At 40.8% G+C, this 144,179-nt stretch overlaps 1 protein-coding gene across 2 annotated transcripts; it reads left to right on the plus strand.

Moving 5' to 3' along the window:
• The first annotated feature begins 11,441 nt into the window (after positions 1–11,441).
• On the plus strand, positions 11,442–68,002 carry PIWIL4 (piwi like RNA-mediated gene silencing 4). Of its 2 annotated transcripts, XM_054437359.2 has the most exons (20): positions 11,442–11,700; positions 12,827–12,905; positions 19,198–19,329; positions 21,477–21,691; positions 27,667–27,788; positions 29,668–29,748; positions 31,271–31,468; positions 33,334–33,445; positions 37,735–37,858; positions 39,559–39,676; positions 42,022–42,133; positions 45,978–46,162; positions 48,180–48,252; positions 51,615–51,815; positions 52,760–52,863; positions 60,698–60,768; positions 62,170–62,323; positions 66,342–66,467; positions 66,579–66,726; positions 67,454–68,001. In XM_054437359.2, the coding sequence occupies exons 1-20, from the start codon at positions 11,614–11,616 to the stop codon at positions 67,568–67,570; spliced, it is 2,559 nt and encodes an 852-aa protein (XP_054293334.2). In that variant the 5' UTR covers positions 11,442–11,613; the 3' UTR covers positions 67,571–68,001. The 2 variants fall into 2 exon arrangements, with proteins under 2 accessions (XP_054293334.2, XP_063527433.1); XM_063671363.1 differs by lacking the exon at positions 29,668–29,748 and having other exon boundaries at positions 11,561–11,700; positions 67,454–68,002.
• Positions 68,003–144,179: the final 76,177 nt, after the last annotated feature.

Below are 144,179 nucleotides of genomic sequence, written 5' to 3' on the forward strand. Positions count from 1 at the left end.
ATTAATGCACAAGGATCACAGAGACAGAGGTGGGATTACAGGCGCGTGCCACCATGCCCAGCTAATTTTTTGTATTTTTAGTAGAAACAGCGTTTCACCATGTTAGCCAGGCTGGTCTTGAACTCCTGACCTCAGGTGATCCAACCGCCTTTGCCTCCCAAAGTGCTGAGATGACAGGCGTGAACCACCGCGCCCGGCCCTGTTCTTTTTAATAATAGCCATTGTGACTGGTGTGAGATGTTATCTCCTTGTGGTTTTGATTGCATTTCTCTAATGATTGGTGATGTTGAGTTTTTTTTTTCATATGCCTATTGGCCACATGTATGTCTTCTTTTGAAAAGTCTGTTCATGAAAGTCTGCTCATGTCCTTTGCCCACTTTTTAATGAGTTTTTTTTTCTTGTAAATGTGGTTAAGTTTCTTACAGATTGTGGATATTAGACCTTTGTCAGATGCATAGTTTGCAAATACTTTCTCCCATTCTGTAAACTGTTTACTCTGTTGATCGCTTCTTTTGCTGTGCAGAAGCTCTTTTGTTCAATTAGATCCCATTTATCAATTTTTGGTTTTGTTGCAATTGCTTTTGGCATCTTCGTCATGAAATCTTTGCCCATTCCTATGTCTAGAATGGTATTGCCTAGGTTGTCTTCCAGGGTTTTTATAGTTTGGGATTTTACATTTAAGTCTTTAATCCATCTTGAGTTAATTTTTGCATAGGGTATAAACAAGGGGTCCAGTTTCAATTTTATGCATATGTCCTGCAGTTATTCCAGCACTATTTATTGAATAGGGAGTCCTTTCTCTATTGTTTGTTTTTGTCAGCTTTGTCAAAGATCAGATAGTTGCAGGAGTGTGTCCCTATTTCTGGGGTTTCTATTCTGCTCCACTGGTCTGTGTGTCTGTTTTTGTAGCAGTACCATGCTTTTTTGGTTACTATAGCCCTGTAGTATAGTTTGAAATTCTGTAGTGTGATGCCTCCAGCTTTGTTCTTTTTGCTTAGGACTGCCTTGGCTATTCGGGCTCTTTTTGGTTCCATATGAATTTTAAAGTAGTTTTTCCAGTTCTGTGAAGAATGTCATTGCTAGTTTAATAGGAATAGATTCAATGCTATTCCTGTTTAGGTTACTCTTAATCAGGAGACCGAACTGGCTAATGTGCCAATAGCTTTGTGTGGCACTATCCTAGATGTCAAGCCAGCCCATTAGGAAGGTTAGGAAGGTTAGAATAGATTACCCCACACAAATGACAGGCACAAATCTTGGCATGAAATAATATTATTCATTTATTGAAAAGGACTAGTGTGATGTAAAGGTGATTAACTCATAGTAGCACAGACAGCTTTGCTCTCTGATTCTCAGTCTGTAAAGCAAATCAGAGAGATTGACTACAAAGTTCCCCTGTATTTCCACTGGGCTATGTATCTATTTGAGTTTTCAGAGCACTATAAACACTTGGCTGGCAGTATTTTCTGAAGTTTTAAGTGAGTATATATTTATCATGCCCCATATATAATTAAACATAAAATTCTTAGTAATTCAAATGCCATTTTAAATGTTTCTTCATTTTATACTTTTCTACATTATATTTATGCTTCCCATGAATCTTAACAAATTCCTTTTGAAGCCAAAAGAAATGAATGTCTTACTCATTACATCTTCTTGCTCTGTTTGAAAGCACTTTATTTTGCCAGCATTCATCTAGCATGACTAATAAAGTTTTAAATTTATTTTTCATTGCTTCATACTAAAATAATCTAAAGTATTATATAGCATTTTGGAAAATTAGATGTACTCTCCTAGGTGTCTTCTTTAAAGATTTGTTAATGTCCTTTATTAACCAGTAATTCTATAAGCATGTAGCATATACCATTAACCACAATTATTTAGACATCAACTTTGGCAATCCTGCCATTCTGCTTAAAATTCCACTTGCATTCTCTTGATATTATGAATATAACATCTCACTTTATTTATTAAGTATAACAGTCTGGTGCCTAGACCCTAGACAGTAAGCAAGTTGAATTAAGGAAGAAAGATTAAACTTATTTCTGTATATCATAATGTGTGAGAGTAAACAATTTCATCCTAATTTAACCTAGTATTCTGCTTTCTTAATTGCCAAAGTTGTTGAGTCATTTGAGAAACATGATTAAGGAGTTGGAATAAAGGTTCTTTATGGAAACATGTGAAGTGATGAGACAATATAAACCAGAGAAGAAAAAGCTATGGGGGGATTTTCTCATGGTCTTCAAGCATCTTTAATCATTCAACAAATATTTTGCCAAGTTGCTTGGCACTGTTCTAGTTGCTGGGGATAAAGCAGTGAACACTCAGGCAAGGCTCAAGTCCTCGTGGTGGAAACTTCTGGAGGAAAGAAAAAATAAACAAGTAACTAAATAAGTCATTTTCTATAGCATATGAGGGCTCATTGTTCAGAATGATATCCAGCATTGTCAGAGGCATTTGAACCAGAGCAACAACATCTTGAATAGGGGCTGGGTACAATAAGCCTGAGACCTGCTGGGCTGCTTTCCCAATAAGTTAGGTATTCTAAGTCACAGGATAAGATAGGAGGTTGGCACAAGGTACAGGTCATAAAGACCTTGCTGATAAAATGAGTTGCAGTAAAGAAGCTGGCTAAAACCCACCAAGACCAAGATGGTGATGAGAGTGACCTCTGGTTGTCCTCACTGCTCCACTCCCATCAGCACTATGACAGTTTGCAAATGCCGTGGCAATATCAGGAAGTTACCCTTATGGTCTAAAAAGGGGAAGCATGAATTATCTACCCCTTCTTAGCAAATAATCAAGAAAAAGCCACAAAAATGGGCAACCAGCAGCCCATGCTGCTGCTCTGCCTATGGAGTAGCCATTTTTTTTATTCCTTTACTTTCTTAATAAACTTGCTTTCACTTTACTCTATGGACTTGCCTCAAATTCTTTCTTGTGCGAGATCCAAGAACCCTCTCTTGGGGTCTGGATTGGGACCCCTTTCTGGTAACAGCATCTTTTATCTTTGCTGGGACCCACATAAAGGAAAATGAGTTTTGTATCATGGGGTAGCAAAGAAGTTCCTTTAACAGGAAGAGTACATGAGGTTGACCTAAGTGGGAAGACAGCAGTTCAGAGAAGGTGAACTCTATTGAAGCTGCAATATGGCTATCTAAGCTGAGTAATTCCCTACATACATTATCTCATTTTACACTCACAACACCCCCTGTTGAGCTAAGTTTTATAATCCTCTTGTTACAGATAACTGAGAGGCGGAGCTACTCACTTCAGATCACACAGCTCCTCACTGAACAGCAAAGGCTGATTCTACATGTCTTGGACTCCAAGGCTACTGGTTTTCCCTGTGAACCACCTTGAGATTAGGTGGATGAAAGATCAACATTCTAAATATTTAAGCTTCTGTTTAGGATTGCTTAGGTAGTTTCTGGAATAAAAATAAGAAAAAAGACTATATTGGTGGCTTTCAAACTTCTTTTTTAAAAGAGCAGAATCTAATTTTCAAACAAAAGTTTATGTAGAATCCCAATATATGAAACAGATTAGAATAGAGCAGTCCTGTTGGAGCTGAGTCACTCATGACTCCCCTCACCCGCCCCCTCAGGAAATTCCCCCTCAAAGACTAAGCCCCAATGTCCCAACAACCTTCTCTTTGCCTAGTGAATATTACCATAGCATTAGGCCAAAACAGGGTCTGAACCAATTAGGATATTAACAAATTTGAATTTTATTACCTCAAGAAATCTCAGCTTTCATACTCCATGTGGGAATACTTGACTGGCCATGAAGTCTGACAATAGTGTGGATTGGGGTCATTGTTACTTGAGGCTTGAGTTCAGCAAGGGAATTACTGGGGCTGAGTTCAGTGGTTAACAGAAGGCTTACTGTTCCCAATTTTTCAGACTGAGGTCAACAACTCTGAACTTTGTAGATCTTAGGCCTGTTTGTTACTCTTGGTAATGCTCCCTTATTTACAGAGTTGCTAATGAAAGATATCCCACGATTCCAATCACCCAGCACTGAGAAAATCAAAAGTTTTAACTGAGTCCTTACTATAGTCATAAATTGGGAGCCCTTTCTTACGGTAACAAAATAAGCAGCCAATGTTGAGGGAATCTAACTTCCTTGTTTATCCTGGTAGGCCCCAAGCTGGAGCTGGAAAGACACCAAATACAACTCCGCACAATAAGGGCGGAAGTACTGACTTGGGGGAAACAGGGAAGAGCTTTGCTAATTGAGAAAATATTTCCTTTCCCAGTATGAGTGTAGGCGGTCCTGCTCCCTACCCTCCTCTATATGTTACCTATCCTTGGGAGAGATGCATGCACTGCTCTAACACATTCCATAATTAAACAGAGTAAGTGGACATGCCTGCAGCTCACACAGAAGGGACTACTGCAAAGGACCCAGGTCTACCCTGGCCATTGATATTAGAGGGCCAGGGATCCTCCCTCACCCCACCTTCTGCACGCTTCTGTAGGGCCTGGGAGCCAGTGGCCATCCCTGACCTGATTGCTGCATTCACTGAGTGTGCTTCTACATCTAATCACTCAGTTTGCAGAATGCACATGGGGGTGAGGGCAAGACCAGTATTATCTGTTGGGCACCATAACCACAGTGCCTAGGGCCCACAGTGCTTTTGGGGGCCCATGAAAATGTTTTAATTTCTTTTAAAATCAAAAGAGAAAAAATTTGGCCAGGCACGCTGGCTCATGCCTGTGATCCCAGCACTTTGGGACTCAGAGGTGGGCAGATCACCTGAGGTCAGGAGTCTGAGACCATCCTGGCAAACATGGTGAAACCTCGTCTCTACTAAAGATACAAAAATTAGCTGGGCATGGTGGCACACGCCTGTAGTCCCAGCTACTTGGGAGGCTGAGGCAGGAGAATCGCTTGAACTCAGGAGGCAGAGGTTGCAGTGAGCCGAGATCGTGCCACTGCACTCCAGCCTGGGCGGCAAGAGTGAGACTCCATCTATTTAAAAAAAAAAAAAAAAAAAAAAAAAAAAGAGAGAGAGAGAGAGACAGAGAGAGAGAATTTTTTCTTGTAATGGAAGAAAGAGCTCACAAAGGAAAGTGCTTAGGGCTGAGGAAAGTCAAAATGACACCACTGTGTCATTGGAATGGGACTTCCTGTTGGAGGTGGATGGATTTTCTTAGGGAAAGAGAGTGCTTATGTGAGGAAGTGCAAACCTAATGGAGAGGAAACTAGGGGAAGAACTAGGGAATAGAAAAGCTCTGTCTTGTAACCATTTCCTCCTCTTTTATCTTGTACATATAGAAACAATCTTAAATCCTTTCTGGAGCACAGTGGGACAAGGAAGCAGATGATGCATTTTGGAAAGATTTCCATTACAATGTTTAAGCAGTTTAACACCTAATGCTTAATGTGAATTTTTCTTTCTTTGAACATACCAATAATATATTTCTCACAATTTGTTTTAAAAAAGAAAGCAAGACTGTTCATGTTACAGATTCAAGAAGAGTAAAAAAGCATGACAACTAAATGCAATGCATTATTCTGACCTAACCATATTCCAGGCCAGAAAAAAAATTGCTTTTTTCAGGACACTTAGCAAAATTTAACTATGGACTATAGTTTAATCAGTAGTATTTACCCATTTTAAATCTCCCGATCTAGATAATTGTACTGTTGTTGTATAAGGGAATGAAAAAATATTCTTACACCTAACAAATACAGTAAGTCCTCAACGTTGTCAGTAGATTCTTGGAAACTTCGACTTTAAGCCAAACAATGTATTATGAAACCAATTTTGCCATAGGCTAGTTGATGTAAACAAGAGTTAAGTTCCTACGGCTTACTTCTGGTCACAAAGATATTACCAAACTTCTAAATACAGACTCAAAACACTTCTAATATTAAACATTGAAATGTAAGCTATACATACATTTAAGAAAGATTAATAAAAACAAGTAAGATAATTATTTACCCACATTTTCCAGTTTAGGGTCATGGGTGGCTGGAGCCTATCCCAGCAGCTCAGGGTGCAAGGCAGGAACCCTTCCTGAACAGGACTCCATTCCGTTGCAGGGAACACTCACGTCCACACCAACATTCACTTAGACTTGGACCTTGTAAACATGCCAGTGAACCTAACACGCACAGCTTTGGGATGTGGGAGGCAATTGGAGTACCCAGATAAAACTCATGTAGACATGAGAAGAATATGCACACTCCAGGGGCCGTGGCTGAAAATAGATTTTTTTCTCATCAACATTATACGGAAATGATGTTGAAAGAAGCGACATTATTCAAAGACCTGCTGTGCACACTAAACTATTTAAGAGTCAAAGGTCATGATGTCAACTTCTTTGCAAAATGGACCAGAAAAAAAAAAAAAAAAAATATATATATATATATATATATAAATATGCATACACACAAAGAAAAAATAATAAGGCAAATATAGCAAAATGTTAATTGGTGAATCTTGGTAAAAGGTTTATGGGCATTCTTTGCGTTATCCTTGCAACTTTTCTGTAAATGTGATATATTGCAAAATAAAAAGTTAAAAGAATGAGACAGTTCAAAATTAATCCAGTATTATTAAAAGAAGGCCCAATGAAGGTAACATATTGATGCACTAATTCTACAGATGTTGAACCACCTACACCTGTGCCTGAGGAATTAATTTTGTGTTAGCAGGAACCACGGGTATTGTCAAATAAATTAGCTGATGTGAACAGGCCTACACTTGTACATGATCAGGGTCTACCTAATAAAAAGTCATTTAAAAAATTAAGTTACAGCCACAGACGAGACTGAATAACTGAAAAACTAATTTTTACAGCTGACTTGCAGGATGAGTTTAGGCAAATCTTTAGACTATGCCTTCTCATTGATAAAATTTAGACACGAATGCTTGGACATTTAGATACTAATGCTTGGAACCATTACCATTTACAGTATTTCACAGCAGGCATGGAATCTGTTTTAGAATGAATACAATATTTTCCTACTGAACTATGTTAGCTTAAGTTTCCTCCCAAATAAACCTGAGATAAGGGCTTGCAAGTGGGTGGTTTATTTTGGTGACAGCAAGGAACAGGAGAGAGGGCCTGGGAAGAGTGAAATAAGGGAGGATGAAATTCAACTCAAGAATGCATTATCAAGCTCATCACTTCTGTGGCATCTAGTACTTGACCCCACTACGGACCCTCTGTGAGGCTAAAGAATGCACTGTAGAATTGTCTGCCCAGTGGATGGAAGAGGGAGGATTTATCCACATTCTCCCACCCCTTTTGGCAAAAGGTTGCCCCATGAAGGTGTTAACTTGAGGTTTGCTTCTGTGTCAGTATGGCTGAGTGGGTGTCCTGCTGTAGCAGAGAAGCCCTGGACAGAACTGAGAGATAGAGGATTCAGTTGAGGTGCGATGCTATCAGGTTACACTGTGTGCAGTTGATTGCCATAGCAATGGCTGGAGTTGAAAGGTGGACTGAGAAAAATGTGAAGGAAGGGTGGCATGAGACAAGAGGCACCTATGACTAGCAGTATCCTGAGCCAATACATGCACATGGAGTGATCTGACCCAAGTTCAAAAGTATGACACACTGCAAAAAATGTACGGAATTCATTTTTATAAAATTTGTTCACCACACACGATAATAATAATAAATTACGCAATTTTTATTGTGTGGCAAACACCATACAAACATCATTATTATTTCATTTAATCCTTAAAACAATCCTTGGGGTAGACATATCTCAGCGATTCTCAACCAGGAGTGACTTGCCCTCCAGGGTACAGTGAGTCATGTCTAGAGATATTTTTGGCTGTTACAATTAGAGGGAATGCTATTACCATCTAGTGAGTAGAGGCGAGAGATACTGCTAAACATTCTGCAAGGCATAGGACAGCCTTCCACAACAGAGAATTTTCCAGTCCAAAATGTGAATACTGCTGAGGCTGAGAAATCCTAGTGTCACTATCCCCACTTTATAGTCAAAGAAACTGAGGCTAAATGAGATTACGTAAATTTCCTTGGGTGAGAAAGCTAGTAAACAATGGAGTTGGGATACAAACTCTGGTCTGCCTGACTTTAAAGCCATGCATACCTGTAACCTTACCATACTGCCTCCCTACTGATGGAGAACTTTGCTCCTTAGTTCAGCTAAAACCGAGTTCTTGTCACATGACCAGGAAAAGTTAGGCATGCAGACACATTGAAGGGTGAGGAAGCAGAATTTATTGGGCGAGAAGGAAAAAAACTTTCAGCAAAGCGACAGGCCCCCGCCTCAAAGATTCATTCCAGGCCATACATAGGAACTGAAGAGCCCAGGCTCCTCCCCACTGCAAACGGTTGGTTCCAACTAGCTGTGGCTCCAACCCCATTCTCCCAGTGTGCAGGCCAGTCAGAGGTTCTCCGGGCACCCCCTCCTTATCTTCCTCCTGCATCTATCACTACCACAGGGAAAGTACACGTGCATTTAAAAAACCGTATGTGGAAGGCACAATGTGACTGATTTGTATGTCGGTTATTATAGCAATCATAGAAGAGAGTTGAAAAATGCAGATAATGATTAGAAATCATCAATATTTCTGATTTTATAACACATTAGTATTTGGAAAATCGAAGGGATCTGACTGTTCAAAGGTCTCATGTATTCTTAGCCTTTCTTGTCACTCTGTCATGTTACCACATCAATGCAGGTCACATGAAAAGGAATGTGGTATCAGGAGGCGGTAAACTTGGAAAACATGGGCTGGAGACTATTCTAACATTCAGAAACAAAGCACAGATTTTCAGAAGTAGATTCCTTGTCCACACTGTGTTTTCCATCTGCCCCTCCTTTGTAACACAGCAGTTTATGATCACTCACAACTTTCAGACTCTTCCATTTTCAAAGAAATCTATTATTATTCATTAGAGTAGCTTCACTGAACCAAGTCCAAGGCTGGCCATCTCTGCCCAAGGCCATCATTGTCTCTTGCACTTACCAGCAGTCAGGGTTAATATGTTCCAAGAGAACCTGATGAAAGGGTATTCTGATGGAGAATAAATAGAATGGCAGAGCAGGGCATAACACACAGGCTTTGGGCTTTTTCCTCTAGTAAGAGCTGCATCAAAAGTAAGGCAGATCACCTTCTTGGAGGGAGGAGAGTAGAAGATGAGTGGATACAGTGTGAGCTTTACAGGTTGACAGACTTGAATTGGGATCCCAGCTATGCCACATAATGTAGGGCCTTGGCCAAGTCACTTAGTTTGCCTAAGCTTTAATTTCCTAATCTATAAAACTGGGGCAATAATGCCTAGCATACTGTAGGTATTCAATAAACATTAGCTATTATATTTATTAAATTTTCAGCCCCCAAGTACAGAAAATTGAATTACTCATATTCTTTGATTCATTTTATATGACTCTCACGGGTCTGTGCAGGTTCTATATTATAGTATACTGTCTTTTGCTTTCTCTTTCTCTGCCCCATGCACATTCCTGTTTTATTCCCTTATATAAGTACATAATCTATTGTGTCTGTTCTTGGATATATATGTTTACTTAAAAAATTAGTACATATCCCATATACAGGTGTCCTTAATGTTTTAAAAATTAATGTAATATTTTATCATCGTATAGATCTCAATCTTTTTTTAAGTTTTTCCTTTATTTAATACAATGTGTTTAAGATCTATCCATGTTGCTAAATATATTTTTAGGTCATTATTCCTGAATATTAGCCTAGTAATCCACTCCATGTGTCTACCACATTTTACCTACCTGTAGCCCCTTCTGATGGGCACATAAGCTGCCTGCAACTACCTGCCACTCCAAATAATACTCTGATGAACAGCCTGTACATGTGCCCTTATAACTTCAGCATAAGCTTTTCAACAAATCCAGGGTAGTATTTAATAAAATTCTACACGCATTTATAATTAAAATAATCTTTGAGAAGTAGGAATAGAAGAAAGCTTTCTTAAGATGATAAGGACTATAAAATAGATATTTATAGCAAATATCAAACAAAATGGAGACGTTTCAGTCTCTTTAAAATCAAAAAGAAAACAAGAATTCCAACTACCATAGTAACCTTCAACATTGCACTGAAAAATCTGAGCAACATAAGACAAGAAAAACAAATAAAAAGAATAAGAATGGATGAGACAAAATTATCATTATTTGTAGATGATATGATTATCTACATACAAATTCAACGAAATCAAAAGACAAGCTCTAAGAACTGAGGAATTCAGCAAGCTTGATAAACAATATCAGCTTTACAAAAACCAGTATCATGTGTCTAGACTAATAATTACCAAGTATGAAACATGACAAGAAGATATAGTTCACGATAGTAACAAAAACTATGAAATTTTCAAAAGTTAACTCAGTACATGAGACTTTTACGAAAAAAATTAAACTCTATTAAAAGATACAAAGAAAGACTTGAAAAAATGGAGAAATTTAACATTGTAAAGATGTAAGTTCTTCCTAAATTGATTTATATATTGGATACAATGCTATTGAAATTTAAGCAAGATATTTAAAGAAACTTGACGAACTTATTTTAAAATTTATATGGAAGAATAAAGTTTGTGAATAAATAAATCAGTTGGAAAAAATACCAAAGAGCAAAGACTTATCCCACCAGATTCTATGAATAACACAAAGAAATAATGATACACAGTGTTAAAGTCTTGGTGCAGAAATGGAAGGCACAGACTAGATCTGTTTATACATGGGAATTTGTCATTTGCTGGAGGTGGCTTCACAAAGTATTAGAGAAAGTATATGCTATTTAACAGATGATGTCAAGGAAGAATGGCTCACTATATGGAGATAAAGTTGGACTTCTATCTCACTCACATTGTACGTATACTTACATTTGTGTGAGTGTAAATTCCTGAAAGATAGAAGATACTTGCTGTGAACAGTAAACTTACAAAGTTAATAAAAAGAAAATATTATATAATGTCCTTGTCCTTGTAAACTTAGGACAGGTGGAATTTTCTTTTAAAAAGACCCAAAAAGCACAAATTTAAAAATGGCTGAATTTGACAACATCGAAATTTAGGATTTTGGTTAAAGCATTTCATAGTAAAAATTAACAAGTGATAGATTGGAAGTAGATATTTGCAGATTTGCAATTTTTTAAAAAAGTTTTCTTCCAAATCACAAAGATGAGACAGTCCGCTTTAAAAATGGGCAACAGATGCGACAGGCAATTTGCAGAATGGAAAACTCCAAAACTATCACATGTATGAAAAGGTACTCACCCTCATTGGTGAACAGAAAATACAAACTGAAAAAAAAAATATTGTTTGATGCCACCCAGTACACCTAAGATTGGCAACAGTGAAAAAGCTGGATAATGCCAAATTTGGGGGTGGGGGTGGAAGTAATGGGAAGAAAAAGGAAGTCCTGCACTGGCCCACGTGCTCGCGCCAACCTCTACGCCCCAGCGCGCCTTCTCCACCCACGCACGGGCCTCGGACGCATTTCCAGCCCCTGCGTAGGTTGGGGATGCTGGACATCCACCGCCTCCGGGCAGTTTCACCGTCACATCCTCGCTATCTGTAGCCAAAGCAAAACATATCCTAACTGAGACTTTGCAGCTCTTGTGGCCACTCTGGGCTCACCGGGAACATGAGTGGAAGGGCCCGAGTGAAGGCCAGAGGCATCGCCCGCAGCCCCAGTGCCACAGAAGTAGGGCGCACCCAAGCCTCGCCATTGGTGTGTAGAATGCTTATTGCGCATGGTTTCGTTTTCTCCTACCTCTGTCTCTAGCCTGAACAATGCCTTCCTCTACATGTATCTCCTCCTCTCTGTTACGAAGTAGTGCGTTATCTTTTCTCTCAAGTTTGAGTCTTTCCAAGGTTTCTTCTAACAGTTTTTTCCTTCTAGGGATCTTGTCTGAGTAAGATATTAATGTAGGTATATTAGCCAGTAAAGAGGACTGAAGACTGGGGACAAATATGTCATTCTCTTCTACTTTCTGAGTTTTAATTTCATGATTTCGTTTTAAATTGCCTTGTAAAAAGTGATGTGCTTTCATAACATTACACGGCATATAATCTAATGCAGTTTTTCTGGCTAATTAGTATATAAAAATAAGTACTCTCACACATGTGGTTTAGATTAAACTACTGTTTCTTGAGCAGCCACTATAGAGAAAGCTCCTTGCTGGATTTAGGCAACTAGATTGACCTGCCAATAAGCAACTTTGGAGTGATGTTATTAATACAACTACATATTCTTAGCATTTGGAGCAAGTATTCAAATGAATAGTTTGTGGTCCTTATGCCTTTATTCTCATGAAGTGGTCTTCTCTGGACTGTGTTCATTTTTTAGCAGGCCAAGATAGAGTAACTTCTTGAAAACAAAGAGAAGTAGTTACTATGAAAAGAGAAACTACTAATGGTTCCCTTGGCCTATTTTGTGAACCTGTTTTGGCCCAGTTTATTCATGCAGAGTCATGATCTGACCTGCTGACCCGGGGCCTCTGTTCATTTTATGTCCGTGGGCCATGGAAGCCTGAGCTCCATGTGCATCTGTGCCGCATGCCCTCTGGTGAGCTCCCTGGGCACAAGGATCTCATCTCTGCTTCTTTACACCTCCAGCTATATCTAGCGACAGTTGGTACTAAAATCAAAGTTTGATGAGTGAGGAAAACTATAGCGTGTCCTTATCCTCTTTTCTAGAATGGGCACTCTCTTCTCATCTCTCAAGGGTTTTACTTGTTAACATTTTCTTTGCCTAGTTCATGGTAATCCAAAGACCTGACACTGTTCTTAGGATAATCTTTTGGTTTGTGACTTACCATTGTAAATCTGAACAAAACTTTTTTTTGCCATTTTAGCCTAGATCTGTTGATCTTAGTAACAATGAAGCATCCTCTAGCAATGGCTTCTTGGGAACAAGCAGGATTTCAACCAACGGTAAGTGCAGCTCAGCCTGTTCATTTAGTACCATTCAACCTGAATGGAGCAAGAGGAGCCCTGCCAGGCTTTACAGCAGTAGGCCCACCTCTTGCACATCCTGATTTCCTTTCCTTGAAGGATCCCCTTTGTCATGTTCCTTTGGGACTCTTTAACATAGAAGAACGTGCTGAATTTCCTGAGTGTTTGGTAGACGGGACTCCATAGATATTAGGAAGCCAGTTTCTGTTTCTTTCTATTACTGAAGAATTTTGAAAAAATGCTTTAAAAATCTTTATGGTGTTATATACGAATACCATTTGATCCAGCAACCCCACTGCTGGGTATCTACCCAAAGGAAAAGAAATCATTATATCCAAAATTTATCTGCACTTGTATGTTTATTGCAGCACTATTCACAATAGCAAAGATATAAAATCAACTTAAGCATCCATCGATGGATAATTAGATAAAGAAAATGTGGTATACATATATAAGACAATACTACTCAGCCATAAAAGAATGAAAGCGTGTCTTGTAGCAACATGGATGGAATTGGAGGCCATTATCTTTTTTTTTTTTTTTTTTTGAGATGGAGTTTCGCTCTTGTTGTCCAGGCTGGAGTGCAATGGTGCAATCTCAGCTCACCGCAACCTCCACCTCCCGGGTTCAAGTGATTCTCCTGCCTCAGCCTCCCAAGTAGCTGGGATTACAGGCATGTGCCACCACGCCCAGCTAATTTTGTATTTTTAGTAGAGACAGGGTTTCTCCATGTTAGTCAGGCTGGTCTTGAACTCCTAACCTCAGGTGATCTGCCCACCTTGGCTTCCCAAAGTGCTGGGATTACAGGTATGAGCCACTGTCCCCGGGCGGCGGCCATTATCTTAACTGAAATAACTCAGAAACAGAAAGTCAAAGACTGCATGTTCTTACTTATAAGTGGAAGCTAAATAATGTGTGCACGTGGACATAGAGTGTGGAATAATAGACACTGGAGACTCGGAAGGTTGGGAGGGTGGGAGTGGAGTGAGAAATTGTTAATGGCTGCAATGTACATTATTCAGATGATGGTTACACTAAAAGCCCACACTTCACACTATGCAATATATCCATGTAACAAAACTATGCTCTTATGCCTTAATGTATACGCATTTTTAAAAAAGCAAAAAAAAAAAAAAAATCTGAATGGCATATAAATGCCAATGCCATTGCTTGGAAGAATGGTAGAAACCTGGTATGCATGTAGCCACTGCTCTCTTTCTTCCCCTCCTGTGGTAAACATCACCATTCAATGGTAGCTCTCTTCACAGCAAAGCCAGATTTGGTCTCAGGATACTTGTCAACATGCTACTCCAAGTCACCACAATCACACACTGTGAGTTGGCATGTCCCATGTGTTAGTCTGCTAGGGCTGCCCTGACAAAGTAGTACCAACTAGGAGGCTTAATCAGAAGAAATTTATTTTCTCACAAATCTGGATGCTGAAAGTCTGAGATAAGGTGGGGACAGGGCTGGTTTGTTCTGAGGACCCTCTCCTTGGTTTATACATGGCCGTCTTCTCCTTGTGTTCACATGATCTTTCCTTTGCATTTCTATGTCCTAATTCCTCTTCTTATGACAACAGTCATACTGGATTAGGAACCACCGTAATGACCTCACTTTAACTTAATCACCTATTTAAAGACCCTGTCACCAAATATGATCACATTCTGAGGCACTGGGGGTTAAGACATCAGCATATGAATTTTGGGGGAACACAGTGTAGCCTGTGACCCTGAATAAAACCAGTTAGCCAGGCCGGGCGTGATGGCTCACGCCTGTAATCCCAGCACTTTGAGAGGCCAAGGCAGGCGGATCACCTGAGGTCAGGAGTTCGAGACCAGCCCAGCTAACATGGTGAAACCCCGTTCCTACTAAAAATACAAAAAATTAGCCAGGCATGGTGGTGCACACCTGTAATCCCAGCTGCTTGGGAGGCTGAAGCAGAAGAATCGCTTGAACCCGGGAGGTGGAGGTTGCAGTAAACCGAGATCGCGCCATTGCACTCCAGCTTGGGCAACAAGAGCGAAATTTCATCTCAAAAAAACAAACAAACAAACAAACGAAACAGTTTAGCCATCTCTTTTGTTCTGACCCCAGTGTTTTTATTTTCACAAGCAATTGATTTCTAATAAATGTGGAAGCTGTAAGCATTAGGTTCTCCCAGACTCTGAGGGTCTGGTCCCCCCACCCATCTCATGTCTGACTCTGCTGTTCCTCACTGGGAGTTTTCCAGTCCTGTGTATGTATCCCTGTGATCCAAACACACAAATGAATGTGCAGCCTCTGAGCACAGAAGCCCTACTCTGACAGGTCCAGTGCCCTCCATTATTTTCAGACATTATTCTATCCTTGCAAATGTTTTTTCACATCTGCCACACATTTTTGTTTTGTTATTAGTTTTTTTTATTTAAAAAATTTTTTTTTATTTTTTATTTATTTTTTGTTATACTTTAAGTTGAAGGGCACATGTGCACAACGTGCAGGTTTGTTACATATGTATACATGTGCCATGTTGGTGTGCTGCACCCGTTAACTCATCATCATTTACATTAGGTATATCTCCTAATGCTATCCCTCCCCACTTATCCCACCCCACGACAGGCCCTGGTGTGTGATGTTCCCCACCCTGTGTCCAAGTGTTCTCACTGTTTAATTCCCACCTATGAGTGAGAACATGTGGTGTTTGGTTTTCTGTCCTTGGAATAGTTTGCTCAGAATGATGGTTTCTAGCTTCATCCATGTCTCTACAAAGGACATGAAGTCATCCTTTTTTATGGCTGCATAGTATTCCATGGTGTATATGTGCCACATTTTCTTAATCCAGTCTATTGTTGTTGGACATTTGGGTTGGTTCCAAGTCTTTGCTATTGTGAGTAGTGCCACAATAAACATACGTGTGCATGTGTCTTTATAGTAGCATGATTTATAATCTTTTGGGTATATATCCAGTAATGGGATGGCTAGGTCAAATGGTATTTCTAGTTCTAGATCCTTGAGGAATCGCCACACTGTCTTCCACAATGGTTGAACTAGTTTACGGTCCCACCAACAGTGTAAAAGTGTTCCTATATTTCCCCACATCCTCTCCAGCACCTGTGGTTTCCTGACTTTTTAATGATTGCCATTCTAACTGGTGTGAGATGGTATCTCATTGTGGTTTTGCTTTGCATTTCTCTGATGGCCAGTGATGATGAGTATTTTTTCATGTGTCTGTTGGCTGCATAAATGTCTTCTTTTGAGAAGTGTCTGTTCATATCCTTTGCCCACTTTTTGATGGGGTTGTTTGATTTTTTTCTTGTAAATTTGTTTAAGTTCTTTGTAGATTCTGGATATTAGCCCTTTGTCAGATGGGTAGATTGCAAATATTTTCTCCCATTCTGTAGGTTGCCTGTTCACTCTGATGGTAGTTTCTTTTGCTGTGCAGAAGAAGCTGTTTAGTTTAATTAGATCCCATTTGTCAATTTTGGCTTTTGTTGCCATTGCTTTTGGTGTTTTAGACATGAAGTCCTTGCCCATGCCTATGTCCTGAATGGTATTGCTGGGTTTTCTTCTAGGGTTTTTATGGTTTTAGGTCTAACATTTAAGTCTTTAATCCATCTTGAATTAATTTTTGTGTGAGGTGTAAGGAAGGGATCCAGTTTCAGCTTTCTACATATGGCTAGCCAGTTTTCCCAGCACCATTTATTAAATAGGGAATCCTTTCCCCATTTCTTGTTGATGTCAGGTTTGTCAAAGATCAGATGGTTGTAGATGTGTGGTGTTATTTCCGAGGGCTCTGTTCTGTTCCATTGATCTATATCTCTGTTTTGGTACCAGTACCATGCTGCTTTGGTTACTGTAGCCTTGTAGTATAGTTTGAAGTCAGGTAGTGTGATGCCTCCAGCTTTGTTCTTTTGGCTTAGGATTGTCTTGGCAATATGGGTTCTTTTTTGGTTCCATATGAACTTTAAAGTAGTTTTTTCCAATTCTGTGAAGAAAGTCATTGGTAGCTTGATGGGGATGGCATTGAATCTTTAAATTACTTTGGGCAGTATGGCCGTTTTCACAATATTGATTCTTCCTATCCATGAGCATGGAATGTTCTTCCATTTGTTTGTATCCTCTTTTATTTCCTTGAGCAGTGGTTTGTAGTTCTCCTTGAAGAGGTCATTCACATCTCTGTAAGGTGGATTCCTAGGTATTTTATTCCCTTTGAAGGAATTGTGAATGGGAGTTCACTCATGATTTGGCTCTCTGTCTGCTACTGGTGTGTAGGAATGCTTGTGATTTTTGCACATTGATTTTGTGTCCTGAGACTTTGCTGAAGTTGCTTATCAGCTTAAGGAGATTTTGGGCTGAGACGATGGGGTTTTCTAAATATACAATCATGTCATCTGCAAACAGAGATAATTTGACTTCCTCTTTTCCTAATCTAATACCCTTTCTTTCTTTCTCCTGCCTGATTGCCGTGGCCAGAACTTCCAACACTATGTTGAATAGGAGTTGTGAGAGAGGGCATCCCTGTCTTGTGCCAGTTTTCAAAGGGAACGCTTCCAGTTTTTGCCCCTTCAGTACGGTATTGGCTGTGGGTTTGTCATAGATAGCTCTTATTATTTTGAGATACGTCCCATCAATACCTAATTTATTGAGAGTTTTTAGCATGAAGGGCTGTTGAATTTTGTTGAAGGCCCTTTCTGCATCTATTGAGATAATCATGTGGTTTTGTCTTTGGTTCTGTTTATTTGATGGATTACGTTTATTGATTTGTGTATGTTGAACCAGCCTTGCATCCCAGGGATGAAGCCAACTTGATCGTGGTAGATAAGCTTTTTGATGTGCACAAATTGTTATGAACAGTGAATGATGAAAATCCTTCATCCTTGGAGGGAAAATTGGAGTTTTATTTATTTATTTTAAAATATATATAACATAAAATTTACCATTTAAATTACTTTTAAATATGCAGTCTTGGGAGATGAACTTCATTTATATTGTTGTGCAATCATCACCACCATCCAACTTTAGATCTTTTTTCACCATGCAAAATGGAAACTCTGTACTCATTAATTAATAACTCCCATTCCCCCCTCCCTCCAGCTCCTGGTAACTGCCATACTATGGTAGCTTGAATTTTCAGAAACCACCTAACATCTTTTGAAACCATGAGCAATGGCTTATATAGACAATCTAGTGAGGGTAATAGAATTAAAGATTAAATACATTTTGTGATTTTCCTTGGAAACTTAGACTCCCCTGAGCAGGGGCTGGACAGCATTTGAGCCGGTAGCAGTTCCATGTAGGGTGGTTTCATACAGTGACTACGTCAAGGGCAGTGGTCATGTACAGTTCTAGAAATTCATATTACTTTGCAGTAACATTTTGTATTTTTATAAAGTTATTTTCAACATGCCAGAAAGTCAGCATCTCCCGTACTAATTTAAACAGAAAATACTCATTTGGAAACAGATTTTAATTTCATGTTTTCTAGAAGCTGTCAGTAAGTGATATGCCCTGAGGTGAAACACTGGCTTTTATTCTTATGGGGAATTACCTAGAATAAAAACTGATGGCAATGTCCCGGGCAATTTCTCTTCTTTTCATTGGGAAATGTCAGATTCATCTTCTTTCTGGGCAGAAGTTGCTGAGGACAGAAATTAGTCTGTAATCCTTCAGGGTGTTACACAAGAGCTAACGGTAGAAGAGCTGCCCTCCCTAAATAGGTATGGAGAAGGGAACGGGGAGGGAGGGCTTTCTCTTTAGCCAAGAAGTGAAAGTCTACAATATTACAAGAGCAAGAACTAACTCAAGATCTGTTTTTGTTTTCGTGAGCCTGCCACCCAGGCTGGAGTGCGGGCATGACCATGGCTCACTGCTACCCCCACCTTCTGGGCTTAAGTGATTCTCCCACCTCAGCCCAAGCACATGTCACCACTCCCAGCTGATTTTTTGTGTTTTTGGTAGAGACAGGGTTTCAACACGTTGCCCAGGCTGGTCTCTAACTCCTGAGCTCAAGCGATCCGCCCACCATGACCTCCTAAAGTGCTGGGACTACAGGCATGAGTCACGACGTCTGGCCAAGATCAGTTATTTTTAACAAAATGTTCTGTGTTTTCTTCACAGTTTTCCGTTTTTAGGCTGAAGACTTCTGTATAGTCATGAATGGTTTCAGCAATATGGGCAAACTGTATTCAAAACCACAAGTTTGGATTGCAGTGCATTTTTGACATAGTAGTTGTAAACAGTATCACTAGAATGAAATATGAGCTATTACCACATTCTCTTCATGTTTTAGATAAATATGGGATATCTTCTGGTGATGCTGGAAGTACCTTCATGGAAAGAGGTGTGAAAAACAAACAGGACTTTATGGATTTGAGTATCTGTACCAGAGAAAAATTGGCACATGTGAGAAATTGTAAAACAGGTACCCAGTTTTATGTTACTTACTTTTTTAATGTTACCAAATCTTGCTTAAGGAATTCCAAATTCTAGGTCTAAAATAAATAAGTTCATATGTTTGCTTAACAGATATTTACTGATCACCTTCTGTGTTCAAGGCACTGTTAGATGCTTTAATTTTCTAGCCTTAATTTTCTCTTTTATTAATAGAAATAATATCTTCCCCCAAATGACATCTCACTTTTGGAAAAGATTTTCTTCATATACTGGGGTGGGAGTTAAAAAGATGTTTCTTCTCTTTCCCAACATGGGAAGTAATAATCTTTCTGGACTTCAGCTGTAAAAAGAAAGACATAACCTATTTGGGGGATTCTTTACCCAGATTTCAGGCTCACCCATAAAATTGCATGCAAATTGTCAGTATATGTATTTTCTGGGAAGTAGGTCTATTGTTTTCATTGGATTCTCAAAAGTCTTTGTGGCCACCTCACGAAAGTTAAAACTCACTGATGTGGATCAGTGTTTTCCAAACTTTTTAAACCAAAATAAGAAATATATTATTATCCAGCATACACACACTGTCCACACACAATTGAAGCAAAAGTTTCATGAAACAATGCATCTCTTCCTTTCTGTTTTATTCTGGACTTTTCATTAAACATGCGATTCACCTCACCTGATTTCATAACTGCAGCACTAATGGGACCCAGCTGCCGTTTAAAAACTATCATATGTAGACGATCTGGAAGGGTCTTTCCAGCTCTGACAGTCCAGGTTGACTACTCTTTATTTATATGAGCAGCTAAAATATGTTGCTTTGCCATTTCCTCAGGATCTGGGAGAACAAAAGAGATGTGTTATTTAACTAAAATAGCAAAGAGATTTCTTGTTCCTACCAGATATATACCCCAGGTTGAAGCTGAGGAAATACTGAAGCACAGCTGATACCTTGTATTCCTCACCACCTTGGAGTCTCTGGGTTGCTTTCCTCCATGAGAAAAGCAAAATAGCATCTATTCTATATCTTTCTTTTCTTTTTTTGGAGACAGCATCTCACTCTGTTGCCCAGGCTGGAGTGCAATGGTGAGATCTTGGTTCACTGCAGCCTCTGCCTTCCAGGTTCAAGCGATTCTTGTGCCTTAGCCTGCCGAGTAGCTGGAATTACAGGTGTGGGCCACCATGCCCAGTTACTTTTTGTATTTTTTGTAGAGACAGGGTCTTGCCAGGTTGGCCAGGCTGGTCTTGAACTCCTGGCCTCAAGCAATCCACCTGCCTTGGCCTCCCAAACTGCTGGGATTACAGGTGTGAGCCACTGTGCCCAGCCCCTATATCATTCTTTTCTATAAGACCAAAACTGGATGATTCTCTGTAAGGGGAAGTGAGAAGAACCTCCTTTGTACCCTCCTGGATTCTACCCTGGGGGAGTTTACACCATCCTGATCACTAACTGACTATATTGTGGCCATGTCTGATTTTGTCCTATAGACTTTTAAGATGTGAATAAAAATGTCTGTAGGGGGCTGGAAGTCCCGGAAGCACACATGGCCTCCATGTGTCTGCAGAAAACAGAAGCCCAGAAACCCTGTCTGTTTTCACGTTGGAAAAATGACAGTTCCTTCCTCTCTCCCCAGCCTTCCCTTTAATCTCTGAGGGTCTTCTCTGAGATTGTTTGGTCTAACCACTGATATAGCTTTTTCAGAATTTTCAGAAATATGATTAACTTTTGATTATCTGGATTTCCCAGAGGTTGGGGGTTGTATATTCATAGGAAGAACCAGACTGTTTCTTTATAATATGAGAGCAGTATAATTTCAGAGCAGCATCTGAAAATATTACTTGAGCCGATTTGAATTGCAGAGAATGAGAGCGGGAAGGCAAGCTTTGAAAGGTGTCCTGAAATGGTTGAGTTCAGATGCTTCTCGTCTCACAAGGACAGGAATGTCAGTGTCTGCTCGTATGTTCTTAAGAGGGCTGTTTCATGCATGATCCCATTTTAGCTCCCAAAGGTGTTATTAAGCTGCAAGTTTTAGGATTTATCCTGTATCACTGTGCAAAAATCCTTGCTTTAAAGCAACTACTATGCATAGGCAAATACATTTTTAAACGGTGTGATTAATATTAACATGATGTGATTACCCGATTAAAAAATTATTTTTTGTTTGTCTTCTTCAGGTTCCAGTGGAATACCTGTGAAACTGGTTACAAATCTCTTTAACTTAGATTTTCCCCAAGACTGGCAGCTATACCAGTACCATGTGACATATATTCCAGATTTAGCATCTAGAAGGCTGAGAATTGCTTTACTTTATAGTCATAGTGAACTTTCCAACAAAGCAAAAGCATTCGACGGGGCCATCCTTTTTCTGTCACAAAAGCTAGAAGAAAAGGTATAGTATGATTAGTTTTTTCACTGTATATGTGGGTGTGTGTTTATTATATGTGTATACACACACATACACACACACACACACACACATATATATGCATATGCAAGGAGATTCCAAAAGGTTTGTGGAAAGATAGAATTAAAAGGTAAGAATTTAAAAAACTACTTTTATTTCTTACCAAGAGTTTTACCAAGGTCAAGACACTTTTATAAACAATGATATTAGCCATTTAGTCCATCCCTAGAGAACTAAGGGTCCTGGGAATTTAACCACGTCAATGCAGTCTTTTTTAGCTTATTAACGAAAGAAAAATGGGTGCCCTTTACAGATATTTTAAGATTATAAAACAAAAAAGTCAGAAGGAGCCAAATCAGCAGTAAAGTGGATGCCTAATGATTTCCCATTGAAACTTTTGCAAACTTACCCTTGTTTGTTGAGAAGAATGAGTAGAAGCATTGTTGTGGTGCTCACCAGGGAAGCTTTCCTGGCCATTTTTCTGCTCAAGCTTTGGCAAAATTTCTCAAAACACTTTCATAATAAGCGGATGTTACCATTCTTTGGCCCTGCAGAAAGTCAACAAGCAGAATGCCTTGAGCATCTCAAGAAACTATTGCCATGACCTTTGCTCTTGATGGGTTGGCTTTTGCTTTGACTGGACCACGTCCACCTCTCAGTAGCGATTGCTCTGATTGTGCTTTGGTCTTCAGGATCATACTGGTAAAGCCAGGTTTCATCTCCTCTTACAATTTTTTGAAGAAATGCTTCAGGATCTTAATACCATTTATTTAAAATTTTTATTGACGGCTCTGCTCTTATCTGCAGCTGATCTGAATGCAATGAATTTGGCAAGCGTCGAATGGAAAGTTTGCTCAACTTTAATTTTTTAGTCAGAATTGTATAAGCTAAACAAATTGAGACGTCTGTGGTGTTGGCTATTGTTTCTGCTATTAATCTTTGGTCTTCTCAATTAGGACATGAACAAGATGAATTTTTTTCCTTGCAAATCTGTATAGATGGTCTGCAGCAGGCTTCATCTTCAACACTGTCTCATCCCTTCTTAAGATGAGTTATCCATTTGTAAACTGCGGATTTCTTTGGGGCATTGTTCCCATAAACTTTTCATTATACATCAATGATTTTGCCATTCTTCTACCCAAGTGTCACCAAAAATTTGATGTCTGTTCTGGCTTCAATCTTAGCAGAATTCATATTGCTCTGACAGGGGCTCTTTTCAAATTGAGGTCTTATTCTTAGTGTCTCACACTGGATCCTGTTAGTATGAGTTTATTTTGGTGCAAAATTTTTGAAATCCATGCATAGTTTTTTCGTAATACATATTTTCCATGAACTTGTTGAGGTCTCCTCATACATGCTTATATATTTAAGAGATTAGTTGATTTTCATGACAATTGGAATGAGTGAATCACTCCTTTCCTTTTTCCTGTTCCCTTGCCTGAGAGCTAAAAAAAGACTTCCTAATTAAGATTTCACTAGTAATTGATTTCTTAATTTGAAGCTGGTGGTCTGGTATTTTAAAAATAAGAGCTGTAAGTGTCCTTGAAATAGGCACCTTAAAAAATAATTCCCAAAGTAGGCAAGACTAAGAAACACCATTTGTTATAGCTTCAGAACTTTAAATTAATTCTACCGTTTTTTGCTCCTGCACCCTTGTGCCTGTATGTCCAAATAATTTTACATCAATTTTTGATTCTAGAATTGCCATTTATTTAACTACTTGCTCTATCGTATGAAATTATGAGTTATTTATATCAATTTTTAAAGTTTTTTTAATGCAACCATTGGAAATAGCTATTATTTCATATTCCTTTATCCACCTTTTTACACATTTGACATCTTCAGTCCTAAAATAAAGATGGTATGGATGTTTTTAACATATGTTTTGTTCTAAAACAATGTTACAATTACTACAAGAAAAAAGAACCAATTTCTGTGTGAAAAATTAAAACAGAGCATTGGATTAAAATTTTATGCTTCTATCCCTTAGAAATCTTAGTCCCTTAGTTCAGCTGTTTGCAGAGTGTGGTAACAATAGCTTAGATTTAAATTTTTAGACTCTAGGTAAGTCTTTGTGAATTTCCTCAAGAAATGTGTTTCTTGGCACTCTTGGGCCTTTTGCCTTTTATGAGACCCTGAGATCTATAGGAGCTGCTTGAGTGATTGTTGCATTGGATATGGAACATTAAAATTATACCATATGGCTAAATTTAATGGCTTAGAAAATCTAGATCTGTAAATTAAGAAACATTTTTATTCACCATAATTTTTGATTGATCCTTCAATTCTTTGTCCTATGACTAGATGTTGATAGCATGCTAATATGGCTTCTCATACTTAAATGATATATTTCAAGTCTGTTGTTACCATTAAAAATGATCTTGTTCTTGTAGGTACATTTCTAGCACTAGTTTAGAAATTTAGATATGTTGAAATTATTAAATACTACCCTTGAAGTGTCCAGCTTACTTCCATTGTACCTAAACAGAATGAAGAACGTATACTCTATAAATGCTAAGAATGTGTTACTGCTACTCATTTCTCATTCAAAATGAGCATGTAGTATGTGTCAAACACCTTTATGTTGCTGGGGATGGAGCCTAATAAGGAGGCAAGTGAGAAAATAGACCATAAAAACATGGTGTGACAAATCAGGCTTGTTTATTTTATTTCCCAGATATAGGGGATACTAGGTTTAAACAGAATAGTGTTGTCTTATTTCTTATAAACATATGACCTGTCACGCAGTTACAGTGCAAAAGAAAGTGTCCTAATGAAGATACTGCTACTCTCACCTTTTTATTCTGATCTTGGTATTGACTGAGGCTTAATTGTGCATCCTCATCATCCCCTACACATGTCCTAGGATGCTTATTTAAGTTGAAACATCTCAGCACTAGTTGATGCATTGAACTCCTAGGAGTTCCAGGATTCCTGTTCAGCTGCCCCCTAGCCTTCCACTGTCCAGGCCTCATCTGTGCACCTGCAGCCAGACTGGTGTTGTTATTCATGTCCACATCTATTTGCCACTCTCATATACTTATAAAGAGCCTACTCTGAACCTGGCAGGGTGTTGCGGCCATGGAGCAAACAAAGATAAATAAAACAGAGTACTTGTTCTCCAAAATTTCAATTTTGAATAAAATTCTTTACAAATAAATACTATGTAAGGTAGAATAAAATAAGTGTCATAATAATTAGTATCTTTATTATGCTAGCATTTATTGAGCACTTACTAGGTGTTAAGTACTGTCCTTCTTTGTTCTCCAAGTTATCCCCAACATCTCTCTCTTGAGCAGATCTATACTTTGTGTCCCACAAGTAGCTGCTACCACCACTGCTACTACCAGTTACACCTGTCAGATTACATGTGTTGATCACTTACTCTGCCAGGCTCTTTTTTTTTTTTTTTTTTTTTTGAGATGGAGTTTTGCTCTTGTTGCCCAGGCTGGAGTGCAATGGCATGATCTTGGTTCACTGCAACCTCTACCTCCCGGGTTTCAAGCAATTCTCCTGCCTCAGCCTCCCGAGTAGCTGGGATTATAGGCACCTGCCACCACACCCGGCTAATTTTTGTATTTTTAGTAGAGACGGGGTTTCACCACATGGCCAGGCTGGGCTCAAACTTCTGACCTCAGGTGATCCACCTGCCTCAGCCTCCCAAAGTGCTGGGATTACAGGCGTGAGGCACCACGCCCGGCCTGCCAGGCTCTTCATAGCATGATCTCATTTAATCCTGTCATCACCCTTGGGGCCTAGTGAGGCTAAATATCTTGCCCAAGGTTGTCAGAGAGAGCTTGATGAAAGGCAAGATTAGTTCTAGCAGGACACTTGAGAGTGATAGTTCCTTGTTTAGGATTTTGATCAGTGAGGTGGACAATGGAAGATATGGAATTCCTAGGCAGAAGAGGCAAACATGCAATGATGGGAAGTGAGGGCCATATTTTAGAAACTTTTGCTCATTCAGGTTTAGCCAGGAAGGTGTGGAAGTTGTGATTTCAAAGGCAAAGAGAACTTTAAATGTCCTGCCAAGGAACAGAGACTCTTCCATGGATCACTGAAGACTTTGAGAGAGCATTTCCATGGCAGCTGTGTTAAATTACAGTTACTCTGATCACATCCTATTGAATGGTTTACAGAAGGAGGTGGGAAGAGTAGTAAAGTGCCACTGAAATAGTGTGGGCAAGGTGTCGAAAGGGCTTGAAAAGAGATACAAAGTGCTGCTATTTATTTGAATTCCTGAGTGCCTGTGCAATGGATGGAAATAAAATCAATGCATTATCTCATTTAATCGTCACAACCCTGTGACTTTAGTTAGACTCAGTACCAGAAAGGTGTTCCACATCACACCAGCTGTAAGAGGCAGAAGACCAGGGTCCATCCAATTCCACATCATGTGCTCTTAAGCACTGTGGTAAATAATGGTATTGGAACAGCTGAGATAGATCAGAGACATTCCTGGTGTAGATACAGTAAGACTTGCCATCTGATTAGATTGTGAATTGAGGAGGAGAAGTGAAAGTTTACTCTGAGGTTAGCAGCCTGGGGACTGGAGGGTCAGAGGTCCAATAAGAGATGTAGGAAGTGAAGGAGGAGTGGGTGTTTGGTGGGAAAGGTACAAGGTGGGCTGAAGAGTTTGATCTTAGGTGGTTGTTGAAAATGCAGTTCCTGAGACCATCTGCTGCCACCTCCCCTCAACCACTCATCCCAAAGGATTAAGACATCCTTTGTTGTCTTAATCTTTTGTTCCAAAGCCCCTGCAGCAGTTTGAGAGGTGGGCATCCCTTCTGTCTGCCAGAGTTTTCCCCATGTTGATGAGCTCTTTCTATAGCTGTCCACCTCTGATTTCTGTACAATTTTATCTGAAGCAAGAAATTATCTCTTTGAAATCTTACATGCCTGTGAAAAGATCAGTTTCTCTTTGTTTCCATGCAGTGACTGGTTCCTGCCTTACATTCTTGATGCAACCTAAAAGTGGTTAAAACCATACTGTAGCTGTAGAAAGTAGAGGCAGAATACATAAATGCTTGCTAATTAGCTGACTTTATCTAATTGCTTATCCCTTTGAAAAATCCATGATCTTTGATTGATATTTATTGACTGATTTGTATATTCCTTTATTTCAAGAACCTATACTGAGTCCTTTCTGGTTCAAGAAGCTTTAAATTTAGTGGGAGCTGTTATAGAATCATATTCATGCGTTCATTATATTGCTAGAACATTGTTCCAGGTTATAAGGACTTTAGGATTTCTCTAGACCTTTCAGCAGTTTATAAAATCAGATTTCTGATCCGTTCTAATTTCCACCACTTGTTCCTCTCTCTCCCCATGTTTACTTTCCCTCTCATTTATCCTCTCTCCTTTCTTTCCTTCTCTCTTCTTCTCTGCTTTTCTACATTATAAACAGACTTTGGAGGCTGTCCTCTGGAATCCATGAACTTGGGATGGGCAGGACAGTCCACTAGTGGGCTTCTGAGTATCAATGAATACTCTGAAAATGGGTACAATTATGTACACACACAGTGGTGTGTGTATATATATGTATATATGTGTGTATATATATATGTGTGTGTGTGTGAAATTTTATTGAGAAATATCTAACTTTTATCAGACTCTCAAAATAATTTGTGACCCATCTCCCTCCCGCTCCCTAGAAAGATCAAGAACCACTGCTCTGGAACTCTCTTTGGACCAAACTTTGAACCATGAGTCTGGCTTTAATTCTCCCTTAAGAAGTTAGAGAGTAGAGAGATGTGTTGTTTTTTTAGGATTGGCAAGATACAGAGAAAAAAAGCCCTCTGAACATAATGTGATGATTAGATTATTACTCATATACTAACACCTGCAGTTTTGTTTTTGTTAATGCATATTACATTGTGATGTAATATGGCTTTATAATCTGCATTCTGCACACTTGGGGATAATTTGTAGGGTGCATATTAAGTACCTCTTTTTCCCAGGTCACAGAGTTGTCAAGTGAAACTCAAAGAGGTGAGACTATAAAGATGACTATCACCCTGAAGAGGGAGCTGCCATCAAGTTCTCCCGTGTGCATCCAGGTCTTCAATATCATCTTCAGAAAGTAAGGCACTGGAAATGTGAATTTAATTTGGGCTAATGATACCTTTCAGCATAGAGCCTGGGTATTAAAATAATCGACCATTTTGTAGGCAGTGTGCCAGCAGTGATGCCACCGTTAGGGCAATTTCTCAAGTACCTTCTCATACATGAACAATAATGTGCAATGCAGCCCATTACAGCCACTCAGTGGCACAAACTGTTAATATCCAGTATTATCCTAAGTTGAGACAAATAATATGGGGATTATTGCTGTCTCACTGGTAGCAGGGAGGGTACCTTTTTCCTTTTCTTCTTTTTCTGTGTCTTTTCCCAGACTTAAAAGTTCATTTAGCAAACTTAGTAAGTTTGGCTTAACAAACTGAAGAATTTGTTTTTCTCCTAGCCGGTTGATTTAGGAAAGAAGATCACTGTCTGCTTTCTGCCCTGGCTCCACCCTCAGCCCATTTCTTTCCCCCACATCTACATGGTTGTAGCTCAGCTCTTCAGTGTTCTGCAGACTGGTCTAAGGATCACATACTCCAGCGTCTTAGGGGTGGAGTGGAGCTCCATAAAAGGCATATTCCCTGGACCCTCACTGAATCTAGTTAGTAAACAGAAGTTCACAGATAGGCCTAAAAATTCACATTTTTAGGATACACTGAAGCTTGAGAACCACTGTTTTACATGCTGCTAGTGTGGATCATTAAGATGATCTGTTAGAAACCTTACAGGCAAGTCCTTTATTCAACAGTGACCTCTGGAAGGCATGAAGATGGGGAAGTTTGGGGATTTCCTGAGTCATAAGGGCACATCAGGAACTTCCCCCACCCAGATGTCCTAATTCCTAATTCCAGTCAGATGTCTTGTCCAGCACCTTTTGGTCATATGTGAGCCTCAGCTTACTGCATATCAGCTCTTCAGAAGCCAGTCTTGCATGCTGACATTTGGAAGACGCTTTCAGTGAGAAAGTTCTTTCACTTGTCTTTTATCTTACTTTACCCTCACTAGAGCACCCTGAGGCAAGTGCTATTAAAATCCTTATTTTTAAGAGAAAGGGGCTTAGGCTCAGTGACACTTGGCAGCCAAAATCACAGTTGGAACCCTTGTTTCCTGGCCTGAAACCCCCATGTAGGTCAAATTCCTAAGGTGACCAGGATTACTTGCTGAAGACACAGTCTTAGTCATTTGGCAGCACCTGGAGAGCCTGAGCAGCCTCATTAGAAATAAGATCCTCGGCTGGGCCGGTGGCTCATACCTGTAATCCCAGCACTTTGGGAGGCAGAGGCGGGCAGATCACCTGAGGTCAGGAGTTCAAGACCAGCCTGACCAACATGGAGAAACCTCGTCTCTACCAAAAATACAAAATTAGCCGGGCGTGGTGGCGCTCTTGCTTGTAACCCCAGCTGCTGCGGAGGCTGAGGCAAGAGAATTGCTTAACCCGGGAGGTGGAGGTTGCAGTGAGCTGAGATCACACCATTGCACTCCAGCCTGGGCAACAAGAGCGAAACTCCATTTCAAAAAAAAAAAAAAAGAAATAAGGTCCTCATCCCCAAGTAGGGAAGAGGTCAAAAAGGCCTGCAGGCATGGCTTATCGCACCCCATCCAAGCTAACCAGAATGTTACTACTGCAGCCATAATGGCTAATTGACCACATATTTGTCACTGCAGCTAAACCCAGACAGATAAAAATAATTTCAGTTGTAGTATTCTCAAATATGAAGAAGTGATATTTCTTTATAGACATTCATATGTATATTTAGTATCTAAACCTTGCAGTGCTGTGAGAATGAGAGGTCTGTATTTCCTATATATTTTTAACATTATGTTCAGTAAGTGTATGAACTTAGAATTACACTGTTACTGACTGATATTTACCAAAAATTCAAAAAAAATACTTGCAGGATCCTCAAAAAGTTGTCCATGTACCAAATTGGACGGAACTTCTATAATCCTTCAGAGCCAATGGAAATTCCCCAGCACAAGTAGGTTTATTTATATTTTCTGTTACTCCGAAATTATTATAATGTGAGCAACATAATTTATGATGCAATATTATACCATTATGCCTCCTGTGAGAGACGCTGTGATATGAAATGTAATGAATTTTTTTTAATTTTCAAGTTTTTTTAATGAAATGGTGCATGTGAACGTGAAGCTAGCAGCTTTGTTTTCTTATGTTAGTGTGATAGATAATTATCACAAATCCTAGAAGGAATTCAGAAACTGAATTTTCTGTGTATAATAAGTAATAATGAAAGCAGGATGAGCTGTATTTTGTTGTTGAAAGGCTGTTAGCACAGCCAGAGTGGTTGACATGAAATTGTCAGGGCAGCACGGATCAGAAAGAGTAGCCAACCAAATAACTCTGGTGAAGGATAGAATCCTTATGAACACCTGCAGAATTTCTACCTAAACTGGGAATTCGAGGCTTCAGGGAAAGTGGTCAGCTGTGTCTTGAACTGGTTGTTACTTAGCTCTCAAAAATACTGTGGTCAAACTATAGACAGAGAGGCAACTGGTAGCCCAAACGTAGATACATAAAGGGAGAAGTGCATAAAAGATAGAAAATGGGAGTGGTGTGTTTGGCCTTCTGCCTGGTGGAGGAAAAATGATGGAGTTTCCATATGTTCATTCAGAGTGTCAGCGTGTTCTCTATAAAGCACCCAATTCATCCTTGTCACTAATCTGTCCACCTGGATTAGAAAATCTCATAGGTGCAGATTATACTAAACTGCCCTAGGTGCTCAGCACATATGCCTGTCCTGGAGGCTGGCTTAGTATCACAGTGACTACTTATAGTCCACAAAATATAAACTGGAATTATTTTTAAAAATAATAGTCTATTATTTCATGCCATTTCTGTAACTTCTTATTCAAGATTTTTAAGTTTATGTGGGAAGAAACTGTAGGCTGTGTTCCGGTTTCTCTTGTACATCTGTTTGTGATATCACTTCTGTATTTCTTAATCTCATCATTAAATCTACCCACTGCCCTCGCCTTTGAATTGGGGTGCTTTTCTGAACCTAGATGTTTTCCTGCGGGGACAGATCACTCCATACATGTATTATTCCTATAGTTACGGTTTTCAGGCAGGGACATATCCCCCCTTCTTCAGGGAACATTTTGTATTGTCTAGAGACGTTTTTGGTTGTCACAGCTGGGAGGCTGCTACTGGCATCTAGTGGGTAGAGGCCAGGGAAATGCTGCTAAACATCCTACAGTACACAGGATGGTCCCTAACAAAAAATTATCCGGTTCAAAATGTTAGTGGTGCCAAGGCTGAGAAACTGCTTTACAGTAAGGTATTTTATCCTAAATGTATGCTTAAAGACACTGCAGCTGAAAAAAAGTTTTCAGTCAACAACTGGAAGAAATCAGACTAAAGAAAAAAATTATCTTGTTAAGATCTCAAGAATTAGAACAGAAAACTACCATTTAAAAATCTTTATTGTGTTTCCGGTATAACATTGACAATATTCCTTTTTTTCTTTTTTGTTTTTAAAGATTATCCCTTTGGCCTGGGTTTGCCATTTCTGTATCATATTTTGAAAGGAAGCTCCTGTTTAGCGCTGATGTGAGTTACAAAGTCCTCCGGAATGAGACGGTTCTGGAATTCATGACTGCTCTCTGTCAAAGAACTGGCTTGTCCTGTTTCACCCAGATGTGTGAGAAGCAGCTAATAGGGCTCATTGTCCTTACAAGGTACAAGCCTGCGTCTAAATAAACTTTTCTTCAGAAATCAATCATTGATGGTATTTGGGAATAGGAATAGTGTTGGAGTATTGGCCCGATATTACAGATCTAATCCGTTTACTCATCTGTTTAGAAGACCTGGTTGTTTTGCTGTCTGGAGTTCACACGTCCTTGTGTGGCATTCTGGACTGTCCACAGGCTCCAAATTCTCGCTTGCTGTACCCTCCTTTCCCCCAATGCCACTCTCTATTCTAACCCCCAGCGGTCTGCACTTTTCATGCTTCAGTTCAGTTCAATTCAGTTCACTTCAGTTGCCTGGATTCCCTACCCCAAATTCTGCCTTTTAAACTTCAGTTTTCACAAAGCTTAATTCTAATGTCCTGGCTTTTCTGACACCTCCATTTGCCTACTCAGTTGGAATTATTCAGTTTCTTCCCCTGGGCTGTGCCCGTAACACTTTGCTTATGGCTACCTTGTTGTGGCCATCTTATTTCATTTTACAGGACAGAAGGTTAGTTCCATGTCTCACCTTCTTTATTAGATTCAGGAGTCTTTTAAGTTGAGACCACATTTTACTTCTTTGCAACCTCTAGGTTTACGTATACAAAATTTGCCCTCATTGCACACTGAGCTGAGTTAAACACGGAAAATTTGGATGACTTCCTGAGTACTAAAAAGCTCACTGTATACTGCTGCTAGTCCAAGAATACTTTTTAAAAATTTTTTTAAGTTTTGGGATATATGTGCAGGATGTGCAGGTTTGTTACATAGGTAAAAGTGTGCCATGGTGGTTTGCTGCACCTGTCAACCCATCACCTAGGTATTAAATCCAGCATGCATTAGCTATTTTTCAGAATGCTCTCCCTCTCCCCGACCCTATCCCCTGAGAGGCCCCAGTGTGTGTTGTTTCCCTCCTCGTGTCCATGTGTTCTCATTTTTCAGCTCCCGCTTATAAGTGAGAACATGCGGTGTTTGGTTTTCTGTTCCTGCCTTGGTTTGCTGAGGATAATGGCTTCCAGCTCCATCCGTGTCCCTGCAAAGGACATGATCCTGTTCCTTTTTATGGCTGCAAGAATACTTCTTTTAGGGGACTTGTTAGCCTTCTATTCTGGCTTAGAATTTCCACTTAAACTTGTTTTCTGGGATATATAGCAGAGGGGTGGGACTGGCTGGATTCCACACTACTTGGTATGAGAAGGCTACCCTCTTATCCTCCTGTCATGATCTTGATGGATTAGCTTATCACATTTCAAAGTCATCTTGGAAAGAATCGAAAGCTCTAGAGAAATCTGCTGTGGTAGTTTCTGCCCCTAGGCTGGGTCATCCTGAGAGGACAGTCCAGGCTACACAGTGCTGAAGGGGAGAAGGAGCTTAGAGTAATCTTAGCTAACCTGTTTTGTAGTTTTGCCAAGGGCCAGCCCTAGCGGGGAGATTAAGCAAGACGCCAGCATTGTGGGTTGATTGGCCTTCTTTTGGTGCTTTTTTTTATCAGAAAAACTACCTGGGAGGTCAGAAACTCTGAGTGACACCAGAAGATAATGGGAAAGTTTTGAGCAATGCTTCAGCCTCTGAATATTTAAGAATGATGTACCTGAAGTTAGAGTATCTATCAGTGAGAAAAATAGACTGTGGTCTAAGGACTTTCCCACAGGTTTTGTTGGAATGTGGACAGAAGTCTTCCTGTATACGAAATTATTAAGGAATGCCCTTTTCAGATAAGAGCTATTTTTTAAAAAGTGAATATTCTTGTTTTATTGTTTTCATAATTTCTGACATTCTGGAGTCTATCTTATGTGTTGAATTAAAAGTGTGGTGAAGTAGCTGCTTATGTTAGATGATTAAAAAACAATTTAAAGACTTTTTATATTTGGCAGATACAATAACAGAACCTACTCCATTGATGACATTGACTGGTCAGTGAAGCCCACACACACCTTTCAGAAGCGGGATGGCACCGAGATCACCTATGTGGATTACTACAAGCAGGTAGGACTTTTCTTCATGCATCTCTATCTCCTTTCCTTTTACCTCAGAGAAGTCTCTTTATTCCAAGTCTCAGAGGTCCCCCAGATTGTAGGCTGAGTCTGCCTCCGACCTGATTCTCTGACTTGTCTCTCTTCTTCATCCCCACCCTCCCGGTCTCCTGTTGACCCTCATCCTATCTCCTGTTTCCTTCTTCCTGTAGTCTGAGTGATCTCCCTTTAAAGCATATCTGATCACACTGCTCGCAACGCTAATACATTTCCATGTCTCCTTATTGCCTTAGGACCACAGGTAAGCCCCTTAGCAGGGTTTCCAAGGCTCCTTATGATGTGGCCAGATCCTGCCTTTAAAGCCTCATCTCTTCCCATTCCCCTGCTCCCTTCCCTGGCTCTGATGTAATTGTCTCTTGTGATTGTGTGACTCAGTTTCTCCCCTGTGCATTTTCACACATGTTGCTTCCTTTTCCTGGATACCCCTTCACAGCCAGATGTACACTAGACACCCTTGCATACTCAGCTCAGCCATCAAGTCTCAAGGGAGCCCCAAAGCATTCCTCCCAGGATCCCCTCCCTGTTTCAGGTCATCACAGGCACCACACAAATGGTCTGAGCCCCATCCTAGACACTGAGCTCTGGGAAGGGGGCTCCTTATTTTTGGATTCCCAGGACTAGCTCAGTGCTTTGCACATCTTGGATACTCAAGAAACTATTGATGGAATCTGTTGCTGCCTCTGGAAGCTCTAGTCACATTTGCAACAGTTATCTCTACCCCTCATCTTCCATGTTCACTTCCTTTTGAAAGCACCTTCTCTTTAATGTATAGTAATATTCAGGTTAAAACAAACAAACAAAAACAAAAACCCTTTCTTGATCATTGTACACTTTCAGGAAAAGCTCTCTTTTTCTCCTTAGCTAACTTTAGAAAGTCATTTACACTAGCTCCAAGCACCTTTTCTGTTCTTCCTTCCTGAAACCTCAGCAGTCTGGTATCCAGTTATGCTGCTTTAGAAGTAGTTCTAGAAAGGTCAAGTTCAGTTACTGTTCTTATCCTAAAGGGCTTTCAGTGCATTTGATACCTGTGACCTCTCCCACCGGCTGGAACTGATCTCTTCCTTCCTTGACTCCTGGGACACATCCCTGCGGTTCTTCGCTACTTTCAGGTTGTTCTTCTTAGTCTCCTTTGACATTTTCCTCCTTCCTTCCTCACAAAGGAACCATTATTCACCATGGTTCCCTCATATAGAACCTTTTCGTTGTATTTTGAGATGGCTCAAATATAGTGTTTTTGCCTTGCCCTCATTCCCAAATTACATATTCATCTCCATTTCCAGAACATATTTGCATGAATACCCTGCAGGCATCTCAAACTAATATAATTCAGACTGAATTCATTGTCTTTCCCATTCCTGTTTGTCCTTGGAAATTCTGTAGCTCAGATAGGAATGATTTTGCTTTCTTCCTCTTCTTCACCTTAACCTCCTCATTCACTTGTCACCAAGATGAGTTCTGTATCCTTTATCCGTGAATTTTCTCTTTTCCAGCCCTATTCCCACTGCATTAATGCAGGCCATCTCGTGGATCCCCTCCCCCTACCATCACTCTTTATGCCCTAGCTCTCTCCTCACTGTGATCCCTCATCCTCACAGCCATCAGAGATCTTTCTGAAGTGCTGCCCAGAAATCTGATTACAAGCACAAGCTCTGGAGTAAGATGGTCCTGTCTCCAGCTGTGTAACCCTGGGTAAATCACTAAACTCAGAGTGTCATGTGTAAAGGAAATTTATCTGTCTACCTTCATGGTGTAGTGTAAGAACCGAATAAGATAATTACGCACGCAGAGCATTGAAGTGTGCCTGCACTTTGTGAGCACTGGGAGAACAGTGGAGACCATCCTCCTCCTTTTCTATCCTCTGCTTCTTCCTCTCTAGCACTGCATAGTTTGGCCCCCTCTTTCTTTCTTATATTTCTCAGCATCCCTCCTATGCACCCCACGCCTTTATCACCCCATCCACTCTGGCCTACACCTTCCTCAGCCTTTGCGTGTGTTCACTAGGCATCTGCGGAAAGCCACGCTGTACCTTTCTCCTTTACCCCTAGGTCAAATCCTAGCTTCAAGGCCAAGTGTGAAGTCCTCTCTGACCTTGCTTTCTGTCATACACATAGAAGAGCAAGCTGTTCTCCTTTCTAAGTACCTGTGCGTTCATCACATTGCTTCTTGAACACATATTCCTTGGAGAGCAAGGATGGCGTTTGGCTAATCCTTGATGCATAGTATCTAGCAAAGCATCTTGGCATAAAATGTGTTCGGTGTTTATTAAACCAACAGTTTGTTAAACATTTGGGTTTCTTTCTTGCATGATTAAATTTGTTCATATTTAAACAGAAGTATTTTAGGACCTGTGACATTCTGAAACGGGAATCATGGTAAAAATCCCAGTCACTGTTTTTTGAAATGAGTTGTGCTTCACTGCATATATATTGTAATTAGGGAGGAAAAGAAAGAAAACTGTGACAACTTCTAGTGTGCCCTCCTCCCTGTCCCAGGAAAGAAAGACTGATTATTATGTAGTCAGTTTTCAAAGTGGAAGACATCCTGATATTGACCTTTATATTTCTCTATTTTATCTTATCATACAAAGTATTTTCAAATGCTAAGAAAATTGGGGCAAGGGAGAGGGTCACATTTACCTTGTGAGAGCAGGTTAGGGGCTAGAGTTCTTGACCATGCTCCAGCTAGAGTCCTTCTTCCTGGAAGATGCCTTCATTTTGCTGGAGCTGTTACCTGAGACTCTCCATACTCCCTTGTTTTCTTCAAGGTCCTCTCTTGGTCTCCACCTGCATGGAGGCTTCCCTGATTTGCCAGCCATAATTCTGTCACTACCACCATCTTCTCTTCCTCCCCGCCCCTCCCACTCCAGCCCAGGGATCCAGTACTGAGTGGTATAATAAGCAGAGTCTTAACAGATCAATCCTAGCTGTGCTAATTTCCAGTTATGGAGCCTTGGGAAGATTGCTTAGTGTTTCACAGTGTTTTCTCATCTGCGAAGGGGACAATAATAGTATCTCTTTCATCGGTTTGTTGTGCTTTGTTGTGCTTTGTTAAGCATTGTTTGTGCTTCTTGTGGACCTTGCTTTGTAGATAATGTATTGATGCAGAAAGGCAGGGACTGTGCCTCTTTTGTCTTCTTATCCACTGCCGTTCCTGGAACACAGTAAGCACGCCATGTGTTCTAAATTAATGGAGTCATGCATACAAACTCACTTGATAAAGGCTTCTCCAAACTTCTTAGCCATAGCATCAGTTGCACCCGCTACTTTCAAATGACATTCTTGTTTTTTATTTTAATGACAAAGTTTTTCTTGAAATATAGAAATGCCCACATTTGACTTCTTTAATTGTGATTATTGATCTCAGCGTCACAATACCCAGGCATTTTATAAATTATAATTCCAGTTGTTCTGTCACTAATGTGGATTAAATTATAATGGAAACGAGTGTTCATTGTAACCTTTGTCTTTGGAGGGTAAATGAGCTTTTGCCAAGGTGAGACTGCTGAAATTGAAGTTTAGGATGGCAAAGGGAGAGGAATATGAACTAACAGTTGTCAGGGATTCATTATAAACCAGACCCCATGCTAGTGGTTTACATAAGATACCTGTGAGCTACTGTTTCACCTGTGAGCATCCTTATTTCATAGATGAGAAAACTTAAGTCACTTCCCCAGTGTCACAGCCCAAGCAAATAGAGGAGCTGGGGATCAAATTCACATTTGTCAGACTTCAGGGCTGCTTCCCTGTAACATCCTACTATCCTAGAAGGTAAGGACAGTCATGCTCTTTTGGGAAATCTGAGATTGTCTCACTGTAACTCACCTCCAGCTTGTGTATAGATATTTTCAAAATGAATATAGATGTTTAAAGCCAGATAGTTAAGCATGGGGCAGTCTGCCTCAGTCATCAGTAGTGGAAATGCTGGCCGTGAGTCAGTCCCAGCGATGTCATTGAACTATGTGTAGAACCAGCTGGAGTCTATTCTGAATCTGGCTGAAACCGAGAGACAGCAGGGAAACGATATTTTTAATGGTGTTGTGTTAGAAAAGATAATTAAAACAATAAAACTGGCCCTCAGATATAAAAGATAGGTCCTGGGAAGAAAGTAGCAATAAGTAGGTAACTATGGGATTGGTTAGATTTATTTATATATTAATGTTAGGATCACCTTGTTGAATGTAAGGATGCTCACCTGGCGGTGCTTCCATGTTAACTTTTCTCTTATTAATCTTGCATTTTATAGCAGTATGATATTACTGTATCTGACCTAAATCAGCCCATGCTTGTTAGTCTGTTAAAGAGGAAGAGAAATGACAACAGTGAGGCTCGGCTCGCCCACCTGATACCTGAGCTCTGCTTTCTAACAGGTAATGTTTGTGTTTTATACCTCTGTCAGGCTCCTGGATCCAGGCCCCTGATGCTTGGCAGTGGGCAGAAGCTCTTTAAGTTACCTGAATGCCAGGACATCGATTTAACCCATGGAGGATGGGCCTTTTAAGTAATTCATTCAATAATAGAGACATGTTGGGGGAATTGAGTGCCCTTTGGAATCTATTTCCTTTATCTCGTATATTCCATGTATTACTCTGATGTAAAATAGACCCCCTGATATCATCCTAAAACCAAGTTTCTCTTTGCCATTATTTGAATTTACTAGTATAGGAAGGAATGTGACTTAGATTTTCTTCAGGTGTATCACTAGAGTGGTTGCTAGAATGATCTGTACTTTCTTTTTGCATGAATTTTCAGAATATAATCCTCATTATACAGTAAAATCTGAATAACTGCCTCGAGTACTTTTAACAATGTTCTTTTGACTAACAGGTAGGCCTAGGAAGGGAAGACTTTCTACATTTTGCATTTGTGTGTTCCTTGAGTCAGCTTTCATGCATATATATCTATTTTGCCATTAGAAAAATTAATAAGAAGGGCTGGCATGGTGGCTCACGCCTGTAATCCTAGCACTTTGGGAGGCCAAGGCGGGCAGATCACCTGAGGTCAGGAGTTTGAGACCAGCCTGGCCAACATGGTGAAACCCCATCTCTATTAAAAATAAAAAACTAGCTGGGCATGGTGACACACGTCTGTAATCCCAGCTACTCAGGAGGCTGAGGCAGAAGGATCACTTGAACCCGAGAGGCAGAGGTTGCAGTGAGCCGCGATCACGCCATTGCTCTCCAGCCTGAGTGACAGAGCAAGACTCTGTCTCAAAAAAAAAAAAAAAAAAAGAAAGGAAAAGAAAAGAAGAAAAATTAATGAGGATATAATCCTTGAAGGAGGGTTGTTCATTCTTTTTATTTTTTTTTTTGAGATGGAGTTTCACTCTTGTTGCCCAGGCTGGAGTGCAATGGTGCGATCTTGGCTCACTGCAACCTCTGCCTCCCGGGTTCAAGCGATTCTCCTGCCTCCGCCTCCTGAGTAGCTGGGATTACAGGCAAGCACCACCACGCCCGGCTAATTTTGTATTTTTAGTAGAGACGGGGTTTCTCCATGTTGGTCAGGCTGGTCTCAAACTCCCGACCTCAGGTGATCCACCTGCCTCGGCCTCCCGAAGTGCTGGGATTACAGGCGTGAGCCACAGCGCCCGGCCTAAGGGGTGCTCATTCTTAATGGTGTTCTGATATTGTAGGTCTGCAGGACCCAATACAGTAGCCAATAGCACATGAGTTTTTGAATACTTGAAATGGGACTAGCTCTACTAAAAGAATGAGAGGAGGTGTGCTTTAAGTGTAACACACAGCCCAGATTTGAAAGGCTTAGTATAAAAAAAAAGAAGGAAACTACCTCATCAATAAATGTTTTATGTTGATTACATGTTGGAACGATAATATGTTGGATATACTGGGCTAAATAATATACACTATTCAAAGTAATTTCATCTGTTTCTTTTTTGCCTTTTCTTAATGTGGCTACCAGAAAACTTAAAATGACATACGTGGTTTTCATTTCTGTTGGATGTGCTATACAGATGGTGAATGCATTCAAGTGGAAAGGTTTAAACTGGGCCTTTGATGGGCTGAGTTGCTTATGTTCATTTTCTCACTTTGTCTTCATTTGCATTTAATAGGGCTGACTGGCCAGGCAACCTCTGATTTCCAGCTGATGAAGGCTGTGGCTGAAAAGACACGTCTCAGTCCTTCAGGCCGGCAGCAGCGCCTGGCCAGGCTTGTGGATGACATCCAGAGGTACTGGATCACCGCATGCATCCTGCCTGGGGCTGAGTTTTTAGTATTAGATGGCCTATGTAACACTGATATATTCCTTGAAGCAAATGTCTCATTCATATTGATTCAGAGCAAGGAGCTTTTGAATTGTGCTGTCCACAGCCCTTCATCTGAGATGTCTCAGGACTAAGGGTTTGAAGGGAGTTAGTTGGAGGCCATGCTGATAGGAATAACACTTGCTTTACCTTCATGCCCTGCTTTCATCTGTTTCATACATTGAGGTCTGGATAAAATGTTGAATAAAGAAGAAAGGTTATAATCTAAACAACAACAACAACCTTCAAGCAAACAAAGCAACCAGAAAAACACCAGGCCCCCAGTATTCAGGGTCAGGAATGCTCAGCTCTTAATACAGTGGCCTCAGCAGACTGAACTTTAGGAAAACCCCACTATGTGCCTTTTAAATTTGAGATATACCTTTGTGCCATCTGGTTCTGCCCATCTGATTATCAGACTATGTTTCAGTTCTTATTTATGACAGTTTGCTATAACATGTGTTTGGAAAATTGAGCTTCTCCTTGGTTTTCCTTTCTGACCCTCTAAAACTGAACTATCTAGTGTGGCTGCAGGGCACTTGAAATGTGGCTAGTGACACATCTAGAAATGACAGTTTTTTAAATCTTTTGGGTTAAATAACATATTTAAAACAATTTCACTTGTCATTTTTTTACTTTCTTAAGGTGGTTACTGGAAAATTTAAAATTACATATGTAGCTTGCTTTATATTCCTATTGGGCTATATTGTTGATCAACAGTCTTTTTTTTTTTTTTTAATCTTTTTTAAAGTAGTACTAGCTCATGGAGGATTTGGAAACTTACGTAGCACAAAGAAAGGAGAGAGAAAAGAGCTTGTATGTGTGTTTACTCAGTAAATATTTAACAAATGAGTGAATCACAATTGAATTAATTCAATTAATAGTATTAGTATATTCTTTCAGACTTTGCAAATGCATATAATCCTATTTTTTTAAAAGAGAAATGGTATAACACTGTACATCATGTTTTGTAGCTTGCTCTTTTCACTTCAGGGTTTTTCTCAAACATTTCCATATGATAAACGTGATCTCTATTATCATGCTAGTGGTTTCATAGTTTTTCAATTTCATGGATATACTTCACGTCATTTACCCTGGACATCCCTCAGACTTATGCCGAATTGAGAAGGGATTCCTGGTTCGTTTCCCTTATAGTGACTGTGGCTTAATCTTCCTGATGGATCTATCTGCCACCTTTCAGTAATACCACCCACCTCACCCCATTTCGTGACCAATGATGGCCTCACTCATCTCATCTTGGGCAGTTAGTATCTGAAGCAAAATAATTAACTCAAAGGAATTAGTGTGACCAGAGAAGACATAATCTGAATAGGTGGAAATAGTGAGCTATTGCAGAGAGACAGTGGTGAAGAGGTTTGAGCTTCCCTAAAAAAATTGGTGGAGCTTTAATAGGGAAACAAAAGCATGGGGATCTCCTCCATGTCCTGCAAATGCCTGGCTTACTGTGTGCTGAGTCCTATATATGGTTGCCGCTCTCAAGGAGCTTATGGCTCAGTGGAAGTTATCATATATCATACTCCCATGAGCTAAAACATCAACTATGATTAAAGCTTATTAAGTTATAAATGGAAAGTACTAAACAATAGAAAGTAGTGTTATTATTGCTGATATTAATATTCTCCTCATAGGATAGACAGGGTAATAGGAAGATCCTGAATCTTCTGAAGCTTAAATTCTTATGTTCCCTTCTTATATCATCCTTCTTCGACTCTCAGCCCAACAAATTCAGATATTCACAAAAGACATCTCCACATCCACTGGCTCCAAAATATCTCCTTATTAACAAGTGTGTTACCAAGAATAATATCTCATAGGTTTTGGGCACATGCCATGTGCCAGGGACTGTGGTAAACACTTTCTGTGTATTATCATATTTCATCTTTATATCAATCCTACGAAGTAGGTACTTTTATTATCCTTACATTTTGCCAGTAAGGAGACCAAGGCCTTAAAGATTAATAGTTTACTCAAGGTCATATATTATTAAATGTTAGAGCTAGGAGTTAAACCCAGGTCTGTCTGGCTTGAAAGCTTATTTTTCTAACCACTGTACTCCCACTGGAATCCTTTTCCCATTCCTGAACGTCCCAAATGAGCACAGTTGTCCCATAATTCTTTTAAGCAGGGAAAATATATGCTGAGTAGAATTAGAAGCCAGGAATCCTGAAGGCACAGAAAATCAGCCCCTGACTAATTCAGTAAGTTATAATTATATCTCTCTTTAATGATTTAAAACAACTTTATCAACAGGAATACCAATGCGCGTTTTGAACTAGAGACCTGGGGACTGCATTTTGGAAGCCAGATATCTCTGACTGGCCGGATTGTGCCTTCAGAAAAAATATTAATGCAAGACCACATAGTAAGTGTTGTGATTTTATTTTCATTTAAAAGTATTTACTTGAATATGTGTAAGTTTGTGCATTGGCCAGAGTGGCTTGTGTGCTTATAATATTTGGTTTGGCCATGTACTTCCATCTCTTTATCCTAAGACTTCAGATCCCCTGTAGTTTCCTTTTCAATCTGAATTTACTTGCACAGACTTAGCGGCACCCAGTGGACATGATTTAGGTTAGTCAAAAGACGGTATTTCAAATCATTGCAATTAAAACATACCCATCTTCTGTTGGGTGGTGCATTGCTCTTAAAAAAAAGCCATAGACATCTGAGGAAATTCTATTAACTGGTGAACATTAGTTCTACTAGATTGTTTTCTGATACCAAAACTGGACTTTTAGTTGCCATGTCAGTTATGTATGTTAATCTTTCGAAATAAAACACTGCTTAATGGACATTAAAATCAAGAAATATGCACAGAACCCAGCCCCAGACATAGTACTTGGGGAGAGAGGCATTCTGAAACCTGAAGAGACAAATCATCACCACTTCCAGACTTTGGCTGAAGAAATGAACCTATTAATATTTTACGCAAAAATTATACATTATCTTTCTCCCCTCCCCCTAAGTTTTGCCCACTTTAAAACACCAGTCACATTTCATGTTTAAAGGCTCTCTTCTTGCCTTTATTGGGTATAATAAACCAGTATGTCTAACTGATATAACTGAACAAGGAATGTATCATGTTGGTAGAATGGGGGGAATTTTTTTCATCTTTTTTTTTTTTTGAGACAGGTCTCATTCTGTTGCCCAGGCTGGAACATAGTGGCATGATCACAGCTTATTACAGCCTTAACCTCCTGGGCTCAAGTGATCCTGCCATCTCAGCCTCCCAAGAAGCTGGGACTATAGGCGTGCGCCACCATGCTCAGCTAATTTTTGTATTTTTTGTAGAAACCAGGTCTCCCTATGTTGCCCAGGGTGGTCTTGAACTCCTGGGCTCATGCCATCCTCCCACCTCGGCCTCTCAAAGTGCTGAGATTACAGACATGAGCCACCATGCCTGGCCTTGTCATTTCTTTACAATAATCTATCCAAGTTACAAAAACTCTCATTGGAGAAGCTAAGGAAGTACTATTTTTCAACACAAAACAAAACAAAACTTTATTGTGAAGTACTAAAATGTAGACTCCCATTAGGATCTTGGCGAGAGTTCAGTAAAGAGAAGCTCAGTTTCAGATCCACATGTGAAGGACTTATGTACTTAAAATGATCCATCTCATAATCTCTAGAAGTAAAATCATATTTCCCAGAGCCTTTCATTTTTATGTATTTGTTTGCATTTTTTTGGTGTAGAAACTGGTGTCCATAGGAGAAAGGGCATTAAAACAGGGAACTCATGCACTGGAGGTAGCAGGTGTCTAAGATGACAATGTCATCAACTTCTTGGCCCATTCTACTTTTCTGAAATTAGGTCCTAGGAACTGAATGAACTAAAAGTTCACAGGTCTCAGGGTACATTGTCCTGGGTCTCCTCCCAGCCCCATAAGACAACAGCAGGAAGAAGTGTTGTGGGCAGAAGGACTACAGCTCTCCTCATGCTCTAATGGACAGGAATGAACTTTGGCTCCAGAGAGAGCCATTGATGGAAAGCTAGCCCTTCTCCTTTGTTCTCAGGCCGAGGTAGGTGGACTCCTGGGGCTGAATCCAGCCCAGCCAGTGGAAGGCATCATGAGGATGGCTGATGGTTGGAAGTCAGAGAAGTCAGAGTGCTTGGTCGCAAGTGCCCTGACTGCCATGTCAGGAGACCAGCATTCTAAACCTGTCACTGCTGCCAAGTGGTTTCATAACCTCTCAGTCACAGCTTTCTAGTCTGTAAAACAAGAGGATTGGGATGTTTCTTAAATATTAATGTACATGTGAATCACTTGGGGGACATCTTAACATGCAGATTCTGATTCAGTGGGTCTGGGGTGGTGCACAGGACTCTGCATTTCTAACTGGCTTCTAGGCAATGCTCAAGCTGCTGGTCAAGGAAGGCTTGACAGCACTTCAAGTAGCAGGAGATTAGCATACAATGTGGTCCCTTTTAGTTCTAACAGTGGATCTTCCCGACTTGCTATGCCAAAGGCATCATTCAATTACAGTCTGAGGATATAAGCAGAGGTCTGGGAAGCAGGCTAACATTCCCTCTCTTCAGCGCAGGAAACCTGTTTTTCCTGGTCACATGAGAGACCTTTGGAGAGTGAGAAAGGAGCCTCCATCCTGGCTTCATCTTTGCTTCTAAGCATACCTACTCCTAGCTTAATATATAATCTTAACTATCGGGGAACCTGCCCCGATAGTCACATAGGTTATTTTCTATTTTCCTTAAGCATCGGCTGGTTTAAGAAATAAAGGGACAGAGTACAAAAGAGAGAAATTTTAAAGCTGGGTGTCCGGGGGAGACATCACATGTTGGTAGGTTCCATGATGCCCCACAAGCCGTAAAACCAGCAAGTTTTTATTAGGGATTTTCCAAAGGGGAGGGAGTGTACGAATAGGGTGTCAGTCACAAAGATCACGTACTTTACAAGATAATAGAATATCACAAGGCAAATGGAGGCAGGGCGAGATCACAGGACTACAGGCCCCTGGCAAAATTAAAATTGCTAATAAAGTTTTGGGCACCATTGTCATTGATAACATCTTAATAGGAGACAAGGTTTTGAGAGTAACAGGTCTGACCAAAATTTATTAGGCAGGAATTTCCTCTTCCTAATAAGCCTAGGAGCGCTATAGGAGACTGGGTCTATTTCACCTCCATAGTCTACAGACCATAAAAGACAGCCACACCCAGGGGGGCCAGTTCAGAGACCTACAGCCAGGCGTGCATTCTCTTTCTCAGGGATGTTCCTTGCTGAGAAAAAGAATTCAGCGAGCGATATTTCTCCTATTTGCTTTTGAAAGAAGAGAAATATGGCTCTGTTCTGCCCGACTCACCGGTGGTCAGAGTTTAAAGTTATCTCTCTTGTTCCTTAAACATTGCTGTTATCCTATTCTTTTTTCAAGGTGCCCAGATTTCATATTGTTCAAACACACATGCTCTACAATTTGTGTAGTTAATGCAATTATCACAAGGTCCTGAGGCGACATGCATCCTCCTCAGCTTACGAGATGACAGGATTAAGAGATTAAAGTAAAGACAGGCATAAGAAATCACAAAGGTATTGATTAAGGAAGTGATAAGTGTCCATGAAATCATCACAATTGATGTTTAAAGATCACAGTAAAGACAGGCATAAGAAATTATAAAAGTATTAATTTGAGGAACTAAAAAATGTCCATGAAATCTTCACAATCCACGTTCTTCTGCAATGGCTTCAGCCAGTCCCTCCGTTTGGGGTCCCTAACTTCCTGCAACACTTAACTGTTCTGTAGGCTGTGTTAGTTTTATTATGATGACCTAGAGTATTGATAATCAGCATTCTCTGAGATATTTAGATGCTTAAAGTAAAAGATAAAACGATACAGGCTATTTACCTGAGTCATTCATAATAAAGGCATAGATACTCAGAGCTGGAAGGGAACCTCAGTGATCTTTGAAACAGACACCATTCTCTGCGCACCACAGAGAATCATGAGGTTAAAGGGACCTCCGAGGTTCTGCCACCAGTGCCTGGAAGACCTGGGATGATGCCCAGATGCTTCCACTCCCAGAAAGCACATGTATTCTGTTCGGATGTGCAGTGCCTGCGTCTGTGTTTTAAGACTGAATAGCAAACTGTGTTAAACAGTTATAACAAAAGTTGGCCATCTTCACACTGTCTTTATTTAGCTGCTCTCTGAATAAATTTGTTCAATCCTTTCATGATCATTATTTTTCTCAGTGTCAACCTGTGTCTGCTGCTGACTGGTCCAAGGATATTCGAACTTGCAAGATTTTAAATGGACAGTCTTTGAATACCTGGTTGATTTTATGTAGTGACAGAACTGAACATGTTGCTGAGAGCTTTCTGAACTGCTTGAGAAGAGTTGCAGGTTCCATGGGATTTAACGTGGACTACCCCAAAATGTGAGAATACATTGAATTTTGTTCATAGATTAATTTGGTTTGGTTAGAAGGTAGGGAATAATGGCAGATGTATCAACAAAAGCTTCTTTATCCCAGTACAGTTTCCTAATGTAAAGTGCCAAGAAAATAATCATAAGTAGATAGATTTTGTAATGACTAAACTCTTATAAAGTTAAAATATATTTTATGTTGGTCTTTGTAAAACTTGTACACAGTTCTTAAGCAGTAGCATCATTACCTGAAAATCTTTCCTGTACCAGTTGGGATATAAATCTTTAATAATCCATATATTGTCTTCTCAACTGTTTTTCCTTCTTTCAGATCAGTTTTTCATATCAGTTATTTACTTAATTGCAAATGGATATTAAAAAATAAAAGTTGCATGTCCTGACTTTTACTTGATAGATTTTCTGCTTTAAAATTTAATATGAAAATAGATCTCAAATAAGCTTTTCTGATTCTGTTACTGTAGCATACTATTATTCAGAGAGTTTTCTGATAAGACTAAGGTCAACCATTTATTCTTAGAATGTTTATTGAGTACTAATATGTGTAGATACTATGCCAGTTGCTGGGGATGAGAAAGATAAACTGTTTTTCATTGAGTAAGAGATACATATACAATCACACTGAAAATAAATACTGTTTTGCTTTAGAAAAGCCAAAAGTTGGTCATGCCTCACTTTACTGAACCTGATATGCTTAGAAAAGAGGAACAGATACTTACTTATTTTTCTTTGTTATAGTGGAGTTATTCTTTAAACACAGTTACTAATTAATTACATCAGCAGCACAAGTATTAATCCTAAAGTCTCATTTAACACCATTGTTTAGAACTCTCCTCTTATCAAATCTGTTAATAAATAGCCTGGATTGAGTTTCACCCACTCTACTTTCTCTAAACCCATGAGCTAATAAAGCAGGAAATGATTATGAAAGAAGCCACAGTCCGTAGACCCTGGGCTGATGTCACAGGCTCTTTCTCACATGAATTCTGGAACAAGCCCATTGCTATGTTCTGTTCTTGGCCTGTTTTATTTGAAAGCTCATATTTTATTTCAACCTTCTTTTTTCCATAAAGTATCCATTTACCTGTTAGATTTATATGCATAGATAGCTTCTGTCTTCTAAAACATTCACCTGATGATTTTAGAAGGAATGGACTGTAAGTGCAGAGTCAGAGTGCAAGAGTTTGAATTGGATGAGTCAGGACCATCTAGTTGCTGAGACGGTTCTGCCAGCCAGTCACACAGGTCTGTTAGTATCTGCAGTCATGGGGTTGATGGTCCTGCCACCTGCTGGGCGAGTTTTAAAAAGCCACTGGGCATTGGGACAGTTCACTTATATACACATAAAAGAGGCTGATTCTACATAAAGAAACTAGTTTTACAAATTCCTATGTGTGTGAGAATTACTTTTGGAGCTGCTGGCCCCTAACATAATGTAAGCACAGAACAGATAATTGTTAAGTACTTGTGCGCTGATTAATTGATTAAGGCTAGACATTCCAGGCTCCAGACAAGCAACCACTAAGGAAAATAAAGATATTTTTGTCTAAATCATGCAAATTAGCTGAATATCTTGGTCTCATCAACCTGATGTTTTCTGAAACATTCGTTTTTAGATTCCTATAGCGATTCACTCTTACAGAAATCTTAATCCTGGTTGAGTTTTAACACTCTTTCAGACATTTGATACTGTGAGACTTGGGATTTCAAAAGTTCACTTTCAACCCCATTTTGAACAACAGAATTATTGATTATAGTGATTCTGGACAATTGAGAAGATCTTATTTTCTACCAAACCATTTTTTACACTGTAAAAATTATTGCTAAATGTTTTTATCATATTTTATAGTGAAACAATTTTAGACTCAAAAGGTTTTTATTTTCTCTAATAATTTTTCCTAAAACTACTAGTTTGTTATGAAAATTTATTTGTATTATTTCTAATGCCATATGATTATGTGCTACTAAGAAGGAAGTTACATAGCTTCAAAATTAATCTTTTTATGTAGCATAAAAGTACAAGAAAATCCAGCTGCATTTGTTAGAGCTATACAGCAATATGTTGATCCTGATATTCAGTTGGTAAGTACAGGATACTTTTTGAACTCCTTTAATCTATAATTTTAGTTCTGCTTTATATCTACAGTCTGAACATACCCTCCCATGATATATTTGCAGATTGCCATGCATTTCTCCAAAGCACCCAAGAAAATATTAATCTTAGTATTTTAATCAATATTTTATTTCCTTTCCACATTTCTAATATTAATTTTTAAATACAGTACTTCTTGTTACCCCTATAACAGCCATTGGTGTCTGCATAGTTTGCAACTCATTGGGGTCATCTTTTCCTTAAGATTTAAGATAAACTGACTCCCACCTCATCCCATAAATGTTGGTATCCAGTGTTCCCTATATTTCAGGGGATTCTTGGAGGGTTAGGTTTTTCCAAGTGACCTATGGCCCCAAATTCCTGCTTCCTCTGAATTCTTGCCACCTTCTGTGCATTTCAGAGAGGACGACTTCCTCCTGTGCTGCATCACCTGGTGGGACATCCACAGTTGCCTCATTTCCCAAAGGGCATGTGTGTATAGCTGACTTTGCAGACTGTTTGGGGCCAAGGCATGATTACATCACATCCCAACATTCCAGACAAATTAGAATTGACATCCCTGTTCTTAAAAATCTTTCAACAATTCCTATTTCCCAGGAATGTTTACTCTTTTACCAGACCTCAGCACCCCCGGGCTATTGTAGGGCTTTTCCTGTCCATTCCATCTACCGTTCTTACCTCCGTCACTCACTCAGCTCAACTTCCAACATTCTGTTCTTATGTCATGCAAACTAACTGAACTAACTAGCTAAGTGCTGTCTCTTTGCTTTTCTTTTAGTGAGTTTCTCTTTTACTCTAAAGGATCTTATATGAAACAGAGAATTCTCACCCTAAGAGCATTTATTTTTTAAACCAAACTTACAGAAAAGGGACAAGAACAGTACAAACAACTCTCTCATATACCCTTCACCCAGAATCCCAAATTATTGACCTTTTACCATATTTGCTTTATTATTTTCTATCTTTTTTGCTGAACCATTTGAGCGTAAGTTACAGGCATGATGCCCCAGTGCCCTTGACTATTTCAGTGCATATTTTCTATAAACAAGGTCTCTATCTTACAGAAGCATATGACAATCATCAAAATTAAGAAACAGTTTTCTTCATTTGTCTCAATTGTCACCTCTGTAGGAAAAGGCTGTACTGTCCTGCACTTAGTTGTCCAGTCTCTATAGTCTCTCCTTCAATCTGGAACAGCTCTTTAATTTTCCTTGACTCTGATGACCTTCCAATTTTGAAGAGTACAGATGAGTTATTTTGTATAACGTCCCTCGATTTGCGTTTGTCTGATGTCTCCTCATGATTAAATTCACATTATGCACTTTTGGCAAAGTAGCACAGCAATGATCCTATATTCTGAGTGCATCCTACCAGGTGGCACTCCACTGATTACGGTGATATCTGCCTGATTTCTCCACTGTAAAGTTAAGATTTATCAGTCGCATGTGTGCATATGTAGATATTTTGAGACTATATAAATAATCCTGTTCCTCATCACACTTTTACCCATTTGTCTTAGCATCTATTATAATTCTTGCCTGAATCCATCATTATTATGATGGTTAACAAATGATGGTCTTCCATTCCATCAGTCCTTCTACAGTTATTAGGTGGCATAGGAAGAACTTTCTCTTCTCCCCATTTATTCATTTGTGTTTCTTTATATCTGCATAGACTCATAGATTCTTATTTTGTTATAGTCCATTACTCTTATTATTTATTTTGTTGCTCTTAATATTGTACCGATTTTGCCAGTGGAATTCCCCTTCAAGCTGGCTTCTGTGTCTTTTTCATGTGTCTCCATCTTTCTTGGAACACTTTCTTATTTTCTGGCAAAATAAGATATTCCAGGCTCATCTTACAGTGTTCCTTCCCTGCCCTGGAATCAGATATCTTTCCCAGGAGTCCTGATTCCTTTTAGCAGAGAAGAGTATTTAGATACAAAGATTTGGGGCACTTGGTGTGCTTCCTTGCTACTGGGGTGTTGCTATCCCCAGGCTTTCTCAATGGGCATAGCTAGGAAATGTATGTTGCATGGCTCCTGTTATTCCCCACATACCTGCTTACTTGTCCAGCCCCGGTGTGAAACCAGTCTCACTTGGCTCCCATCTTCTCTCAGCCCATTGGGCCACTGCCTTGTTCTATCACTTTTCTTGCTTGGAGCCAAACTCATGAACTGTAAGGAAGGAAGGCCTCTAAGAGCCTTTTGCTGATAATTTAAAAATATTTTTCTTCACTTTATGTAATTAAATGTAAATAATTTTAGCTTTTGACACTGTGACTTTAAATAATTCTATAGGTGGAAAAATTACTTTGTTTTCTTCTGCTAATCATGACCACCTGTCTTTTCTACAATCTGGGGGCTTTCAAAAGTGGAGAATAAAATATGGGAAGGAGGCAGAGGTAGGCCCTTCAGTGCGGAAAGCATCTGATAAGAAGTAGGAGTAGGCCAGGGGCGGTGGCTCACGCCTGTAATCCCAGCACTTTGGGAGGCCAGGGAGAGTGGATCACAAGGTCAGGCATTCGAGTCCAGCCTGGCCAACGTAGTGAAACCCCATCTCTACTAAAAATAGAAAAAACTAGCCGGGCATGGTGGCAGGCGCCTGTAATCCCAGCTACTTGGAAGGCTGAGGCACAAGAATCGCTTGAACCCAGGAAGTGGAGGTCGCAGTGAGCCAAGATCGTGCCACTGCACTCCAGCCTGGGTGACGGTGTGAGACTCTGTCTCAGAAAAAGCAAAGCCAGGGGACTTGAAACTTCTCTATCTGCCACCCCCCCCCACCACCCCATATCCATACTCTCAACTTCAGTTTTGTTTTAAAAAGTGTATTTTTGTTTCCTTTATTTTGGTTCTCTTGTACCTAACGGGAAAAGCACCGTAGTTTAAATTCTCAACTTTGCTTATCTTTGGGTGGGGTCAGGGATGGACCAATGGGAATGAGAACTCGAAAACCACAGGAAAGGACCACTGCAAAGTTGGGGGTGAGGGAGTGGAGATAGCTGGAGAAGGAGCTCTGTGAGAAGGGAATTTGAGGGAATTGACAGAATCAAATCAGGAGAGAAAAGAGGAGAAAGGAAAAGCCAAGGGTGATGGGTAGGAGTGGGGTGGGGCTTTGCAGAGTGAATGGCTAATGAGAAGGCATTTCAAATGGATTAATTCACCAGTGGTTTAATGGCCATTTAAGAGAACTGTAGGCATGTTAGTGTTGCTTCTTGGGAACTTAGAGGTAAAAGATGTTTGTAGAATAATTTATGAATTCAATTCTTTAAAAAGCGACTTCTTAGCAGAAGTAAATTGACTTCCAAAATCTTTTGCTGTTTTTGCTTTTAGGTAATGTGCATTCTGCCTTCTAACCAGAAGACCTATTATGATTCCATTAAAAAATATTTGAGCTCAGACTGCCCAGTCCCAAGCCAATGTGTGCTTGCTCGGACCTTGAATAAACAGGGCATGATGATGAGTATTGCCACCAAGATCGCCATGCAGATGACTTGCAAGCTCGGAGGCGAGCTGTGGGCTGTGGAAATACCTGTAAGGACCTTGTCACATTTTTTCTATTAGTAATTAATAAATTCATTTTAAAGATTAAAGTAGGAGATGTTATCACATGATCCCAGAATTATTTGGTTTGCTTGTTTCTTAAGCCTCTGCCCTGGGTTCTGGCATTCCACAAGCCATTGTGAATCTCCAAAAGAGGCTCCATGCTTCTCAGGGAGCTTCAGTTAAGCTGCTAACTCAGCATAGGGACCTGATTTGAATCCTCTTGGCTGCTATTTTAAAATCTGTGTTCCATTGTCTCCACATTTACCTGCTTTCAGCAGAGTGCTAACTCTGAGAATAGCCTTGCACCCTGGATAGGGCCTCCCCAGAGCCTGGGGAGCTGGCATAGCCTATGATCTGAACCTCCAAACTGTGGTAGGTACTGAGAAAATCCTCTTCTCTTCCCTGAACTGTAGCCAGCATGGGAGTAAGTGAGGAGAATGAGAAGCGAGGGAGTGTTGTCCATTTCCTTACATGTCCATAACCAGGATGAACATGGTTACCCTCAGCCTCCCTCTCTCCCACTCCCGACAAAGGTGCATAGCCAAGTGAGGGTTCCTTAGAGATCTGAAGAATGAAGAATGGAATTCCTTTTCAGATTCCTCCAGACCAGAGGCAAGCGATAAATGCACTGACCACACTCTCAGAATCACTTTAGCCACTGGTGCCCCTTCCCCACCCCCACAAAGGATGATGGTTATCTTGGACGGTAGTGTTTCTCTTAAGATAAGTGTGTAACATATTCTTCCTGCCATCTTTAAGTCTCTCTCATTTCTGGTTTAATAATCTGGCTCACGGATCTCAATCTCCCTTACACATAGCTTAACTTTAAGAATTCAGTAACTGGAGTCTGTTTTTAAAAACTTTCCTATTAAACCATTGGTAGGTGAAATCATACCTCATGCCATTAAATCATGACAAATTTAATTTTGTAGTTAAAGTCCCTGATGGTGGTCGGTATTGATGTCTGTAAAGATGCACTCAGCAAGGACGTGATGGTTGTTGGATGCGTGGCCAGTGTTAACCCCGGAATCACCAGGTACTGCTAAAACTACCTGAACACACTCTTCATTTAGTTAGACTATTAATTGTGGTTTCACTAAAGAATGTAACAGCAAGGAATATTTTGTATTATTCACTCATTTTAAACACCAACACTTATGTTCATAAATTACACTTACATATAAAAATGTGATTGATAATATTGGGGTACTATGTAGCCTCATTAAAAAACCTTTTATATTTTCATTAGGGTGAGCTCATCTTCCCCAAATGATAGATGTGTACAAATTCTTCTGCATTTATTTATTTTCCGAGTGTCTGCACCATACTGGGAACTGTACTAGGTACTTTACATATATCATGTCGAGCAGTTGAGCTTTGAAATCAGATTGCCTGGATTTATACACTGGTCTGCCACTTACTTATTCTGTGACTGAGGTCTAGTTATTTAACTTTGCTGTGCCTCACTATGGTAATCTGTAAAATAGAAATAATAATGATGCCTATTTCATAAGGCGTTTATGGGAATTATCTAAAATAAGGTGCATTGAACATTTCCACCCATGGTAAATACTCAATACATGCTTCTTGTTATGATTATTAATATTCGCAGACATTTGATGTGGCTGTTGTTCACACAGCTATTAAAAACAGGCAAAATCAGGGATAATGCCTTAAACGTTGGCTAATAGTACTCATTAAATTATGGTTCTTAGGATTGTTTCCACCTTTGTAATTGAACAATGTGTTTTGAGGCTATAGCAGCCCTTTGCAAAATGTTTTCTTCCTGGCTTAAGCTATTTTATTTACTCCATTAAATTCATGGTCAGGTATGTATTTTGGATTGTGGGAAGCAGAAAAAGGAACACCATAATAACACCATACTTGCATGCCTACAATTTCATTCCAGGTTGTATGAGATGCTTCTTATATATGCCACATCATTAATCAAGTTGATAAAGGACTTTCATTTTTTCTTTGTATATCTAAAATTTATTTTGATATAGGGAGTGAGGTAGGGATCCACTTTAGTTTTTTTTCCTCAAATGGTCACCATTTATCAGAAAATTTATTATAATTTTTATCAGCTTTTTTGATAATTGATGCATACATTACATTTTGAATGTACAGTGTGACGTTTTGATATATGTATACATTGTGAAATAATTACCACAGTCAAGGTAACTAACATATCCATTACCTCACATAGTTACCATTTGTGTGTGTATGTGTGGTGAGACTACTTAAGATCTACTCTCTTAGCAAATTGCAGCTATACAATAGTACATGATAATTAACTATATTCAACATGCTGTACATTAAGTGTCCAAAACATATCATCTTATAACTGAAAGTTTGTACCCTTTGAACAACATCAAATATTCCCACCCTCTGCCCCCGATAACTATCTTCTACTCTCTGTTTCTATGAGTTTGACGTTCTTAGATTCCACATATAAGTGATCATACAGTATTTGTCTTTTTGTGTCTGGCTTATTTTACTTAATATAATGTCCTGTAGGTTCATTCATGTTGTTGCAAATGGCAGGATTTTCTTCTTAAGGCTGAATAATATTCTATTGTGTGTGTGTGTGTGTATGCATGTGTGTGTGTGTGTGTGTGTGTGTATCTCACAATTTCTTTATCTAATCATCCATCAGTGGTCACAGGTTGATTCTATATCTTGGCTATTGAACATGGAAATGTAGACATCTGACATACTGATTTCTTTTCCTTTGGATATATACCCAGAGTGGGATTTCTGGATCATATAGTAGTTCTATTTGAAATTTTCTGAGGAACTTCTTTACTGGTTTCCATAATGGCTATACTAATTTACATTCCCACCAGCAATGTATAAAAGTTCCCATTTTTCCACATTCTCCCTAATACTTATCTTCTTTTTGGTCATAGCCATCCTACAGGTGTAAGTTGATATCTCATTGTGATTTTGATTTGCATTTCCTTGGTGATTAGTAATGTTGAGCACCTTTTCGTGTATCTGTTGGCCATTTATATGTCATCTCTGGAAAAATGTCTATTTAATTGGATTTTTTTTCTGTTGAATTGTATGGGTTCTTCATATATTTTGGATATCATCCCCGTATCAGATATGTGATTGCAAATGTTTTCCCCCGTTATGTAAGTTGCTTTTCATTTTGTTAATTATTTCCTTTGCTATGCAGAAACTTTTATTATTTTGTTGTATTTTTGGTGTCATATTCAGAAAATCATTGCCAAGATCAATGTCATGGAGCTTTATGTTTTCTTCTAGAAGTTTTGCAGTGTCAGATCTTTTGTTTAAGTCTTTAATCCATTTAGAGTTAATATTTGTGTATGGTATAAGGGTCCAATGTCATTTTTTTTACATGTGAATATCTAGTTATTTCAACACCATTTATTGAAGAGACTTTCTTTATCCCATTGTGTATTGTTGGTGTTTTTGTCAAAGATCAGTTGACTGTATACATGTGGATTTATTTCTGGGCTTCTTATCCTGTTCCATTTGTGTATGTGTCTGTTTTTATGGCAGTATCAGGCTGTTTTGATTATTATGGCTTTGTAATATAATTTGAAATCAGGAAGTGTGATGCATCTAGCTATTGATTTGCATATGTTGAACCATCCATTCTTACATCCTAGGTATAAATCCCATTTTCTCATCATTTGTGAAACTTTTAATATACTGTTGAGTTTAGTTTTTAGTATTTTGTTAAGGATTTTTACATTTATGTTCATCAGCGCTTTCCTTTTTTTTCAGATAGGCATTTATTGCCATAAACTTCCATCTTAAACTACTTTTGCTGCATCCCATAAGTTTTAGTATGTTGTGTTTCTATATTTCAATTTTGCAGTTTTCCTCCATTATTAATTCTAGTGTCATACTATGATAGTCAGACAACAGTAATCTTGATTTAGTTTGTCCAAATATTGATATAGTTTGTCCCCTCCAAAAAATGTGATCCCCAGTGTTGAAGGTAGGGCCTGGTGGGAGGTGTTTTGGTCATGGGGGTAGATTGCCCTCCCCATGGTAATGAGTGAGTTCTTGTTCTGTTAGTTCATGCAACAGCTGGAGGTTTAAAAGAGCCTGGCATGTCTCTTTATCTCTCTTTTGCTCCCTCTTTCACCATGTGACACCCTGGCCTCCCTTTGCCTTTCATGATGATGATAAGCTTCCTGAGGCCCTCGCCAGAAGCAGATGCTGGCACTATGCTTTATGTACAGCTTGTAAGACCGTGCATCAAATAAATCTTTTTTTTAAATAAATTGCCCAGTCTAAAGTGTTTATAGCAATACAAAACTAACAGATTGATATAATTTCAGTCTTCTTAAAGTTGTTAATACTGGCTATGATTTGTCTTGGAGAATGTTCCATGTGTGCTTGAGCAGAATATGTATTCTGTGGCTGTTGGCTGAAACATTTTATATATCTATTAGATTCATTTGGTCTAAAGTATAATTCAAGTCCAATGTTTCCTTATTAATTTTCTGTCAGGATGATCTATCTATTGTTAAAAGTGGAGTACTGAAGCTCCCTACTATTATTGTATTGCTATTTCTCTCTTCAGATGTTAATATTTGATTTATATATTTAGATGCTCAACTATTAGGTGCATACATTCGTAAAATTGATGTATTCTCTTAATGAATTGATTCCTTTATCATTATGCAATGACTTTGATTTTTGTGAGGTATTTTTTTTTGACAAAAGTCTATTTTGCCTAAGTTTAGCTACCCCTGCTCTCTATTGGTTTCCATTTGCATGGAATATTTTTTCCATCCTTTTACTTTCAATCTATGTGTGTCCTTACAGCTGAAGTGAATCTCTTTGTAGGTGGCATTTAGTTAGATCTTCTTTTTTATCCATTTAGCCACACTGTGTCATTTGATTGGAGAATTTAATCCATTTACATTTAAAATGTTGATAAGTAATGACTCACTATTGTGATTTTATTCATTGTTTTCTGGCTTTTTTGTAGATTCTTTCTTTATTCCTCTCTCACTGTCTTCCTTTGTGATTTGATGATTTTCTGCAATAGTATGCTTTATTCCTTTCTCTTTTCTTTTTGAGTATCTACTATGGGTTTTTGCTTCATAATTACCATGAGGCTTACATAAAACATCTTATGGTTATAACAGTATATTTTTAAGCTGATAACTTTATCACATATAAAAACTCCTCACTTTTACTTTCTCCCTTACATTTTATGTTTTTGATGTCATGATTTGCATCTTCTTATATTGTGTATGTATGCATTAATTATACTGTGTAGCTATTTTTATTATATTGTTATTTTCTTATATTATGTAGCTATATTTTAAAATACTTTGATCTTTTATCCCTACAACTAGAGTTATAAGTAGTTTATAAACAACTATTATAGTATTAGAGTATTTTGAATTTGATGATATACTTACCTATATTAGTATGTTTTATGCTTTTATATGTTTTTATGTTACTTATTACATCCTTTCATTTCAGCTTGAAGAACTCCCTTTGTTATTTCTTATATGGCAGGTCTAATGGTGATGAACTTCCTCAGTTTGTTGTTTGAAAAATTCTCTTTTTCATTTCTGAAGGACAGCTTTTCAAGGAAAAGTATTCTTGATTGATCAGTAGTTTTTTCTTTCAAAACTTCAAATATATCATCTCACTCTCCTGGCCTGTAAGGTTTCTGCTGAGAAATATACTGATAGCCTATGAGGGTTCCTTTGTATGTAATAAGCCTCTCTTCTTGCTGCTTTCAACATTCTCTGTCTTTGATTTTTGACAGTTTGATTGTAATATGTCTTGGTGAATTCTTCTTTGGGTTGAACGTGCTTCAGAACCTTTGAGCTACATGTACCTGGATGTCCCTATCTCTTTCCAGATTCAAGAACATTTTAGCCATTATTTCTTGAAATAAGCTTTCCGCCTATCTCTGTTCTCCTTTTGAAACTTTCATAATGCAAATGTTAGCCCTCTTTATGGTATCCCAAAAACTCCATAGGCTTTCTTCAGTCCTTTTATTTTTTCTCCTTTGTGTATTTTCAAATGACCTATCTTCAAATTCACAGATTCTTCTACCTGATCAAGTCTGCTATTGATACTTTCTATTGCTTTTATTTAATTCATTGTATTCTTCAGCTCCAGAATTTCTGCTTGGTTCTTTGAGATGGAGTCTCACACTGTTGCCCAGGGCTGGAGTGCAGTGGCACGATCTTGGCTCGCTGCAACCTCCGCCTCCTGGGCTCAAGTGATTCTCCTGCCTCAGCCTCCCAAGTAGCTGAGATTACAGGCACCTGCCACAATGCCCAGCTAATTTTTTGTATTTTTAGTAGAGATGGGGTTTCACTATGTTGGTCAGGCTAGTCTCAAACTCCTAACCTCCTGATCCACCTGCCTCGGCCTCCCAAAGTGCTGGGATTATAGGTGTGAACCACCAGGCCCAGCTTGCTTGGTTCTTTTTTTAATGATTTCTGTCTCTATATTGAAGTTGTTGTTTTGTTTCTGTATTTTTTCTAATATCATTGAGTGGTCTGTCTGCATTCCCTTGTAGCTTGCTGAGCTTCCTTAAACAATTATTTTGAATTCTTTCTCAGGGAATTCACAAATCTCCATTTCTTTGAGGTCAGTTACTGGAATATTATTGTGTTCCTTTGGTTGTGTCATAGTTCCTGATTTTTCTTTTCTTTTCTTTTTCCTTTTTGAGATGGAGTTTCGCTCTTGTCACGCAGGCTGGAGTGTGGTGGCGCGATCTCAGCTCACTGCAACCTCTGCCTCCCAGGTTCAAGTGATTCTCCTGCCTCAGCCTCCCTAGTAGCTGGCATTACAGGTGCCTGCCACCATGCCCAGCTAATTTTGTGCATTTTTAGTAGAGTCAGCATTTTGCCATGTTGGGCAGGCTGGTCTTGAACTCCTGACTTCAGGTGATCCTCCCTCCTCGGCCTCCCAAAGTGCTGGGGTTACAGGCATGAACCACTGCACCCGGTCAGTTCCTGATTTTTCATGTTTCTTGAAGTTTTGCATTGCTGTCTTTGTATTTGAAGAATCAGTCATTTCTTCCAGTCTTTATTGGCTATCTTTGGGAGAGAAACACCTTTAACAGTCAGCCCAGCTAGGGATTCTGAGGCTCTCTTACATGTTTTCTATTCATATGCCCACTCCACACTTCTGGTTCTCACTTGGTGGGGGGATCCTTAAAATTGCATGCACTTTGTCAATCCCACAAAGCCAGGCCAGCTGTCAAGAGGCTCTCATCTGTTTTCCCTAGGGTGGTGCCCTGAAATGCTCATTTGTGTACCTTCTCCAAATCCTGAAGAGTCAAGCTATCTGTTTGTGTGAAATGCTTGCACTCAACATCTGAACAAATGTGGTTGGGGAGCCAGCCTGGTTAGGGGTGGTGGTGAGATACATGTAGCATTTGGGGTGCCTGTGAGTCAGTTGAGGTGGTCCATAGGCAAGGTATCCTAAGAAACCTACAGGAGGGCCTCTTGATGAAGCTCATAGAGCAGTCAGTAGGGTTTGCAGCCACTCTTTTCTGCCCCCAGACTCTCCTAACCTCCCAGCTGTGCGATAGTCTTGTTGTTCTGGTTGAGGCAAGAAAAAAGTGGGCATCTTAGGCAGTATCCTGAATGGGTGAGGGAGCTGGGTACTCACTCACTACACTCTAATTTTCACCCTGTAAGAGAAATCATGGGCTGATGTGGTCTCTTATGGCACTGAGCTGTGCCCTCCCTAGGGGAGGAGCAATGCAGGTAAAGCGAATCTCTTTGTGTTATCCTCTTTAATGCATCCATTTTCTGATGTTTTACTCCAGTGATGTGCTGGAACGTCACCATTGGAGTTAGTCTCATCCATGGGTAATTGTCAAAATTGATGCTTCTGGAAGGGAAATGATGGTAGAAAGCTCCTATTCTTCCACCTTGCTGATATCACTCAGGGCTTCTAGTTTGTTGCCAGCATTCCTAATTTTGTTCTGTTTTTTTTTTGTTTATTGGTTTTTTGTTGTTTTTTTACAAAAAAACCAAAATGTTTAGAGATGGGGTCTTGCTTTGTTGCCCAGGCTGGAGTGCAGTTGCTATTCACAGGCACAGTGATAGCACAATACAGCCTTGAACTAATGGGCTCAAGCAGTCCTCCTACCTCAGCCTCCCAAGTAGCTGTGACTATAGGCACGTGCCACCACACGTAGCTGTATTACTGTTGTTGCATATATTTAGAGAGGTATAATAATGCTGGAACATACCTAACACGAAGTCATGATCTTCATTTCCAAGTGCTTTAAGTTAATTAATGGTGGTAGTAAGAGAACTTGTTTCTGAAATCTACACAAGTTAATAATGTTAAGATTTCTAATCCAAAAGGATCACCTATAGAAATGAAAGTTTGTGCTTCAGAAATCTTTGAATATTTTGACAGTAGAAGCTCTATTGCTAAATTAATATATTAATTTATAACAATAATAGTGGCCTCTATTACTCTTTACTATATGCAAAGTACTGTGCTAAATATTTCACATATATTATGTGATTTAATTTTTACCACAACCCTAAGAGGCAGTAACTAATGTACTTACCTTGTAAATATCCTTGGTACAGATGAGGAAACTGAGACTTAGGTTCACATAGCAAAGTTACACAGCTGGTGAGTATATTGACTAGGATTTGAAGCTAGATATGGCTGATGCCAACACTATGTTTAGCTTCTCTTCTCAATAAATTCTTTTTGGGTAAAGGGACTCTTTGATATAATTGTGAACACATAACACATACAAAATTGTGAACATTGATTTTTACTCATAATGTCTGTTTCTTAATTTAATATTAATGAATATTTATAGTAGAAAAATTGAAGTTGAATTTTACTTTTATTTATTTTTTTAACTTTAGGTGGTTTTCCCGCTGTATCCTTCAGAGAACAATGACAGATGTTGCAGATTGCTTGAAAGTTTTCATGACTGGTACTAAGAATATAGCAATGTGGGTGGGCTCCAAGGACTGTTCCTTCAGACCTCAAATCCACATGCTTATAGAAGACCACATAGGTCAAAGCAAACTCTCTACACCTGTCTTTGTCAACTGTCACCCAGTTGAAGATCTCTGAAGCTGCATGCCAATTTAGGCCAACAATCAGACTATGTAGCATTTACATTTACATTTGTCTGTGTGTGATAACATGAAGCCAGAAGGAAGGAAAATTTGTGGCTGCTGGTTTCCCTGACAAGCAGTTTGAAGGTCAAAAGAAACCAACCCTGGATGAACTCGAGTTATGACAGAGCAATGTTAAGTCTAGACCTAGAAGGGAAGCCTATAGGGCTAGGATAGGGGTGCTAACAGATAAAGTGCCAAAGCAGGAGAAGAAGGGAAAGACAGCAGATGAGGAAGGGTGCCCTATCCATAGCAGGATGCAATGCAAAGACAAATGTAGGGTTTCTATTTCTTTACCAGTCCTGGCCTAGGTATGGCTTTGCTATTTCCTAGCAGTGTGACTTGTGCAAACCCTTCCCTCTCCTGATCTGCATTTTCCCATCTGTAAATTTGGGGGTATTGTAAATATTTTTTCTTAAAAAATGAATTTGCTTATACATGTTGGTAATGCACTTACATATATGATTACCTTCTATCAAACTAAAATGAACTTCCTAAACAATAAACTCTTAAAATAACTATGCGATATATACATGAAAATAATTATTGCATTCTATTATATTCCCCTCACATCAAAACCTGGTAAATTTTTTTAGCAGGTAATTTTTTTTAGCAGTTATTAAAGGTTTCTGTTGGGTAGCAGTTACTCTGTGGTCCCTGTTCTTTAGGAAATTCATAGTTACAGTGAGTAGAAATGTTTTCAGAGTTCATTTCCTCAGTGAGAATTGGAATCAATTGGGTGAGTCAGTGTGAAGATATGTTTTCAGAGGAACAGCAAAGCCATTTCCTTAGATTTTCATATTTATTCTCATTAGGAAAGAAAATGACATAAAATTATCTAGTTTATATCTAATTAGAGGATTTAAAGACTTGAAGACACTAATATTAATTTGATTTTAGGCATCTGTATGTCTATTGCATTAATTAAATTTTAATTTATTGCTTAAATATTAAAATTTTATTTAAAGAGATAGGCCAAGTTTAAGAATATATCATGCCATAGAAACCATTATGATTCCTTGAATAGCAGAGACAGGAATGCTCCCTAAAGTTATCCATTGTTATATTATTGTAAATATAACCCAAATTATGTATTGCCCTATTTTACAGTGGTCTGAAATAGCAAACCCATTAAACATTGCAATATATGGGAATGTTATTTTTTGTTGGCATTAGAAAAGTAATTCTTTTCTTACTGACACCAAATTCTGCAGGAGCACTCAACAAATGGTACAAGTACAATCATGATTTGCCAGCACGGATAATTGTGTACCGTGCTGGTGTAGGGGATGGTCAGCTGAAAACACTTATTGAATACGAAGTCCCACAGCTGCTGAGCAGTGTGGCAGAATCCAGCTCAAATACCAGGTATTCAATTATTGTTCTTTCCTCCATACTCCCAATTATAGCATATTCAGCTGTAGCTATTACACACAAGGTATTCAAGCATAAGTTTTGTTTTTTATGCAATTAAGTTTTGCTGTGTTTCTGTATCATGCCAGTAGAGCGCTATCATTTCCTTCAGATTGGAGGGTAGTTGGGATGGTCTAACATAAATAGCTTGGGTGGTATAAGCTTTGGGGGCCCTGGGAGGGGAAACCTAGACAAAGAAAGGTACCCTCAGAGCAGCTGACACAGATGCTGCTGGCAGTGAAAATGCTTCATACATATTAATATCACATGGAAGAAAACAAACTGTGATTTCAAATTCAAGGCCCTACTTTATCCCTGGGATGAAAGGCTGGTTCAATATATGCAAATCAATAAATGTAATCCAGCATATAAACAGAACCAAAGACAAAAACCACATGATTATCTCAATAGATGCAGAAAAGGCCTTTGACAAAATTCAACAGCCCTTCATGCTAAAACCTCTCAGTAAATTAGGTATTGATGGGACGTATCTCAAAATAATAAGAGCTATCTATGACAAACCCACAGCCAATATCATACTTAAGGGGCAAAAACTGGAAGCATTCCCTTTGAAAACTGGCACAAGACAGGGATGCCCTCTCTCACCACTCCTATTCAACATAGTGTTGGAAGTTCTTGCCAGGGCAATTAGGCAGGAGAAGGAAATAATGGGTATTCAATTAGGAAAAGAGGAAGTCAGATTGTCCCTGTTTGCAGACGACATGATTGTATATCTAGAAAACCCCATTGTCTCAGCCCAAAATCTCCTTAAGCTGATAAGCAACTTCAGCAAAGTCTCAGGACACAAAATCAATGTGCAAAAATCACAAACATTCTTATACACCAACAACAGACAAACAGCCAAATCATGAGTGAACTCCCATTCACAATTGTTTCAAAGAAAATAAAATACCTAGGAATCCAACTTACAAGGGACGTGAAGGACCTCTTCAAGGAGAACTACAAACCACTGCTCAAGGAAATAAAAGAGGATACAAACAAATGGAAGAACATTCCATGCTCATGGGTAGGAAGAATCAATATGGTGAAAATGGCAATACTGCCCAAGGTAATTTACAGATTCAATGCCATCCCCATCAAGCTACCAATGACTTTCTTCACAGAATTGGAAAAAACTATTTTAAAGTTCATATGGAACCAAAAAAGAGCCCGCATCACCAAGTCAATCCTAAGCGAAAAGAACAAAGCTGGAGGCATCACACTACCTGACTTCAAACTATACTACAAGGCTACAGTAACCAAAACAGCATGGTACTGGTACCAAAACAGAGATATAGATCAATGGAACAGAACAGAGCCCTCAGAAATAACGCCGCATATCTACAACTATCTGATCTTTGACAAACCTGAGAAAAACAAGCAATGGGGAAAGGATTCCCTACTTAATAAATGGTGCTGGGAAAACTGGCTAGCCATATGTAGAAAGCTGAAACTGGATCCCTTCCTTACACCTTATACAAAAATCAATTCAAGATGGATTAAAGACTTAAACGTTAGACCTAAAACCATAAAAACCCTAGAAGAAAACCTAGGCATTACCATTCAGGACATAGGCATGGGCAAGGACTTCATGTCTAAAACACCAAAAGCAATGGCCACAAAAGCCAAAATTGACAAATGGGATCTAATTAAACTAAAGAGCTTCTGCACAGCAAAAGAAACTACCATCAGAGTGAACAGGCAACCTACAAAATGGGAGAAAATTTTTGCAACCTACTCATCTGACAAAGGGCTAATATCCAGAATCTACAATGAACTCCAACAAATTTACAAGAAAAAAACAAAACAACCCCATCAAAAAGTGGGCGAAGGACATGAACAGACACTTCTCAAAAGAAGACATTTATGCAGCTAAAAAACACATGAAAAAATGCTCACCATCACTGGCCATCAGAGAAATGCAAATCAAAACCACGATGAGATACCATCTCACACCAGTTAGAATGGCAATCATTAAAAAGTCAGGAAACAACAGGTGCTGGAGAGGATGTAGAGAAATAGGAACACTTTTACACTGTTGGTGGGACTGTAAACTAGTTCAACCATTGTGGAAGTCAGTGTGGCGATTCCTCAGGGATCTAGAACTAGAAATACCATTTGACCCAGCCATCCCATTACTGGGTATATACCCAAAGGACTATAAATCATGCTGCTATAAAGACACATGCACACGTATGTTTATTGCAGCATTATTCACAATAGCAAAGACTTGGAACCAACCCAAATGTCCAACAATGATAGACTGGATTAAGAAAATGTGGCATATATACACCATAGAATACTATGCAGCCATAAAAAATGATGAGTTCATGTCCTTTGTAGGGACATGGATGAAATTGGAAATCATCATTCTCAGTAAACTATCACAAGAACAAAAAACCAAACACCACATATTCTCACTCATAGGTGGGAATTGAACAATGAGAACACATGGACACAGGAAGGGGAACATCACACTCTGGGGACTGTTGTGGGGTGGGGGGAGGGGGGAGGGATAGCATTGGGAGATATACCTAATGCTAGATGACGAGTTAGTGGGTGCAGCGCACCAGCATGGCACATGTATACATATGTAACTAACCTGCACATTGCACACATGTACCCTAAAACCTAAAGTATAATAATAAATAAATAAATAAATAAATAAATAAATAAATTCAAGGCCCTAATACACACAGAACCAAAGCCTCTGAATTGCAGGCACTGATGTGCACTTAAGGTCTATGGAAGGTTCTCAGAGGGTTTGAGTGCCATGAAAGCTGAGCTGCAGATAGAAATCAGACCATCCTGAACACCAGGCATCTTGCTCCACTGTTACATTTCCAGATTCTGTGTTTCAGTACAAAATTTTCTGCAGTGATTATGTGAAATGGCAAGTGCAAGAAAATGTTGGAAATGGAAAATAGGAGAGGACAATAATCTTAAGTCAGCTTCTTAAAATATTTGGAAAGCATCTTATTCCAAGCAGGACACATAGCCCTATCTGTAGGGTTACATCATCATCATCAACCAAAGGGTCACAGCCACAAGTCACAAAGGAGCTGAGTCTTGACCTCAGTCAGTTATTGTTAGAGTGGAGGGGAAGCCTGAAAGTTTGGTGGCAGTATCACCTGCAACTTTATCCCAACTGTTAGGGCCAAAATACCTCGCTCTCCACTGATCTCAGGTGCATGTTTATTAAGAATCACAGGTATGCAACTGAGGGATGCAGGAGTAAATTTAGCAGCTGACAGTGCTAAGGAGTTACTTTTCTTGCACTATAACATCAACTTTCGATAGTTTCAATATTGAAAACATTTGTGATAAATTTTAAAAATAATTATAATGCTTAAAATGAAACTCCACAGTGATCCTTACATCCTAGAGGATGTAAGGATGCCTTTTGTAATGGCAAATATTAGGATTTTGCCTTGGCTTTACCAAATACATTAACACTTCACCATTCAGCATTTGGCCAGAACGTATATCTGGTCCAACCATCCATCCACCCAGGCATGAGTTTTGTGTAATACAGAAGGGATGACAAGAGGAATAGGAAGAACTTGTGGTTCTTCCTTTGCTACTTGCAAATAAAATTGAGAGGAAGAGTGAAGGGGAAAATAGGTTGAGTCACTAATCACACACACACACATCTTGTCTCCATGGATAATTCTGGAAAATCTTTCGCAAAAGTGCCAGTTGAAGTTCAGCATTCCTTCCTGCCCCCTTTGAGTGGTATAAACTAGGCAAATGACTTGGGATAGCATCCTTTTGCAACAAATATGGACAATCCCTAATTTAAAAAATTGTATGTATCTCTAGGGAAGGAGGGATCGTGGGTAATTTTTATTTTCTGTTTTGCAGTGTTTTTCAAATGGAATTTTTATTTATTTCATTTTTTAAATTACACAAAAATAGAAAGCTGTATAGATTGGATTGAGTTCTTTTCATATTTTGCCTCTCTAATTTTTAGCTTAAGACTGTCGGTGATTGTGGTCAGGAAGAAGTGCATGCCACGATTCTTTACCGAAATGAACCGCACTGTACAGAACCCCCCACTTGGCACTGTCGTGGATTCAGAAGCAACACGTAACGAATGGCAAGTGCCATTGGAAAATCAATTTTTAACAAAACATTCATTGCATCCAGTTTATGTTTGACCTTATTCTGTTTGCCTTCTTTCCTACATTCATTCCATTTTCCCCCTCAGGTATGACTTTTATCTGATCAGCCAGGTGGCCTGCCGGGGAACTGTTAGTCCTACCTACTATAATGTCATCTATGATGACAATGGCTTGAAGCCCGACCATATGCAGAGACTTACATTCAAATTGTGCCACCTGTACTACAACTGGCCGGTGAGTGAAAGCTGTTTACTTAATGTAAATATGATACTCAAGAGTCCCACCTAGGAATTGTCATACACTTCATCTTTGTATCCCTATATATAGCACAATACCTGATATTTCCTAAAGAAGGAATGAATGAATGAATCAATGAATGAATCACTTCTTGAGTCCACAGTGGGAGGAAACCAGTCTATCATAGAAACAAAATAACAATAACTATTATAATACATTAATAGTTATAGTTTCTAGAGGACTTTGTTATATACATTATCTTATGCAAACCTGGGAGGAAATCAGGGTATTGTTATTTACATGTTACAGATGAAGAAATTGAAGCCAACTCAGATATGCCTGGTGGGGAAGTGTTAACAGGCATGGGTCTGCCCTTTGTTCCTGTGCATTAGGCCAAGAGCTGTTCCCAAAGGCCAAGCCCAAGGTTTGCATGGAGCTCCTCCAAGGAGTTCCAAACATGAGATCACAGGACAAAGACTAGTCTGAAGTGTGATGGCTCCCTACTCCCAGCACCATGAAGCCAGAGTGACCTTTCACTCCATCCTCCCCAGTGAGCTTAAGTTCCCAGTAAGTTAGGTTACCTTTTGTTGGTTGAGGTTACCTGTTGTTTACCCAGAAACCCATTCTATTATCTGTGTAACCAGTAGACAAAATAAAATCAGAAAAAATCACTTTGAAGAACAAGGTAATCTCTTAATTATTATCAATACTTTTTTCTCCTCAGGGCATAGTCAGTGTCCCAGCACCATGTCAGTATGCTCACAAGCTGACCTTTCTGGTGGCACAAAGCATTCATAAAGAACCCAGTCTGGAATTAGCCAACCATCTCTTCTACCTGTGATGGCATGAACCACTGGCATCACTAGATGAACAATCCAAGAAGAAATTGGTATACTTTGTGCAAATCTGCCATAAGCTCAAGGCTGTGACTGGGGAAAAAGATTGAGCTTAGTTTTCATGTCTGGGAAAAAAAGCAAAACAACTTAATCTGAAGCAGTTTTAAAAAAATGTGTGTTATTTTGTTTTAAAGAGTTGTATGCTTGGGGTAAATTTTCGTTGTCATATATGGAATTTAAATATACCATCATCTATAAAGAATTCCACAGAGTTAAATATCTTAAGTTAAACACTTAAAATAAGTATTTGCATATTTTGATGATAGATAAACAGAGTCTAATTCCTACCCCAAATTTTGCTGAGGTTTTCTTAATGTCATAGAGCATTTTGTAGAGTGGTTTAAATAGTTAGTAGAAAATAAAGTTCAGAACATCATGTGCTTATTGTTATTTGAATTTTACATTGATATTACATGTGAACCTCATCATTTAAGTATTTTCAGCAAAACGTCTTACCCACTAGAGCACATCACCATTAATCTTTGAGTTCTATTTCAGAAACTGAACTGATCACTTGCTCTCTTGATGGGACTTTACTCACTTAATAGCAGCTTCTCCCAGTGATGACCTTGCTTCCTATTTACTGATAAAACAGAAGCTATCAGAAGAGAACTTTTGCAAGCCTCTCGTTATCTCTACCTTCACCTAACGGCATCTGTACCCATAGACTCTATCTGCCCTTCCCTTTATTCTGAGTGCAGCATGTCTGTTCCTATAAGGCTCTCCACCTCTGTACTAAATCTCATTCCCTCTGACCTATGAAGGATGCTGCTCTAGTGGTTCTCCCTTCTCTTTTCTGCATCATCAGTTTTCTCTCTCACTACTGGATCATTCTCATTGGCATTATAAATATGCTGTTATTTCTCTCATCTTAAAAAGCCATTTCCTCTAGCTTCCATCCCATCGCTTGGCACTTCTTTACAGGAAAAACATCGCAAAAGAAGAGTCTGTGCTTGATGTATCCAGTTCTGTATTCCAATCACAATTTCACCACAACCACTACAGCAAAATTGCCTTAGTCAACACCACCAATAACCTTCACTTGGCTAAATCCAATGGTCACCTCTTGGTCCTTGTCTTGCTTGACCCAGTCAATCATTTCCCCCCTCTGAGACTCTTTATTTGGCCTGTAGAATAACAGTCTCTTGGTTTCCCTCTCCTACTGCAGTGATCACTCATGCTGTCTCCTTTTGTGGCTTTTCCTCATTTTCTTACCCTTTTCATGTTGGAATGCCCCAGGAATGAGAATACAGCTACATGCAAAAGATATTTTGATGAGGGATAGATCAGAGTTCAAATTCTGCTTACCACGAGAAGGTCTGTGGAAGTCTGCAGCAAAGGGTGGCGGGAGAGTGGCAAGTGCTCTCTGGGGACAAGGGAAGCAGGCCACAGGAGGGATGCCAACGCACAGGTTACATCACTTTGCACTGAAAATATTATTTTCCTATTTGAGAGTTTTGTCCAGACATAGTAGAAATGCACCCAACATGGGTCTATCCAATAATAGGATAACCATTTTGTGAAGCACGAGGGTGGAGGGGACTTAATAAGTTCCAGGGCCAGTGCCACGCCTTGCATATACACGTTTCATCTCCACAAGCACTGTATAAATTAGGTTATAATGACCATTTCAGATGGTAAAGCTGGGGATTAAAGATACCACGTGACTCACTGAAGTTTATGAGATTGATAAATTGTGGAGCTAGAATTTGTCCTCAGGTTTGTTTGCAAAACCTGTGAGATGAACCAAAAAAGTCTATGCCCTTGATAAAAGATACTCTAAGATTTAAAAAATTTCTCCCAGAGCACTAATGGAGTGCCTTATGTGATTTAAAGATGGCATTATATGGCGGGCGCCTATAGTCCCAGCTATTCGGGAGGCTGAGGCAGGAGAATGGCATGAACCCGGGAGGCAGAGCTTGCAGTGAGCCGAGATTGCACCACTGCACTCTAGCCTGGGCGACAGAGCAAAACTCTGTCTCAAAAAAAAAAAGATGGCATCATATAGCAAGTCTTTGGAGACAAGGCACTGAACCAATTCAGGGTGGTGGGTTTTGTTTTTGTGGTTATCTTGTTTTCTTCCTTCAAAGTAGAACGGTGATATAAATCCCTACTACCTAACCAGCCAGCTTGTATAAATCCACATGAAACATTTTGATTAGGCAATACAACCTTCTGCAGAGCGCCCATCCACCCTTTTAAGTACTGCCCCAGGAAATGACTTCTTACCCCTTTAACCCACCAGAGGGCACACAAGGACTGCTGTGTGAATAGAGTCCATCATGGCAGTGTCATAGACTTCAACAAACAATTTCAGGTAAACTCCTAGAGGGCAACATGGGACTAAGAAATCTTCATATGAGCTCTGGTTCCAGCACGTTTGGTTGTCAGATGTGATAACTTCACTTTCTGGGACTCAGTTACCCAATCTGTAATATGAGAAGGGCTTGGACAAGACCAGTGGTGCCTAATCTTGAGAAGATTAGAAGTTCCCATGTTTAAAAGCTTTAGAACAAAAAAATAGAGGTGCCTGGGTCTACCTCTCAAAATAGTGATTTAACTGGTCTGAGATGGGGCCCGATCATCCAAATATTTTAAAAGTTCTCGAAATGGTTCTGATGTTCAGCCAGGGATGAGGAATACTGGTTTAGATAATATATGAGACCTATTTCAGCTTCACGTTATGTGATTGCCACCTCTCACATGCATTAATTAGTTTTCCTTAGGCTACCAAGGACAAAGAGGAAAGAGTGCCTGTGCCAGGCTTCAGAGCAGCACTGGATTTGAATCCTAGAACCACCACTTATAGTTGTGTGACATTGAGCAAGTTACTTAACCTCTCCGAGCCTCAGTGTATCTACTTGTAAAAATGTCTAACAATGTCTGCAGTGTAGTTATTGTAAGGATTAGAAATGTCAAATCTAAAGTCTCTGGCCTTAGTAAAGGGTATCATCTTATTAGACCTGAGGAGAGGAAATGAATCAAATGGCACAATTTAGTTAACAAATAGTTATGGGTTTCTATTATGTGCCAAGCACTGTACTAGATTCTGAGGGAAAGTTTAATATTGTCTCTAGAAATAATCTACCAGTTCCTATTTTGTAGAAAGGATTTTGTAGTTTTTCTTTTATTTTGAGAGCTGAGGGAGAGACTCTGGAAGAAAGTATACTTTAAATACATTTCTGTGGCCACCATGGAGTGGCCCATCAGATTATCCTTTAAAAGAACCTTCTGCAAGGAGCATAGTTGGCTGACAGCCTCTAAATGCTACAGCTTCAGGGGTGATGTTGAGACCATACGCCCCCGCAGACTGCTTCTAGCCCGTTACTGAGCACAGGAGAGGTAATAGATCTGGGTTGTTTCTGCCCAACATGGGACTCCACTATTAGTCTCTGATAGGTAATATGCTGTGTTTAGCTCTGTGTCCCCACCCAAAGCTTATGTTGAATTGTAATCCCCATGTGTTGGAGGAGTGGCCTGGTGAGAGGTGATTAAACCATGAGGGTGGATTGCCCCCTTGCTGTTTTCATGAGAGTGAGTGAGTTCTTACGTTATCTGGTTGTTTGAAAATGTGTAGCACTTCCCCCTTCTCTCTCTGTCTCTCTCTCCTGCTGCCATGTGAAGATGTCCTTGCTCCCTTTTTGGCCTTCTGCCATGATTGTGAGTTTTTTGAGGCCTCCCCAGCCATGCCTCCTGCATAGCCTGTGGAACTGTGAGTCAATTAAATCTCTTTTCTTTTTCTTCATAAATTACCCAGTCTCAGGTAGTTCTTTATAGTAGTGTGAGAATAGACTAACACAGTAGGGGAACCCACTTTGTCTTGACCAAGGTTTTCTAAGAACTGCACTAAAGTTTTGAGCTTTTTCTACTGATCCTCTTTCCTTCCCACTCAGTTTCATGTATTTCAGATTAGCACTGAGGTCTTAAGGCCCTCTCTAGTACTCCTACTTCCTCTCACCAGTACTCTTCACAGGTATTTCTCCCAGTAAATCTTCTGAATGCTTAATTCTGTCTTGGTGTGTGCTTCTTAAGGGAACCAAACTGACACAACTTTCTTCCCTATTAAATGACTCTTTACCTTTTAATAAAAATAAGTCTATTTTTAATCTTAAGCACTTTATCAACCACAACATAAAACATTTTTAAAAACCTTTCACCTAGAGATATCATAACTTTTTAAATACTAGGTGTATTAGTCCGTTTTCACACTGCTGATAAAGACATACCTGAGACTGGGCAATTTACAGAAGAAAGAGGTTTAATTGGACTTACAGTTCCACGTGGCTGGGGAAGCCTCACAATCATGGTGGAAGGCAAGGAGAAGCAAGTCACCTTACATGGATGGCAGCAGGCAAAGAGAGAGCTTGTGCAGGGGAACTCCTCTTTTTAAAACCATCAGATCTCAGACTTTTTCACTGTCACAAGAGCAGCATGGGAAAGACTTGCCCCCATGATTCAGTTACCTTCTATTGGGTACCTCCCACAACATGTGGGAATTCAAGATAAGATTTGGGTGGGAACACAGCCAAATCATATCATTCTGCCCCGGCCCCTCCCAAATTTGATATCTTCACATTTCAAAACCAATCACGCCCTCCCAGCAGTTCCCCAAAGTCTCCACTCATTTCAGCATTAACTCAAAAGTCCACAGTCCAAAGTGTCATACAAGACAAGGCAAGTCCCTTCCGCCTATGAGCCAGTAAAATCAAAGGCAAGTTAGTTACTTCCTAGATACAATGGGGATACAGGCATTGGATAAATACAGCCTTTCCAAATGGGAGAAATTGGCCAAAACAAAGGGGCTACAGGCCCCATGCCAGTCCAAAAATCCAGTGGGGCAGTCAGATCTTAAAGCTCCAAAATGATCTCCTTTGACTCCATGTCTCACATCCAGGTCACGTTGATGCAAGAGGTAGGTTCCCACAGTCTTTGGCAGCTCCACCCCGTGGCTTTGCAGGGTAAAGCCCCCCTCCTGGTTGCTTGCACAGGCTGGCATTGTCTGCAGCTTTTCCAGGTGCACAGTGCAAGCGGTGGTGGATCTAAAATTCTGGGGTCTGGAGGATAGTGGCCCTCTTCTCACAGCTCCACTAGGCAGTGCCCCATTAGGGACTCTGTGTCGGGGCTCCGATCCCACATTTTCCTTCTGCACTGCCCTAGCAGAGGTTCTCTGAGAGCCTTAGCCCTGCATAAAACTTCTGCCTGGGCATCCAGGCATTTTAATACAACTTCTGAAATCTAGGCAGAGGTTCCCAAACCTCAATTTTTGACTTCTATGCACTCACAGGCTCAATACCACATGAAAGCTGCCAAGGCTTGAGGCTTGCACTCCCTGAAGCCATGGCCTGAGCTCTACGTTGGCCCCTTTCAGCCACAGCTGGAGTGACTGGGACACAGGGCACCAAGTCCCTAGGCTGCAGACAGCACTGGGACGCTGGGCCTCGCCCACAAAACCACTTTTTCCTTCTAGGCCTCCAGGACTGTGATAGGAGGGGCTGTGGCAAAGGTCTTTGACATGTCCTGGAGACATTTTCCCCATTGTCTTGGTGATTAACATTCAGCTTCTCATTACTTACATAAATTTCCTTAGCCAGCTTGAATTTTTCTTCAGAAAATGGGATTTTCTTTTCTATTGCATTGTGAAGCTGCAAATTTTTCAAATGTTTATTCTCTGTTTCCCTTTCAAAACTGAATGCCTTTAGCAGCACCCAACTCACCTCTTGAATGCTTTGCTGCTTAGAAATTTCTTCCACCAGATACCCTAAATCATCTCTCTCAAGTTCAAAGTTCCACTAATCTCTAGGGCAGGGGTAAAATGCCACCAGTCTCTTTGCTAAAACATAACAAGAGTCACCTTTGTTCTAGTTCCCAACAAGTTCCTCATCTCCATCTGAGACCACCTCAGCCTGGACCTTATTGTCCATATCACTATGAGCATTTTGGGCAGAGCCATTCAACAAGTCTCTAGGGGTTTCCAAACCTTCTCACCTTCTCATATTTTCTTGTCTTCTTCTGACCCTTCCAAACTGTTCCAACCTCTGCCTGTTATGCAGTTCCAAAGTTGCTTCCACATTTTTGGGTATCTTTTCATCAGCACCCCACTTCTGATACCAATTTACTGTATTAGTCCATTTTCACACTGCTGATAAAGACATACTTGAGACTGGGCAATTTACAAAAGAAAGAGGTTTAATTGGACTTACAGTTTCCATGTGGCTGGGGAAGCCTCACAATCATGGTGGAAGGCAAGGAGAAGCAAGTCACGTCTTACATGGATGGCAGCAGGCAAAGAGAGAGAGCTTGTACAGGGGAACTTCCCTTATTATAACTGTCAGATCTCATGAGACTCACTCACTTTCACGAGAACAGCATGGGAAAGACTTGCACCCATGATTCAATTACCTCCCACCAGGTCCCTCTCACAACACGTGGGAATTCAAGGTAAGATTTGGGTGGGGACAAAGCCAAACCATATCACTGGGTTTTGAGTTAACAATTTCCTTTGGGAAAATTTACTCTTAAATCTTTCTAACACACTTCAAGATCTCAGACATGAAATGTAAACAACTTTTGAGAGCTGTTGTCAAAAGCTGTATGTTGCACTGTTAACCTGTATGTTGCACTTTCATCTGACCCAGGGCCCACTGGCCAAGAATAATCCAACAGCTCCTACTGGAAGATAAGGAAAGGACTTATTTTGAAGGGACAGAGGATGACTAAAGAATTTATGACTGAATCAATATCCTTCCAATTTATTGGGAAAGCTTTTTTCAAAAAATCATTGACTTTAAAATTATAAAAATAATAGATGTATAGTATGGAATATTTGAAAAGCACAGAAAAGTATAAAGAGATATAGAAAAATATCACCAACACAGCTGCTACATAGAAGTATACACTGTCAATACTTTAATATGTATTTTTCTACTAGTCTTTTACAGTTGTATGATATATAGTTTTATATACTTTATTTTTCACATAAGATTATGGCATGAGTATTTTCCTATTTTACCAAAATATTTTATAAGCATAAATTTTAATGACAACATAATATTTTACTGCACAGATATAACAAGTTACTTTCTCCCCTCTTTATTGTGTCCCCAGGCCATTCCCAATTTTTTTTTTTTTTTTTTTTGGCTATAAAAACATGGCACAAAGTTTTTTTATCCAAGTATTTGGTATTGAGTCCTTGGTTTAGATTCTTAAAGGTAAAATTACTGAGTCAAAAAGTTAGAATTCTTTTAAGGTGCTTGGTGTATGTTGACTTGTTTTCTTTTTATTTTTTTAAGTCTCATCTTAGGTTCTCACAGTGGCACCCTAGCAAGTTTTGCATATTCCCATTAAATAATCTTTGCTAATATAGTAGATGCTAGTTTTATGTTTTTACAATAATATATTAGATAGGGAAAATAATTTCAAAATGTATATTAGCCATTAGCATTTTTTTGTTTGTATTTTTAAAATAAGCTTCTATGAGGCCTTTTTATTTTTAAAATAGTTAACTTTGTCATCCTTTTCTAGCTATGTCTCCCAATTTACTGTACTTTCAAATTTTGTTTATGTTGCTTTGTAAGCTACAGACATTTAAAGTTTCTATATTCAAATTATTACTATTTCCTTCAAAATTATAAAAGCAGAGCTAGAATTTGAAACCTAGAAAATCTATCTCGATGTAGGGATTTGAGAAATATTAACTATTTATTGTTTTAACTTCCTTTCATTTAACTCTGTAAATCTATCTATATTACATTTTAGTGTAAAGTGAGAATCTAAACTATTTTTTCCAAGTAATTTTGGAAAAAAAATTGGTGGACTAAAAAAGAAAGTAGAAATTCTAAAAATGAAAAAAATATTTGAAGTAAAAATTTCAAGAGATTTGTTAAGCAGTAGACTAAAAACAGATGAACAGAAAATTAGTAAATTGGGAGTCAGACTTTAGGAACTCACTTAGAATGCAGTAGATAGACATTGAGTGTGAAAGTAGACACCCACCACAGATTTGGTAGGTGTTCCTGATACAGAAAATATCAAGAATGAGATAGGAATCAATTCTTAAATAGACAATGCTTGAAAGTGTTCCAACATTGAAATATACATTCTTAGAATGAAAAAAAAACACAAGTAGAATAAATAAGAATTTTCATACCTAATACATTGTCATAACATTGCATAACATCAACTATAAACAGAAAAGCTTAAGATTTCAAGGAAGAAATGCAGACTTGCAGACTGCCTGCAAAGAAGAAATTACACTGTGTAGGCTTAATGTTAGAAGAAAAGATAAGAAAAAATGAAATAATATCTTTAAAGTCCTGAGGGGAAAGAATAATGAAGCTAGAACTTTATGTGAAGCAAAATGATGTTTGAAGAGTGAGTGATAAATTTTTTTTTTTTGAGATGGAGTCTCGCTCTGTTGCCCAGGCTGGAGTACAATAGCACAATCTTGGCTCACTGCAAGCTCTGCCTCCTGGTTTCAAGCCATTCTCCTGCCTCAGCCTCCTGAGTAGCTGGGACTACAGGTGCCTGCCAGCAAGCCCGGCTAATTTTTTTTTTGTATTTTTAGTAGAGACGGGGTTTCACCATGTTAGCCAGGATGGTCTCGATTTCCTGACCTTGTGATCCACTTGCCTCGGCCTCCCAAAGTGCTAGGATTACAGGTGTGAGCCATCGCGCCCAGCCAAGTGAGTGATACATTTAAAAATTCAAATATAATAAGAGTTTACTGCCCACAGCCCTTGCTGAAAGAACTACTAAAGAATGTACCTCAGCAGAACAAAAAATAAACCCATTGAATAAAGGATGGGTGAGCAAAGAAACCACTAAATATGTTGCAAATGTAAATTGTATTGGCTGTTTAAAAAATATTTTTTCAGGCGGGGCACGGTGGCTCACACCTGTAATCCCAGCACTTTGGGAGGCTGAGGCGGGTGGATCATGAGATCAGGAGATTGAGACCATCCTGGCTAACACAGTGAAACTCTGTCTCTACTAAAAATACAAAAAATTAGCCAGGCGTGGTCGCGGGTGCCTGTAGTCCCAGCTACTCGGGAGGCTGAGGCAGGAGAATAGTGTGAACCCAGGAGGTGGAGGTTGCAGTGAGCCGAGATTATGCCACTGCACTCCAGCCTGGGTGACAGAGTGATACTCCATCTCAAAAAAAAAAAACAACATTTTTTCATGTTAATAAAATTTAGAAATCAGCATGGGCAATACAAGCACATAACAACACAAGCAAGATGATAGCATTTAGAGGAAAGCTAAAGTGAGCTCAAGTCTTTATGTTGTTAGAAAGGAGATTAGAGATTCTAACTTTACATTTGATTAGAATATAATAAAGTTAAATATGTATGTGATTATTTTCTAAAAGAATAAAGGCACCATCTGTAACGTTGCATTCAGTGTAAGGAAAATAAAGAGGATAAGGATTGTTGAAAGAATAACTTTAGACAAATTAAATTTAACAAAGTTTGTTTGAACGAAGAATGTATCTGGCAGCACTCAGAACCAGAAGAGATTCACAAAGCTCCACCTAGCAGTTGAGCGGCCAGCTTTTATAGGCCAAATATGAAGCAAAGTTGAGAAATCACCTGATCAGCTAGGCTTTTGCCTTATCTGGCATGAACTGATTCATGATTAGCTGTGATTGGCTGAAGCTCAGCTGCTTATGATTGGCTGAAACTCTGCTATATTTATTACAAAAATATATCGTTGACCCTTGAAAAATGTGGGGTTTGGAGCTTCAGCCTCTCACACAACTGAAAGTTCCCATATAAATTTGGACTCCCCCAAAAGTTAACTAACAGCCTACTCTTGACCAGAAGCCTTATGAATAACAAAGTCTGTTAACACGTATGTTGTTTGCTATATGTACTATATACTGTATTCTTACAATAAACTAGAGAAGAGAAAATGTTATTAAGAAAATCATAAGGAAGAGAAAAATACGGTTACTGTTCATAAAGTGGAAGTGGGTCATTATAAGTTCTTTATCCTTGTCATCTTCATGCTGAGTAGGCTGAGAAGGAAGGAAGAGGAGGGGTTGGTGGTGTTTTTTCAGGCGTGGTGGAAGTGGAAGCAAATCCATGTTTAAGTGGACCCACTCAGTTCAAACCCTTGCTGCTCAAGAGTCAACTGTAGTTAGGTTGTGGCTTCTTACACAGGAACTCGAAGTACACAGACAGCCTCAGGCTAATGGACTGCTTATTTGATTTACCAGGATACTATCAATTCAATAGAGGAAAAGAGAAGAGGAGGAGCAAAGAAAAAAGAATATGATAAATATAAAATAGCAAATAAGATGATATATATACACTTACAAATATAATCAATGTTAATAAATGTAAAATATTAATTTTACTTATCGGAGACTGTGAGAGTGGATCTAAAAATCTATATATTGTATATAAGAGAGTGATCTAAAATGAAAAACATAGAAAGTTTATAAGTAAAAAAATAGGAAAAGATATACAGTTGAGCATGAAACAACTTTTTTGAGCTGTATGGATCCACTTATATGCAAATATTTCAAACAAACTCAGACTGAAGATACAGTATTCTCAGGATGTGAAACCTATGTATACAGAGGGCCAACTTTTTGTATTCACAGATTCTGCAGGGCCAACTGTGAAACTTGAGTATGCTTGGATTTCAGAATATGTGGGGGTCCTGGAACCAATTCCCCACATATTCCAGGGATGACTGTACTTTGAATTAATAGCTAAAATAAAGCTGGGATAGCAATATCAAATGAAATTGAATTTAAGGGTGAAAGTAAGGACATTATATATTTATAAAAGTAGCAAAAACAAAGCCCCAGAAGATATAGCAATCATGAATTATTGCATATGTTTTAACTATAGCTTTGAAACACAAAAGTAAAACTGCAAGAATTACAAAGAGAAACTTACCAACTTTTTAAATCCACAAGTAAACAGGGAGACTTTAATATGTATCTCTTAAAAATTGGCCAAAAAGACATGATTATTAGAAATTATATCGATTTGAAAAAGCTGTTAGCAAACATGATTTAAGAGGCACAAAGCAATTCTCCACAAATTCCAAATAACTGATACTATATAGAGACATTGAGGGAAACAGTTTATGGCTTAAAATAAATCACACTGAAAATTTTTGAAATGAGAAAAGAAGATTAAATAAAAAAAACTTGTAGGGTAAAGTTAAACTGATATTTACAAGGAAATTTGCAGTGTTCAATGTGCATGCTAGAAAACAAAAGAAGACTGAAAATTATTTAACCAAGCAACTAACTGAAAGATGTTACAGAGCAATAGGGAATAGCCCAAGGGGGAAAAAAAGGAAATAACAATAATATAATATATCAATGAAAAATAACATGAATTTTAAAACCCAATAGAAATTATGGGAAAAAGAACAAAATCTGATTTTTTTTGTTTAATTTTTATAGTGGAAATTTTCAAATATGGATAAAAGTAGAGAATAGTACAAAGAACCCAATTTATACTGTTTCAGCAATTACCATACTATGGACAATCTTCCTTCATATATACTTCCAGCACTCTTCTTACTTTATTATTTTATAGCAAATCCTAGGCATCTTATAACTAAAATCTAGTTTTCTAAGGGTAAAAACTCAGAAGGGTTTTTAGCAAGATTCATGAATTGAAAAAGAGAAGGCACAAATAAAACAATGTTAGGAATAAAAAAAGGTGTAGTAAAGACTTCAAAATATCATGTGAATACTACGACACCCTTATGCCAATAATTTTAAAATTTTTAAATGAAGGTATAATTTTCTAGGAATATGTAAATTAACAAAATTTGCCCAAGAAAAAATAGAAAAACTTACTATAGTGTGGTAGTTAATAGCATAGATTCTACAACCAGAACTCTTACTGCCTGGATTCGGTTTTGGCTCTGCTTCTTTGCCTCAGTTTCCTCAGATGTAAAATAGTAATAATAATTTTACCTAGCTTATAAGACTGTTGTATTGATTAGATTAGTAGTAATTGTAGAAATGCTTAATTAGAAGGAAGCCTGACATGGTGTAGGTGTATCCTATTGCAAATATGGTAATAACAAAATAACAAGAGATTACATCAGTAGTCAACAATGACCTCCCTCAAAAGAAAACAGAGCCAGAGAGATTTGCAGCTGTTTTACTATAGTCAAAGAACAGATAATTCCCATCTTATACAAGCTGTTCCAGATAATAGACAAAGACAAAGCCATACAACTTATTTTATGAGACAATATAATTTAATTCCAAAACCAGTAAAGACAGTATAAAAAAGAAAACTACATGCCAAGTCACTTGTAAACATCGATATAAAAAAAACTAAGTAAAACACTAGGAAATTCCATTTAGCAGCATGGAAAAATAGGTTTTAAATAAGACTAAGCATGGTTTATTCCAGGAATCCACAGATTTAACTTTAGAAAATGTATCAATGTAATTTACCACATAGCAGATTAAGAGGCAATCCGTATAATTACAGTAACAAGTACAGACCAAGAATTCAGAAAAGTTTAGTGCTCATTTGTGATGTAAAAAGGCAGTTTCTAACAAAGTATAAATAATAGGAAACTTGATTATCTTTGGCATAAAAAAAGACATCTCACAAAAACCTACATTACATAATAAATTTTATTATATATCATCAACTAAGTGTTTAAAAGATTTTCCCAGAAAGTCAGAAACAAGTCAAAGACATCCTTTATCACAGCTATTATCAATGCTATGCTAGAGTTTCTAGCCAATAAAGCAATGGAGATATAGCAATAAAAAAAGAGAGAAAATTATCATTATGTCTTCATGGTATGGTGTCTATAAAATCTAAGAGATCCTTCAGAACTAATAAAATTATTCAACAGTTAAATCATATAAAACTACCTTCAAAAATCAATAGCATTCCTAACAACCCAGTATTTACACAAAACTTGAAAAAAAAAATCTAATTTAGCAATAAAAGTAATTGGAAGCCTAAGCGTAAATAAGACAAAACATTCATAAAATTTTTTTGCCAAGAAAATTTCAAAACTTGATTGAAGAACACATAAGAAGGTCTTAATAAGTGGACAGGTAAACTGCTCATGAATAGGAAGATTCAATATGGTAAAGATGGCAATCCTCCCCCAAATGCATCTATCATTTCAATGCAATTCCAATATAAATCCTAACATGGTTTCCAATAAAACTTTATAAACATTTTAAAATTTATGTGGCAGAACAAAAGTCCAAAAATGTCTGATACATCTCTGAAAAAGAATAACAAGAAAGGGTTGCTTATGCTACCAGGTATCAGAGTTTATTATGAAGCTAATTAAGTAAAACTGTGGTTTTGGCTGAGTCATAGATAAAAGCTCAGGTGAACAGATTAAAATCCCAGAAACAAATTGAGGCATATATGAATCTGTCATTTAGTAGAACTGGCGTTACAGTTGAAAGAATGAACTACTTAATAAAAGATACTGGGATAGCTAGGCTTCATATAGAAAGAAAATTAGACCCCTAGCTCACATGAAAAACAAAAAGAGACTTTATGTAGCTTAAAGACTTAAACATGAAAAAAAAAAATTGCAACAACTAGAAGAAAATATAGAGAATATCTTTAAGATATTAAAGTAGGGGAAAATTTCTTAAGCAATATATAAAAAAGTATAAATTATACAGGAAAAGACTGATGATTTTGTCAAAATGTAAACTTCTGAATGACAAATGAGACAGTAGTAATGCTAAAAGACAAACTGTAGGCTAAAACAGTATATGTGTAACATACACAACAGGAAAAGGATGATTAACCCAAATATGCAAAAACAAAAACCAAAAAAAGTTTAAGTTAGTAAGAAAAACAGACAAAAACACCCAGTAGAAAAAAGGGCCCAAGAGCAATTCACTAACAAATATCTAAGATGATACTCAACTTCACCAGTAGTAATAAGGAAAATTAAAAATAAAATACCAATGAGATTTAATTTCACTCTTATACATTTGGAAAAAATTAAACTATCTGTCAGTAATAACTGTTGTTGAGAATGCAGAGAAACAAACTCTTAAACATTGCTGCTAGGAGCATGAACCGGTTCAGTCATATCTGGAAGCCCATATCCTACAAACCAGTAATTCTACCTTGAGATTTATACTTTAGAGAATTTCTTGTACCTGTCTATAAGAAGAAAATGGATAAACTATACTGTAGTCATACTATAGAATACCATATAGCAATGAAAAGAAATGAACTGGCTCAGACTATGTAGATCTACATGAATAGTTATCAAAAAAAAAATGTTAAGTGAAAAAAAATCAAGTTAAAGAATGGTGGGTACCTGATGCTGTCACTGAAACCCAACGGGGTCCATTTGCCCACATGCAGTGGAAAGCCAACACCGAAGCACTGGGTTTTTGCAGTGAGAAAAGTTTATCGCAAGTCCACTGGCCACATGAGAGGAGGAAATGCTCAAATCTGTCTCCCTGAGCTGGGGGTGGGTCAGATTTTAAAATGGGTAATAAGGCATGATCTGATTGGATCTGGCCGTGAGGTGAGGCCAGGACGCATGCTCTGGCTGGATCCTGCCATGCCGTGTCTGCTGCTTCTTAATTCAGTCCTGCTCCTCCATCCCAGCACTTAGGTTCCCCTTGTGATTGCACATTTGGTTCATCTGGGCATGTCAGATTATGTGCCCTTTAACCTGGGCGTCCATGGCAACTGAAAAACAACTCACAACTTTGTCACATAAAAATTGAACCAGTTGGTCTGATCTGATTACAATGTCATTCATGGACAAAAATTAAAATACATGTAAATACCACATATTTCCCTGGTTTTATAGGTGTGTGTGTACGTACATATAAAAGGAAAAAGTGGAAATGGAAGATTGCACACTAAATTCATGACAGTGGTTGCATCTATGAGGCAGGGAGGGTTGTGAATTATAGGTAAGGATGCTTAATAAAGGGAATTTGACTATAATTCTATTAGTTTTTTTAAAAAATGAATCAAATACAAAAATGATAACTGTCAATTCTGGGTTGATGATATTTGCATCTTTGTCTTATTATTTTTTTTCTGTAATTTAAAATTTTATGAAACTTAAAATTATAATTGAAACAAAAATAGACAACTCCAATCTAACCATGAGAAAAATATCAGAAAAATATCAGTTTAAGGAAAGTCTACAAAACACCTGTCGATGTCAAGAAAAACAAGAAAAGACTGAGAAACTATCACAGCCAAGATAGGCCTAAGGAGACATGATAATCAGATATAATATATCTTGGGTCCGATCTTGGAATAGAAAAAGAGCAATGGATAATAATTAAGGAAATCTGAATGAGGTGTGGATTTTTGATAACAATAACATATAAATATTAGTACATTAACTGTTACAAAGGCACTGTACTAATGTAAGACAATAATAGGGAAAACTAGGTGTAGGGTATATGCGAACTCTTTGTCCTAGCTTTGCAACTTTTCTTTAAATCTAAAATTATTGTAAGATAAAGTCTATGTAAAAAATGGAATAGGTATAGTATTGAGTTTTGTGTGTGTGAGTGTACACAAAAAGACACGCAGAATATTTATCAAAAATATCAATGATTAGGTCTACATGGTAGAAGTATGGGTAGCTTTCATTTCTCTTTCATTCTTTTATTTTTCAAATTCCTCCCTTCTAATATATGACAAATGTGATATACTGATAGTTTTAGCTATCAGAAACATTATCAAGACCTTGGCACTATTTCTATCAGCACATGGGAATTATGGGCCCCATTCTCCTAACACTCACTTCCTATATTTGCCTGGGATGCTTGCTAAAACTGAGTTCTATACTAAGAATTTCCAGGGAAGAAACTTAAGAATTTATTTTTTAACAAGCCTCTAGGTGATTTTTTTGTGTGTGTCTGGTGGCTGTTCAGATAAGTTTAGGAAACTGACTCAGCTAATTCTCACTTAAAGCTCAGCTCAGTGTCAGCTCTGCTGTCAAGGCTTCTCTGTCCATCTCAGGCACTTAGAATCTCCCTTCCCTGTATCCTCCCTGTACCACACACACAACTCCATTCCTGCTCTTCTAACAATGCAGCATAGTTTTTTATACAATTTTCTCTTTGGCTGTTTTGCATATCTTTGTGATCTCATCCAACAATAGCACCTGGTAGGCCCTCAATATCCATTATTTAGATAAATGCATAGAAGCTTAGATAGTCAGATGGACTGCTTTTAAATAAATGGGGTGATTCTAAGAATTTCATCAGCATCTATCTTCAAGCCCCTCAAAAATGGCATCCCTGGTTGCTTTACAACAGGTGGGATCAGCCTTATTATCTCTTTAGAAGGAAGCATGGGAATATTCCACTTATTCCAAAATTTATTGCTTTAGGCTTGGATAATGGTCAGAAAAACTGGAAGTGTGAATATATATTTGAATCATCTGGGAATCTATTGAAACCCAAACTTGCATTTGATGAGTAGTGCTTACCCTGGGCCAGGCCACTCAGTGCTTGAGCTGTGCTATCTAAGATGGCGGCTCTAATCACATGTGGCCTTTGAAGGCTACATTTAAAGTAATTAAAATAAATCCAGTTCCTCAGTCATACATTTCAAGTACTCAAAGGCCACACGTAGTGGCCACTGTATTGGAAAGTGCAGACACAGAACATTTCCATCATCACAGAAAGTTCTATAGGAGAGTGCTGACCTAGAAGATTCCTCTTTATACTTTGAATCAGATAGTTCTCTTATTTAAGGCTTCCCTCATCCCTCCAAGCCATATTCTGTTTGGTTCACAGTGACAGAAATGTCCTGGGCACCAGGGATTCAGAGATGAAGAAAATGTCATTGCTGCCCTGGAACAGCTTAAAGCAGGGACTGTCAACTGGGGCAATTTTGCTGCCTAGGGGACATTTGGCAGAGACTTTGTATTGCCATTAATAGTGTGGGGTGTGTGTGTCTGTGTGTGTGTGTGTATTACTGGCACACAGAGAGCAGGGATCCTGGGTAGAGGTCAAGTATGATGCTAAACATTCTACAATGCACAAGACAGCCCCCCTTCCCCACCATCAAAAATTTGGCCCAAAATATCAATAATGCCAAAGCTGAGAAACCCTGGCTTGAAGCCTTGTTGGGGAGAGAGACACAGGAGCACAAAGTACCAATGTCATGTGGAAAGTGAGCAGAGAGTGGCAGAGCACAGCCGTCGGACTGGGAGGATTCCCAAGCTGAGTCTGGAAGGAGCTGCACGCCTAGTCACTCCTTCTATGATCTAATAATGCTTTGCCCATTCCTCTCTACAACACCTAACACTGTGATGTATTTTAACCATCAGTTTACACATACTTCTCTCCTGTGAGATTGTGAATTCTTCAAAAGCAGGTACTGTGTTTAATGAAGTGTGCCCAGGACTTTGCTCAGTGACTGGATGACATAGTAGGAGTACAAGAAAGTTTGCATGGGTGAACCATGATAGGTGGACATCATCTCTCTCACCTCTTCCCAAATCAAGGATGAAGTGCATCTTCATAAATCCTCATGTGAATTATTTTGCTACCTCTAGAAGCATTTTCTAAAACAAGATGCAGCAATCTGTTGAGTGAATTTGTCACCAGAGCTTATGTTTTCTGAAAGAAACCTATCCTCAGGTAGTTGTTCCTAAGAGGTGAGTTGTGGATTTAGTTCACATACCTTCGTGGCTTAAAATGCTCCACATGCCTGTTTCCCCAACAGCATCAATTCACCATGCAGTACAATATCAAGTCAGAACAGCCAATGCTGAAAAGAGTAACAGTTTCCTTTCATGATGCAACGCACTTGGAGCCAGGGGACAGGGAGACAATAACCACAAGGAGAAGTGATGACAACCCTACTTTAATATAGTAGTTCCTTTTGAATTTTATAGACTTACCCGTTAATCTCTAGAATTTTGAAAAAATTCCTTAAGTGATGTGAGCAAATAACACTTTGCCTTGGGTTGGCCTTTTCCTTTCCCTTGAAGATTACACAAATATGTCAGCAATGGAAATGATCCTTTGGCTTTGAACTATGTGAAGACCGCAGAAGGACTGGTTGGTAAGCATCCACATCCTGGGGTGAGAATCACATCCAGTTTATACCTCCCTGTACACACTTGTATAAAACAACTATAAGACACCTGAGGGATCTGGAAGCCAGTTCCTCATAAGTAAGAATTGGTAAGAGCTCTTAAGCAGCATGTCTGAGGTTTAATAACTCGCCCTGTCTGGAGCCTTTTGTGTCTTTCTTCTTAGCAAAACATGAGCATTACAGTCTGTGCTGGAACATTCCCTTCCTTCTTCCAGGCTTTTGATTACCCAGTCCTTCTTTACTTTCACTTCTTGCTCAAAGCAGCTCTTTCTCAGCCATTTCTAAAAAAGGCTTGTGAGATGCTGCAGGGCTGTGTCTCTAAATTGGGCCCTGTGTGCCTATATCCTCATTCTCTGCAGCTGCTGAATTCTTTCTGTGGGATCAGCCTTCTCTAAGTGCTGGGGTGATGGGAACATAGTTGTAAACTGATTTTGACAGGAAGCATCACTTCCGGCTGGAAACAAGTCCCTGGTTTATGCAGCACATGGTACTAACTGTGGAACACTGTTAAACATGTCTCCTTCTACCCCCTCCACCAGCAAAAGGCCTTGCTGCTCAGTTGTGCACCAGATGATGTGGCATATGCACGTACTGGCCACTAATGACAAAGCCTGACACCATGCAGTGGACATCTCTTGGGACCTTAGCCTCTTTCTCCTGGAACTGACCCCATCCTCCCTTCTCTACATGATCACCATGGGTGGATTCCCAGCAGCCATGCTTGTAACATGCATCCTGTCCTCTCTGGCCACAGACAACTACAATACAGATGAGCAGCCCACCCAAGATTCCTTCTCTAAGAACTTAGAACTGGGGATGGAGGAGAGAAAGAGAGAGAGAGATACTGATTCTACCAGAGACAATGGGATGAGATAGCATGGTTGTTGGAACCATGGCTGGAACTGTAAAGCACAAATTGGAGAGCAGATAAAGTTGGTTCACAGAGAGAGAGAATGATGAAGCCATAGGGATACAAGTTAACCTACGGCTTTCCTCACTCTAACTCCTGTCCTTCCACAGGTCAGGCTGCATTTGTATCCTGGGTCCACAAGACATCGTTTCCTTAAAACCAATCACCCTGATTTTGCTAAGGTGAGTCAGAACAAGTCGATTTCTGTTATACACACACACACACACCCCACATGAGACAGCCAGGTAGGAAGTGCTCCCTGGCAGAACCTCCGACTGACCTGCACACTGGGAGGAATGCATGCTGGGGTGGAGCCTTGGGAGGTTCGCCTGGTTTGCAGTGCGGAGGAGCCTGCTTCCCTCTTCCTGGGTGGAACCTGGGATTCAATTCGCCAGGCAGGAAGTGCACTAGCAGGACTCTGGCTTTCCGGAGAGTCTGTTTTTCCTTTTTGCCCAATAAATACCATTTTTCTCACCCTTCAAAGTGTCTGCAAGCCTAATATTTCATGGATGTTTGACAAGGACCCCATCTTTAGCTGAACTAAGGGGAAAGTCCTGCAACACACACATGGAGCTCAGTAAACAGAGGATGTAGTAGGTAGAATTTTTAAATGGCCTCTATGATTTCTTTGCCTGGTATCCACATCTTTGTGTCATCCTCTGCCCTTCAGTTGTGGGAGGGATGTATAACTTGCTTCTGAAAAGCAGAATATAGTAAAGGTGAAGAAATCCTGCAGTTGACATGAAGTTAATGAAAAGGGAAATAATCCTGGGTGGGCCTGACCTAATCAGGTGAGTTCTTGGAGAATGTCAAGTACGTAAGAAGTAAGCCTAGAGTCAGAGACTCTCTCTTTCCTGTTAGCCTTGAAGAGGCAAGATGCTTGAGTTCTACAGCTGCAAGGAAATCAGTTCTGACAATAACCACGTGTGCTTGGAAGAGGACACACACACCCCCCCCCCACCCCTCTGATCCTCAGATGGGACGCTAGACCCTCCCTGATTATAGTCTGCGAGACACTGAACCTGGACTCCTGGTCTACGGGAGCTGTTTTAAGTTTTAAGCTGTTAATTTTTGGTAATTTGTTATGCAGCAAATGGCTGTGTTGTTATTCCAATCCCCCTCTTCCCACCTCTCTCCTTTAAATAACAACCAGCATTTCAGGTCTGAGCTGTCATGACTCCAGTCTGCTTGTCAAGATGGACTCTAGGTACAGTCAGGTTAAGAGGCCAGGGTAGCTATATTCCTTCTTATTTTCCATCCTTCAGTCATGTCCTGAGCCTTTTCCTTCCCTGAACTCTAATGAGAATCACTCCTCAGCTGATTATCATGGACTCGATGACTTGTCATTTAGAATACCTCAGCCACAGGCAGCAGTGAGAAGAGAAGTGGAGGAGGAGGGGTGTTTAGGAAATGCCTGGTCCTGAGGGCAGAAGCAGTTTTGAAGTTGTACCTGCTCTGACACAAAACTCGAGTGTAAGACTTACTGATGTCATTCTCCTCAGTTCTTCATGGACGTAGGGCTATCATGGGGAAATTAGGCAAAGATTCTGCTTTGGCAGGAAGAACTATGGCTCCCTGCCCACATCCCTTCATTCAGCTCCTTCCCTCATTGGCCGGAATACACCAAGTTGTCAGCACCAGCCGGCCCGTGGCTATTCAGAATGTCTCTGGAAACCATGAAGGCTAAGAGGCATGAGATCTGGGTGCTGGGGCTGGTGAGTCCTTTAGTAACCAACCCAACTGTAAAGAAGTAATAATATATGGCATCTGCATAATGGTCTATAGCTTCCAACTTGCTTTAAGCTCTATTTATCCTTTGGGTCTCTCATCAGCCCTGGAAGAAAAGCAGTTGTCACTGTCAGGCCTCTGAGCCCAAGCTGAGCCATCATGTCCCCTGTGACCTGCACGTACACATCCAGATGGCCAGTTCCTGCCTTAACTGATGACATACCACCACAAAAGAAGTGAAAATGGCCTGTTCCTGCCTTAACAGATGACATTGTCTTGTGAAATTCCTTCTCCTGGCTCATCCTGGCTCAAAAGCTCCCCCACTGAGTACCTTGTGACCCCCACTCCTGCCCGCCAGAGAACAACTCCCCTTTGTAATTTTCCTTTACCTACTCAAATCTTATAAAACAGCCCCACCCCTATTTCCCTTCACTGACTCTCTTTTCGGACTCAGCCCGCGTGCACCCAGCTGATTAAAAGCTTTATTGCTCACACAAAGCGTGTTTGGTGGTCTCTTTACACGGATGCGCATGAAATTTGGTGCCGTGACTCAGATCAGGGGACCTCCCTTGGGAGATCAATCCCCTGTCCTCCTGTTCTTTGCTCCATGAGAAAGATCCACCTATGACCTCAGGTCCTCAGACTGACCAGCCCAAGGAACATCTCACCAATTTTAAATCGGGTAAGCGGCCTCTTCTCACTCTCTTCTCCAGCCTCTCTCACTGTCCCTCAACCACTTTCTCCTTTCCACTCTTCAATCTCTCCCTTCTTTTAATTTCAATTCCTTTCATTTTCTGGTAGAGACAAAGGAGACACATTTTATCCGTGGACCCAAAACTCCGGCGCCAGTCATGGACTAGGGAAGGCAGCCTTCCCTTGGTGTTTAATCATTGCAGGGATGCCTGATTATTCACCCAGGTTTCAGAGGTGTCAGACCACGCAGGGACGCCTTGGTCCTTCACCCTTAGCGGCAAGTCCCACTTTTCTGGGGAAGGGGCAAGTACCCCAACCTCTTCTCTCCGTCTCTCTACCCCTTCTTCGCCTTTCTGGGGGGCAAGAAACCCCCAACCCCTTCTCCTTCACCCTTAGCGGCAAGTCCCGCTTTTCTAGGGGAGCAGCAAGTACCCAACCCCTTATATCTCCGCGCCCCGATCCCTTATTTCCATGCCCCAATCTCTTATATCTCTGCACCCTGATCCCTTATTGCCATGCCCTGACCTCGTATCTCTGTGCCCCGACCCTTTCTCTGCTTTTCTGGAGGGCAAGAACCCCCCACCCCTTCTCTGTGTCTCTACTCTTTTCTCTGGGCTTGCCTCCTTCACTATGGGCAAGCTTCCACCTTCCATTCCTCCTTCTCCCTTAGCCTGTGTTCTTAAGAACTTAAAACCTTTTCAACTCTCACCTGACCTAAAATCTAAGCATCTTATTTTCTTCTTCAATGCCGCTTGACCCCAATACAAACTCGACAGTAGTTCCAAATAGCAGGAAAACGGCACTTTCAATTTTTCCATCCTACAAGATCTAAATAATTCTTGTTGTAAAATGGGCAAATGGTCTGAGGTGCCTGACATCCAGGCATTCTTTTACATATCTGTCCCTCTCTAGTCTCTGTTCCCAATGCAACTCATCCCAAATCTTCCTTCTTTCCCTCCCACCTGTCTCCTCAGTCCCAACCCCAAGCGTCGCTGAGTGTTTCTAATCTTCCTTTTTTACAGACCCATCTGACCTCTCCCCTCCTCCCCCAGGCTGCTCCTTGCCAGGCCGAGCTAGGTCCCAATTCTTCCTCAGCCTCCGCTCCTCCATCCTATAATCCTTTTATCATCTCCCCTCCTCACACCTGGTCCGGCTTACAGTTTCGTTCCGTGACTAGCCCTCCCCCACCTGCCCAGCAATTTACTCTTAAAAAGGCGGCTGGAACTAAAGGCATAGTCAAGGTTAATGCTCCTTTTTCTTTATCCCAAATCAGATAGCATTTAGGCTCTTTTTCATCAAATATAAAAATCCAGCCCAGTTCATGACTCGTTTGGCAGCAACCCTGAGACGCTTTACCGCCCTAGACCCTAGAAGGTCAAAAGGCCGTCTTATTCTCAATATACATTTTATTACCCAATCTGCTCCCGACATTAAATAAAACTCCCAAAATTAAATTCCGGCCCTCAAACCCCACAACAGGATTTAATTAACCTCGCCTTCAAGGTGTACAATAATAGAAAAAAGTTGCAATTCCTTGTCTCCACTGTGAGACAAACACCAGCCACATCTCCAGCACACAAGAACTTCCAAACGCCTGAACCTCAGCAGCCAGGTGTTCCTCCAGAACCTCCTCCCCCAGGAGCTTGCTACAAGTGCCAGAAATCTGACTACCAAGCCAAGGAATGCCTGCAGCCCAGGATTCCTCCTAAGCCATGTCCCATCTGTGCGGGACCCCAATGGAAATCGGACTGTTTAACTCACCTGGCAGCCACTCCCAGAACCCCTGGAACTCTGGCCCAAGGCTCTCTGACTGACTCGTCGGCTTAGCGGCTAAAGACTGACGCTGCCCGATTGCCTCAGAAGCCCGTAGACCATCACGGATGCCGAGCTTTAGGTAACTCTCACAGTGGAGGGTAAGTCTATCCCCTTCTTAATCAATACGGAGACTACCCACTGCGCATTACCTTCTTTTCAAGGGCCTGTTTCCCTTGCCTCCATAACTGTTGTGGGTATTGACAGCCAGGCTTCTAAACCTCTTAAAACTCCCCAACTCTGGTGCTACCTTAGACAATACTCTTTTAAGCACTCCTTTTAGTTATCCCCACCTGCCCAGTTCCCTTATTAGGCTGAGACACTTTAACTAAATTATCTGCTTCCCTGACTATTCCTGGACTACAGCTGCATCTCATTGCTGCCCTTCTTCCCAATCCAAAGCCTCCTTTGCATCTTCCTCTTGTATTCCCCCACCTTAACCCACAAGTATAAGATACCTCTACTCCCTCCTTGGTGACCAATCATGCACCCTACCATCTCATTAAAACCTAACCACCCTTACCCCGCTCAATGCCAATATCCCATCCCACAGCATGCTTTGAAAGGATTAAAGCCTGCTGTCACTCACCTGCTACAGCATGGCCTTTTAAAGCCTATAAACTCTCCTTAGAATTCCCCCATTTTACCTGTTCTAAAACCAGACAAGCCTTACAAGTTAGGTCAGGATCTATGCCTTATCAACCAAATTGTTTTCCCTATCCACCCCATGGTGCCAAACCCATATACTCTCCTGTCCTCAATACCTCCCTCCACAATCCATTATTCTGTTCTGGCTCTCAAACATGTTTTCTTTACCTTGCACCCGTCATCCCAGCCTCTCTTCGCTTTCACTTGGACTGACCCTGACACCCATTAGGCTCAGCAAATTACCGGGGCTGTACTGCCGCAAAGCTTCACAGACAGCCCCCATTACTTCAGTCAAGCCCAAATTTCATCCTCATCTGTTACCTATCTCAGCGTAATTCTCATAAAAACACACGTGCTTTCCCTTGCCGATCGTGTCTGATTAATCTCCCAAACCTCAATCCCTTACAAAACAACAACTCCTTTCCTTCCTAGGCATGGTTAGTGTGGTCAGAATTCTTACACAAGAGCCAGGACCGCACCCTGTAGCCTTTCTGTGCAAACAACTTGACCTTACTGTTTTAGCCTAGCCCTCATGTCTCTGTGCAGCAGCTGCTGCCACCCTAATACTTTTAGAGGCCCTCAAAATCACAAACTATGCTCAACTTACTCTCTACATTTCTCATAACTTCCAAAATCTATTTTCTTCCTCATACCTGATGCATATACTTTCTGCTCCCCGGATCCTTCAGCTGTACTCACTCTTTGTTAAGTCCCAAAATTACCATTGTTCCTGGCCCGGACTTCAATCCGGCCTCCCACATTATTCCTGATACCACACCTGACCCCCATGACTGTGTCTCTCTGATCTACCTGACATTCACCCCATTTCCTCATATTTCCTTCTTTCCTGTTCCTCACCCTGATCACGCTTGATTTATTGATGGCAGTTCCACCAGGCCTAATCGCCACACACCAGCAAAGGCAGGCTATGCTATAGTACAAGCCACTAGCCCGCCTCTTAGAACCTCTCATTTCCTTTCCATCGTGGAAATCTATCCTCAAGGAAATAACTTCTCAGTGTTCCATCTGCTATTCTACTACTCCTCAGGGATTATTCAGGCCCCCTCCCTTCCCTACACATCAAGCTCGAGGATTTGCCCCCACCCAGGACTGGCAAATTAGCTTTACTCAACATGCCCTCAGTCAGATAACTAAAATGCCTCTTAGTCTAGGTAGACAGTTTCACTGGATAGGTAGAGGCCTTTCCTACAGGGTCTGAGAAGGCCACCGCAGTCATTTCTTCCCTTCTGTCAGACATAATTCCTCAGTTTAGCCTTCCCACCTCTATACAGTCTGAAAACAGACCAGCCTTTATTAGTCAAATCAGCCAAGCAGTTTTTCAGCTCTTAGTATTCAGTGAAACCTTTATATCCCTTACAGTCCTCCGTCTTCAGGAAAAGTAGAACGGACTAAAGGTCTTTTAAAAACACACCTCACCAAGCTCAGCCACCAACTTAAAAAGGACTGGACAATACTTTTACCACTTTCCCTTCTTAGAAGTCAGACCTGTCCTCAGAATGCTACAGGGTACAGCCCATTTGAGCTCCTGTATAGATACTCCTTTTTATTAGGCCCCAGTCTCATTCCAGACACCAGACCAACTTTGACTGTGCCACAAACAAACTTGTCATCCCTACTGTTTTCTGTCTAGTCATACTACTATTCACCATTCTCAACTACTCATACATGCTCTGCTCTTGTTTACACTGCCAGTTTACACTGTTTCTCCAAGCCATCACAGCTGATATCTCCTGGTGCTATCCCCAAACCACCACTCTTCACTCTTAAAGCAAATAAATAATCTTTACTGGCAAGGCTATGCTGAACCTCCTTAGGCACTCTCTAATTAGATGTCCTAGGTCCTCCCAATTCTTAGTCCTTTAATATCTGTTTTTCTCTTTCTCTTATTCCATTTAGTTTTTCAATTCATACAAAACTGTATCCAGACCATCACCAATAATTCTAAATGACAAATGTTTCTTCTAACAACCCCACAATATCACCCCTTATCACAGAATCTTCCTTCAGCTTAATCTCTTCCACTCTAGGTTCCCATGCTGCCCCTAATCCCGCTTGAAGCAGCCCTGAGAAACATCGCCCATTATCTCTCCATACCATCCCCCAAAATTTTCACCATCCCAACACTTTACCACTATTTCGTTTTATTTTTTTTATTAATGTAAGAAGACAGGAATGTCAGGCCTCTGAGCCCAAGCTAAGCCATCATATCCCCTGTGACCTGCAGGTAGACATCCAGATGGCCTGTTCCTGCCTTAACTGATGACATTCCACCACAAAAGAAGTGAAAATGGCCTGTTCCTGCCTTAACTGATGACATTGTCTTGTGAAATTCCTTCTCCTGGCTCATCCTGGCTCAAAAGCTCCCCTACTGAGCACCTTGTGACCCCCACTCTGCCCGCCAGAGAACAACTCCCCTTTGACCGTAATTTTCCCTTATCTACCCAAATCCTAAAAAATGGCCCCACCCTTATCTCCCTTCCCTGACTCTCTTTTCGGACTCAGCCCGCCTGCACCCAGGTGATTAAAAGCTTTATTGCTCACACAAAGCCTGTTTGGTGGTCTCTTTACATGGACGTGCATGAAAGTCATCATTCCTGTTTTACAGATGAAGAAATTGAGGTTCAGAGAAGTTAAACGACCTTCCTAAGATTACACAGCTTAGTAAGTGGCAGAACCATGGCTGGAAGCCAGGTCCTTCCTCACAGCAAGTCCTGGCTCATTCATTCCTTTTCCAAAGACTTGCTGAGCACCTTCTAGGTGCCAGATGTGGTGCTGGCTCCTGGGGACATGGGAATGAACAGGCCAGGTGTGGCCCTGAACCATCAAATAGACAACCACAGAAATAACAAAGTGAGTTAAAATGAGATTATGAAGGAGAGACACAGGTTTCTACAATGGTTTAGTAGAGGGATCTCTAACCAAGTTTGGAGAGTTGAGAAAGTCTCTATGAGGCAGTCACATCCATGTAAGCTAAGATCTGAAAGACAAAAGTTGTTATCCAGGAGAGTGGCAGCAGGGAGAGCATTCCAGATGCAGGGAATAGCTTGGCACTTTTGTGGAAGAGAAAAATCTGTTAACGTGATTGTAGGGTAGGGTGGAAAAAAGGAGAAATGGAGCAAGATGAGGCTAGGGAGGCGGGCAGGTGCCAGACCACGAACTGCCTTAAAGCTCTGCTTAAAAATGTTTGCCACGATTTGAAGAGTAATGGGAAGCCTTGAAGGTTTTTAACCAGAAGAGTCTTATATTTAGATTTGTATTTTTTAAGTATCACACTGGCTGCTGTTTAGGAATGATGCTGGAGGCAGAGGAAGATAAGGGTGGAAAGTGGGCGATAAATCAGGAGCTGTTGCAACAGTCCCAGCAAAGGATAATGGTGAATGTAATGGCAATGGGAATTCGGGGAAGCGGGGGGCCTCCTGGCTGATTGCATATGGTGTTGGTGAGGGAGGAGGGGTCACAGATTTCCATCCTCCCATGGGTGTTATCTCCCAGGCTAGGCTTCTTGTGTTTGCTTTCCTTCTTGAAGAACAAAGACAAAACTGGGCCCTTCTACACAGTAGCTGGAACACAAAGGAAGATCAGCCAAGCCTCAACATAATCTCATAAAAATTCTTCAAATATCCCATTGTTATGGATTCATACATCAGGAAAGCAGGTAAAATATTTCACCTTGATGCTCACCTTGATGGTCAGACTCTTTAAGGAAGACATCAAACTTTTCTCCAGAAAGAAAAAATACATAACTTTTTAGACTATACAAAAGGGTCAGTGTCATGTTACATAAGATGCTCAAACTCCTGTTTTGATGTTAAGTCCACTGGTCTTACCACAGCTTTTGAACACCAAGACTGCTGCTGTGACAGTGACAAGAGAATTATTTAGCATTAAAAAACAATTATCCTTACATTTTCTCCTCAAAATTCTATGGGAGAAAGAGCTTCCAAGTAAGCAGAGCCAAGGCACTATTGAGAGTGACAGACTGGAAAGAAAGGAAAGGAATTAAGTGGCATTTAGCTCCTCTCTGTGAAGAGTGGTGTAGTAGAAAATACTCAGGCTTTGGAATCTGAGCTGGGTTCAGATCCTGCTTCTCTCATTTATTAGCTGCATGTAGATGAGTATCTTAAATTGCTTTTTCTATGTCACAAATGACAAAAAAATCTCTATCTCACAGGTTATTATAAAAAGTAAGACATGCATTCAAGGCTAGCATAGTACTTGACACAGAGGATAAACATTCACCAGGTGTGAGAGATAGTGTTGTCAATATGCTATATGCAAGGAAAAATGTTTTTAGGTATTTTTTGACTCTTTGATGCTGAATGGAAAATTCTTCACTGTCATTAGCAATAATGGAGAAGATAATTTTGGTTTGCAATTGGAGGCTCATAAAACAAGTAACTGGATTCTCAGAAAAGTTAAATATTTGTTGAATCTACAATGTACTAATCATTTTGTAAGGTGATGTGACAGACTTAAAGAGGCATTAAGATGCAAACATAGAGCCTAGTGGGTGAGACATAAAAGCAAAGACCTAGGAAGGAAGCTCATCTAGGAAGGAAGCTCCTTAGATCTAGCTTGGCTGAGTTGCAAGCAAGACTGGAGAAGGTAAGTGCTCTCAGAAACAAGAATTGCTGTCTGGTAGGGCCTAAATGATAAGATCTACTCTTCCATTGTCCAAATGCAACCCCTAAAAGCCAGTTCAGAATAAATAAAGAAGAATTTTTTTTTAGAGCAATTAAGAGTTGTTATGAAGTGGGTCAGAATAAAATATGGCAGCTTCAGGCCGTGTGCGATTACTGCTCTAATATTTATCTGCAAAGCGGGAGTCATTTGTCTTATTCTAAAATAAATAACTCGGCCGGGCATGGTGGCTCACGACTGTAGTCCCAGCACTTTTGGAGGCCAAGGTGGGTGGATCACCTGAGGTCAGAAGTTCGAAACCAGCCTAGCCAACATAGTAAAACCCTGTCTCTACTAAAAATACAAAAATTAGCCAGGCGTGGTGGTGGGGATCCATAATTCCAGCTACTCGGGAGGCTGAGGCAGGAGAATCACTTAAACCCAGGAGGCGGAGGTTGCAATGAGCCGAGATTGCGCCACTGCACTCCAGCCTGGGTGACAGAGCAAGACTGTGTCTCAAAAAATAAATATATAAATAAATAAAATAAATAATGAGTTTTCAACAACAGCCAAAAAAATCAGCTTGAGAAATAGCTTCCAGACAAACTTAGCCTGAGTAGACCCACCCTGAGAGATCTGAGGGCTCTACTGAGGCAGGAGAATAGGGCCTGGAGGCAGTGAACATAAAGCCAATCCACACTGACTTTGCTAAATCAAATGAAAGCACCTTAGCAATGACAGGAATGTGAATGGTTTTGTAAATTCCCTTCATCCTCTCCATTCATACCATTTCCACTTTGTAACCTCACTTTCATCCTCTCCACTTACATAGATCACACACCAAGTAACATCCTCTCCATTTACAGTAGGGCACATTCTGAGTAAATGACTGTGATTTCACTTTATTCGCTTCATTTACATAGAATATTTGCCAAGTGACCAATGGGAAACTTCTAGAGCATTGAAACCTCAGAAAATTCTGTAAGCGGGGCTCTTGAGCCTCTATGATTGGGCCGCTCCCACACTGTGGCGTGTACTTTTATTCTCAATAAATCCCTGCTTTTGCTTTCCTCGCCTCGTTTGTGCATTTTGTCAAGTTCTTCGTTTGAGATGCCAAGAACCTGAATACCTTCTACTGGTAACATATATTTTGGCGAGCCAGCCCGGAGACAAGGTAGGCCCAAAATTTGGGATTTAGTTTTCTTTCGCCTTTCACATACAGGGAAATCTTTTTCTCTCTCTTTTTCCTTTCCAACTTGGGACCCTCCGTGGTCAGCGCCTAAACATGGAGACAACTGCAAGTTTCTGGCCAGGGCCACTCTCTGATGAAACTGAAAGGTTTCCATGTGACGCATCTGACCACCACCATCTGGCTTGGGTGGGGGACCTGAGTCCTTTTCCTTGGTTTTGTTTTTCTGAGTCCTATTCCTTTCTCCTTTTTACTGAGTTATTTTCGTTTTTCCTGTTTCGGTCTTTCAGCTACTCCTAGTAGCTCCCAGGTAATTGAGGACAGCTGGCCAGGGCCACTCTCCGGTGCCTTCTGAAGGCCAAGAAACGAAAAGGGATGGCTGCCCTGCCCAGAACGGGGAAGGACTCCTTTCTGTCTCTCCAGTTAGAGTTCCTCATCCCAACATGTGACGCAATTGCTGTGGCAGCTCATCCAGGGTGAACTCACACATGTTTCAGACAACTTAAACCTTCTTTCCTCATGCCAAATTCTTCCCCTCCTCCATTCAGCTGTCTAAGGACAAGATAGAGGGTTCAGATATGTCGTATATTGTCCGTGAGAATTAGGGAAATTAACAAAGGGGATTTATACAGTAACTGATGTGTAGGTTTACTGCCCAAATTTAGAGAGTTAAAGGGTTGCTTTAAGTGGGATAGAAAATCCTCAAGGAAAAGTGGAGGAGGGAACCATTCCAAAGTGGTGCCAGCACCCATCTAAGGTTGGAGACGTGCAACAGACTAAGTCAGGCCCTTAAGCGGGGAAGCCTTCAGGGACCCCAGGCTGGGCCCAGAATTTTTCCAGGGGAATGTCCTGGGTAAAATTTGGGTCACCTAATAAACCCTCCACTTTTCAAAGTCCTCTTTTCCAGACCACTATGGGCAACTTCCCATCTATTCTACCTGGTGTCACTGTGGACAACTTCCTATCTATTCCACCTGATTCACCGCTTGGCTACATCCTCCACCATTGGGATGAATTTGACCCTGACAACCTAGAGAAAAGGTGTATGATTTTTTTACTGCAATATTGTTTGACCCAATTATGAGCTGCCCAATCCGGAACAATGGGCAGTCAATGGTAGCCTTAATTACGATACCATCCTGTATCTAGACCTATTTTGCAAGAGGCAGGGCAAATGGTCAGAAGTCCCATATGTATAGGCCTTCATGACCCTATACGAAGACCTAAGAATCTAGGAAACTCCCAGAACCTATCCCCCGAAGGAAAGTTCTGGGGCAGAACTAGATATTATAGATGAACCCCTTTTACAAGGGATACCTGTCTCTCAGAGTGAGCAGCGATCGTCCCCATATAACCCCTCGCCAAGTGCTCCTGAGGCTGAAACCCAGGGGCAAACATGGGGAACCCTACTAAGTCCCCCTCACACTTGGAGAGGAACACCATATTCAACTCTCTGTGCAGCCCTGCTACTCTCAGGGAAATAGCAGGGGCTGAGGGGCCAATCCTAGTGCGGGTCCCCTTCTCTATAACTGATATACAACAATGTAAGGAAAAGCTAGGAAGCTATTCTGAGGATTCCGGGAAATTTGCAGATGGGTTCCAAACTTTGACCTTAGCCTTTGATCTCTCATGGAGAGACGTTCAATTCACTCTAGCAACCTGTTGCACCTCCTTGGAAAAGGAACATAATCTTTGAGGCTGCCCTCCGAGAAGTGAATGAATTATTCACCCAAAACCCTCAAGGCAGTCACCCAGGGCCAGCCACAGTTCCCACTATGCATCCTAATTGAGACAATGACACCCCCGCAGGAAGGAACAACTGGGCTAAATTTCTTGAGGCTCTTGGAGGAATGAGAAAGGGAATAACTAAGGCAGTAAATTATGATAAAGTAAGGCAGATTACACAAGGCAGGGAGGAAAACCCAGCTGTGTTTTATGGCAGGCTGTGGGAAGCTTTTAAAAAATGTACTAATCTGGACCCTTCCTCTCCTGAAGGCAAGATATTAATGGCACAACATTTCATTAGCCAATCCACACCAGATATAAGATGTAAGCTCCAAAAGCTACACATGGGGCCACAAACTAACCAAAATCAGCTTCTTGATACTGCCTTCATGGTGTATAACAATCGTGACCTGGAGGAAGGAGAAGGGAAACAGAGTAAAGAAAAACGGCAAGCCAAAATTATGTTAGCCATCACTGGTGATGCCCTAAATGCACAAAGATTGTCCAAGGGAAACTCAAAGGGCCATAAGGATAATGCCAGCAAAGGCTCTTGCTTCAAATGCAAGAAAAGTGAGATTGGGCACAGGAATGCACTAAGCCTCCGCCAGTCCCCTGCCGTCAATGCGAAAGCACCAGTTGTGGCCCCTGGCACTGGAGAATTGACTGTCCCTGCTCCCACCAAGGGGCTCAGTCAGTCAAAACTCTGGCAGTGCACAAGGAGGAATCAGATGAAGACTGAAGGGGCCCGGGGCCTTCCTCACTGCCGCGTCTAGGAACATTGTAATTACTACTGAGGAACCCTGGGTAACTCTGGACATCATGGGCACCCAAATTCAGTTTTTATATGATACCGAGTTGAATTACTGTGTACTAACTGCTTATGCAGGAAAACCTTCCTCCCGGTCCATGAGTGATATGGGATGGAAGGGAAGCCACAAACAAGATTCTTACTCCTCCTTTGGTTTGTCAATTTGAGAAACAAATCTTCCAACAGGAATTTTTAATAGTACCAAGCTGCCCAATCTCCACTGGGAAGAGATATTATGGTGAAAATAGTGACACTACTACAATTTAAGCATCACCCGGTGAAATTGCTAATAGTAAGAAATAAGGCAATGTCCCAGACCATGTCAATAAACAGGTTAACCCACTGGCATGGTATACTGGAAAACCAGGGAAGGCTAAAACAGCAGTGCCAGTCAAAATACAGCTTAAAGACCCTAGCTATTTTCCCAATGGAAAATAATACCGAGTTGAGCAGGAAGCAAGCAAAGGTCTAGCACCCATAGTTGAGATATTACTTACCCATGGACTCTTAAAACCCTGCAATTCTCCCTGCAATACCCCCATCTTACCTGTTCTAAAGCCTGGGGGGGAATACCAGCTAGTACAGAACCTCAGAATAATGAATGAGGCTGTTATCCCCGTCCACCCATTGGTGGCAGATTCATATGCCCTCCTGGCTGAGGTGCCAGGGCATGCAAAATGGTTCTCAGTCCTAGACCTTTCTTCTCCTGGCTGAGGTGCCAGGGCATGCAAAATGGTTCTCAGTCCTAGACCTTTCTTCTCCATTCTTCTGGCTCCGAGCCCCAGTACCTTTTTGCTTTCGAATGGGAAAATCCTAATACCAGAGAAAAACAATACACTTGGACAGTGCTTCCTCCGGGCTTTCGGGATAGCCCCTACTTCTTTGCCTAAGCGTTAGAGCAGGATCTGAGGGATTTCCAGTTAGAAAATGGAGGTATTCTTCAGTATGGGGATGACCTTCTTGTGTGTAGCCCAACCTAGGAGGTTTCTGACCAAAATACTATAAAAACCTTGAATTTCCTGGCAGACAGAGGATACAAAGTGTCCAAAAAGAAGGCTCAGATTACCCTCCAATGGGTCCACTATTTAGGATATGTCTTAACACCCGGAAGCCGGCAAATATCCCCAGAAGGAGTGCAAGCTATATGTGGTTTGGCTGCTGCGCACCACCCCCAGCCCCCACCCCGACCCACCTCCAAGCAGCAGCTTCGTTCCTTTTTGGGGATGGCCAGGCTTTGGAGAATATGAGTACCAAATTTTGGGCTCATAGCAAAGCCCCTATATGAAGCAACAAGGCGGCCTGAAAATGAGCTAATGGAATGGACCCCGGAAATGAGGAAAGCCTTTGCCAAGTTAAAATAGGTTCTCATCCAGGCTCCCGCTCTTGGTATCCCAGACCTAATTAAGGCCTTCTCCTTGTATGTAGCAGAGAAGAGGGGCACAGCTGTGGGAGTGCTAGCCCAGAAATTAGGATCAGAACACAGACCAACCGCCTACTTTTCAAACAAGTTGGACGGAGTGGCCTCAGGATGGCCAAGTTGCCTGCGGGCAATAGCAGCCACTGCTGTTAGTGGAGGAAGCCACTAAAATCACCCTAGGGCAACCACTGGAAGTTCTAATGCTCCATCAGGTAAAGTTAGTCTTAGAAATAAAGGGACACATCTGGACGACAGGGGAAAGGTTAACTAAATACCAGCCCATGCTCCTAGACAATCCAGATATAACTCTTAAAACCTGCAACACTTTAAATCCAGCTTCATTGCTGCCCACAGGCCCAATAATTGATCATTCCTGTGAACAGGTCATTGCACATACATATGTTAGCCAGCCTGATTTAAAAGATGAGGCTCTCCCAGATTCTGAGGATGACTGGCTCACAGACGGCAGTAGTTCTTTGTTGAATGGGGAGCACAGAGCTGGATATGCAGCAGTAAATCATGACACAATTATTGAAGCCCAGCCAGTGCCTCCTGGCACATCAGCACAAAAGGCTAAAATCATTGCTCTTACTCAAGCATTAATGTTGGGACAAGGGAAAAAACTTAACGTCTATACAGATTCTAAATATGCATTCCTTGTGGTTCATGCTCATACCGCCATCTGGAAAGAAAGGGGATTACTTACTAGCAAGCACTCAGCTATACAGCATGGGCCTGAAATTCTGCAGCTATTGAAGGCAATACACTTGCCAAAGGCCATAGCTATTATTCATTGTAGGGGGCATCAAAGGGACTTAACCCCTATAGCACAAGGGAATGGAAAGGCTGATGGAAGCCAAAGCAAAAGCCCTCAGCGTGCAATCCCAACAGATCCTAGCACTGCTTCCTTTCTACAATTCCCCAATAGAACCCAAATACACACCACAGGAAGAACAGCTAATAAAAAAGCAAGGGGAACAAAAACAAGGATCCTGGTGGCATATGGGGCCAAAAATATATCTCCCTCAGGCAGCCCAGTGGAGAGTTATAAAAGCCCTGCATGACTCTTTCCATGTGGGGAGGGATGCAGCTCTGGCCATGGTAAACAAGTTCTTTACTGGGTTTAACTCAGCTTCAATGGCTAAGCAGGTCTGTCAAGCCTGCTCATTGTGTGCATTTAACAATCCAGGGAACAAAATGCCCCCTCTAATAAAAACAGTCCAAAGAAGAGGAACTTATCCAGGGGAAGACTGGCAGTTAGACGTCATCCATATGCCAGCTTGCAGAGGATACAAGCTTTTGTTAATACTAATAGATACTTTCAGGTTGGGTCAAAGGTTACCCCAGAAAAGGCTAATGAGGTTCTAAGGTCCTCTTAAAAGAAATAATTCCCCAGTTTGGGTTACCTCAGAGTCTCCAAAGTGATAATGGCCCATCCTTTATCTCCCAAATAACTCAAGGGGTTGCTAAGGCTCTTGGAATAAAATACTATTTACATTCAGCCTGGAGGCCCCAATCCTCTGGAAAAGTGGAAAGGGCTAACCAAACTCTAAAATAAGCACTAGCTAAACTACGTCAGGAAACATCAGAAACTTGGGTTAGCTTATTGCTCACAGTCCTTTTAAGAATTTGTAATACCCCTAGCTCAAAAATTAACAGAAGCCCATATAAAATGTTATACAGAAGGCCATTCTTAACTAATGATTTAATTATTGACCCAGAAGGAGTTGGTGTAATTAAATACCTAGTCAACCCAGAACAATTCCAACAGGCTTTACAAGAGTTTGGAATTCAAAGACTCCTCACACTTGGAACTAACCAGCAACCCAAAATCAGGCCAGGAGATAAGGTACTTGTTAAAACATGGAAGGAGGGATCACCTGCCCAACAATTACAACCCCAATAGAAGGGACCGTTTTCAGTAATACTGGCCACACCTTCTGTGGTCAAAGTACTAGGATTAGATAGCTGGATACATCTTTCAAGGATCAAGCCACCAATACCAGAAGCTCCAGACCAGGAACCTGAAGTTCCCATCAGCCAGTACACCTGTGAACCAGTGGAGGAGCTGAAGTACCTGTTTAAAAGACAGCCAAAAGATAAGTAAATGCCTACCAACTTTCTTTGGTGTCTTTGTTGCATAGTTACTGTGGGCTGGAAAATAGTAGCCATTTTTATCTTTGAAGTTTAATTGCCTTCTTCCAAATAGATAAAAATCACTTCCTTCGTAATAATTAAACAGAATTTAAAAAATACATTTCTATGACAAATATTCCTGATGGCATAGGTATCCACCCCAAGCTTCCCATTAAATCTTTTAACCTAAAGTATTTCCTCTCACCTAGAGATCATCGAGCTGTGTGACAAGGGTGCCAGCCACTCCAGGTGAAGACACCACCCCAGGCCATCAAGGATCTTCCCTACCTTCACTAAACAGAGCAGGGCGAAAGTTGTGTGATCCCCAATAGGTAGGGACTACAGCCCAAGTCAGCAGGAAGCAGTTACAGAAGAAAGACCATTGGTCCCTCTGCTTCCCATAAAGATTTATGGGGATCACAGCTTTCAGAGGGGAGATGAGGCAAGAGAATAGGGCATGGAGGCAGGGTACTTGAGGCCAATCCACGCTGACTTCCTAGAACTGAATTAAATGAAAGCTCCTCAGCAATGACAGGAATGTGAATGGCTTTGTAACTTCATCCTCCCCACTAATGCCATTTCCACTTTGTAACTTCACTTTTATCCTCTCCATTTACATAGATCACACACCAAGTAACATCCTCTCCATTTACAGTAGGGCGCATTCCAAGTCAATGACTCTGACTGCACTTAGTTCTCCTCATTTACATAGAATATTCGCCAAGTAACCAATGGGAAACCTCTAGAGTATTGAAACTCTAGAAAATTCTGTAAGTGGGGCTCTTGAGCCTCTACACTCGGGTCGCTCCCACACTGTGGCATGTACTTTTGTTCTCAATAAATTCCCGCTTTTGCTTTCCTCATTTTGTTTGCGTGTTTTGTCCAATTCTTTGTCTGAGACGCCAAGAACCTGGACACCTTCTACCAGTAACACTACCAATTTTCGATTCCATTAAAGGTCACAGGTATTTTCTGAACATTTACCCTGAACCAGTCTTGCAGGGTCCAAACTCCTGTTAAAGATCTTGTGGGCTAATGGAGGGAACAGGCATGTGAACAAGCCAATTATGAAATAGCGTGCAGAGTACAGCAGTAGAGATGTATTCTAGGATCAGAGGTCACACAGAAGAGGGGTGCCTGATTAACTGTGCAGGGAGACAGGGAGGGAAATGTCTGAGGTGGGTCTGAGGTGAGAACAGTAGGATTCAACAGAAGGATGAGGGAAGTGTGAAACAGTGTTCAGGGAATCATAAGCGGTTGGCACTCTAAACAGTCCTCACCTTACCTGGCTCACAGCAGGAGAGAGCCACAGGCAACTTTTCGTGATTTATTTTTGATTTGCAGTGCATGGGACACACTGTCCCAAATTCCCCCTTGCCATTATTCAGTGAGTCTACTTTTAGCTAGTTTTGATCCTTGTTCAAAAACAGATACATATTTTAGGTTGTTGCTCTTTGTTTATACTTGAATGGGGATAAATTCTATGTGCTTTATCAAGAGCTTTAGATATTTAAAGAGCAAGACAGTCTGAGTGCCCAGCGAGAAAGCCTGGTTATGTTCAGCTCCTCGGTCTCCCTCACTCTGGCTAGCGTCAAACCCTTGGCTCAATAAGGCCAGCTACTAATCACATACTTGAAAATTTACAAATATCCTGTTTTTAATGATGTTAACTTTGCTGTATTTGTTGTCAACTACATCTTATTTTTCTAGGATCATTAGTAAGAACTTAAGGCAAATATCAAGATGAATTGGCTAGTCTTAGTATTAGCCAGAAGTTGGTCTTTATCTATAATCTTTTTCTTTATTTTCAGATACAGTATTCTGAGAAAGACAAAAAAAACTTTGTCTTATTCCCTCCTAAAAAAAAGCGTACCTGGAAATGCACTAATTGTGCAGCAGTTCCTCCTTGGCTCAGCCCCAGATCCCCAGAGAAGACTGTGTGCCTGTCTCTATTAATTGCTTATGTTGTATGCAGGTTCCCAGGCCATTCTCAGCCATGTGCATACACGTTTTGTGCCTTGCCAGGTATTCTGTGCTATTGTTCTTGGAAAAATACTTTGTGCCTTTATTGTCCTGCCCAGAGGCACAAAAGACAGAAGGACTGCTAGAAGTCAGTTTGGCGATTCTATTACTCTATGTAATTGTGGAAGGTTCTGGGAACTGGAAAAGTAATCAAGGTAGCACTTCCATAAGATATTCAAAGGAAACCAAATATTGAAATTCTTGGGAGAAAGGAGTCTTGAGAAGCTTGAAATCTCAGCAAGTTTAAGCGTGTGAGAAGTGGCTACTAACAACGTTGCCAGCTTCTGAGAGGCCTCTGGGAGGAGACTGTAAACAGACTGTGGGGGTCTCTGGAGAAGGTCGTGCATTTTGCTAATTACAAGTGAACTAGAACATGCATGAGATTTGATAGGAAGAATGCTGGGGTGTGAATGAAGCGAGCTGACTTTCAATAGAAGGTCAAGAGACTCAAGTTATTTATTAGGCCAAGGACAGTGAATGTTTGCTCTTAGCAGCTGTGTGCTGAGGAAGAGGCAGCAGGAGCAGGTGGGGAGAAGGAGCTTTGCCTCTCAAGAACCAAAAGAAGGTGCCAGAAAGTAGGGCAGACCTCTAAGCGGGCACACAAACTCCAAAGTGGCTGCTGTTTACATCACACAAGCTCATTTTAGGAGGAATTATCTCAAAATGATTATACTCTGAATCCCAAGGAGAGTCCTTCTGAGGGTCTTGGTTATACCAGAGGGAAAATCAAGGTCCCCCAAAAGGACACTTCTTGGGGTTCAGAGTATGGGCAAGGCTTAACTGGAAGATCTTTAATCTAGTACAAAGCTCATATGGCCTGTGCTCACCCAGGGATCCCCAGTGATAGGCAGAAGATGGGGGCTGGTAGGGGGGAGGTATCCATTGTGGCATCTACTGCTCCAGATTGGAGCTGCTGAGTTTGGAGAAGCTGCAACCATTATTTAGAACTCTTGGAGATATCACTGGAATACTAATGAAGAAGGCAAAGGAAATCCCTTAGGATAATTTCAGGGGTGCCTGTGAAGAACATAAACAATATGATAGAGAATAGAGTGATAACATTTGAACTGATAATTTTTTAAAGTATATAATAGAAGAATATTTGCATAATATATCTGGAGATTGGAGAGAAATGAAATGTGTCAAACAGAAGGAACTGGATATGATGTCAGCAGCCTTTCGTCCCACTGTCCTCTCCTCTCTAGACTGTCTTCCAGTTGGCTGTCCAAGCAATAGCACTAAAATACAGACCTGGCCATGTCACTTCCTACATAAAGCCATTCAGAGACTGTAGTCACTTCCATTCAGGAAAATATTCACCTGCTTAGCACAACCCATGGGACCTCACTGATGTGATCCCTGCCTTCTCCAGCTTCAACTCTGTGCTCATTACCCACTCCCCAACTCCCTCCCCTGACCCTATGACCCTTGACTCTGGTCCTACTGAACTGTTTACCTATAAAGAACATGTTCTTTAAAGACTGTACATTTGCACACACTGTTCCCTTGACCTGGAATACTTTTTTTTAGTTTTATTTTCCTTTCTTAAGTCATCAAGACTAAATCTAAGGGTCTTCTGGGAAGACCCACTCAAGCAGAATTAATTACTACACCCCTCCTTTCCCTACCTGCTCTTTCATGCACTCACTATAACCAACGTAGTTGGCCCTTATTAGCATTTGCAGGTTTAAATTCCAAATATTATCAAGCAAATGGAACATCTATTACATATAAAAATTTGCTAATTTTGTAGGACCCCAGTTTGGATTACATCTGCTGGGAGGTAGGTTTCTAGGAAGTGGTCAATAGCTGTTGAGGGAACCTAGTCAACCAACCAGCATCTGCCTCTCAGTGTGATTTGTCCTCTGTGCTTGTGGTCATGTGGGCAGTAATCTCATGGAAGGATGAAACACTTGGTTTACCCCTACAGTGTCACCTAATTAATGCTGCACAAATATCTTCTTATTTAACCCCCACAAAATTGCTATGAGTGCTTATTACAATTCCCATTTTTAGAGGTAAGGAAATTGACACTTAAGAGATGAAATTTTCCCACATTTATACAGCTAGCAAGTGAAGTTAGGAATCAAACACAGATTCTAACCTAACAGAATGAAATAGAGAATAAGAGAACTCAAGTAGCACTGGTGATTTCAGAAGTTGGTGAAAAGGGATAAAGACTATGAAGACATTTTTCAAATGTGATTACTCTTAGCTTTTAAAAGGTTTTGAATAAATTAAACAGTGGGGAAAATTGTTAGAGAAGAATTTGCAAATTCAGGAATTCTTGATGGTCTCATGACAAATTTTCTGGACACAGATCTTTAGGCACAGCCCTAACTGTTGAAAACCTGTTCTACTATGGCCTCCCATCACTAAATTTGAAAAGCAATCCACAGACTCCACGTCTTTGGGCAGAGTGGATCCCATTTCTTCCTTTTGTGTTTCTGGGCCACCGTGGTTGCCTGGTTCTCCTCCCGCCTCACTGGAGTCTCTTTCTCAGTCCCCTTTGCTGGTTCTTCCTTATCTCTCCAGCCTCTACATGTCAGAGTACTTAGGGCCTCCCTTGGTCTACTCTCTGTCTCTATACTCTTCTTTGATGATGCCTTACCCCAGTCTCCAGGCTTAATTTTCCCTTATATGCTGACAATGTCCATGAACTCCAAACAGCAATATCCATGTAGATGATCTAATAGACGTCTCAAATGTGAAATGTCTCCAAAGTTCTATCTTCTCCTTCAAACCTCATTTTCAGCTTTGCACAGCTTAGTTGATGACAACTCTATCCTTCCAGTTGCTTAGAGAAAAACCCTGGAGTCTTCCTTAACTCCTTTCTTTCCCTTATGCCTCACATCCAATCTACCAGGAAATTCTGTTAGCTCTAACTTCAACATCTTCGTAGAATACAGCCACTTTTCACCATTGCTACCCTGGATCAAATAAACCTCATGTCTCTCCTGGACTATACAAGCACATCCTAATTCATTTTCTTTTTTTCAACATTTGCCACAAACCCACAAACCCTACTGTCTAGTCTCAAAACAGCAGTCAAAGTGGTGCTTTCAAAACATAGATCATGTCACTTCTTTGTTCAAAAACCTCTTAAGACCTCCATTGTTAAAAATCGCCATATTTCTCAGAGTAGAAACCAAAGTCCTTACATTGACTTATAAGGTCCTATGTGATTTTTGCACCCCACGTCCTTGCCTACTGATATATCATATATTATTTATTTAGTAGGCTTATCATCTCTCTTCTCTTCTGCAAGAGAGCAAGGATTTTGCTCTGTTTTATTTACTGTGTGTCTCCCACCTAGGAGACACTGGATACTCAAAAAGTATTTGCCTAACATTACAGCAGGATGTCATGAACTCTGGTCCTTAAAGCATGTATATGATTCTGAGCTTCTATCATATGTGTTATGAATACCTTCACTGAAGTCAGTAAGGTGCAAGAAAATGTGAGAAATAAATTAAGAACAGCATCATTGTCACAGGCTGTTTTGTGATACTGGTTTCCCAAATGGAAAGCTCATTCTTAATGAAACTTTTTTTCAAATGTGACATCTTTCCAAATTAGTCAGAGAAAACAAACTGACCTAATACCAAGTTTACTTTTGAATGTCAATAGAAAATCACCAGTCTGCTGCTTTAAATAGTGGGAGGAGTCAGTAATTGCCTGGGGACCCGAGGGACCAGCATTAGCTGGTGGTGACAACAGATATTGTCTGTCACCAAGACTATTGATGGAAAACTAAATTCATCAAGATCTGAGTAAAAATTTCTAAGCCCTTTTCTCTTTTCTTCAAAATAACCCAATTTTTCTTTATAGTGCTTTAGAGTTGGCCACAAGCAGAGGTAAGTTTTGTTTTACACAGTAAGTATCTTCCCAAAAAAGCTGCAGATCAACATTCCCTAAATTCACGAATGTAGAATGCATGAGGAGAGCTTACTCTTCAAAGGATGCTGAGAGGGGATTTGGGGGGCAAAGAGAGCTCCTGCTGTGTGCTGGGCTGTGCAGAGCCCCAGTTCTCCCATTTCTAAGGAGCCTCCTCACCCCTTCCGTAAAATGGGTTCATGGTATCTAACTCATAGGGTTATTGAGAAGATTGTCTGGATGTATATGAAAATGACATATAAAGTATAAAGTGATGTCTAAATATTTGTCTATGACTAAGTAGAAAAACATTTTCATAAATCAAAGCACTCCTCTGTAATAATGGGAGTAAATATGTAAATATGGGAAATAATCCTCCTATAATTTTTCCACCTTGGAAGTTTGGATTTTTCACATACCAAGCTGGGTCAGATTTCTATTATCGTTGTTGCATTCTTATTCTTTAATCACTCTTGCAAAAAACCACTTGTACCCCCAAAGCTATTGAAATAATTTTTTAAGAGAACTTTTAAAAAGTAAATAAATAAAAATAATCACCGTATCAGCTATGAAAACTGAAAATGTGCCTAGTCAGTTCATCATCTTGCTTCACTGGTCAATTCAAAGATCAGGTATTTCAGGTCAACAACTCCTTTGATGATTTTCTGAACTGCCCAAGGCCTTCACCAAATTGCTTAAGTAGGCCGGAGTTATGAATTGAGGTATGCCCTCCAAAAAGATATGTTGAAACCTAACCCTCAGTTCCTGTAAGCATGACCATAATGGAAATAAGGTCTTTGCAGATGTAATTAAGTTAAGATGAGGTCATTAGGGTTGGTCCTAATCCAATATGACTGGCGTCCTTATAAGAAGAGAAGAGACACAAACTCCGATATACACAGAAGGAAGACAATGTGAAGACACATGGGGGAAACACCATGTGGTGACAGAGGCAGAGATGGGAGTGATGTGTCCACAAGCCAAGGGATGCCAAGCATCGCTGGCTACACTGGAAGCTAAGAGAAAGCATGGAACTGATCCTCCGCTAGAGCCATTCTAGAGAGCACAGCCTTGCTTTTAGATATGCTTTTAGACCTTGATTCTAGACTTCTGCCTGCAGAAGCAAGAGAGAATAAATTCTGTGTTTAACCACTCAGTTTGTGGGACTTTGTTACAGCAGCCCTAGTAAACTAATATAACCAGTTAGCTATCCATGTGCACATTTGAGGCAGGCCTGGTTACTGTGATGGAGACTATGGCTTATGTCTCTACATTTGATCAAAGAACTGCCGAGTTCCTGGTCCTGGTGGAAGACCTATGTAACCTTGAAGTGAGCAGTTTGGGGTGAATGTTCCTGAGTGAGCAGGTTTCCATCTTCTTTTCATATAATAACTGACTAGCAGTTAACTTCCATATAGAAACAAGATTTCTGTCTTGCTCTTCTAATCCTTTTATTGTTGTTGTTTTCTTCTACCACTCTCACATTAATTGTAAATGGCTTAAAGAAATCAATTTATTTTTGGTTTCTTTTATAATAAATAATTTAAATAATTTAGCATTATTTTATAATGATAAATTTGCATTAGTGAAAAAGTTAAAGATGTTTATCTCAACCTCAAAACATGCTGTCAGAGGAACAGTCAGAAAGCAACTTAGCAAACTTCTAGTCCAGTGATCCACAATTCTGGCTGTACATTATAACTACATGGAGCCCTTTAAAAATACCATCACCTAGATCCCACCCCTAGGGCTTCTGATTTGATTGATACAAGGTGGGGCTTGGGCTTTGGTGTTTTTTTTTTTAAATGCCCCAGATCACTGTAACTTGTAATCAGGATTGAGAACCACAGAACTGGTCCAACCCTTTCATTTTACAGAAGAGAGTGTTAAGGCCAAGAGAGGTTAGTGACTTGTCCAGATCAAACAGCCAAGCTCCCTGCCACTGCATGTGCCATGCTGACCCCACAGTAACCTGCCCCTTCTTTACCAGGATAACTCCTGGTCATGAGTCACAGCTTGCCTTAATTGTTCATGCCTCTGTGGGGCCTTTTGTAACCTACCAGCCCCTAGCCTCCCAGGCCAGGTAGCAGCCTTTCTTCTGTGCCTGTAGCTTTCACAATGACTCCCTTTATCACACAGATTGATTTTTCAGGCTTTCTCTCCTCCAGACTGTGGACTCCTTTGGGGCAAGAAATAGCCATGTGGAGGGAAACTAATAGGAACTTGTTCCAAAGTTCAACAAAGGAGGATTCCAAATCACTTCCAGTTTCCTAATTCATATGTAATTCATACTGTCAGATTCATCTCTGCCTGTTACAAGTGTCTCTTGCTTTTTTGCTTGCATTTATTTAATAATGCTTATTGAACTTCTGATTATAAAAGTAATTCACACTCATGGTGGGGAATTTGGAAAACATTCACAATTACACAAGTAAAATAAAATTCCCACAGGATCACCACCTGAGGGCCTGTTATTGATGTACTTCCTCAATTGATCAAGCATTTATTGAGTACCTATCATATGCCACTTGGTGTCAGAACACTATGTTCAAGCCAGCCCTCAACTTCAGTGGCTTCACTCTCTTTATTTGTAACATAAGCTCCATGTTTGAAATTTTGTCCTCACAACAACCCCATATAGTAAGTATTATTCCCACATAAGCAAAAAGAAATTGCCTAGGTTTCTTAGCCTGGTTCCGAGATTAGCACCTAGGTCAGCCTGATGCAAAGCCTGTGCCTGCTCTATTAAAGCTGTTGAATTACCAGGCTCTAAAGGCTTGGTCAGTTCAACAGGTCAGATTCTGAGCTCTGATAGTCACCATAAAAACACATGGTTAAGAAAGAGTGAGCAGTGCTGTCATGGACAGCTGCACAGGTTGTGCATTGTCAACCCTGAGAGGCATCACTCACATTAAAGTCTACATGAACAGCTTCCCAGGAGCTGTGTAGTGCTATGGACTCAGGGATGAGGGTCTGCACTGAGCTGAGGACTATGTCTCTGGGCTGAGCCTGGAACACCTGCAGGTTATGGAGCAACGTGGAGGGTTAAATTGCCTCAGGTAGGCTGTCAAACCACACTGTGCACTGAGCCACGGAACTGAAATGCCACATGCACACGGGCCTTCTGAAAAGCTCTCTGAAATGCCAGGAGAGAAACAGAACAAGAGGGAGAGAGATGAAGGGTAAGCACTTCAAGGCCATTTACCTATCTCTTGGAAAAGCACTTTCTTTGAGAGGAATTGCTAGCTGCAGGATGAGGAAGACTCTGCTGGTGGTGGGGAGGAGTGGTGGAGGATTGCTCCTTGGGCCGGCCAGCCTGCAGCAATGGCTTCAAGGCCAAGTTGAGAACTGCTTGGGAAACATCCACACTAGTTCCTGGGCATCCTGGGGGAAGTGAACAAAGCCAAAACAACTTTCTTCCCAGCAGTGGGGTGGGGTAACCATATCCCCATAGAACTTTGGAGCAAGGAATAAAGAGTTCTTCTCATAACTCAGAAAAATCATCAGGAGAGAATTGTGAGGACGTAACATGAGAAAACAACAAAATAAACTTGTAGGAGGGGCAGGATGCTGTTTTAATAATCAACATTGTCACCTTAACAGACCCTGGCATTTCCGTAGTGTTTGCAAAGCATTTTCATACACATTTGATCTTCCCAACCACTCTGTGAGATTGTTACTATCGCCACTTTACTGATGAGGAAACTCAGGGTCAGCAGGACCTGCGATATGGCCCATACCTATCAAGTGTGGCAGCCAGGGCTCCTGATAACGCGTCTGAGCTCCCTTTATAGGGGGAAACTTCAAAACTCACAGTGGGAAGATGTCCTAGGGCAGTCTTGGAAAGAATGGTTGGGAAGAAGGCCTGGAAAAGGACTGGTGACTCTCAGCTGGCTGCTCCATCTTTAATCTTGCAGGGAATGGCTCCTGAGCTTTCAAGATCTGATGCCTGCCTGCCCTCCAGAGTCATTACCATCTGTTACCTCTTCTTTCTGACACTCTGGACTCCTCCAAGCTTAGCCATTATGAGCTGCTACTACTCTGCTTGCCTGCAAGATTATCCTTCCAGGTCGTTCCCCTGGTTATTTCCTATTCAGCAGTTGCCTTCTCCAGGGAGTCTGTCATAATCCCCATAATCTGGGTACCCCTTCTCTAAGTTCCCATAGCTTTCTTTTGCATACTTCCCTCAAAGCAATCATCAATCGGCTATTTGCTTAGCTGTCTTAGTAATCTTGTCAGTGCCACTTCCAACACAGATTTACAATTAAATCATTCCACTTCTACTAGTGAAACCCTAGGCTGAGCATCATCATCTCTCACCTGACGACAGCCTCACCTCAGCTCTTACCCCCTTTAGTCCGTCCTCCACATGGCTGTCAGAAAGAGCTCTCTGGGTCTAAACGATAGCATATCACTCTGCTGCTTCAAACCCTCCACTGCAGGCAGGAAAACTACAATTGGTGCACTGAATCTGGCCTGCCACATGTTTTCATAAATAAAGTTTTATTGCAACACAGCCATGCTCATTTGTTTATATATGGTCTGTGGCTGCTTTTGACTATAATGGCAAATTGAGTCATTGCCACAGAGATCATTTGACCTGCAGAACCCAAAATATACCTGGCCCTTTACAGAAAAATTTTCTGACTCTTATTCTATTGGCTTCCCATCTGTTTTGGTGATCCACTGTTATGTAACAAACCAACCCAAAGCAATCTCCCTTTTTACTTCTTCCTACCTATCTCTCAATCTTGATTGATTCTGAGGCTGTCTTGAGGATGTGGGTGCTATAGACTGAATGTTTATGTCCCTCCAAAATGTATATGTTGAAATTCTAACCCCTCCTAGTGATGGTATTAGGGGGTGGAGCCTTTGGGAGGTGATACCCCATGAACAGGGTAAGTATCCAGGAGGCCCCAGAGGGCATCCTTCCCCTTCTACAGTGTTGGGACACAGCCAGAAGACAGCCATCTATGAACCAGGAAGCAGGCCCTCTCCAGACACTAAATCAGCCAGTGCCTTGATCTTAGACTTTCTGCCCCCAGAACTGAAAAAAACAAAGTTCTGTTGTTTACAAAGCACCCAGTGTATGGTATTCTGTTATAGCAGCTTGTGCAGACTAGGTCAGTGGACCTAATTGAGAGCCTGCCTATGGTGTTGGGTGGTCCACAGGGTTTTGATGGTACTCTGTGGTTGGGGTCTCCACACACTTCAGATACCTCTGTTAGTCCTAAGACCTCCCCAAGTGTTTGGATTTTTCCCAAGATGAGCTTGGCATGTAGCGTGGGGGCCCTTACGACTTATAAGAGGAGAGTTCCAGATCCTAACAGTGAGTAGCTCTGCCCAACAATGTTTGTTGAGTGAAGAATGAACATGAGGGTCAATCCCAGCCTCACTCTAGTCAGAGATTCTCTATCCTGACCCCTGGTATGAGATCCCAGCCTTTTGGCTGCTCCCACTCCTGCTTGGCCCTTCCTTTCCTGCCCTTGCCGGATGTACCTGTCTGTCTCCTCTCTGTACTGCCCCTTGCGTGGGGGAACAGTGAACTCTGCTGCTGGAAACCTTGGAAAAGGATAGCATACACACATGTACATTGTAGAAGAAGAGAATAAAATGGGTCAGAATATCACCCCAGGCCCTTGCTCCAAAAGATGAACAGTTTCTTTCTCCTTCAAAAAATCTACTCAGTAAGGCATAAAGCAGAAGAAACCTGGCAATTCTATTTGAAATAGAATCGTCTTCCCAAATTATCATATTTCCAATTAGAACCACATCTTCCCCCTGGCCTCTGCCCCCTTGCGCTGTCTTCTGTGCAAAGCTGTAGTGGGGAAATGTGGATTCCACTGATTAAAAGGAGCCTGTGATGGGCCTGCCACCAGCGGGTTCTGAAGAGACACATCCAATTAAAACAGACATTTTCAAAGACCCTAGTCAGCATTTCGTCTTCTCAGCACTTTCTCCAACATGTCAGTGTTACCTGTGGCAGTTCTTCTCGCCCCCCCACAACATGAAATTTAGGTCAGAAACTGCATAATCCACAAAAACAACCCTGGTTGCCTCCTCTCCCTCCTCCCACCTTGGGAGTTGTATGTTTGGAAATACATAACTGGCCCAGTCATTTCCCCCCAGCAGACTTCAGGGTCTGGGGTGGGAACTCAAGCCTGGCAATGCTGGGAGGCTGATGGCACCTGTGATGAGACAGAGACTGAAACTGATGATGTGATTCAAGAATGAAATAAAGCCCAGCTCCCACCCAGGGGGCCAGCTGAGCTGTCTCATTGTAACATTAAACTCTATACTCTACCTTGCAAATCAACTGTGTGACCTGGGAGAGCCACTAACCCACTCAGGGCCCAGGTTTTCATCCATGAGATGGGGTGAGCTGGCTGAACCTCTATGCCTCCCCTGCTGCTCTAGTGCCAATACTTCTCTGCTTCCACAGAGCCTTTTGGAGGCAAATACTCTTTCTCAGGGGTAATGGGGGTGCAGGTCACCCCACTAATCAGCTGAGTGTAAATCTGTGTCCACTCGCTTCTGGAGATGACTTTGTGAGACCTGGGCAACTCCATTTCCCAGACAGAGAAATGCCACTTAGCCAAACTAGCAGAGGGAATTGGCTTCCTCCCTAAGCATCGCGCTTGCCATTGACACAGCACTGTTTTCTCAAACAGGAAAGTAAATTCTGTGCTGGGAAAAGTGAGAGACAGAGTAGGCAGGCTGGAGCCAGCCCAGGGGAAGAGGACGTAGAAAATGTCTCCTCCTACTCCTCCTCCCTTAAGCAGGCCTCTCTTGTGCAGAATTCCTGGCATTTATCAGAGAAAAGCTTTTCACTCTACATTTTTCCACAATAAAAAATAAGAGAGATAGACCTAGGAACAGCCACCCTAGTTTTGTCTAAAAGACCATCTGACCGCAACTGCAGCCTGGAAAGGGCACACGGGGACACACTGGATTAGGCTACGGCCATTCATCATCTGTTGGGTCACACTTAGCTACAGGGACACAGAGCTGGAAGGGATCTTAGGTATTACCCAGTACAACCTCCCCAGTCTCCAGGTGAGAAAATGGGCCCAGACAGGGAAGGTGACTTGCCCTGTTCATACAAGTTACTGGGAAGAAGGTGGACCAGGTATTCCTGACTGGCAACTAAGGTACTATCCATTTTCTTACAGCCTTCATGCTATCCTTGTTTTCTTCTTCCCTGTTTGAGAATGAATGCAATTCAACAGGTATTTATGGAGCCCTTGCTTTGTTCCGGGCACCATGTTGGGCATTGGGAATGGAGAAATGAATGACCCAGACTACGACCTCAAGAAATTCACTGTGTCCTAGGGGAGATATTTATGTAGAGAAAGAAGTCTAGGTAAGCATGATAAACCCAGGCCAGGCCCCTCACCTGAGCTCCTGAGCAACTGCCCCTTCATCAGTAGTTGCACTGACTGCACTGAATTATGAGTTGATTCCACTCAACCCTGAGATCCTGGAAGACAAGGGCTGGCTTATTAATTTGTGCATCCACAATGCCCACAGCAGTGTTTAATACATGGATGGTGCTTAGTAAATATTTTTGAATAAATATGTAAATGTTTCACTTAAAACATAGTAACTAGGGAAGTTATTTAACATTCCTACGATTCAGTTTCTTTGTATATAAAATAAAAATAAGTATTTTATTTTCCAACTCTCATGGACTAGTTTGAATTAGAATAACCATGCTGCTGAGGACTATAAAAGTATGTGTGTGTGTATATATATATATATATATATATATATATATATATATATATATATATAAAATATGCACACACATATAATATACATGCCTTTAAAATAATATATATATTATTTGTATGTACATATGTTATAAAATTAAATATACATACCTTTAAAATAATATATAGATAAATATTATTTTTAAGTGTATTGGCAGGAAGGCAGTGATGACCTGAATTGTCAAAATCCCAAAGAGAAAGAAAATGTTACCCCAACATTTGGAACCAGTTTTCCCCCTCGATATGGCTTGGCTCTGTCCCCACCCAAATCTCATGTTGAATTGACATCCTCAATCTTGGGGAGGGGCCTGATGGGAGATGATTGGATCATGGGGGTGGATTTCCCCCTTGCTCTTCTTGTGATTATGAGTGAGTTCTGATGAGGTCTGGTTATTTTAAAGTGTGTAGCACTTCCCACTTCGCTCTCTCCCTCTGCTGCTCTGCCATTGAAGACGTGTTTGCTTCCCCTTCACCTTGCAACATGATTATTAAGTTTCCTGAGGCCTCCCCAGAAGCAGAAGCCTGTACAGCCCACAGAACTGTGGGCCACTTAAACATCTTTTTTTAAAATAAATTACCCAGTCTCAGGTAGTTCTTTATACCAGTGCAAGAACAGACTGATACACCCCTCAAGGTATTTTCTGACTTCTAAGAGGCAGCCAAGAGACCCAGAAACTGGGCAGAAAATGGTGGCTAAGGAGCTAAGAAGCTAAGCAGAGCTTCCAGTGGTCATTTTTTGGAAGTTAAAAATTGGGATTAAGAGCCCACCAAGGTGGAAGGACACTGGTAAACACATGGAAGGTCAACATTCCAGGAGCAATGATGAATTGGAAACAGGCTGGACATCACAAAGACTAAAGCACAGATTCAAATCAGTTCAATTCTGGAGGTGATTAACTGACTTGTCTCAATCTGGATTGCCTTCAGAAGCAGAAGCAAATTCTCTCTGGAAAAACGTAACATCATCCAGAGCCTTGAAAGGTCTCCACCATTTTCATGCAAAATTACTGGCATTCAACCTCAAATCATCAGATATACTAGAGATCAAGAAGAAAGGCTGAAAACAAGAGAAAAATAGACAAGAAAAACAGACGAATAGAGGAGCCAGTTATTGGAATTATTAGACATAAATGTTAATATACAAAACAGGTATAACAATGATGGCTATTGATGGCAGTGGTGGCCCATCTGGAGTGGCTGCTGTGAAGACACCGGCTGCAGCAGGGGAGGCACAGCAGGGGCTACATGCTCTATAGAGCCCATGGGAGCCAGGAACAGGCGGGAGCCCTGTCCGCCTTTGGAATTGGCTGGGTGGGAGCCCCACCCCGCTGGACGCAGCTACAGCCACCCAACCATGGCTGCAGACCTGGGCATCTCTGTGCTCTCAGGGGCCTGGGAACCCCCCTCAACCCCCACAGGCTTGGAAGTGCCTGCTCCTGCTGCCTGGCCTCTCCCTGCTCCCAGTGCCTGCTCGGATTTCAGAGCAAAGCTGTGGCTGAGCCCAGGTGCTATTGCGACTCAGCTGGGTGTGCACGTGCTCAGGGCAGCACTGACATGCCAGCCCCCTGCTGCCTTGACCCCCTCCAGACTTTGGGCACCAATGAGCATGGAAGGGAGGCCAAAGGCAGGGCTGAGGGTGGCTTGGAGCAGGCCTGCAGGAACCCCTCAGCACAAACAGCCTGCGTGCTGTGGACAACATGTTGTTGGCAACAGGAGGCAGACAGGTTCCTGGGCAGAAAGGGGCATGCCCCACATGATGTCCCACCTTCAAGCAAGGGATGACCTGAAACATGAGGGCTGGGCTGCCAGTTCCGGGTGGAGTTCTTGGCTGGGAGTGAGAACTTATGATGCTTTATCTGGGCCCACTCATGGCTGCCCATGGATCAGTTAGCATGCACTTACTCCCTTCTGAAGCCCACAAAAACCCCAGACTCAGCCAGACTCACAAGGATGTTGGGATGACCTGCCTGCAGATAGGAGCTAAACACTGCAGGTCTCTTTTCGGCTGAGAGCTGGATACTAGTCAGGACGACTTGCAGAAAGGAGCTACCCACTGCATGTCTCCTAAGAGCGGCTCTGTTACTCAATGAAGCTTCTCTTTGCCTTGTTCACCCTCCAGTTGTATGTATACCTCATTCTTCCCGGATGTGGGACAAGAACTCAGGACCTGCCAAATGGCAGGACTGAAGGAGCTATAACACAAACAGGGCTGAAACACTCCCCCCAGCTCACCACATTGCAGGCAATGGAAAGGAGAGAAGAGTTGCAGCCCTTCGTGGAGCTCAGACCTAGGGGGTCCCTGAGCCAGGGCTATGACACCCTCTTTGGGGCTTTGCAGGCCCTGGTGTCTCCAAGATTCCAGGCACCACTGTGTTCCCCTCATTCAGAAATGGGTGCCCACAGTGGAAGCTGCATGTGGTACATCTGGTCCAGCTGGAGCCTCACATGGAGCCAGCACCTGTGCCAGTACCTGGAGCTGCCTGCTCTGCCACAGCAGTCAGCACACCTGGATGTACACAGTGGCCGGACCCCACACTCACTCGCCCACACACCCCTTGCCACCCTGCACCTGGCTTCCCCTTGGCAGGTGTGGGATCAGGGCTGATAGCGTGAGCCAAGCACAGCCTGCCAGGCTGAGTGGGTGGAACGAACCCAGTCGGTGCAAGCAATACTCAGGCAGAAGGCACCACCAGCCACAGAGGTTTCCAGCTGGCAAAGTGACACCCCAAGGATCCCATGACACTACTAAATGTGTTAATACATGTTTAACGCTAAGAATAATGCCTGGTGCATAGTAAATTGATATACTTACTTGTTAAATATAAAAAATTATTTTGGAGTCATGTTCTGTTGGTGGAAAATATCAATCTCTTATTCAATGGACACTTATTGGGTCAGGTAGGTACTATGCTAGGTTCTATGAACAAAAATAAGGGGAGGGTCCTGACTTCAAGATGCTCACAGTGGAATGAAGACAGAAATTTCTCAGCAAAGGAAGATCTTAAAGGGTTGTTCTACAGAACAGAGAGAGAGTAATGATCAGAGGTGAAGTATATTGGGAAAATAGATATAGGTATACAGAATAGACAGGTAAATAATATGGCAGATACTGTGGCCAAAGATATGGCCAGCTGAAGTCTGATGTCTCATCAAAGCCTTTGGGCATTGGTTGGGATCATCTCCCATTCCTGGGGCAGCTAGGACAGTACCCCATTTTATATGGCAGAAAACGGAGGCCCAGAAAGGTTAACGGATTTTCCCTGGGCCAAAGGAGATTTGGCATTGAGGCCAGAACAGCCTTCTGACTGCCAGCCAGTGCTCTTTCTCTTTCCTCATTACAGCACTACTTCAGAATATGTGACTCCAGGCCAAGGTGAAGGAAGACACATATAGCAAGAATCTCTCCAGTAGTTTTCTTTAATCTTCCTTGGCAGTGCGAGTCTATATTGCTTTTTCTAAGACTCAGCTTTTAAAAGGCTGAAGATTCTGATTACTTCCCAGCTCAGGGTCTGCAGGTGTGAGAAACTCTGGCTGAGCCCCTGTCCAGGTAGGAACCCCTCCAGGACATTGATGGGCAGCATGGCTTCATTCCAGGAGGCCAGATGTTAGAGCCATTGACCATCTGCAGCTCGCTCAAGTTTTGTAGATGTGCCCACTGTCAGAGGGCCATGGGAATCACAGGCCCAGGCTCCTTGAGGTTTCCCCACTAGCTTGCTGCTTGGAAAAATGGCCAGATCATAACTGAAGATTTCTGGTTCCTTTGGTTGAAAGGCTCCCATCTCTCCTGGCCCATGTGACCTTCCCTGTAGTTGTCTCCATTTGCTTTTGGCTTCTTTGCATGGAAAAAAAAAAAGGCTGTGCTCAGGAAGCTGTACTCCAAGGGAATAGATAGGACAGCTCAGAACAGCATCATGGCCCCACCTACAAGGATAAGAGCAGCATACCTCAGAATGGCATTTGTGGAACAGTAAGCCTATTTTGAGTAGATGCCTGCTGTCTCTGTGAATGCATGAGACGGTCTCCTTGCATGGGACCAATGCCAAGTCCTTTCAGGTAGTGAAATGTCAAGCACAGGCTGTGCTGGAGGAAGCTCTCCTGGGAGGGCAGGTGGAGGCGAATCCAGAGTGGGTGGCTGGAAAGGAAAAGTCATCCTGTCTCTGTTTAAGACATGACAGCAATATGAGATGGAGGAACATGAGAAATACCATGGGAGGTCACACGCGTGACACACTTATGCCCCACACTCTGACATTTGTTGGTAGGGACATGCTGGCCATGAAGTCATTACTCAAGTCAGTCTCGTTTTCTTCCTAAGCCATTGATGAAGGAGAAGAATAAAGGACTGGGAGAGCACTCCTGGCTCCAAATCTCCACCTCCCTACTCACCAATAGGGTGATGTGAACCTTAACCTCTCTGAGTTTCAATATCCAACCTGTAAAGTGAGGATTATGATACCTACCCTGACAACTTCAGAGGATTTTTTTTGAGGGGCAAAAGAGCTTGAACTTGTGTGAAAAGCACTTGGTTAACTATAAAGCAGTGATGTAGTCTCCAGATCTGCTGCCTGTTCACAAACAATGTTTCCAACTCACAGAAGGTCCTGGGCCAGAATGTAAATCAATAGTCACAAACACACTTTAGTTCAGGGGACAGTGTTTTTATAGTAAGACTTTCTCATTTAAGGATGTAATGTTAGGGCAAATTCCTCATCTCATTGTGGATCTGGACTTTGAATAGCACTGCTGTAAACACAATACACATGGACATCTCTTGCCTTAAATTTCCTTATCCCAGGTCCCCTGCTCTCCCCTAACCCTGTCAGCCTATCCAACTGTTGAACACTTACTCATTTTTTAAGATACAGCTCAAGCATCTCCCAAGCAAGATCCCTGTAGCAGAACCAATTCCCTCCCCCTTGGGCCTCCCCTGTGTGGCAATTATGAATGCAATATCTGTCCCCCAATTAGGCTGTAATGTTCTTGAGGCCATCTATGCGTTCAGAGACTGGCATAGAGGAGCTTCTCAATGCGTACTTGTCTAGTGAATGAAAGTTAAATTATACAAAGTGTTGTGTCCGCTCTGCCTATTTCTCAGGTGGGTGCCATTAAGTCTGTTGGAGCCTGAACAGCTGCCAGGTGTGGTGATTAAGATACAATCCTGCCTGAAGGCTGAGAAAGGAGCCAATAACCCTTTGAAATTTAAAGACTTTATGGAACTTGATTCATTCATCACACAATTATTAGTCACAACCATGTGGCAGGCTTGCCGTAAGGCACTGGGGATACAACTATGAATTAATACAGTATCTGCTCTTCAGAACATGCAATACCCAGCCTACGTGTGTAGGCATATGCTTATAGAAGGTGGAGTAAGGCCTGTCTCCGGTACCTGGAAGTCCAGCATCATGTGTCCACCCCTTGATGTTGGGTTAGGCAAGCTCTTTGTAGGCTGAGGCGTTAATAATATGGAGTGGGTCAAAGTCTTGATTTCTGAAGAATCCCTCAGAGCCTCACTTGCAGGTGGGAAAAAGGATTGCTATTTAGATGACAGGAGAGAGAGGTTAGGATCAAGGAAGGGCAATCAAAAGACAGGGGTCCAGCAAGGGAGGGCTCAGCCTAGTTCTCAGGCCACAGTACCTTTCCCCCTGATCTTCCTGGTCCTATCTCTAGATGCAGCTCTTGCATTTGGTCCCTCCTTCCTTTGGACTGCCTCCATTTGTTTAGTTTACATCATTCTGGCACTTACTCAGCTCTTTTATAACTATTGGTTTTTATGCCTGCTTCTCCTCCTTAGCTGTGCACTCCAGATGGCACAGACCATATTGCCTTCCTTTTATCTTTGGCCCCAAATGTGTATTTCTTGAATAAATGAATAATTATCTCCATTTATACAAATGAAGACCTAGGCTCAGAAATACTGTGCCCTCTCGACATTACAGGCTGGGTCAAGATGTGAGCTGGATCTTCTGACTCCTGTCTGGGGCTCTTTCCCTGAGGCCCAGCCACACATGCAGGATGGTCCCAGGACCATCATTGGAACACTACTACTCTAGATCAACTTTCCTATCCTGAGAAGTAGAAACTGAGGCCTAAAAGCAGCTTATGGTCTGAAAGTTTGAAAATAATGGCAAACTGAGGGCCTGAATTAAGTTTTCTAGTCTCTTAAGTCAGCAAATCTGGAGGTCATTCTTGACATCTCCTTCACAAGTCATCTCCTATTCAAATTGTTATAGAACCCAGCTAGAGTCCACTTGCCCAGTGCAGTAAGGCTAAACATCCACACAGAGGTTTGCAGCAGGAGAAAGGAAGGCATTTATTTTCAGGGCACCAAGCAAGGAGAACTGGGCAGCTCATGCTTAAGACTCATCCTCCCTGATGGCTTGCAAGTAAGGGCTTTTAAAGGTGGGGAGGAAGAGATTACAGGCAGTCATATATCAATACACAGAGGCTATCCATTGGTTTAACCTAAAAAGGTGGAACATCTCAAAGCAGGGGCTTATAGGTCATAGGTAGATTCAAAGATTTTCTAATTTGCAATTGGCTCAGGAAACAAAGCTTTGTCTAAAAATGTGAGGTCAGAAAAGAATGTTGGTTCTTGCTCAGGGGCATAGCCTTACCTCCAGGTCCCTCAGGAAGAAATTTAGAGCAAAGAACAGAGGTCAGAGTTCAGTTCTCAGCCCTCCCTTATCTGAGGCCTATGTGGCAGTGGGTCTATTTGATGGGGGCCTGGGGTTCTGCAAAACAGCTCAGGGACATAAGTTGAGTCATCTTTAGTTTTTAGAGGGAACATCTCGTGACTCTAATTTCCTTGGCTCTTGTTTTAAGCTATTATTCCCTTCTTGCTTATCAAGTTGCTCATTTACTTCTCAGGGCTACCTGGGTGCCTGGAATTTCCCCTGAATGAACCCAAGATTTTCCTTTATTTCCATGCTTAGTGCTGGGGACAGCAGGCCTTTAAGAGGAGTCCCTACTCTGTCTCAAAATTATTACTAAATCCAGTGGATTCTGCCTCTTTCATGTCTCTCATTTCTCTGTCTCCACTGTCACTGAATGAGGCCTTCAGCAGCCTCCTTCAGCCTTCTCCTGCCCCTTTGACCCCATCATTATCCTCCATACTGCAGCTAGAGTGGTCTTTCTGAAAGGAATACCCAGGCATGCCCTTTCTCTTTTTGTCTGACTTCTCACTTCTCCAGCCTTCTTCTCAGCATTCAACCCCTAACTTAGGGGTTTCCCCAGACTGCCTCCCCCTTGCCAGCTCCAGCCTTTAAAACCCTCTCACCCTGCCTGCTCTGGAGTCCCCAGTGACAGTCCCAAGGCCTTGAAACCACATTTTCCTCTGACCAGTCCCTTTGGGTTAATAAACTGGTTGCTCATCTGCCTGGCTTTGATTATTATCTCAGACTCACCCTGATGCCTCTGACAATCTCTCTGGGTTGGTCCAACCTTATCCAAAGGGATAAGGTCCTCATCCCTACCTTATCTTTACCTCACTCTTGGAGCGACTCTAGCCCCTGAGTTATCAGTTTGGGTCTGATCATTTTAGCTCTCACTTGTCTGGAAGGGCTCCCAGAATGAAGGAATAAATGGCTCTCTCCACTTTCTCTCCTACTTCTTACTCAGGCCCCAGGATCCTCATCCTATGCTGTGGTTCTTAGACAGTCCTCCTGAAGCTCCCTCACTCTATACCTATCCTCTCTGAAGTGACCCATTCTCCAGAGTACTATCACCCTTCCTTTCTCTATCCCCAGACCAAAACTTCCCTCTCCAACAGGGTGGCTGATACAGAGAAAGAGTGCAGGCATGGGCCTCAGGAGGCATGGGGTGTAGTCCCAGGTCCTGTCCCTTAGTTCCTATATTCCTGTGTAGCTCCTGTCAGTGAAAGGTTCCTCCTCCTAGAACTGAGGTGAAGCTCAGCAAGACCATAAATGTGACCGCTGTTTGTATAAAAGCTCATGGCTGAGAGCAAAGCTGAAACAGTGGGAGATGGATTTCCAAGCAAGGCTTTCCTCTATCGTGATGCCCTGGGCCTGCCAGTCTTCCTGAATTGAGGACCACCAATCCACTGCTTCATTTCTGTCTTTCCAATGCCTATGCCAAAACCAGGGCTGGTGTTGCAGCCCTCCTGTTAAGAACTACTGATAGAGAAAGTCCCAGCCACAAGGCTGTCCTAGGCTTACAATAAGGCATTTAGCATTGTTTTATCTAATGTGATCTTGGCAACATTTTTATGAGTCAAGCAGGGAAGGTATTAATATCTCCATTCTATAGCCAAGGAAACCAAACTAAAAAATGTGGAAATACTTGTTTACAATCACAGAACTAAATTCAATGCCAGGTTTCTTGAACCTAAAGCTATATTGCTGCTCCTTGTAGACCAAAGTAATACAACTGATGAGGGGACCTCACTCCTTCAGTTTTTCCTTTCCTTCCTACCTTCTTTCCATTTAGTGGAATACTGGGAATAAAAAGAGACAGGCTCAGGGGCATGGGACTTAATCCAAGGTAATGAAAGCTAGCTTTAATAGAGATGCAGATCCCACAAAGAGCTTTGGGGCCCAGGGTAGGGAGCTGGGAGATAGGAACATGCATCTTTCAAAAGGACACATAAGCTCTATACAAACAAATGTGCATAAGGAGGAGAGCAATCATTACCTGGGAAGAATGTGCTTCAATTTGCCCACTTCCATTAGGCTCTATTCTAACTCCATGTGAAAAGCTCCTAAGGGTGACAGCGACAGGGAGGCACCCATTTTCAGTCCCCTCTTTGGAGGCTGTATTGAAGAGTGGCCTTTCAGCATGATACTGAAGGATGACTAACACCCCTCTTTTAGGCTAACTTGGAGGAATCTAGACCTATCCCAACAGCTATGATTTAACATCCTTGGCCCTCTGTCATGCAGAAAAGATTGGGGTAGGCATGGGCAGACAGATTCAGGCAGCCCCCAGGTAGCTCTTAACATGAGCCCTAGGCACCAAAAGAAAGGAAAAGGCTCAGAATTTCTCCCTTTCCAATGAATCCCCCATAGTCTGGGCCTCTCAGCCCAGCTCCCTCCCAAACACTCAGCTCCCCGCTCCTCTCTGAGAATCACCCCACCCACTGGCCCCTGGGCTTGGAGCCCCATAGCCTGCCTGAGTCAGCATGTCCTACCTTCATTCATACTTGGTTCTGAAGGGGTCCAGTGATATCAGTAGTTACCCTGAGGCAGCCACTAGCCAGCTTCACTTCATAGCTTTATCTTCAGTTTCCTCTGCCGTAAAACAAGGGAAATGACTATACCTCCCCTGCTCTTCTCACGGGCCTGTTGTGAAGATTAAATGAGATAATTCAGGTGAAAGTGTCTTGCAAATTCTGAACTATAATTATGCTCACAATTATTAATATAGTAGTATGTCCACTGCCTTATTTGGGCCTTGAGATCCAGGGAATGAATCCAGGTGGAGTCTGCAGACCATTTGCAGGAAGTAACCCACAAGGGTCACGGGGATGTGCTGATGAAAATGCACTGACTGACATATTAGGGATAGAGAGTGAAGGGGGCTGCTTTACTCTCAGAGAGGTATGTAACGTAGCATTTCCATGTCTTCTCTTTAAAGGAAGAAAGATGTAATGGAAGCTCCACTGTAATTAGTTCCCTGACCACTTCTGACAATAGCCAAACAGAAAATTCAAATCAGAACTCTCCCACCCTTGATGGTGCAGTTTGCTTTCCCAGAAACACCTGAAATCCCAGAAGGCACCAATTGTTTCTTCAATGCAAGTTTGGCTGCTCAGCAGAAGCACTAAATGGCTGGGAAGAGCCCGTGTTTCTCAGCCTCCCAGAATGGGGCCAAGAAGGAAGAGGAGGCTAAGAAATGGCCATGCCCCTGGAGTTTCATTCACAGAGCTGGGCTGATCTTAACCACTAGAACAGATTCTGTCCATACAGAATCTAAGGCTGTCAGTGTAAACGGACCTAGAAATATCCATTAGTTCCACAGCTTATGGGGCCATCTTTATGAGCCACACCAATTGGGTAGATTTAAGAACTGATTCAAAGGAGACTTAAGTTCAAATCCAAGAACTGTCTCCTAGAAAAGCCTAATAATAAGATTCCAGGATCTAAGGTAAGATACACTGAACTCAAATTCTAACTCACCCATTTGCAAGTTATGGTATTTAGTGTAGTTTTAGATAAGAAGCCACTTGGTAAAAAGTAACAGTATTCACTTCTTTGTGGTGTTGTAAAGAATGAATGAGATAATAAATGCCTGACATTGTAGAAAGTATTCAATAAATTCTTGCGGTTCTGAATTGCTTCACCTAAGAAGCTTACAGCTTGGAAGGTAGATAGACAAGGCACAAGACTATAATTATTTGTCATAAGAAAATTAGTTCAATTGCCCAAGCTAGAAGCCCAAGAGTCATACTTAACTCCTCTCTGTCTCACATTCATCAAGGCCAGTAAGACAGGTCTAACGCCCAAATATCTCTCATATCTGTCCCCTTTTCAAGTTCTCTTCACCAATCAAGCCATTATAATATGCAATATATATTGCAATACTAGCCTCTTTATTCAACAAAGACATGCATGCCTGACAATTAGAGTTCATCATGTGAGATAACCAGTGTTTCCAGAAGGAACCAAACAATGAGGTTCTGAGCACCATTGCCCTTGCTAAATGTATTATTTCAAATAGATGGTTAAAGCTACTGAGCATAGCTTGGAGATCCCCTTAACTTGTGATATAAGAAACCCTTCATGATCTGGTCCCTGTCACTCTCTGTGGTAATTTACACATTTATCAAACAGAAGTATTTGCTGTTTCTTAGACAATCCATGCTCTCTCTTTCTCTCTTTGCATATGTTATTTCCTCTGCCTGATAACTTTCATCTTTTCATCTGGGAAAACACTAATAGCCCTTTGGGCTCAGCTGAAGTGTCCTTTCCTCTGGGAAGCCCACTTTGGCTTCACCTACCCCCACATCAAGAATAGATTAGGTGCGCCTCTACTAAACTCCTGGGACATCCTTTTAATTCTTTCATAGCACTTGTCACACTCAGTTGCCATCAGCTCTCTACTTGTCAGTCTCTCCCACTGTAGATGATGAGTGTTTTGAGGACAAAGACATCTTAACAACCCTTTGTGTACCTGAACTCAGAGCCATGCCAAACACATGAACAGGTGATGTCAATATGTCTCATTAAATGACTGAACTTTGGGGAGAGCATATTAGGTCTTCTGGAGTTCCTGCAAAGGGCTGTCTTTGTGAACTGTGTTAGAGCCTCTGCTGATTTTTTTTTTTTTTTTTGAGATAGAGTCTCACCCTGTCACCCAGGCTGGAGTGCAGTGGTGCGATCTTGGCTCACTGCAACTTCTGCCTCCTAGGTTCAAGCGATTCTCCTGCCTCAGCCTCCGGAGTTGCTGGGATTACAGGTGCATGCTGCCATGCCTGGTTAATTTTTTGTATCTTTAGTAGAGATGGGGTTTCACCATGTTGGCCAGGCTGGTCTCGAATTCCTGACCTCGTGATCCACCCACCTCGGCTTCCCAAAGTGCTGCAATTACAGGCATGAGCCACTGCACCCGGCCACCTTTGCTGATTTTTATAACCGGGGTTCAGTGGGCAACAGCAACCAAGTGTGAGTTTACAGCCAAATCAAGGATTGGACTGACTCAAGGCTGAAGTTCAGTATTTGTAAAACTAGGTCTATTTCCGATTTGTCCCTATGACTGGGAATAGCTCTTGATTTGGCAAGTGAAAGCCTAGGTGTTTTCTAGATTACCTCCTGCTCAGCATGGTGAGATTGTTGAAACTCTGCTTAAGCCAGCTTCTTATCAAATGCTTTCTGCTTGGTTTAGCAGCATGACTACGTGCTACTTATGCATAGACAAATGTTTTGAGAAGAAAAATATCTCCTATTATTATACTCACTTCTTTGTGCTGCCTTCTCTCTTAATCCCTCTCTCCTTTGGTAACCCTAAGCTCCAATTATGCCCAAACCTCTGCTTAGCCACCACTTTCTGCTTGGTAGCTTAATGTCTCAACCTAAACTGATTATAAGCTAGCAAATTCCTTGAGAAGGAAAGGAGCATAGAATGTCAGGCTAGGCTCACCTCAATGAGTTTCCTTTTGTCTCAGACACCTTACTTGTCCCCTCAAGTCCTGGCTTCCATTGGTAACACTCTAATGCCTTCAATCATATTTAAAATCCAGCTTTTCTGCTGTTTGTTTGTTAGTAGGAGGTTTGGTCTGTTGTAAATTAGTCTGATGCAACTGACACAGCTGAAAGTAAAGTCAGTTGTTTCTCTTAAAAAATCCACATAATGGCCGGGCGCGGTGGCTCACGCCTGTAATCCCAGCACTTTGGGAGGCCGAGGCGGGCAGATCACAAGGTCAGGAGATCGAGACCATCCTGGCTAACGTGGTGAAACCCCGTCTCTACTAAAAACACAAAAAATTAGCCGGGCGTGGTGGCGGGCGCCTGTAGTCCCAGCGACTCGGGAGGCTGAGGCAGGAGAATGGCATGAACCCGGGAGGCGGAGCTTGCAGTGAGCCGAGATCGCGCCACTGCACTCCAGCCTGGGCGACAGAGCGAGACTCCAGCTCAAAAAAAAAAAAAAAAAAAAAAAAAAAAAAATTCCACGTAAAGGTTTTTACCTAAAGAGAAATTCTAGTTAGGTCTTAAGATGATAAAAATGCAGCTGAATCACATAGTAAAGGTTCAGTATGAAGCAAATTCAATCATATACACTTAGGGTTAGAGAGGGAGAACAACCATTTAAATATTGTGGGAAAATCTTCTAACCACTCTATTTAATGAAGATATGCTTCTGATTATCAGATAGGAGACATAAATCTTTTGTTCCCTCAGTCAGTTTCAGTGCAAACTACTTGCCATGCTGAATGTGATTCTAGAATAAAAAAAGACAGAACAAAATGTTTACACAACATGACCCCTACAAGCCAGTTGTTTCATCTTGTGTTTTACTTCTGTACAGTTTGTAACTGTTGGCTTGGACTTAATAAAAATGGTATCTCAATTTCCAACATGATACCTTTATAAACGAGTTTCTATGCTATTTTGAATTCCATGCAATTTTCACCTTGCACGCTAACTCTCAAGGTCTACCTGTGTGTCCATGTAACTCTACCCATGGGGCACCCATTTTTCTGCTCTAATTACCTTGCAGTCCCTCTGCTGAAGCAAAGAACTTTTATGGGAGAAGGGTCATCATGCCCTTCTATGAAGAGTATGAGATGAGAGCCACCCTCAGGAATAAAAGGAGAGGACAAAAATCCAAAGGCATTTTCTGTTTCCATGTCAACATGGAGCCAGAGGCTGAGAAAAACAACTGAAAGACACCTTAATTTTTGTTAATCTCTCACATTTATCTTTTTGATGTTTTCTGCCTGCTTTCATTGGGTGATTAAAATTTTTAAAGGCCTCTCTGGGTGGAAGGAGAAACTCAAGGTTTGGGTAGTAGCAGTTCTGAAGAGTATCAGTAGCAAACTGAGTGTCTGGGGCCTGTAAGGAGGAAGGAAAAGAAGGAAACCTCAGCAGTAAGCCTGGGCTTCATCAGGTGGTACCTTGATATCTGTGCATTTATATTATAATCCTATAAATCTGTACTTAAAAATAAAATTTGATAAGCTGTTTCAGATGGGAGCAACAACTTTATGCGTGTTATAAGAGAAATTTTGCTTTTCTCCTGAGAGGGAGGCAGGAGAAAAATGAAAGAATCATGGAGGGATGGGTAGGGGAGATGGTGAGAAAGAGCCAGCAAGGTGGAGAGAGGATAGGACAACATAACTGGAAGGACCTCTGCTACTCCATGTGAAGGTTTGCTGAAGATCATGTTTGGTAGTATTCCCTCTAAAGCTCTTGTATTAGTTTGCTAAATCTGCCATAACAAAGTGCCACAAACTGGGTGGTTTAAACAATAGAACTTTATTTTATTGTCAGGACGTGATATCAGTAGGATGGCAAAATAGGAGTTCACCCACTCATATTCCCCAATAACAGCTAGAATTCTGCACCCATTCACGGACAAAAGTCTCCTTGTGGGAGCCTTGCGATTTAGTCACAGCCTACCTCAGCCATAGACTAGGGCAGTAAAGTAAAGAACCATCCAGTCATCCAATGGGAGGCTTCCCAGAGGTCTGCAGGAAACTACACCCATCAGCACACCTGGTAACAGGCCCACTGGCTGTGAATCCTGAAATGAAGCCTCACCTTAGCACCAGCCCCAAAGACCAAGATCCTGGAGACAGTGCAGGCCACCCAGGGGACAGACCTACCAACTGTGATCTCCACTATAAAACTAGCATCAGTCATGTGACTCAGGCCCAACCCAACTCAACCACTATCCCAGAGGCAACCTCATCAGCCCAGAGACATAACAGAAAACAAATTTAACTTGCCGAAACTAGTCTGTAAAAACTGAAAGAAGAGTTCACTTCAATTGCACAGACACCAATGCAAAGATACATGGATATCAAAGAATCAGACATATACAACACCACCAAAGGAACTTCATAAAGCTTCAATAACAGACCCCAAAGAAATGGAGATACACACATTGTTTGAAAAATAATTCAAAACAATCATCTTAAAGAAGCTCAATGAGGCTGGATACAGTGGCTAATGCCTGTAATCCCAGCACTTTGGGAGGCTGAGATGGGAGGATAACTTGAGCCCAGGAGATTGAAACCAGCCTGGGCAACATAGGGAGACCCCATCTCTATAAAAACTACAAAAATTAGCCTGGTATAGTGGTGCCTGTAATCCTAACTACCTGGGAGGCTGAGGTAGGAGGATCATTTGAACCTGAAAGTTCAAGGCTGCAGTGATCCTTGATTGAGCCACTGCACTCCAACCTCGGTGACAGACTGAGACCCTATCTCAAAAAAAAAAAAAAAAAAAAAGAGAGATGCAAGAAAATATAGACAATTAAATAAAATTAGAAAAATAATTTATGAACAAAGGGAAAGGTTGAAGGTTTTAATAAAGAAATAGAAAATATAAGAAGAACCAAATAGAAATCCTGGAGCAAAATAATTCAATTAAGAACTGAAAAATTCAATTCAGAGTTTCAACAACAGACTTGCTTATGCAGAAGAAAGAATTAGTGAACTTGGCCAGGCACAGTGGCTCACACCTGTAATCCCAGCAGCTTGGGAGGCCGAGGCGGGTGGATCATGAGGTCAGGAGATCGAGACCATCCTGGCTAACATGGTGAAGCCCCGTCTCTACTAAAAAATACAAAAAATTGGTTGGGTGTGGTGGCGGGCGCCTGTAGCCCCAGCTACTCAGGAGGCTGAGGCAGAAGAATGGCGTGAACCCAGGAGGCAGAGCTTGCAGTGAGCCAAGATTGAGCCACTGCACTCCAGCCTGGGCGACAGAGCAAGACTCTGTCTCGAAAAAAAAAAAAGAAGAATTAGTGAACTCAAGTACAGGTCACTTGGAATTAACCCATTAGAGGTACAAAAAGAAAAGGAAAACACTGAAAAAGAGTGAAGAAAGCATAAGGGATCTACCCAACACCATCAAACATTTGAGTATACAAATTATGAGATTACTCAAAGAAGAAGAGTGAGGAAAAGGGACGGAAAACTTATTTAAAGAAATACTACCTGAGAGGCCAGGTGTGACGGCTCATGCCTGTAATCCCAGGAATTTGGGATGCTCAGGTGGGAAGATTGCTTGAGCAATCTTGACCAGCACAGGAAACATAGCAAAAAATTACAAACAAATAATGAAAGAATATTTAAATAATAATGATAAGAAAAGAAATCCTATTTGAAAAGCTTCAAAATCTTGGGAGGGACATATACATACAGATTCAGTAAGCTCAAAGGACCTCAAGCAAGATAAATTAAGAAAATAATACTCTGAGATACATTATAATCAAATTGTCAAAAGTCAAAGACAGATAATCTTGAAAGTAGCAAAGGAGAAGAAATTCATTACGTATAAAACATCCACCATAAAGCTATCCAGATTTTTCATCAGAAACCTTGCAAGCCAGAGGGAGTGGAATGACATATTCAAAGTGCTAAAAGAAAAATAATGCCAACCAAGAATGCTATACCTAGCATATCTATCCCTCAGAAGTGAAGAAGAGACAAAGAATTTCCAAGACAAACAAAAGTGGAAGGAGTTCATCACCATGAGTCTGCCCTTACAAGAAATGCTAAAGAAAGTTTTTTGAGTTAAAGCAAAAGAATAGGTAGCAATATGAAAGTATATGAAAGCATAAAATTCACTAGTAAAGGTAAATACATATAAAATCTAGAATACTCTAATACTGTGAAGGTGTTGTGCAAATCCCTCTTAACTCTAGGATAAGAGTTAAAGAGACAAATGCATGAAAAACAGTGATAAACTTCTGATTAATAGATACACAATAAAATAGAGATAAATGGCATCAATAGTATAAAATGTAAGGGAGAGAAGTAAAAGTTTAGAGTCTTTGCATGTGATTGAAGCTAAGGTACTATCAGTTTAAATTAGGATATTATAATTATAAGATATTTTGTATAATCCTCATGATAACAATGAAGAAAAAAACCTCTTGGCTCATGCCTGTAATCACAGCACTTTGGAAAGCCTAGGCGGGTGGATCACCAGAGGCCAGGAGTTCAAGACTAGCCTGGCCAACATGGTGAAATCCTGTCTCCACTAAAAATACAAAAATTAGGCCAGGCGCAGTGGCTCACGCCTGTAATCCCAGCACTTTAGGAGGCCAAGGTGGGCAGATAATGTGGTCAGAAGTTCGAGACTAGCCTGGCCAACATGGTGAAACCCTAATCTCTACTAAAAATACAAAAATTAGCCAGATGTGGAGGCTGGCGCCTGTAATCCCAGTTACTCAGGAGGCTGAGGCAGGAGAACGGCTTGAACCTGGGAGGCAGAGGTTGCAGTGAGCTGAGATTGTGCCACTGCACTTCAGCCTGAGCAACAGAGCAAGACTCCATCTCAAAAAAACACAAACAACAACAACAACAACAACAAGCCTCCCCCACTCCCAAATTAGCTGGGCATAGTGGTACATGCCTGTAATCCCAGCTACTTGGGTGGCTGAGGCATGAGAATCACTTGAACCTAGGAGGTGGAGGTTGCAGTGAGCCAAGGTCACACCACTGCACTCTAGCCTGGGTGACGGAATGAGACTCTGTCTCAAAAAAACAAAAAAGAAAGAAGAAAGAAAGAAAAAAGAAAGAACGAAGAAAGAAAAAAGGAAGAACGAAGAAAGAAAGAAAGAAAGAACCTCTGATGGACGCACTAAAGATAAAGAAATCAAAGCATGCCACTACAAAAGATACAAGAAATTACAAAGAAAGACAACGAAATTGGAAGAGAAGGACAAAAGAACTACATAACAGTCAGTAAAATATTAACAAAATACCAGAAGTCCTTACCTATCAATAATTACTTTGAATGTAATGGATTAAATTCTCCAATAAAAAGACACGGAGTGGATGAATGGATAAAATAAAAACAAAGATCCAACAATATGATACCTAGAAGAGACCCACTGTAGCCTGAAAAACATACTAAGACTGAGAGTAAAGATTGTAAAAAGATATTCCAGGCAAATGGTATCTACAATAGAGCAAGGGTGGCTATGCTTATATCAGAAAAAGGCGACTTTAAAACACCGTATAAAGAGATAAAGAAGGTCTTTATATTATGGGAGGTCAATACATCAAGAGGGTATAACAATTTTAAATATATATGCATCCAACATCAAAACACCTAAATACATGAAGGAAGTATTCATAGATCTGAAGGGTGAGATAGACTGCAACACAATAATAGTAGCAGACTTCCATAATCCACTTTCAACAATGTACGGGTCATCAACACAGAAAATCAATAAGAAAACAGAGTACCTGAACAACACCTTAGACCAAATAGACCTAACATATATGTATATAAAATATTCTATCCCAGAGCAACAAAATATACATTCTTCTCAAGCACAGAACATTCTCCAGAATAGATGATATGTTAGTGAGCAAAACAAGTCTTAACAAATTTAAGAATATTAAAATCATATCAAGTATATTACCTAGCCATAATTGAGTGAAACTAGAAACCAGTTACAAAAGAACTTTTAGAAAACTCACAAATACACAGGAATTAAGCAATATGCTCCTGAATAACGAATGGGTTAAAGAAGAAATTCAAAGAGAAATTAAAAAGTATTTTGAGACAAATGAAAATAGAAGCACAATGTATCAAAACTTATGGGATGCAGTAAAAGCAGTTCTAAGAAGAAAGTTTACAGCAATAAATGCCTACATTGAAAAAGAAGGAAGATCTCAAATAAACAACTTACTTCCTTACACCTGAAGGAACTAGAAAAAGAAGAACTAAACCTAAAATCAGTAGAAGGAAAGAAATAATAAAAATCAGAGCAGAAATAAATGAAATTGAGAGAAGAAAGACAATAGAAAAGATCAATGAAACTAAGAGATGATTCTTTGAAAAGTTAAACAAAATCAACAAACCTTTAACTAGACTAAGAAAAAACGAGAGAAAACTCAGTATCAGAACTTGAAAAAGGAGACATTACAACTGATATCACAAAAATACAAATGATTATAAGAAACTACCATGAACAATTAATTGTATGCCAACAAATTGGATAACCTAGAAGAAATGGATACATTCCTAAAAACATACAATCTGCCAATACTAAATCAAGAAGAAATAGAAAATTGGAATAGATTAATAAGTGAGATGATTGAATCAATAATTAAAAAAAAACTCCCATCAAACAAAAGCCCAGAACCAGATGGTTTCACAGCAGAATTCTACCACCAAATATTTAAAGAAATAATACCAATCCTTCCAAAAAATAGAAGAAAAAATACTTCCCAACTAATTATCTGAGGCCAGTATTCCCCTGATACCAAAGCCAGACAAGGACACTACAAGGAAAGAAAATTACAGGCCAATGTCTGTGATGAACACAGATGCAAAAATCTTCAAACTAGCAAACCAAATTCAGCAGCACATTAAAAGTTTAGTATAATATAATCAAGGGATTTATCCCTGGGATGCAAAAATAGTTCAACATATGCAAATCAACAAATGTGATACATTATACTAACAGAATGAAGGACAAAAACATATGATCATCTTGAGAAATGCAGAAAGTGAATATAACAAAATTCAACATCTTTTGATGATAAAAACTCTCAGCAAATTAGGTATAGAAGGAATATATCTCAGTACAATAAAGGATATATATGAAAAGCCTACAGTTAACATGGTACTCAATCATAAAAAGTTGAAAGCTTGGCTGGGTGTGGTGGCTCATGCCTGTAATCCCAGCACTTTGGGAAGCCCAAGTGGGTGGATCACCTGAGGTCAGGAGTTTGGGACCAGCCTGACCAACATGGAGAAACCCCGTCTCTACTAAAAATACAAAAATTAGCCAGGCGTGGTGGCGCGTGCCTGTAATCCCAGCTACCTGGGAGGCTGAGGCGGGATAATTGCTTGAAGCCAGGACGTGGAGGTTGCGGTGAGCTAAGATCACACCATTGCATTCCAGGCTGGGCAACAAGAGCAAAACTCCGTCTCAAAAAAAAAAAAAAAAAAAAGTTGAAAGCTTTCCCTGTAAGATCAGGAACAAAACAAGGGTGCTCACTCTCACCACTTCCATTCAACATAGTACTGGAAGTTCTAGCCAGAAAAATTGGACAAGAAAAAGAAATTTTAAAAAGAAAAGCGAAATTGTTTGCTTGCTGATGACATGATCATATATAGAGAAAATTCTAAAGGCTCCAACAAAACATTGTTAGAACTGATAAACCAATTTCATAAAGTTGCAGGGCACAAAATTAACACAAAAAATCAGTAGTGTTTCTTTAACAAAAAAATTATCTGAAAAAAATTAAGAAATCAATTTCATTCACAATAGCATGAAAAAATACATAGGAATAAATTTATCCAAGCAGTTGAAAGATCTGTTTGTTGGGAACTATAAAATATTTATGAAAGAATTTGAGGACAACACAAATAAATTTTGTCTGTTCATGGTTTGGAATAATTAGTATTGTTAACATGTCTACACTACCCAAAGTGATCTACAGATACAAGGCATTGCCTATTAAAATTCCAATGTCATTCTTCACAAAAATTAAAAAAAAAACTAAAATTTGTATGGAATTGCAAAAGACCTTGAATAGCCAAAGCAATCTAGAACAACAACAACGACAACAAAAAAACAAAACAAAGCTGGAGGCATCACACTGCCTCACGTCACAAAATCTATTCCAAAGCGATTGTAATGAAAATAGAATGGCACTGGCATTAAAAACAGAAACATTGACCAATGGAACAGGATAGGAAGCCTAGAAATAAACTCACATATTTATGGTTAATTGATTTTCATCAAAGTTGCCAAGAATACACAATGGAGAAATAACAATTTCTTCAATAAATGGTGTTGGGAAACAGGACATCCACCGCAGAATAAAATTGAAACTTTTTTTCACACTATATTAAAAATCAACTTGAAATGTATTAAGTATTTAGACATAATATGTGACACTATAAAACTACCAAAAGAAAACATCGGGGAAATGCTCCATGACATTGGTCTGGGCAAAGATTGCTTGAATATGACCCCAAAACTACAGGCAGCAAAAGAAAAAATACACAAATGAGACTGCATCAAACTAAAAAGATTTGACACAACAAAGGATACAATTGATGGAGTGAAGAGACAACCCATGGATTAGGAGAAAATATTTGCAAACCATATATCTGATAAGATGCTAATATTCAAAATATATGAAGAACTCAAGCAACTCAATATCAAGAAAGCAAATAATTCAATAAAAAATGAGCAAAGAAGCTAAATAGGCTCTCTTGAAAGAAGATATACCAATAGTTAACACATATATGAAAAAATTCTCCTTATAATTAATCATCAGAGAAATGCAAATTAAAACCACAATGAGATATCACCTTGCACCTGTTAGAATGGCTATTAATGAAAAAGACAAAAGATAACAAATGTTGGTGAGGGTATTATATATACCACATTGGCCAAAGGAACCCTTGGCATTGTTAATGGGAATGTAAACTAATACAACCATTATGGAAAAACAGTATGGAAGTTCCTCAGAAAACCAAAGATAGAATTATCATATGATCCAGCAATCTCACTTCTGGGTATACATCCAAAGGAAATGAAATCAGTGTGCTGAAGAAATATCTGCACTCTCGTGTACATTGCAGCATTATTTATAATAGCTAGGATATGGAAACAACCTAGATGTCTATCATCAGGTGAATGGATAAAGAAAATGTAAGTATACACACACAATGAATATGGAATATTATTCAGCCTTTAAAAAGGGAGAAATCCTATTATTTGCAACAACATGGGTGAACCTGGAAAACATTATGCTAAGTGAAATAAGCCAGGCACAGAAAGACAAATATCGCATGATATCACTTATATGTGGAATCTAAAAATACTGAATTCATAGAAGTGGGGAGTAGAATGATAGTTACCAGAGGCTGGGGGACAGGGGTGTTTGGGAAAAGGGGAAATGTTGATCAAAGCGTAGAAAGTTTCAGTTAGACATAAGGAATAAGCTTTAGTAATCGATTGCATGGAATGCTGACTATAATAAATAATAATGTATTGTGAATTTCAAAACTGCTGAAAGAGTAGATTTTAAATATTTTCACCACAAAAAAATGATAAGTATGTGAGGAATAGAATTAGCCTGTTTTAATTATTTCATACTAAACACACATCAAAACATCACATTTTGCCCCATATATATACACACAATTATTATGTATCAATGAAAAATAAAACTAAAAAAGAAATTTATCATCTCTTGGTTCTGGAGGTTAGAAGTCAAAGACCAAGGTGTCATCAGGACTGGTTCCTTCTGAGGTCTGTGAGAAGGAACCTCTTCCCCTCACTTCTGGTGGTTTGCTGGAAATCACACATTCTCTGTCTTGTGGAAGCATCCCTCTGATCTCTGCCTGTATCTTCACATGGTATTCTCCCTGTGTGCATGTGTGCCTCCACATTTCCCTTTCTGATAAGGACACTAATCATATTGGATTAGGGTCCACCCTAGTCACCTCCTTTTAACTTGTCTGCCTCTGTAAAGACCCTATTTCTACATAAAGTCATATTCTGAGGTGCTGAGACTTAGGATTCCAACACTTCTTTTTGTGGGGGGCACAAGTCAACACATAATAGCCCTACTCTCACTCCTTGCCAAAGAGCAAGGGTTTTGGGGGCTGGATTTTAGTGGAACTCCCATGGCTAGGGCCATATGTTGCAGCTAGAGAGAGCACGTGCACAAGCAGGAGCTCAGAGGACAATGGGCCCACAGACTAAGAAAACGTGAGGAAGTCCTCGCATGTCCACTAGCCATTGACAAAATGGTGTTATAGAAAACATTTCAGAAAATCAATTTCAAAGCACATGTCAAAGTTTCATTACAGTCTTACTGCAAGTGAAAGGGCCACTAGAAGGCCAACTCAAAGATTCACTTTTGTCAGGGACATTTTATAGGACAAGAGAATGATGGATTATTATTAAGCTAAGACGCAAAAAGAAATGATTTTTCCCCCGTAAACAATTGCCTAAACACTGAGACAATTGACTGACAGAACAGGTGGGTGGGTGGATGATTAGATTCCCAGAACAAATCTTAATCTCATTAAACTTAATCAGAAAATTGATTAAGTGTTTTATCAGGAAAGCTCATTTCTTCTCAGAAGTAGATTTTGAATTACATCAACTAAAAAGGTTCTGTCCTAGACTAGATTTAGAATGTCTTTTCTCTTACAGGGTTTCAAACCTTTTTGCCCCCTGCTGACATCTGGGCTCCATTCTAAGGATCCCATGTCCCAGTGGCATCTATTCCATAGAAGCACCACATAAGCACCTCCATAGGAGCAGCTCCTGTCCATCCTGTCCTCACTCTCCAAGAAATGGGAACTGTTCTCCCTTTGCAAAACCCAGACTCCTTCTTTGGGCCCAGTATGATCACCCTCACTTTGTCTCAGAGAGATCTCTTCTTGACTCACTCCCCTCCATCCACACCGACCCCCTTTCTATTCTTCAGAACTGTCAAGCTCTTTTGTGTTTTGGGCTTTTGCACTTTCTTGTCCCTCTGCCTGCAGTGTCCTTCCACAGAGTCGGCTCCTTCTCACATTTGGGGCTCAGTTCAATGGCACCTACTCACAGAGGCTTTCTCCAGCCAAATTACCTGTCTTGTTTTATCCTGCTTACTTCCTTCATGGCACTAAGCAGCACCTACCCATATGTTGTCACTTACTCATGCCCTTTTCTCTTGTCTGCATTTCCTACCAGATTGTTAGACGCACACAGGCAAGAAATCTGTCTGCATTGTTCATTCCATTGGCCAAATGGTCTGTAACATATAGTAGACTCTCAATAAATTGTTGGTGAATCTTGAAATGTTGAATTCATATATATTGGTGAACACTATAAATGTATGGGGGACTGTGGCTCAGAGAGTTAGGTAATTGACATAAGATCACACAACTTTAAGTGGTGGAATGAAGAAACTGATTTGACTCACTCCAAACCCTCTACTCTTCTCACTCTTTCTCTTTGTCTTGTTTATCTCTTAATCCTAGGAGTTCTCAATCCTTCTTTGTTGTTAGCTATCCTCATTCTGTGGGCCTGACCATGCAAGAGCTAGTTTACCTTGACCTAGAGGACACAAATCCCTTCTGATGCTTTGGGTCCCATGGACAGCCCAGTTGGCTCTAAGCTGATTGCCCTTCCTTCCAAAGCACAACATGCTCACTGAGCTGCCCCAAAGCATCTCTTCTTCCCCACCTTAGAAGCCCTTCATTCCACACTTGCGCAACAATCATCAAACACCTCCTCTGGGCCAGGTCTGTCCTAGGAGCTACGATGCTGTCCTTGCTTCTCCTAGTGAGGCTTTCTGTCTCTGCACTGCTCCATCCGATTTCCTTTTTAATTTCTCTAAACATAAATAAGTCAATAACATTTTCTATCTTTTCTCTTATCAGCCCTTTTCCTGCTGAATCTCAGATCCTGCTCACACCTGCCTATTCCTGTCCCTGGGTTAGGCAGAAAACAATCTATCCTAGCTCAGTACAAGCATTAGCATATCAAAAACTCCAGGTTACATTGTGGTTACTCCCACTCAGCACAGCACCTGAGACTCAAATCCCAACAGATGTTGAGGCAAATGGTTGCATGTATTAAATTTGCATATAAGGAGCCTGGTGTGATACAGACACACAAGCCCTATAACAAAATCTCCCCAATCTTTCTCTGCAAACTCCAACCCAAAGGTACTGAGGAGGCAGGTTGGACTTGCCTGGCCTTGCCTTGTCTCAGATGCTAGTCCAGGACAAGTCTAAAATTAGCCACACCCCCTCCTGCTGCTAAAACTCAGCTGGAGCAGTGGCAGCATGGGGCCCAGCTACTTTTAGAAACCATTTCTTTGTGGCTTAGTGCTGAGCAACAGAAACAGGTGATGGAAACCGGGCCCGGAAAGAAGAGCTGGATCAAGTTTAGAAGCTGGAATCAGGATGCCAGATCCAGGCACCAGGGATGCAAATCCAGGCTGATGTGGTCACGGTCAGTCAAGGAGAAACAGCTCAGAAACAAGCCGGAACTGTCCATAGCTCTTATTACAATGCTGAGGTCAGGGAGAAGAGGTGAGGAGTGCAGAGACAGAAGGGAGCAGATATTTATTGGTACACACTGCATGCCAGTTGACTTATATATGGCATCACATTGAGCCTCATTAGTAGGTACTATTATTTCGCCTCTTGTACCATTAACTAAATGGAGTGTCAGAGATGGTCAGCAACTTAGCTAACGTCATACAGCTAGTCAACGGCAAAGCAGGGATTCAAACCTTAGCCTATTTAACATAAAGCCTGACATTTTTCTCTATGTTGTCTCCAGGAGTAGCAGGGAAGTGGATTTCAAATGCACCTACAACCCAGGAGAATGGCCCACCAATTCACATCATCAATATTTCTCACCTTGGGTCAAATCCTAATCACCTGAGGAGCCTGGAAAAAGATACCAGTTTTTGGACCTCATCACCCAGAGGTTCTGAGTTAATTATTCTGGGGTGGGGCCTTGGAATAGCTATTTCACAATATTCACAGAGATTCTTTTGTGTGGCTCAGGTCAAGAATCAAGCTGTATGCTTTGTTGTTGCCCAGCTCTCTTGGGCAAGCTGGAGAAGTAGGGTGGCCATAGATATTTATTTATTTATTTATTTGAGACGGAGTCTTGCTCTGTGCCAGGCTAGAGTGCAGTGGCACAATCTCGGCTCACTGCAAGCTCCGCCTCCTGGGTTCACGCCATTCTCCTGCCTCAGCCTCCCAAGTAGCTGTGACTACAGGCGCCCACCACCACTCCCAGCTAATTTTTTGTATTTTTTAGTAGAGACAGGGTTTCACCGTGTTAGCCAGGATGGTCTCGATCTCCTGACCTCATGATCCGCCCTCCTCGGCCTCCCAAAGTGCTGGGATTACAGGTGTGAACCACCGTGCCCGGCCAGATATTTATACTTAACTCACCTGGGTTCCACAGCAGACAGATAGAACAACTGGCCAGTGACGGCACATTTCCACAGAGGCTTCTCTGGTTGAAGGTGGTCTCAAATTCTGAAACCAGGTAAGGAATTAAAACAGCATTCCCACAAAGAAAGATCAGAGGCCAGGAACCTGGGATCTTGGGATTTTGTAAAGAAGAAATGTTCAAAGAAGGCAGGAATAGAATCAGTGCCACCTGTCATTCTAATGTGTCACTGTACCCCTTTCTCCAACCTGCTGCTAGAAACCTCTAAGGAAGAAAAGAGTCCCTCAGTGTGGCAGATGGGGCTCCACCAAGATGAGCCCACATCTGCACTCAAGGGTGTCTGCCCTCAGAGGCTCAGCTCACAGCTTCCACACACATTGGCACCTAATTTTGTATATTTGCTGTCCTTTTGTTTCTAATTGTTTCAAGTTTAATTGCTTCAAGTACTGTCCTGTCTGAACTCCCTTGGAGGACAGGATCTGTGCCATGCAGGAGATAGAAACTGACATCTGAAAAAGCTCTGCTATCCTGGCTATTACCTCTTTAGGTCCTCTTGAATGCATACCAGTGTCATCTTGGGAACTTTAAAAAACACAAATGTCTGTGTCCCAATCCCTGAGAATGTGATTTAATTAGTATGGGTTGTAGCATGAGCATGAGGACTTTTCAAAGCTCCTCAGGTAGTTCTAATATATACCTAAGGTTGAGAATGAAAATTTGAAGAAAAACAAGGCACTATGTGGGAAAGATAACAATGGTATGTCTGAGTGGGAAGAAATGGGTTGGCCTGATTTATTTTTGCTAATTTGTATTCTCCATGTATCTATGTTGATTATTTAATTTTTAAAAGGAAAACTAAAACAAAAATTAGGCTGAATGAGGTATTCCTAAGCTGTCTACTTTTTCTGGGATAGATCACTGATGATAAACTATACTAAATTGGGATGAGTCCTGGTTAGACACTACTCTCACTCATTTACTATTTATTGAGTGACTACTATGTTCCACATGAGAGACACTGGGCATATAACAGTGAATTTCACAAGCACAGTCCCTTCATTTAGTGGGGAATATTAGCCATCAAACAAGCAAATATTGTACTCTGACTTCAAGGATATGTTCTAGTAGGTACAAACTTCTGAGTATTATACATTGTTTTGCAAGTAACTATTACAAAAATTGCAACTATCTGGTCCTGTGCCCAAGGCAGGCAATACTTATTGATTATGTCACCCTTTTCTGCAGAAGCTCCATATCTTATTCAGCATTACTAGGAAAAGGGTGAGATGCAAGATAATTCATAGCAAAGAGCTATAAATTATTTTGTAGAAGATAAACTAAGTGACTCAAAATGTAACCGGAGCTTTTGGTATGTCCACATAGCTCTTTTGAACCAAATCTCTTATAGATAACAACTATAAACTCTGGACAAAATATGAGACCAACTGGTTGAAGACACTGGAGAGAGAACAAAAGCAAGCAGAAACTAGAGGAGAAATAACAGTTGGGAGAAGAGTAAGTT

The sequence above is a fragment of the Pongo pygmaeus genome, chromosome 9 (assembly GCF_028885625.2).
Source record: "Pongo pygmaeus isolate AG05252 chromosome 9, NHGRI_mPonPyg2-v2.0_pri, whole genome shotgun sequence".
NCBI classification, from domain to species: Eukaryota; Metazoa; Chordata; class Mammalia; order Primates; family Hominidae; genus Pongo; species Pongo pygmaeus.

Excerpts from the sequence above, each read along its gene's own strand:
- PIWIL4 (XM_054437359.2), top strand. The coding sequence starts at position 11,614 with ATGAGTGGAAGGGCCCGAGTGAAGGCCAGAGGCATCGCCCGCAGCCCC. Across the intron at positions 29,749-31,270 it reads ATGGAAATTCCCCAGCACAA|ATTATCCCTTTGGCCTGGGT; the intron begins GTAGGTTTATTT and ends TTGTTTTTAAAG. Across the intron at positions 31,469-33,333 it reads GGGCTCATTGTCCTTACAAG|ATACAATAACAGAACCTACT; the intron begins GTACAAGCCTGC and ends TATATTTGGCAG.